At 35.1% G+C, this 104,360-nt stretch overlaps 16 protein-coding genes, 3 long non-coding RNA genes, 2 other non-coding genes and 3 pseudogenes across 36 annotated transcripts; 11 read left to right on the top strand and 13 right to left on the bottom strand.

The window, feature by feature from the left end:
* Positions 1 to 1,410: 1,410 nt before the first annotated feature.
* LOC106388832 (E3 ubiquitin-protein ligase ATL6-like) lies at positions 1,411 to 2,751 on the bottom strand. Its single transcript, XM_022699412.2, has one exon. The coding sequence runs from the start codon at positions 2,699 to 2,701 to the stop codon at positions 1,538 to 1,540; it is 1,164 nt and encodes a 387-aa protein (XP_022555133.1). The 5' UTR covers positions 2,702 to 2,751; the 3' UTR covers positions 1,411 to 1,537.
* A 230-nt stretch (positions 2,752 to 2,981) lies between these two features.
* LOC106388830 (receptor-like cytosolic serine/threonine-protein kinase RBK2) lies at positions 2,982 to 7,597 on the top strand. Its single transcript, XM_048750106.1, has 8 exons — positions 2,982 to 4,965; positions 5,042 to 5,148; positions 5,235 to 5,627; positions 5,883 to 6,134; positions 6,382 to 6,619; positions 6,697 to 6,832; positions 6,949 to 7,098; positions 7,189 to 7,597. The coding sequence occupies exons 1-8, from the start codon at positions 4,913 to 4,915 to the stop codon at positions 7,357 to 7,359; spliced, it is 1,500 nt and encodes a 499-aa protein (XP_048606063.1). The 5' UTR covers positions 2,982 to 4,912; the 3' UTR covers positions 7,360 to 7,597.
* Positions 7,598 to 8,117: 520 nt separating this feature from the next.
* Positions 8,118 to 9,783, bottom strand: LOC106388833. Its single transcript, XM_013828994.3, has 2 exons — positions 9,390 to 9,783; positions 8,118 to 9,021 (listed from the first exon to the last, which is right to left on the bottom strand). Exons 1-2 carry the CDS (start codon positions 9,719 to 9,721, stop codon positions 8,367 to 8,369), a joined length of 987 nt encoding a protein of 328 aa, XP_013684448.2. The 5' UTR covers positions 9,722 to 9,783; the 3' UTR covers positions 8,118 to 8,366.
* Positions 9,784 to 10,352: 569 nt separating this feature from the next.
* LOC106388828 (WD repeat-containing protein 48) lies at positions 10,353 to 15,672 on the top strand. Of its 4 annotated transcripts, XM_013828983.3 has the most exons (20): positions 10,353 to 10,552; positions 10,655 to 10,695; positions 10,979 to 11,078; positions 11,220 to 11,378; positions 11,513 to 11,578; positions 11,696 to 11,785; positions 11,885 to 12,181; positions 12,285 to 12,382; positions 12,503 to 12,538; positions 12,638 to 12,758; positions 12,836 to 13,072; positions 13,157 to 13,252; positions 13,351 to 13,416; positions 13,513 to 13,551; positions 13,647 to 13,781; positions 13,957 to 14,309; positions 14,448 to 14,541; positions 14,625 to 14,804; positions 14,929 to 15,035; positions 15,342 to 15,672. In XM_013828983.3, the coding sequence occupies exons 3-19, from the start codon at positions 10,980 to 10,982 to the stop codon at positions 15,025 to 15,027; spliced, it is 2,265 nt and encodes a 754-aa protein (XP_013684437.2). In that variant the 5' UTR covers positions 10,353 to 10,552; positions 10,655 to 10,695; position 10,979; the 3' UTR covers positions 15,028 to 15,035; positions 15,342 to 15,672. The 4 variants fall into 4 exon arrangements, with proteins under 4 accessions (XP_013684437.2, XP_048606061.1, XP_048606062.1 ...); XM_048750104.1 differs by lacking the exon at positions 10,655 to 10,695 and having other exon boundaries at positions 10,361 to 10,552; positions 15,492 to 15,672; XM_048750105.1 differs by having other exon boundaries at positions 10,367 to 10,695; positions 14,929 to 15,041; positions 15,476 to 15,672.
* Positions 15,673 to 15,774: 102 nt separating this feature from the next.
* On the bottom strand, positions 15,775 to 16,878 carry LOC106388824 (annotated as a pseudogene).
* Positions 16,879 to 17,616: 738 nt separating this feature from the next.
* Positions 17,617 to 18,814, top strand: LOC106388827 (acyl carrier protein, chloroplastic). The gene is made up of 4 exons (XM_013828982.3): positions 17,617 to 17,768; positions 18,064 to 18,174; positions 18,253 to 18,375; positions 18,466 to 18,814. The coding sequence occupies exons 1-4, from the start codon at positions 17,721 to 17,723 to the stop codon at positions 18,589 to 18,591; spliced, it is 408 nt and encodes a 135-aa protein (XP_013684436.2). The 5' UTR covers positions 17,617 to 17,720; the 3' UTR covers positions 18,592 to 18,814.
* Positions 18,807 to 21,137, bottom strand: LOC106388826 (protein CANDIDATE G-PROTEIN COUPLED RECEPTOR 2-like). Its single transcript, XM_013828981.3, has 6 exons — positions 20,731 to 21,137; positions 19,845 to 20,036; positions 19,568 to 19,730; positions 19,379 to 19,481; positions 19,220 to 19,301; positions 18,807 to 19,055 (listed from the first exon to the last, which is right to left on the bottom strand). The coding sequence occupies exons 1-6, from the start codon at positions 21,016 to 21,018 to the stop codon at positions 18,978 to 18,980; spliced, it is 906 nt and encodes a 301-aa protein (XP_013684435.2). The 5' UTR covers positions 21,019 to 21,137; the 3' UTR covers positions 18,807 to 18,977.
* A 1,116-nt stretch (positions 21,138 to 22,253) lies between these two features.
* Positions 22,254 to 24,154, bottom strand: LOC106388819 (protein translocase subunit SecA). Of its 2 annotated transcripts, XR_007320384.1 has the most exons (6): positions 23,763 to 24,136; positions 23,384 to 23,532; positions 23,122 to 23,283; positions 22,566 to 22,681; positions 22,364 to 22,455; positions 22,254 to 22,291 (listed from the first exon to the last, which is right to left on the bottom strand). XR_007320384.1 is itself a non-coding variant. In XM_013828973.3 (5 exons), the coding sequence occupies exons 1-5, from the start codon at positions 24,004 to 24,006 to the stop codon at positions 22,437 to 22,439; spliced, it is 690 nt and encodes a 229-aa protein (XP_013684427.1). In that variant the 5' UTR covers positions 24,007 to 24,154; the 3' UTR covers positions 22,254 to 22,436. The 2 variants fall into 2 exon arrangements, 1 of the variants encoding a protein (XP_013684427.1); XM_013828973.3 differs by having other exon boundaries at positions 22,254 to 22,455; positions 23,763 to 24,154.
* Positions 24,155 to 28,717: 4,563 nt separating this feature from the next.
* Positions 28,718 to 32,392, bottom strand: LOC106388817 (bifunctional L-3-cyanoalanine synthase/cysteine synthase D1). 3 transcript variants are annotated; one of them, XM_048750101.1, is made up of 12 exons: positions 32,097 to 32,308; positions 31,877 to 31,926; positions 31,667 to 31,776; positions 31,521 to 31,578; positions 31,168 to 31,431; positions 30,916 to 31,053; positions 30,773 to 30,824; positions 30,565 to 30,644; positions 30,411 to 30,470; positions 30,256 to 30,336; positions 30,007 to 30,137; positions 28,718 to 29,134 (listed from the first exon to the last, which is right to left on the bottom strand). In XM_048750101.1, the coding sequence occupies exons 2-11, from the start codon at positions 31,907 to 31,909 to the stop codon at positions 30,048 to 30,050; spliced, it is 966 nt and encodes a 321-aa protein (XP_048606058.1). In that variant the 5' UTR covers positions 31,910 to 31,926; positions 32,097 to 32,308; the 3' UTR covers positions 28,718 to 29,134; positions 30,007 to 30,047. The 3 variants fall into 3 exon arrangements, with proteins under 3 accessions (XP_048606058.1, XP_048606059.1, XP_013684424.1); XM_048750102.1 differs by lacking the exon at positions 28,718 to 29,134 and having other exon boundaries at positions 29,899 to 30,137; positions 32,097 to 32,165; positions 32,256 to 32,301; XM_013828970.3 differs by lacking the exon at positions 28,718 to 29,134 and having other exon boundaries at positions 29,899 to 30,137; positions 32,256 to 32,392.
* LOC111204496 (uncharacterized N-acetyltransferase p20-like) lies at positions 28,816 to 29,960 on the top strand. The gene is made up of 2 exons (XM_022699407.2): positions 28,816 to 29,147; positions 29,577 to 29,960. Exons 1-2 carry the CDS (start codon positions 28,816 to 28,818, stop codon positions 29,857 to 29,859), a joined length of 615 nt encoding a protein of 204 aa, XP_022555128.1. The 3' UTR covers positions 29,860 to 29,960.
* Positions 32,393 to 33,868: 1,476 nt separating the features above from the next.
* LOC106385630 lies at positions 33,869 to 35,684 on the bottom strand (annotated as a pseudogene).
* A 2,285-nt stretch (positions 35,685 to 37,969) lies between these two features.
* LOC106406006 (oleoyl-acyl carrier protein thioesterase 1, chloroplastic) lies at positions 37,970 to 39,936 on the bottom strand. 7 transcript variants are annotated; one of them, XR_007320383.1, is made up of 8 exons: positions 39,578 to 39,929; positions 39,385 to 39,491; positions 39,159 to 39,289; positions 38,969 to 39,082; positions 38,815 to 38,884; positions 38,622 to 38,712; positions 38,478 to 38,546; positions 37,970 to 38,399 (listed from the first exon to the last, which is right to left on the bottom strand). XR_007320383.1 is itself a non-coding variant. In XM_048750100.1 (8 exons), exons 1-8 carry the CDS (start codon positions 39,748 to 39,750, stop codon positions 38,192 to 38,194), a joined length of 777 nt encoding a protein of 258 aa, XP_048606057.1. In that variant the 5' UTR covers positions 39,751 to 39,936; the 3' UTR covers positions 37,970 to 38,191. The 7 variants fall into 7 exon arrangements, 1 of the variants encoding a protein (XP_048606057.1); XM_048750100.1 differs by lacking the exon at positions 38,815 to 38,884 and having other exon boundaries at positions 37,970 to 38,354; positions 38,461 to 38,546; positions 39,159 to 39,191; positions 39,283 to 39,292; positions 39,578 to 39,936; XR_007320382.1 differs by having other exon boundaries at positions 39,159 to 39,491; positions 39,578 to 39,928.
* A 2,051-nt stretch (positions 39,937 to 41,987) lies between these two features.
* LOC106385629 lies at positions 41,988 to 43,802 on the bottom strand (annotated as a pseudogene).
* Positions 43,803 to 48,441: 4,639 nt separating this feature from the next.
* On the bottom strand, positions 48,442 to 52,289 carry LOC106388815 (serine/threonine-protein kinase WNK1). The gene is made up of 7 exons (XM_013828966.3): positions 51,712 to 52,289; positions 51,590 to 51,627; positions 51,170 to 51,397; positions 50,864 to 51,084; positions 50,403 to 50,560; positions 49,878 to 50,337; positions 48,442 to 49,369 (listed from the first exon to the last, which is right to left on the bottom strand). Exons 1-7 carry the CDS (start codon positions 51,784 to 51,786, stop codon positions 48,561 to 48,563), a joined length of 1,989 nt encoding a protein of 662 aa, XP_013684420.1. The 5' UTR covers positions 51,787 to 52,289; the 3' UTR covers positions 48,442 to 48,560.
* Positions 52,290 to 56,374: 4,085 nt separating this feature from the next.
* Positions 56,375 to 56,878, bottom strand: LOC111204060 (putative defensin-like protein 317). The gene is made up of 2 exons (XM_022698251.2): positions 56,747 to 56,878; positions 56,375 to 56,662 (listed from the first exon to the last, which is right to left on the bottom strand). Exons 1-2 carry the CDS (start codon positions 56,796 to 56,798, stop codon positions 56,454 to 56,456), a joined length of 261 nt encoding a protein of 86 aa, XP_022553972.1. The 5' UTR covers positions 56,799 to 56,878; the 3' UTR covers positions 56,375 to 56,453.
* Positions 56,879 to 59,333: 2,455 nt separating this feature from the next.
* LOC106385626 (protein tesmin/TSO1-like CXC 4) lies at positions 59,334 to 62,216 on the top strand. The gene is made up of 8 exons (XM_013825534.3): positions 59,334 to 59,591; positions 59,907 to 60,040; positions 60,144 to 60,699; positions 60,771 to 61,198; positions 61,288 to 61,468; positions 61,610 to 61,705; positions 61,785 to 61,851; positions 61,933 to 62,216. Exons 1-8 carry the CDS (start codon positions 59,538 to 59,540, stop codon positions 62,013 to 62,015), a joined length of 1,599 nt encoding a protein of 532 aa, XP_013680988.2. The 5' UTR covers positions 59,334 to 59,537; the 3' UTR covers positions 62,016 to 62,216.
* Positions 62,217 to 62,541: 325 nt separating this feature from the next.
* On the bottom strand, positions 62,542 to 64,122 carry LOC106388814 (40S ribosomal protein S3a-2). Its single transcript, XM_013828964.3, has 6 exons — positions 63,951 to 64,122; positions 63,752 to 63,857; positions 63,455 to 63,592; positions 63,191 to 63,376; positions 62,914 to 63,114; positions 62,542 to 62,817 (listed from the first exon to the last, which is right to left on the bottom strand). Exons 1-6 carry the CDS (start codon positions 64,007 to 64,009, stop codon positions 62,719 to 62,721), a joined length of 789 nt encoding a protein of 262 aa, XP_013684418.1. The 5' UTR covers positions 64,010 to 64,122; the 3' UTR covers positions 62,542 to 62,718.
* A 78-nt stretch (positions 64,123 to 64,200) lies between these two features.
* On the top strand, positions 64,201 to 67,996 carry LOC125583353. Of its 3 annotated transcripts, none has more exons than XR_007320377.1 (6): positions 64,205 to 64,699; positions 64,930 to 65,040; positions 65,303 to 65,346; positions 65,438 to 65,523; positions 65,610 to 65,676; positions 65,825 to 67,996. It is a non-coding gene; the product is annotated as an uncharacterized LOC125583353 (long non-coding RNA). The 3 variants fall into 3 exon arrangements; XR_007320376.1 differs by having other exon boundaries at positions 64,211 to 64,699; positions 64,930 to 65,346; positions 65,825 to 66,255; positions 66,343 to 67,996; XR_007320375.1 differs by having other exon boundaries at positions 64,201 to 64,699; positions 64,930 to 65,346.
* Positions 67,997 to 68,510: 514 nt separating this feature from the next.
* LOC106385625 lies at positions 68,511 to 70,147 on the top strand. The gene is made up of 4 exons (XR_001277227.3): positions 68,511 to 68,828; positions 68,933 to 69,055; positions 69,341 to 69,413; positions 69,507 to 70,147. It is a non-coding gene; the product is annotated as an uncharacterized LOC106385625 (long non-coding RNA).
* Positions 70,148 to 73,807: 3,660 nt separating this feature from the next.
* LOC106388813 (putative nuclease HARBI1) lies at positions 73,808 to 80,788 on the top strand. Its single transcript, XM_048750099.1, has 3 exons — positions 73,808 to 74,042; positions 74,141 to 76,529; positions 76,775 to 80,788. The coding sequence occupies exon 3, from the start codon at positions 79,177 to 79,179 to the stop codon at positions 80,239 to 80,241; it is 1,065 nt and encodes a 354-aa protein (XP_048606056.1). The 5' UTR covers positions 73,808 to 74,042; positions 74,141 to 76,529; positions 76,775 to 79,176; the 3' UTR covers positions 80,242 to 80,788.
* Positions 77,249 to 78,117, top strand: LOC111203663. Its single transcript, XM_022697601.1, has 2 exons — positions 77,249 to 77,682; positions 77,811 to 78,117. The coding sequence occupies exons 1-2, from the start codon at positions 77,249 to 77,251 to the stop codon at positions 78,115 to 78,117; spliced, it is 741 nt and encodes a 246-aa protein (XP_022553322.1).
* A 4,813-nt stretch (positions 80,789 to 85,601) lies between the features above and the next one.
* Positions 85,602 to 85,708, top strand: LOC125584702. Its single transcript, XR_007321611.1, has one exon. It is a non-coding gene; the product is annotated as a small nucleolar RNA R71 (small nucleolar RNA).
* A 5,399-nt stretch (positions 85,709 to 91,107) lies between these two features.
* LOC125584612 lies at positions 91,108 to 91,214 on the top strand. Its single transcript, XR_007321524.1, has one exon. It is a non-coding gene; the product is annotated as a small nucleolar RNA R71 (small nucleolar RNA).
* Positions 91,215 to 96,939: 5,725 nt separating this feature from the next.
* On the bottom strand, positions 96,940 to 100,883 carry LOC111214397. Of its 2 annotated transcripts, XR_007320374.1 has the most exons (6): positions 98,841 to 100,883; positions 98,599 to 98,713; positions 97,965 to 98,529; positions 97,721 to 97,884; positions 97,534 to 97,654; positions 96,940 to 97,420 (listed from the first exon to the last, which is right to left on the bottom strand). It is a non-coding gene; the product is annotated as an uncharacterized LOC111214397 (long non-coding RNA). The 2 variants fall into 2 exon arrangements; XR_007320373.1 differs by having other exon boundaries at positions 97,965 to 98,713.
* Between the last annotated feature and the right edge of the window lie 3,477 nt (positions 100,884 to 104,360).

Below are 104,360 nucleotides of genomic sequence, written 5' to 3'. Positions count from 1 at the left end.
AGTAGATGATCATAGTGCTTGAGTTGGTAAAGGAGTGGATGATCATAGTGCTTGAGTTTGGTAAAGAAGTGGATGATCATTTCAATGCTTATCTTATAAGATTGTGTTCATTGATTACGATATTATATTATGTCCTTCTAGATTAAAATTGACAAATGTGACTTCATACGTGCCGTGATCTCACGGGAGACCTAGTGGCGGTCAAATAATGTACATAAACACCAAAAACTGTGTGGAATTATCTGCAATAGTGTTATCATTTTTTTTTTGTCGTCTATTAGATTGATAAAAAGTCCAAACACTGATTTAGCCACAAAATCAGCAAAAGTATACGACCTTTTTCCAAAGCCATAAACTGGCATAGAAACAACATACTACCCAGAAAACAAGTACTGGAGCAAACACTTACCCCTAACAAACTAACTTAAACTAAAAAGAACAAGATAGCTAAGCACCAAGAGAAAAACAACCATACAATCAAGGGAAGCGAAACAACCAGCATTAGACGCATGATTGATCGAGAAAGCTTAGCAGGCCTAAATTATTGAGGTTGAAGGAGGAACCACGAGCAAACACCACACTTACCATTGTTTCACCTCAAAGAAGCCAAAGAAACCTCAAATTCCAACCCGAGCAGCCAATGAAGATACATGTTTGGCGATCGACTACTCCAATACCTCACGCAGTTGAGCATAAGCTCCATAGCCCCTTACCAAGTAATACGGAAGAACCTGTCGGTTGCATATCAAGGGACAACACAACTTCACATCACTGACACTTTACCCACTGAAATCTAAATGAACGACCGATGAAAAATAGGACGAAAGATAACCACAAGAAAACCACCATACGCTCCAAGGAAGAGGGCTTCTAACCGGAGACAACAGAGAAGAACCTAACCGCAGACACGAGAGAAGACACCATCCACACTTGCCGCAAGACCACACGAACTCCCAAGCGCTTAAGAAATATGATTCTCTTATTAGAACTAAGACCACTAAGACATAAAACAGAACAAAAGAGAGTCTTTGATGCACTAACGAAAAGGCAGAGCTGGAGAAACTAGCACAACGCACCACCATTGACCACTTGAAAAATGACACTCGAGAAAGAAAGGAACTAGGGTTTTTTTCTTTCTATTTTTTGTCTTTTCTTGAAATGACGATTATCCTCAAATACTATTCTCAGCAATAACAAACAAACTATATATTCTATACGCTTATTGAATCTATCCTACATGTAGCTATATTCTTTGTCATCGAATAAGACCTTTTTATATTTCAAGAACTCAGAAACCTACCTGCACCACACCGCACCTCATTTTATAAAGCTTTTTTATATATTATTTTTAGAAAAACAGATCTATTTTTCTGGATTTGACTTTGATTCATATGTACGTACGTTACAGAATTTAGGAATACAAACTTTAACGATTAAAAATTAAGAAAATGTATTGCGTGTTTTATCAACAATGATACAGAACAAAATAAAATGAAAAAGATAAGAAAAAAGAGTAGCTACGGTAAAGAAAAGTCAGCTAAACCGGTAACCTCATCGAACCACTGGTTGAGCCGCCTGTCCCGGTTGACTTAACCGAAGTTCCTTCGCCGTCCTTATTGACTCCTCCTCCTCTTGGCACATGCACCGAACTGTTCCTCCACAGAAACGACCCGTTTCTAAGAAAAGCCCACCGGTCTGACCGTACCGAATCACCGGTTGAATTCACCACAGCATTGCCTCTAACGCTACCGGTAGCACCTAGCCTAATCGAACCATCATCACGACTCCTCCACAGAAACGACGGCGTTTTGCGGAACAACCAACGATCAGACCAAGCCCTTGACCGGTCAATCGGTTTACCTCTTCTCGAACTCCCTCCCCTAGTAAGACTATCCGACCGGTTCAGTTTCCAATTTTCCATCATCCTCTTCCTCACCTCTTCAGGTAACCGGAGAGTAAACCGCTCGGTACACTCTCCCGGTTGAACCACCGAGTGCCCGGTCGTATGCGATCTCGAGAACTTGACTCGTTTAACATCCACCGGTACACCTGGCAATCTCCTCGAATCGACTTCATTCGTAACCGATTGTTCCGGTACAGGAGCAGCAACCACCGGTTCAGGATCCACCACCACATCCCGCAACTCAAGATCCGGTTCGACAGCTACTTGCTCGGCGAGATTCGCTCTGCAAACGGGACAAGTCACGTGAGCCTCAAGCCAGGCGCCGATGCAGTGAGGGTGAAACACGTGATCGCATTTAGGCAGCAAACGCAGCGTTTCGTCGTCTTCGAACTCGTTCAGACAGATCGCACACTCCAGCTCCCCTTTCCCTAGCTTCTGCGTCTTCACCTCCGAGTAGACGAACGTGGGAAACGTCTCCACTACGGAAACGTCGAGCCCACGCGCCGCCGCGGTGACGTTTCCTCTGGTTCTTCCACCACCAGCCGGCGAAACTCCGGCGTCGGGTGCGCCGGAGCAGTAGCGGAAGTAGATGGAGAAGAAGCCCATGAAGAAGAGAGCTGTGATGAGGATCACGACGATCACCGCCATGGCTGGACTTAAGTTACCGTAGTTATACCTTTCATCTCTCGGATCAGGCTGGCCCTGACCCGCCACAAGCTCCGCCGCTGATAATATTAGCAAGAAAACAATCGGCAAAACGCCGGGAAACGCCGGCGTCGCGTGATCAGATCTTCTCATGATTTTGTTGTTTGTGTTTTTTTTTGCCTCTTGGAGAAGAAAAGTTTATTATTATAACGTCAAAAGAGAACGAAGAAGAAGAGATAGCTGACAGTGACGTAAGCAGTAGAGTCAGCATTGAGTTCCACGTGGCAATATAAGCTTCGTACAATCAATTAAACGTGACATTTTTTCTCTGTATTTGTAACGTAATCAATTTTTAAATGAAATTTTCTGTTGGTTTGTGTTACTATTACAGTGAAATTAGTTTGGTGTTATAATAGTCGTATGAAAACATCCTTATCGGTACCGGTGAGAAGAGTTAACTAACTATATGTTTCAAAATTTTCAAAAGATTACATGAAGAGGAGAGTTAACTAAACTATGTTTGCATATATAATATTTCGGACAGCTTTTGTATGTTGTCTTTTATTGTTCAACAACTATGCTAAACTTCTTTATATCGTTTTCATGTCACTGGATTCACAAAGAACTTTTTTTGTTTTGTTAAAGTTTCAGCTGTTATCCACAATTTTTTTAATACATGCACATAAACAAAGACTCGTTTTCGAAAAAAAGGACTCGTTTTCGAAAATTATTTTGGGTGTCTCCTTATAAAAAGAGCGATTTATTTGCAAAGATCTTATAATTTTTCGAAAATCAAAAAATCAACTAGCGAAAGTAGAACAAATGCAAAGAGAGGACAAAACTCCAAAAAGAATCGGGTTCCACAATTACTAGAATTTTTTTTGAAACACTCCACAATTACTAGAATACACATGGAAATTTATAGACCATTAGCTTGTGTGTGTGGGTGGCCATTAGCAACTGATGCCTTTACAAATATGCTTTCCTTATGGTCCTGATGAAGCCTTTATAAATCGTAAGCGACGAACATAATTGACTTTAACGAATGTTTGGACCCCTCCGAGTTGTGAGTTCAACAAACAACGAAGATAACAGCCGGTGGTGGAAGCAAAACGCAGTCAAACTTCTACCGCAATTCTATTACACACAGATTAATATAAAACTTCAAAATCCATTATAATTATATTGTAATGGAACGATAATAAGTTAATAACAGCCAAAAGCTTGTAATGATAGTTCCGACAATGTTAATTGGGATGGAGTTCACTACACTCAAGCTGCAAATCGGTTTGTTGCACAACACAATCTCTCAGGTAGATATTATGAGACGGCATCGGCTTGGAATCCTTAGAAATGCCTCCAGAAACATTGTTTATGGAGAGAACAAAGAGAATTGCTAGTTAATTTCTATACAAAACTAAGCATATACAATATATTATGTATATAGTTGTTAACTGATTACTTAGCAAGGCCTTTTGTTGTTGTTTCAAGTGTGCAAGTTAGCATTGTTTATTATAGACTCAATGAAAAGGATCTTCAAATTTCTTGTAATGTTTCTTGTGTCATAAGCAATATGTGTGTATCTACAAACCACACACAAGTTTGTACAACAGTTTCCACAAACCAAAAGCCACAAAACTTCATCAGTAAATGGTACAAATTTTCAAAATCAAATATATTTCCGAATTCTTTAGTTAAATGTTGAGTGCTTCAAATATATATTAGAAATCAGTAATTAAAAAGTAACAAACGCTCTTCAGATAAGAGTATAATACTAAAACATAAAAGTACATTACAGACAAAAACAATTAGTTGTGTGCAAAGCAATAATAGTAATACAGGTTTTAATGCAGGCTTTCTGCATCATGTACATCAACACACGGAAATGATTCTAATTACTAATTAGGTAATCACAAGAAAGTTGACAAAACGAAAATATAAAAAAACAAGTAATGTATTTATTTTTTAAACAGATTAGCCTAATTAGCAGGATCAAAATACTGCAAATTAACGATATGAATACTTAGATAGATTTACTCAATTCTGATTTTAAAACAATCTACAAATCCCTTGAATCACTCAGAACTTTTATCCTAAAAAGGAGAAAATCAAAAGCGTTGCTATATATAGGATTTAGTCGTACTAGAGTCTAATTATAATAGATTAACAAGAAAACTATTAGATATATTCACTGGTCAATAAAGAAGCAATTAAATTAGTAATCTAATTTAAAACACAAAGCTAAAACCTTTTCTTTCGGGTGTCTCGAGACCAACACCAAGTTCAAAACTTCCTTCTTATTTCTTTTCCATGATTCTCTCTGTCTTTCAAGTTTTAGGTTTCTGATAAAATCTTAAAAGTTTCATGGTTGTAGACAAAATCAACGTAGCTTCTCCCTTATGTTGTGTTCTTCCAATGTAATTACTCAAATCATTTCTATGTTTTTCTTTCTCATATTTGGTTAAGTCTTGTCTGAATCTTCTTTCCTGCTAGGTACGACTCAAAACATTCAAGTTATGTCACTGAAGAAGATTCAGACGACCTGAATCATACTACAAAACACAAAAGAACCAATGCTATGCTTTCTGCTTCAGCTCACGGTAAACCTAATATATATCATTGCTTGTACACCAAGAAACCTAGTTCTTCCAAACGTTTCACGATTTTTCTTCTCTCTCTCTCCCAGATCTGAGATGTCTACAGGTAGAAAAAGAGAAGCAAGATCCTGAATCACCGAGAGGAGCTCTAGAAGCATGCTTAAACCGATGCTCCATCTCTTCCTCGGAAGATCCTCCTCAAAACAAAGAAGCTATAGAAAACGCAGACGCAGACGTGCGTTGCAAGAATCTCAGAGCATCTTCGAACTGGGGGAAGTTCTTCAAGCTTTGGAAACGCAGGTCCATGAAACGTTTGTCTTCTTTCCCTCCGTTAAGCTGTGCCCCAGTGATCTCCAAACGCAACAAAAACGCAGATCCAGACGTCGATGATCTGAACCTTCACGATATCTATGACTTCCAATCATCTCTTCACAGCTTCTCAATCACTGACCTCGAAATAGCAACTGACTATTTCAACCCTGGTAACGAGTCTTAACTTATATTCTTAACATACTAACTAGTAACTATGTTTTTATCAATTCTAACATTTTTTTAAAGTTTTTTTATCGAGTCAAAATGTGTTTTTAGAATCTTTTATTACTTTAGGCATTGTTTTTATTGGTTACTAACATTTTTTTTTGTTTTTATCGAGTCAAAGTGTATTGTCTTTTACTACTTTAGGCATTGTTTGGTTGCTGTTGTGACTGAGATTGTAAAACGTTAATAAACGTTTGCAGAAAACATAATCGGGAGAGGCGGTTACGCAGAGGTCTACCAAGGAATACTACCAGAGGGAAAGCTAATCGCTGTGAAACGTCTCACCAAAGGCACACCAGACGAGCAAACAGCTGAGTTTCTGTCTGAACTCGGGATTATAGCTCATGTTGATCATCCAAACACAGCCAAGTTCATCGGTTGTTGCACTGAAGATGGAATGTATCTTGTTTTTAGACTATCTCCTCTTGGGAGCCTAGGCTCTCTACTCCATGGTATATACGTCCACTTTTAAACTTGACTGATTAAACAGTAATCATGACCGAACCTGAGATCTAGGAGCCATAAACATTTTTAAGTTAATAGTAAACATTTTTTTAATAATTTGGAGACCATGAGATATATGTGTATTAAGTTATTAATAACACTTTAAAATTTGGGGGCTAAGACGAATGTTTCATTCGATCCGGTAACCATCTTACTGTTAATAATGATTATAAATCTTATGTTTAAAATTGGCAGGACCTTCAAAAGATAAGCTTACTTGGAGCAGACGTTACAAGGTGGCATTAGGAACAGCAGATGGACTAATGTATCTTCATGAGGGTTGTCAAAGAAGGATCATCCACCGTGACATCAAAGCCGACAACATTCTCCTCACCGAGGATTTTCAACCGCAGATATGCGATTTCGGTTTAGCCAAATGGCTACCAAAGCAGTTAACGCACCACAACGTATCCAAATTTGAAGGAACATTCGGGTAACGCTATGTAAATCATTGTTTATTTAACAATTTTTAAGAATGTTTTCTAAAACGCACGGTAACGTTTTGATTAGGTACTTTGCGCCGGAATATTTCATGCATGGCATTGTTGATGAGAAGACGGATGTTTTCTCCTTTGGAGTTCTTCTCTTGGAACTCATAACCGGCCATCCAGCTCTTGACGAGTCTCAGCAAAGCCTTGTCTTATGGGTAAGTATACAGACCGGTTTGACATTTGAGGCTTAACCAAACCGGTTTACAGTCAATTGGACATTCCTTTTTACCATTTTAGGACAAGTAATGTATCATTTTCTATATGGCCACAGGCCAAACCGTTACTAGAGAAGAAAGATATAAAGAAATTGGTGGATCCGTCGCTTGGAGATGAGTATGATCAGGATGAGCTTAACCGGTTAACTTCCACAGCTTCTTTATGCATAGAGCAGTCTTCTCTTCTACGACCCCGTATGAGCCAGGTACAGTGATATAAGTTATCCCTTGCGTTATCAGTTAACAGTTTTGATTCTTTTTTGTTCGGTTACAGTAATTTAAAAAATGTATGTCAGGTTGTTGAATCATTATTAGGTCAAGAAAGTTGCGTTGTAACACCAAGAGAAGACAATAGAAAGATGATGCAACGAACGTATTCTGAGGAGTTATTAGATAGTATAGAATATAACTCAACTAGGCACTTGAGAGATCTTGATCGCATTCGAGAGGTTGCTTTAGCTTCTTGAAAGTTGAACAATGCCATTATGTATGTATGTACTGCATCTATTGATTCTATTTAGCTATTATGTGTGGACTGGTTGTTAGGCCTGTGATTGAACGCAAGCAAATGTTGAGACTTTTGAGTTTCAGAAGCTGCCTTGAACGTATGGTTTACTCTACTTATTTCGTTTCTCTTGTTTCCACAAGCTTTAGCTGTTTCTTTATCATTGTACAGAGACTCCTCACACGTCCAAACAAAAAAAAAATTCCTTATATTGACGTAAACATAGGACTAGTCCACATGATTATATAACTTAGTCTACATGTTAGACCTATCTTTAATACTCGATCAAAAACATATACAAATACTAGAAAAAAACAAAACTAATATCATATAACCAAATGGTGATAGCCTAATCTCTTGGGACTTGGTGTTGTACTTGCATTCTCCTCAGCAAGAAACTTTGACTCACAAATCAAATAAGCCCATAGACCTTCAGTGAAAGCACCAAGAGACCCAATATGTATTATTGTAAAATTCACGGCCCAGTGCATATTAATATGAGATGCTTCATACTGCATGTAAAAAGTTGATTTAACTATTTTTTGTGAACGAAAGCCCTCTTATGATATTTTTTATCTTTTTATAAACCCTATTGGCTGATCGGCGTACCGCACTGCATGCCTGATCAGAGAATGTAACTGTAATCTTTTGGACATGTCTTTTTGTCCCTTGAATGTTAATTTCTTATCAGGTGGAGATACTTTCTTTTGCGCACTACTATCGTTAGAGACTTATTTCAAATTAACGACAAACAAACAAATGGTAACAACAACTCTTTGCACACAAAAAGAAAAAACAAATGGTAACAACTCTAAAAATATGAAAACAAAATTTTCTGGTTACAGATTATATCACTTGGCTTTTATGAACATTACATGTATCTCTCCGACCACAGTAGTGAGTGTACTTCACAGCTTTTGTGGGCGTGCTCTCTCCTTTAAGCTCACTGAGACTTCCAACAATCTTTTCTTATGGTTTCAACCGTCTAAACCCAAACCAAATCTCGTAGTGATTAAACAACAAACTATCATGCGTTTGTTTACCAAGATACTCAAGCCCCAAACTCGCTAGCTTCTTCGCACACTCGTCCCCACCTAACCTCGAACAGAACTTCACGTTATGCGACACAAAGATCCTCCCTTCGTAAGGCTTCAACTTCTCCACCAGCCTCTCGAGTCCGGCCCACACGAGCTTATCAGGCATATGGAGAAAGACCGCACTCGCGTATATAAGATCATACGTTACACCCGAGCCGAACTTGCTGAACTCCATGTCGTCTCCTCTGAGTATAAGAGGTCGTTTGTGCAAAAGACCTTGAGAGGGAAGCTCGTATCTTAGAGCAGCCATTAGAGAAAGCTCGTCCTTTTCGAGGCAGTGGAAGTGCGAGGGATTGAGGTAGCGTATGAAATGCAGACCCACGCGTAAGGTGCCGCATCCGATTTCGAGGACGCGAGAGTTTGGTTTGAGATTGGAGGATTCGGCCAAGAACTCGAATACGTCGCGGCCGCCTGCCCATGGCTCGCCGTAGTTGCTGTGGTGCTGCTCGACTAGTAACTCGCCAGGGCATGGAAGAGCTGTGTGGTTGTTTGCTTCTTCTCCTTCGTAATGAGATATACCCTTGTACCTGTTATGAAACAACACAGAGTAAAAGCTCGAGTCTTTAATATTCAAGAATCAGAGTAATGTAATGAAAGATCATAACTTTACCACTTAGATTAGTTTTGAAAAGACAGTGACAACTAAGAACTAATAAACAAGAGCAGAAGATGATAAGATATCTCATCAAAAGCCCTACACTTTGGTAAAAAAACCAATCTACACAAAGAAACAATCTCTCAGCAACAGTCTCGGGGCTTGTTGGATTCAAACAAATGAGAACCCTTTCACTTAAAGAGACAACGAAGGCACATACAAACTTGTTCACTAAGCTAACACCAATTCGATTCTCAAGAACCATTCAAAACTACTTAAGCTTGAAGCTGTAACGCTTACTGTTTAAGATCTGCGAGTTGTTGATCTCTAGTACGAGGATTGATCCCTTTCCTAAGCTCATTCTTCTGCATATGCAAACCGTTGGATCTAATCAGATCTCTAACCCACTCTATATCCTCTCTCGTCGTCGATATCCTCTCCTCTAACCTCACGTCACTAACGCTTCCACCGACTACGTTCGAAGAAGATAGAGATGGAGGGCAGGAGCAGGAGAGAGAAGAGGAGAGGAGGAAGAAGACAGCAGCTGCGAAGGAAACGGAGAGTACAAGCACCGGCACGCTCACGAATACTCCTTTCTGCATCGTCGGCGAAGAGGAGGAGAGAAACGCCATTGATGATGAGAATAGAGAGAGAGGAGAGAGATCTCTCGTTAAGGAAACTAGTGGAAGGTTTTGTTGTCATTGTGATTACTTACTATAATTAGTATGTCGAGATTAATCTTTTGATTAAAGATCGTAATTGCTGTGAACTTTAAAGCTGTAATTTTTTTTATGAATTAATAATTACTCGAATGTACTATTGGATGGGTTCCCAAATATCATTCTATATTTAATTACTAGCTCCTAAATTTCAAAATATCATTCTATATTTAATTATATTAAAATTTATTTTATAATCTTTTTTAAAAAAAATTGGAGATAAAGATGCTTTGAATATTGAATGCTATCTCTTACACATGTATATCTATCTATATCAATAAGAATCTTATACCGCTGTAGAAAATGTTATTATTCTTTGTAAAAAATATTTACTCAGAGAACTTTGTAAATTTAATAATTATCAAGTTTATTACATCTAGTTTTACATATTTTTGAGAGTTTTGGATTTTGTCGTCTTGTAATTACCGGTCTGTGTATATGTAATAAGAAGAAGGATTTATATAATCTTATCCTTAATAATAAAACAAATTAAAAAAAAAAGATTTATGTAATCTTATCCTTAAATAAATAATATTTCAAGTTTCAAGTGCGAAGCATTGGAAAAGAGTTTGTGTTCCTAATGTCCTCCTCCTATACCTTTTCTCTTCATTAAAAAAAAATACTTTTGTTTCTTTCTTTCTTCTTCTTCCTCCGATTCTCGCCATCACCACAGCCTTGGAACAAGCTCTGCTCTGGTGTGTTTCCTTAATTGACTTTTCCCCAAATTCGTGCAAACTTTTCGAGGTTTGTAGATCAATCTGATCCCCCCCCCCCAACCCAAATATCGATTCCTTCCCGCGCGAAAGATCGATTCTAGGGTTTTGAAAAGTGTGTTGAATCTCGTAGGTTAATCATCATCGATTTACATCGGAAGTTCAGATTAAAAGGTGTGCAGATTGTTTCGTCTACGACTTTATTTAGATAAAGTTGTGAAATTTATAGTTTTTTTTTGTTATTTGACGACTGTGTTGAATGGATCAAAAGTTTTTTTTTTATATCCAAAGGTTTTGCCTTTTTTTTTGATTTTTGATCATTCAATTTAGCTTCTCTGTTAGCTGATTATCCTCTGGGATTAATCAATTAGGTTTATTATAATAATAGTTTTGTTTGAAAGGGGGGGAGAGGTTGCTTAGTTAGTTACTCACTTGCTGTGCTTTTGGTCCTTTTCAGGATGCACCGGGTTGCAAGTTCAGGGAGTAATGGCGGTTCTGTCCGCAATCGCAAAGAGAAGAAGCTTACCTATGTCTTAAACGATGGCAACGACTCAAAGGTCAGCTTCTTTTCACACCAATATGAGTTTCTGCTAGCTTGCTAATCCATGCTTGTGTTACCTTTTCTTTGAAGCTAAGAGTTATCTTCTTCTCAAACTCAACTCTGATTATGTTCTCTTGTGTAATTTCCCACGCTGCAGCACTGTGCTGGCGTTAATTGCTTGGATGTGTTGAAGTCGTCTGTTTCCGGTGATCAGAGCTACCTCTTCACTGGAAGTCGTGATGGTACACTTAAGAGATGGGCTTTTGATGAGGATGCGTCCTTTTGCTCAGCTACCTTTGAGTCTCATGTTGATTGGGTATGGAGTTTTTTTTCTGACTCTCAAAGGCTTACAGTATTGGAGTTTTTATGTAATTAGGATCATGTGTTTCCTGAGTTCACTTGTCCTGTTGTACATTTGATAATTTTTGAGCTCCCTTGTTGATTGGTCAGGTGAATGACGCTGCTTTGGCTGGTGAAAGCACTCTTGTTTCTTGTTCTTCAGACACTACTGTCAAGGTTTGTGAATTTGTCACAGTTGCTTGCAGTTGCAGTATATATCCTTCCTTTTAATATTTTTTTTTGGGTACCACCATATTGGGTTCTTAATACGGCTTAATTTTTCTGTTACACTAGACATGGGACAGCTTATCAGATGGAGCCTGTACGAGGACTTTCCGTCAGCACACGGACTATGTTACTTGTCTGGCAGTTGCGGCAAAAAATGTATCTCGACATTCTTACATGCTTTTTTTTTTCTTTCTGTATGATATGTTAAGTTCCCGTTACCACATTCTGATACTAACTTGATGTTGTTACTATTAGAGCAATGTTGTTGCATCTGGTGGCCTTGGCGGGGAGGTTTTCATATGGGACATCGAAGCTGCTTTATCACCAGTTGCGAAACCTAATGATGCAATGGAAGAAGGTTCTACAAATGGTCTTGGGAACTCTCAGCCCGTCACAAGTTTAAGAAACGTTGGTTCGAGCAACAATATCTCTGTTCAGTCATCACCATCCCATGGGTACGCACCAACGATTGCTAAAGGCCATAAGGAGTCCGTCTATGCTTTGGCGATGAATGATGCAGGGACGATGCTCGTCTCTGGTGGAACAGAGAAGGTACTCATACAATTTAGGATCTAAGAATATATCAACAAGAGCACATACAATATTTGGGTTTATGTTTTCTGAGTACTACTCGGTTCTTTTTGTTTATTTGCAGGTTTTGCGTGTCTGGGACCCTAGATCTGGTTCAAAAACTATGAAGCTGAGGGGGCACACAGATAATGTCAGAGTGCTGCTTCTAGACTCAACTGGCAGGTGAGTTTTCCGGTTGTTTTTTAAATAATTGTTCATTCCAGCAATGGTTTATTTTGGGTCCTTTTGGTGCCTATTTTCTTCTCTATCTGATATGCTTTCTTTGTCACCTTGATACTGCAGGTTTTGCTTGTCTGGGTCCTCTGATTCTATGATAAGGTCTTTATCTTCTTTCTTTAATTACTTCATAACTACGAGCCCTGTGGCTGCAGAAGATATCATTTCGTTTCTTCTAACTGGTTCTACATTCATTTTTAGACTTTGGGATCTAGGTCAGCAGCGATGTCTTCATACCTATGCGGTGCACACAGATTCTGTTTGGGCGCTTGCATGCACTCCATCATTTACTCATGTTTATAGCGGTGGAAGAGACCAATCGGTGAGTAGACTTCAAAATTTCCTCCAAAGTATAACTTCCTTTTTTAATTTCCATTTATGTGGTTTTGTTTCTGTCAGCTATACTTGACAGACTTGGCAACAAGAGAGAGCGTTTTGATGTGTACTAAGGAACATCCGATTCAGCAATTAGCGTTGCAAGATGATAGTATATGGGTTGCAACAATAGACTCCTCTGTGGAGAGATGGCCCGCCGAAGTACAGAGTCCTGAAAAGGTCTTTCAACGAGGTGGCTCTTTCTTGGCTGGGAATTTGTCTTTCAATAGGGCGAGAGTGTCCTTGGAAGGACTAAATCCAGTAAGAACAATACAATTTCTTCCTTTAAATGCTTCTGTTTAACCTTTTTTGAGTCAATGTGTCTAATTTTTGGCTTGTCTGCAGCCCCCTGCCTACAAGGAGCCTTTGATGACTATTCCAGGAAGCCACCCGATTGTGCAGCATGAGATTTTAAATAATAAAAGGCAAATCTTAACCAAGGTGAAATAAACTTTTCTGAATGCTCTTTTGGTAAGACCACCGTTGATAGACTTGTGGAAGGGTCGATTATATCTGCTGTTTTTCTTTTTCTTTTGCAGGACGCAGGTGACTCAGTGAAACTATGGGATATAACTAAGGGTGTTGTGGTAGAGGACTTTGGGAAGGTCTCTGTGAAACTTAGGCTTCTTATTTGAGTTTCTGATTAGATTATATGTACATGCTGCTGTAATCCTGAAATTATCTGTTTCCATGTTTTGCAGATATCATTTGAAGAGAAGAAAGAAGAACTGTTTGAAATGGTAAGTCGCTTTGATACGTTTTCTAAGATTATGATAATTTTTCTTTAGCGCGACTAGCAGATTTGTGATATATTGTTCATCTTCTCTGTTTTCAGGTAAGCATTCCGTCATGGTTTACTGTGGATACACGACTTGGATGCTTATCCTTACATTTGGAGACTCCACAATGCTTCTCTGCTGAGATGTATTCAGCAGACCTCAAAGTTTCCGGGCGACCCGAAGATGATAAGGTAGATTAAATGCCTGCATCTTTCCTTATGTTGAAGCTAACCTCGAAACGTTTATCTTACTATTACATGTTGTTAATAGATCTTTGCATGCTCTGTTTATCTTACTTACACTCTTATATGCTCGAGCTTAGTCAAACTAAACCGAACTTTTGTCATTGGATTGTGTGATTTGTAGATTAATCTAGGTCGTGAAACACTGAAAGGCCTGCTGGGTCATTGGATGGCAAAGAAGAAGCACAAACCAAAACCCCAAGCTCTTACCTCTGGAGATGTTCTATCCGTAAAGGATACCAAAAAGAATCTGAATGCATCCAAAAGTGAAGACAGCAGTGCTGGGAATGATCCGGTGTATCCTCCATTTGAGTTTCCTTCTATCTCCCCTCCGTCCATCATCACTGAGGGTTCTCAAGGAGGTCCATGGAGGAAGAAGATAACTGAGTTTACCGGAACTGAAGATGAGAAGGACTTCCCCTTGTGGTGCCTGGACGCCGTCTTGAACAATCGTCTTCCACCTAGAGAAAATACAAAGTACAAGCCACCATCTTGTTCTCTAATAAAAAAATTAGTTAGGACTTTTAGCATTTTACTCACTAATGTTTTTATAAATAGATAAAGCACACCGTCTTGCTTTAGTATCTTACATTGGAAGGTCTTTTAAATTTTCAGATTAAGCTTCTTCCTGCATCCATGCGAAGGCTCAAATGTGCAGGTGGTCACACTAGGGAAACTTAGTGCACCCCGGATCTTAAGAGTTCACAAGGTAAAATTATCCATCCGTAAAGTAAACCTACAAGTTATGCTTGCAGTTTCTGTTATTCAATGGCTTCTTTTTGGCTACTGTAGGTTACCAATTACGTTGTGGAGAAGATGGTCCTTGACAGTCCGTTGGATAGTTTAGCTACTGATGGAGCAAGCGTTTCAGGAGGACCACAGCAACTGTTTGCAGGAAATGGACTGCTAACGCCTGGATCAAAGCCTTGGCAGAAACTCAGACCTTCCATTGAGATCCTATGCAATAACCAGGTAAGTCAGCTTCAAGGATATGTTCACCAACACATCAAAGAACCAAAAAAATTGGTTTACTTGTCTAGTTTATCGTTTGCAGTTGTGGCTGAACAAGGATGTTTTTTTTGTGTGATTATATCAGGTCTTATCTCCAGAGTGGAGTTTGGCAACTGTGCGGACGTTTATATGGAAGAAACCTGAGGATCTAATCCTCAACTACAGGGTGGCTATAGCTAAATAACTTATGAGGTAAATTACTCGAAGAAGGTGAAAAAACTCATGAAAGAATGCATTTATGTGAATGTGTTTGTCAAGTTAAAATTTGTGGAACATCAATCTCCATCGACGCGATGGTTCTTAACTTGAGAAGATGATTTGATTTTAGGTAATTTACATCAGAAAGAAGATAGAGAGAATAGATTTTTTTCATATGTTCTTCCTGATACACAGAAGCCTTTGTAGATTGCTATTTTATTTTATATTTGCAAGAATGATAGGAACATACTTTATGTTGAGGATGAATATCATCACCATATATCCTTTATTGCCTTACAGATTTGTGACCAAATGGGAATCTGCTGCTTCATATAAACACATGCAAGTCTATAGCTTTTCAATGTTTTGTTCATTCCGAATGGGTATAAATCATGGTTTAGTTTACTCAGCTTCATGCTGGAAAATAATGGGAAGCGGGCGTGAATCCAGGAGCTGTTGATAAAAGGTCCAAGATTTTAGATGAGATGGTGTCGACAACTTTACTAATATTTGTACATTTTGAGCTTTGAGAACGAGTAAAAACTTACTGTCTCTGTTTTTCATTGTGCCCTGAACAAATGCTCTGTATCTAAAGTAAAAATCAAACACTCATTCACAAGCTTCAGGCAAATTCCCTGCTCCATTTACGATCAAACCGGATTTAAACTGAAAGTTCAATCAAACCAAGTTTGACAACATTTGCTCTGCTGCTTCTTTCATGTCATCAGGTCTTTTAGCTTTCTGTTGCCTCTTCATCAGCTTCTACTGTCTCACGTTCTTTCTCATGCTCCTCTGCAATAAGAAAACGAATGTTAGTCTCATAATAACAGTTATTTCAATTCCAAGGGACTTTCACTCGCCTAATTTGGTTTGATTGCCTTCAACAGATCACAATGTGAACGAAATGATTGTTTCTAGTACTACAATTACTCATGAACCATGCATGTTCATTAAAGTAAGCTTCCCTGAATGAGATCAAACATGTAGATGAAGTTGCCACACTTACCCATAAGTTTATACATCGTCTTTTGAGTCCGCCTTTCGAGTTTATCAAGCTTCTTCTGCACATCTCTTCAGAGGTCCCAGTTGGGTTTATTTGGAGCAATGTTTACAAACGGGTCCTGTTATTGATAAAATTCAAACGTAAGCTAAGCGTGTCACGAGTAACGATTCCAATAACAGAGGATTTTGGTGGTCCATTTAAAGATTACAAAGAAAAGTAATCACAAACCTCTTTCTTCTCCACTGCAGGTGGAAGTGCAGCAACCGGATCTTCGAACTTGGGTAGCTCCAGTGGTGCAACTTTACCGTCCTGAAGCTCCTTCCTTATCTTGAGGAACATAATTTCTAAACTTCATCGCTGGACCACTGTCAAAATCCAAGAGAATACATAAAGCAATAAGCACATTTTAGCAAGAACAGTCTTAGCAACGAAACCATTCACTAAAGCAATTTTTTATACCAAAGAACAAAAAGTATACTCACTCTTCCTCGACAGCAACATCACCATCTCCCTCTTCCTTGCTCTCAGAAAGTTCCTGAGCTGCCCTTAGAGCTCTAAGTGCCTCTTTACGAGCAGCAGATTTCTCTTCTATCGAATCACTTTCACTACCCATTGATATTACTTCCTGCAGAAAAATTATCAAATCACAAAATTTATAAAGATTAAACCCATAAATCGACATGAATCAGCTCAAATTCTAGCAAAAATCACACGTAACTAACCAAATAGAAATTATGGCTGAAAACATAAACCGTCGTTTGGTCCAAGCGGTTTGTTGTTGTTGGTTAGGAACTGGACTGTGTCTCTCTCTCTATATATTAAGATCTGATTGGTACGATTATATGTATGTTTCAGGCCATTGTCTATTTGACTATTGAGTCACTGTGTGCCATGGATTTTAATTTGATCTAGGGTATGTTTTGGTCAAGACCGGTTGACAAGGTACCTTTCAATTTTTTTTTTTGTCAACTGAAAGTCTGAAATACCTTTCAATTTATTTATGTTAAATTTAATAAACAATATAATAGAAACTCTATAATTAATTTTTGATAAATTAATAAATTTTAACATTTAGTGTAAAATATGATAAGTTGAGCCACAATTTTTTAAAAAAAATCTTATATTAATATATAGTTTTCTTTTGACAAAAAATATAATTTCAATGTAAACATAAACAATTATTATAATAAAAAATTTAATTTTTAAAACACTCAAAATTTTGAATGTTATTTTTTTTTATTATGTACCGTAAATGTATTTACGGTAAATATTGTTTATACACCAAATAATGAAATAACAAAAACATAAAATTTATATAAATAAAATTTAATTAATATGTATACCGTAAAATTAGATATTTTCTTATTTCACATAAAAATATATGAAAATCTAGAAGGAATTTTTGTAAATTAATAAAATGTCATATTTGCAAAATAACTTTATTAATTTGTGACTGCATATAGTCCGGTCCATTTGTCACTTACATTAATATTGAATACTTGCATGGTTTAACACTTAACAGACCTTAACAAGGCCCATACTACCACGTAACGACGTCGTTTCCAATGCATCAAGCTTATAAATGTAAGCCAGCTACCTCGGGACACAACACGCTCTTTGTACACTCCGCCATCTTTCACCTCTCTCTCGAGCAGATCTCTCGTGAACAGCTGACAATGGCGACCACTTTCAGCGCCTCTGTCTCCACCCCAGCCACTTCTCTGGTAATCACATCTTCTTCAAATCCTCACTTTGTTTCACAGATCGCTCTGATCGTTACGTTGCTAGATCATTTCCACCTGATTCAAGATATTAGCTAGTTTGTTGATTATGTTTAGGATTAAAAGATGTTAGCTTTATGAATCTCCCTATCTTTGTTGATCTGCTGCGTTTTAATTTTCGATCTGCGTCTATTTGAATCACATCTTGCAAGATTTGGTTATGGAAAGAACAGAACAGTAGTCATTTTGAGTTGTGTTTTGAATGTAAATGTTTTGCTGTTGTGTTGATGAACAACAGGCGACACCAACGAGGATTAGTTTCCAGAAGCCAGCTTTGGTTTCAAGGACTAATAATCTCTCCTTCAACCTACGCCGTTCAATCCCCACTCGCCTCTCAGTTTCTTGCGCGGTAGGTGTACACCACTGTCGGATTCTTTCTCATTTTCTTGTAATATATTATTTTCTAAAGGACATTTTGGTTTATTAGGCCAAACCAGAGACGATAGAGAAAGTGTCTAAGATTGTCAAGAAGCAACTCTCACTCAAAGACGACCAAAAGGTCGTTGCGGAGACCAAGTTTGCTGATCTTGGAGCAGATTCTCTCGACACGGTAATGCAATCAATGATTCTCTTTGTGAGAATAAAGAACTTGTAGAGTTTTATTTTAATACTAATGATTAAGGGAGTGTTTTTGATGCAGGTTGAGATAGTGATGGGTTTAGAGGAAGAGTTTGATATCGAAATGGCGGAAGAGAAAGCACAGAAGATCGCAACTGTGGAGGAAGCTGCTGAACTCATTGAAGAGCTCGTCCTACTGAAGAAGTAACTTTAGTATAAATCACCTTCTCAATGAAGTTAAAAGCACCAGGCTTTGGTGTTTGTTGTTTTCATATCTTTTCGGTCATTTTCTTTTAATGTGGTCAAGAAGTTACTACTGTCTTTGTCCTAGTAGTTTTAGTAGTATCTGTATCCACGGATTGCTATTTGTCTCCTGAAACTTTTGGTGTTTGGAAAATTCAGAATAACTTGGAATGAGTCTCGTTTACATATGAATGTTTGTTCTTTTTTCTTTCTGAATTAAGCAAACTGTTATATCATAATGTACAAGGAGTCTTTACACATGCATAAGTAAGAGTAGGCCCTAAAAAGAAGTGACAATAGCTTGATGATATATATAAACAACTCTAGACACATTGTATATACAGGTTCTTGTTATTCCCAATCTGCGTCAAAGAATCCAGCATCTTTCATCTCTGAGTAGTAGACGTTCTCCAAGTTGAGATCTTCTTCCTGCAGCAATACCAAAGTGAACTTAAGCACCAAACCATTTGAACATTCAACAATCATATGGCATATGGCATAGGGTGTGTTAAGGTGATGGTACTGTAGTGATGAAAAGGATGATGGTGATGCGGAGATAAAGTGGTAGAGAGATGTTGAGATGAGTGAGTTACCTGGAAGAAGTCTGCAAGGAAAGTAACATACAGAAGAGGAAGATAGAAGGCGTGGTAACAAACACTTGTGATCCCATACAACCTACCAGAAGTTTCAAATATTATCTTCTTACGTTCAAGAAACAAGAGAAGCCTTTTTAAATAGGATAAGGGTTTTACCATAATCCAAAGTGAGCGCCGTTTGCAGCAAGAGTACATGCGAATAGGGAGAGTCCATTTAAGGCGAGCATGCAAGTTATGTACTTATAGAAAGCAGGTCTTGCTGTCAAAACCAAAAACAACAATAGCCAATTTGATGAGTGACAGAAGCTGTTGAACAACTATTGGTAAGTGGACGATGTGATTTACCTGGCAATCTTTCTCTCCACTTAGAGTTGTACATGAAGAATATCATCCCATATATGCCTGCAAGCAAGAGCTTGTGGATGACCCATAACCCCCATTTGACCTTTTGGATATGTTCATTGTTGTCAATGAACAATTCTACCCCAAATCCAAAAAGATAGATTGCCTGAAACGAACAATAAAAGACAAACCAGACATTACAAGTTCGAATTTATCTCATCAACTACAGCAGATACATAATCTAGAAAGTAAAATCTAACAGTTATGAAGACAATGGTACCTTGAGAAGCAAATCAAGACCAATAACAAGTCCCGAGATGAGGAAAGTCCGTGTCAATGCTTCAGCGCCACTTGCGTAGTTCCCTTGGAAGAGAAAGGCTACCAAGCTTACTTCCAGAAACAACATTCCAGATGTTGTGAACAAAGTCAATACATTCCAAACTACTTCTTTCCCAGGAGTGCATTCCCATGCCTAAACAATAAGATCAAGTAAAACTTGAAAACTCGAAAAAACAGAGAAACTTGTTATAACACATGACATCTAATCTAAAATAAGTACATGAACAGACTAAACCAAGTAAAAAAAATTCCTCTTAACCAGCATCTTTGCATACCCAATTAGTTAACAATTACAGCTTAACCACAAATCTAGAAGCTTTTCTAAAAAGTTTGTACCTTTACTTGAGCCTAAAAAGGTTTCTTCCAAGTAAAGTTCTGATCTTTCAGATGCAACATAACTCTAGAACATCATAGTATGATTAAAAACAAAGAACCTGAAGGCAACACCAAGCAGCTTAGTATGACTAAACCATTTCATCTTCGGTAGCATCTTAAACATAAACCAATTAGCCATTACAGCTTACACCAAATCCAAAAGCTTAAAGTTTGCACCTTTACTAATCCTTAAAAAAAAAAACAGTTTCTTCAATGTAAAGCTCTGATCTTTCAGATGCAACATAACCCTAGAACATCATAGTATGATTAAACCAAGTAAACCATTTCATCTTAGGTAGCATCTTAACATAACCAATTAACCATTACAGCTTAAAGTTTGTACCTTTACTGATCCTAAAAAAAACAGTTTCTTCAATGTTAAAGTTCTGATCTTTAAGAAGCAACACAACTCTAAAACATCATAGTACGAAACCAAAGATAGCACAACGAACCTGAAGGCAACACCAAGCAAGATTGAGCAAGCTAACAAGCCAAAGGCATCCGTAATACGCGATCATAATGTAAGATCTCCGATTCGAGAGCTTGGCCAAGCTCTTCTTGGCTTCGTACGCCAAGTAAGCGACGAAGAGAATAGCTGCTACGACCAGAACCGTGTTGTGGAGAAACCCATGGCACTTCCCGACCCATCCGCCGATAAAACCTCCTCCGGCGGCCGGAGAGTTAGGGCTTAGCCGTGAAATCACGAAAGGGGTCTCCGCGGTCTCGCCGAGAACTCGCATCTGGCTCGATTTGTGCGAATCCCCGATTCCAGAAAAAGGACAAACGATTCGAGATTTGTTTGGGAATACGTATGATGATTGTGCTCGCTAACGACCGAGTCGATACGGTGAGGCGAATATTAGTAATTATACAAAAATTGCAGGGTATAATAGATAATAAAATACAATACTGGCAAGGAATGTAAAAATAAAGTAAACAAAGGTACAATCGATAAATATCAGAGAATATTGGGGTAACAAGGTTCCCGCGAAAAGACACGCGCACATTCCTGCCTTAACGACCGAATCGTTCCCGCGAAAAGTCTGCTACTATAAATGGCAAGTTTCAACTTCTGTTAATTTTTTTCTCAGTTGAATCTACGGTTCTGTTTTATTTACGCGTATGAGCCTTTTTTTTTTTTTTTTAATCTTGATGTAGTTTGTAGTTGGCAAGTTTTTATTTACGCGTATGGGGCTAATGCAGGTTTCTTAAGACATTCCAAAGGCGGAAATGGGTAGGTTTTCTCATCAGATTCTGGCTTTCAGACACGAGAAGAGGACAACAAGTCTAGCCTAGCTGGAGGATACTGGGAGCTTGACCCTGCAGCAATTCCAGGTCGCACCATAGTCTTAGACTGATCACAGTTCCCCAAGTATGCCTTCTGTTTCTTAAATCAAGAGATTATATGTGTAGACAAGCGTTATTTCAGCAAGTGAAGCTGATAAGTATCAAAGTCTGATGATTTGCCAAGAAAGGTATCAGATTATGTTCCCTTTTGTGGGAGATAGCGTATGACTGGAGAGACAATGTTGTATGCAGACTGTTATATTCTGTGTAGCACGGGGACGTCTATTTAGGTGCCGTACCGGTACCGGAGACGTTTCGGGGACGGGTACTTCACGGGGACAGCACTGGTACGGCTTGGGGACGGTTAGAGAACATAGCTATGAGTAAGACTAGTTTTCACGGGACATAATGCTTGTGCAATTGTTTTTTAACTGTCATTGTTATCTTGCTTCTAATTTTAGTTGGCAAAATAGACATATTATAGTAAATTATATCTAATTATGTTAGATTCACTATATAAATTTATTTTTTTTATAAATATTTTATATTTTTTACTAGTATATATTTGCCGTACCCGTACCCATAATTTTTAAATTTTCCCGTTTCCCGTCCCCGCTTCCGTCCCCGTTTCTGTCTCCGTATCCGTCCCGGTGCATCATAGGTTATATTTCTTATCTCTCTTTAGAAATCGCTCAAATCGTACTTTTATTTTCTCAACTCATGTAGCTGAAACACCATAACAAACAAATGAAGCCATGAAGGAGCTAAAAGAAAACCCAAAAAGATTCTGTAGCTTACTCGAACAAACAAACTATAACAGACGATGGATCAAACTGCATCTCTGGATGTTTTGACTTCAACTTCTGCTTGTTCAATCCTTTCCGCAACACCTTCAAAAAAGAAGAAAAGCAAGTATCAATCAACACGATTAAAAGAAAAGGAAGATGATGATGAATTGCATTTAGTTTGCGTATGGAAAAAAAAAAAAAAAAGAGTTTACCTTTTATATCTCTTTTTGGAACCACAGGGGCAAAGTGCATTTCGGCTGATCTGCCCACTTTTGGCTAAGTTCGATCTAGCCATATCCATGGGGGTTGACCCCATCATCTTTTGCAGCTTCATTAGACCAAGATAACAAATTTAGTGTCAGCAGATTAACCAAACAATAATCTGTCTGATTATCTTAACAACCGACATAGTGCAAGAAGATACACCAGTTTCTAAACAATGAACATCAAATCCAACCAATCATGCAACACAGCCAAGCTACAATCCACATCTTATTATAAACAGGAGGGCATGTTCTTGTGCCCCAAGATCATCAATCAGCGTAGAAACATAAAGTTTGTTTCGAGGATAGTGATATAGCAGACACTTGATGAAGAATCAAGTTTTTCAGCAACAGAAAAAAAAAGCTTGATCCAAATGGTTAAGAGAGAGTGTCCATGCACAATCTCAATAACTCTAAGCAATGTTTTAAGTCTACAGAGGTAGAGGTCATACAAAGGAGATTATGGAGCTAAAAGGCAAATGAGTATATAAAGTGAGAAGAATACCTCTCCCATGTTCTTTGGTAACGGTTTGCCTCCATCTTTCAACTCTGTCATCTTCTTATGAGCTTGCCTAGCCCAAGTAAACTTGGACAGTGTATTCTCCACATCCGCTATGGTGCAGTTGCATTGCTTAGCCGCATCTTGTTTATGACTCGCTTGCAGATTCTACACATCAAAAAACCTAGTGCTACAGTCAAAAGAATTGACTAACATACCAACAAGTAGCTTTTCAAAACTGTGATCTTAGTTAAAGAAAGAAACCAACCTCTCCTGTAGCATCACGAGCTCCAAGATACCTCATAATGGTTTCTTGTTTCTCGAACGCGTCTGCAAACGTGGCCTCGCTGCTTCGACCCACTATGTACTGCTTGAACTTCCCTAACCTCTTAGCGTTCTTTAGTTCATCCGCGAATCCTAAGAATCAGTTTTTGCATACAAAGAGACAACCTTTGAAATGAGTCCACACTCAAACGAAACACACAGTTACAACTTTAGAGAAAAATGTAATAACTTTAGCATTCTTCAATTCACAGACGAATCTTAGAATCATTTTTGCATCAAAAGACACAACCTTTGATTACTTCTGCATCAAAAGAGACAACCTTTGATGAGTACAATCAGTTTAACTCAATGTAATAACTTACGGAGAAGAGTGAAGTCTTCAACGGGTAGATTCGATTGCTCCACGGGAGTATCCTTGTTTCCTGTAAAGACACCTTTGATCGAATCCATCCATCCGTGAAGCGTTGCTGAGGAGGTGATTGATCGGTGCTGAGACGCAATCGGAGGACCACCCGAGATGTAGATAGAGTTTGCGGAAGACGACGAAGAGAAAATTGGGTCGGATCTTAACCCGAAAATGTACTTGAGGGCTCTCGAATATGACATTTGCTGTCTCTGGAGGTTGATTTCTGGAGAATTAGGGGTTTAGGGTTTCTCTCAGGTGTAGAGGAAGAAGAAGATGGAGAAAAACCCTCGCCGTATCGGAATGTTAAACGCAGCGTTTTGGGGATTAGATAAAGTTGTTCTTTATATTTTGTCAATCCTCCATCGAAAGAATGTCATTTTGAAATTATTTTTGTTTTTAAAAGAGTGTTATTCTACATTTTTATATTTATTTTTCCTATTAAATAATTAATCTATATTTATAAATTATTTTTATTTATTTAATTAAATATTGAATAAAATATATTTTATCATTTTTTCTGTAAAATATATCACACTGACATTTTTTTTTTGTAAAACAGAATAAGTATTATATTTTTACTGATAAAAAATAGAGTTGTAGTTTTTCAGAAAATCTAGGTGGTGTTATTGGTTATATAAGTTGAAATCGACTCTATTAGATTTCAAATAGGTTAGAGTTTAAATTTTTTATTCATTTGCAATCTAAGATACATGATTTACTTTACATATTTTAAATCTTTGTTAATGTATTTATAAATTCAACATAATATGATATGATTTCTATAACAGAATTACAATTTATTCAAGGATTTTAAATTGCATTGTAATTCCAAAGTTTAAAAAACTATAAAATGTACGTTCAACAAAACGATATTATCATCATAAGATCACCATTAATACACAATGAAAACAATAATATTTTATATTCATTATTATGAGCGAAAAAATATAATAGCATATAGCATACTTGAAGTAACATAAGAAAAAAATCCCAGTCTGATCAATTTAATAGAAAATCTGGGTTTAGTCAACAATGAAATCAATTTTCTAGGTTTGATCAAATGACTGATATAGATGAAAAATCCAAATGCTAATTTTATAAACAAAATGGGAGACACTGACTTCATAAAAAACTGTTCATATATTTTCTGAATACAAAGAATTTGATTTATTAAAGTGAGAAATGATGCCAGTAGATGAGTACTTTCATCACGTCATGTTTTTTTCATTTGATTCATGATGTAATACGTTAGATTTTTACACATAAAATTGTATCCAAATCCATTGAAAGTATTTCAAGTCAAAGGAATTGAATTTTTTTTATCAAACATGAATAACACCAAATTTTAAATCTTGTATTGAAATCTTATATTGAATAACAATGGATTTTAAATTCTTTTAATGAAAAGATTGTAAATACAAGAACCAATAACACTAGATTTCAAAATCTTTTAACAAAATATTTTAAATACAGTAACCAATAACACAAGATTTTGATAAAAGATTTAAAATCAACCATTGAATAACACTAGATTATAAAACCAAATGAATTAACTTTAAATCCATTGACCAATAACACCTCCGTCCGTTTCTACATTCTAGTCAAACTGGAGATATTTTTCTAGATAAGAAACAAGAAGATAAACACTCGTCAAATAACTGAAAAAAAAAGAAACTCACTCATCAAATAGGCAAGGCCTTAATAAAAGAATATATGTATAGGACTTACATATTTGCAATTTGTCTATAAATATAATATTGTAAGCTCTGAAGCCTACTTTCAATCTTCCCAACACCAGGAAAAAAAAATGAAGATCTCTTTCTCTTCTATTCTCCTCGTACTAATTGTCATTTTCATCACTTCTTCTGGTAAATTCTTATATATTATTTGATTATTTTTTTGCTTAAACTGAGAAAAACTGAAGCTTAAAACAACGTAATTTTGTTTCTGATTATATGAATAGGAAATAATAAAATGGTAGGAGAAGCAAAGAAGTGTTTTGCTGGGTGGACATGTGAAGGAGAAGACGAGTGCAGAGAAAAGTGCATTGCTGATCACAAAGGAGATGGAATATGTGATTTGTTCACTGCTTTTCCGGTTCCTAAGCAATGTCTTTGTCAATATGATTGCTAGTTTCTCTCTATGTATGCAAAATATTGCTTCTTAAATTGTAATGGGTAAATCTTTATTCCGTTTAATTATGTGATCATCAAAAGAGTAAAAGTTTAAATAAAGTGTTCCGACATTCGATAAAATCGAGAAACATGTTATTTTTTATAAAAAAAAAGAAAGTCTTAAATATATTACCATCATTTAAATAAATTGGTGAGGTATATGATAAGAATACCCAATATATTATTTGAGAAGTATTACAACATTTTTTTGTAGTCATATATCATCACTACAATGATTCTTAGAATCTCTAGAGAAATAGGTTGGTCCATCTAAATATATAATGAGTTTTTTATTAAACTAACCATAAATTTATTATTAATGTTTCTCATTATTTCCTTAAATAAAAATTATGGAATTGTCTAATGTGGCTACGGTATATACGACAATTAATGATTTTGAATAATAAAGATTTGATAAAAATTAGTATCTTCTATCATATGTTTGTTAAATTTTAAACTATTAAAATAAATTAAACAATAACATTAACCATATAAAAAAATTATATTTTTATGCATATTTTATATTTTGGATTTTTAAAAACACTTATAAATTACTAAAATGTTAAAAGTCTTATATTCAAATTTTGTGATCAATGGTTTAAAATTTTTGTTATGACAAGATACAAATGATTATAAAATCATATAAGTTAAAATATTTATTTTTATATATATATAGTTTTAAATTAAAATATATACAATTTAAAAATACATAAATATTTTAATTTCAAAATTTAATTTACAAATATTTTTTTTTGTATAAAATCTTTGAACAAATATTAACAACTTAATTTTTTTTAAAAAATTATAAATTAATAAGACTATTAATCACACAATGAAAATTTTATTATCAATAATTTAACATTTTTACTATAAAAGATACAACTAATAAAAAAACATATGAGTAGAAAACATTATATAACAGATATTAATATTTAAAATATAATATATATGTTAATATCATTTAAATTTAATTATACATCATAATAGATAGAAAAAAATATTGTTTGGATTAATAAAATTTATTTATATGTTTGCACCAATTTAATTATATACGTAATAGTTAATTTTTTAACTATTCAATATATATTTATTATTTCATAATATGTAAAATATATAATACATAAAATAATTTATATATATAATGTTCTTGCGGTCTTAACCTAGTTATGAGTAAAATATGATACTAGGACATAAAGATATGTTAAATCATATGACATTGCTGTCTATGGAGGTTGATTTCTGAGCAATTAGGGTTTTAGAGTTTCTCTCAGGTGTAGAAGAGGAACTGAAGAAGAAGATGGAGAAAAACCCTCGCCGTGTCGGAATGTAAAATGCAGTGTTTTGGATATTGGATAAAGGCAATTCTTATATTTTTGTCACTATATCAGTATTTTGACTATTTTCCAATGTTAAAAAAGTTGGTATGCAGTAACTAAGCGATTAATAATATTAGAGAAAATATTTACGAGAGATTTTCGGCATGGTGCAAGACGTATTGTTAGGAATGGATCACATAAGATGATTCAGGGTGATGCAGTCAGACGGTGATCTTCATAAAGTAGGTAGATTTGTCGGTTGTAATATCGTCTATGTAACATTTTTCATAGTTTATAAAAAATTAACGACTATATGGATCATTCAGAATGCATGCATGGTTGAGTCGTTAACAAATTATAATTTATATTTTTATATATCTTGCTTGCTTGTATATCATATATTTATATTTTAGATTTAATTATAAATTTATTTAATGAACTATAAAAAGTAGATATACAAAAAAAGAATAAATTAGAAAAAAAATGTGGATTTGGATTACCATTACTGCTTGATTAAGAGATTTAGATTAATTTAGAATGATTTAAACCAATTTAGATTATATTTAACTGCTTTGCAACTGTTTAAACTGATTTGAATAGCTTATTACATTTTTTTTATATAAATATCGTTTTGTTTGAGATCAATTTTTAGAACATTTGTATTGTCTTACTAATAAAAAGATATACCAGTAGCTTTTCAGAAAATCTAAGGTTTCTAGTCAAACTGAAGATATGTTTCCTATGTGGTATTAAGAACTCTATCAAGAAACAAGAACATAATCACTCATTAGGTAAGACATTAGTCACATTAGTAAAAAAAAATATATGTATATCTATCTACTTTGACTAAGAACTACATATTTGCAATTTGCCTATAAATATAATAATGTAATCCCAAGCTCTAAAGCCTACTTTCAATCTTCCCAACACCAGGAAAAAAAAATGAAGATCTCTTTCTCTTCTATTCTCCTCGTACTAATTGTCATTTTCATCACTTCTTCTGGTAAGTTCTTATTATTATTTGATTATGTTTTGGGTTAAACTGAGAAAAAACTGAAACTTAAAATAACGTAATTTTGTTTCTGATTATATGAATAGGAAATAATAAAATGGTAGGAGAAGCAAAGAAGTGTTTTGCTACGTGGACATGTGAAGGAGACGACGAGTGCAGATTAAAGTGCATTGATGATCACAAAGGAGACGGAATATGTGATTCGTCCACTGCTTTTCCGGTTCCTAAGCAATGTTTTTGTCAATATGATTGCTAGTATCTCTCTATGTAGACAAAACAATGCTTCTTATATTGTAATGGGTAAACCTTTATTCCGTTTAATATTATGTGATCAAAGGACTAAACTCATCTAAAATCTAAATATATTGTTCCGACGTTCGATAAAAATTGAAAGGATAACACGCACAAATCCAGAAATATGATGTTTTTATCAAAAATGAAAGTCTTAATATATTACCATCATTTAAATAAATTAGAGAGCTATATGTTAAGAATTATGAGTAAAGTATGATACTAGGACATAAAGATATGTTAATCATATATAGTATAATACTCCTTCAAAGTCAAAGTTCCACCAACCAAAGCAGAGAGAACATGGAGACTGATCTCTCAAGAGTTACTCTCCGACCGTTCTCTCTAACGGATGCTCACGATTTCCTGAGATGGGCCAGCGATGTTCGAGTGACCGGGAATCTTCGTTGGCAGACTTTTACGTCCGAAGAGGAAGCTTTGGTCTTCATACGAGACGTATGCTTGCCACATCCATGGAGGCGTTCCATCTGCATCGATGACCGTTCGATCGGATTCATCTCAGTCTTCCCTGAAACTGGCGATGATAGGTATATATTATTTATAGCGTTGGAATATTTATTTGTATTTACTATATGTTTTGATGTTATGGTAATGGCATATGTTATGTTGATGGTCCAAATGAATTGAGTTTTGCCATTTGAATTCAACTCAATTTCAGATATGTAGGAAAAACATATATAGGATAAGAGTAAGAGTTATATTCCTCCTATAGTAATTACTTTTATGCAAATTAGTATGTTTTCGTTATTCTAGCATATGTAGCATATGCTATGTTGGTCCAAATGATGTGTGTTAGGTCATTTCAACTCAACTAAAATTCAGAAATGTGAAAAAATCATATAGGATAAGAGTAAGAGTTATATTCTTCTATTTATCACCGATAACTATTCTTGTAAGTAAATATGTTTTAATCATTCTAGCACATATAAATATCTTGATACAGTGTATATTTGAAGATTCAAAGCGCATATTGGGTATGGATTATCTCATGAGTATTGGGGAAAGGGAATAGCAACAAGAGCAGTGTCAATTGCAGTACCGCAAGTGTTTAATGACTTGCCTCATGTTTTGAGGCTTCAAGCTTTTGTGCAAACTCAAAACAAAGCATCCCAAAGAGTTCTCGAGAAGGTTGGGTTTCAGAGAGAAGGTTTGCTAAGGAAGTACAGTTATGTCAAAGGTGAAATCCATGATGTGTTTGTTTATAGTCTCTTGTCCTCTGATCTACTTCCTCTTCCATAATCCTCAAGTATTATGGATTGAGATTATATGTAGTCGTTATAAAACTAATAATGTTGTAATTCAATATATATTTGAAAAAACGAATATGGTTTGAGTGATAATAGTTTAAAATATTAAGAAAAAATGGTCTAAAGGGCAAATAAATACCAAACCGAACCAAGCTAGGTAGTGTTTGTTGTGTATAAGCCTCATTCAAATGTCAAACTCTCTGCTTCACGTCTCACTGAGTCGAACAATTGAGTCGACAAGTAACGTTCCCCACCGCTAGGGAAAACCACCTGAAAACCGGACATGAACCGAATGTATTTTTCTTTGGTTAAGGAAGACCAATTATGACAAAAAGCCATAGGACTAATGTAATTTGTGTTGCAAGTAATAAAACTCTATTTCACTTACAACTATGAGCTTCCCGGCGTTTTCTGGCCGTTTTGCCACCTTAATAGCAGCGGCTGCAGCAGCTCCGGAAGATATTCCCACCTACACATTTATCAGAAACGTTGGTTTAATGGTTTAAACCAAAACCGTTTGAACCACAGACTGTACCACAGTACCAGTAATCCTTCTTTCAGGGCAAGAAGTCTGGCAGTTTCAATAGCTTCCACGCTTGTCACCTGAAGAAAACGATTTAAAGATTACAAAGATCTCAGTCTCTGACATCTCGTCTCAAAGAGAAAAGAGATTTAAAAAAAAACTCAGCTACATTACTTGAATGATTTCATCAAGAACGTTGAAATCCAAATTGTCCGGTACAATACCAGCTCCAATACCTTGGATCAAATGTGGACCTAGAAACAATGAACCGTATTATTGAAGTGATCAAGAAAGAGACTTGAACAGCAAGGAACTCCACCAACTAATGATGGTCTACTTAGGTATATTTATATTAGACTCAAAATTAAAACAAACTCTTTACCTGGTTGGCCTCCACTGAGTACTGCACTCTCTGTAGGTTCCACTCCATAAACCTGTTGATAAAAACAAGTGCTTGAAAAAGAAAAACAAACTAAAATGTTTCTCATAATATGATTATGGACTTGCTAATATTAGTGTGTGTACCTTTAAGTCTTTATTCTTCTCCTTGAGGAACTTTCCTGATCCGGAAATGGTTCCACCAGTCCCAACACCAGCCACCAATATATCTACTTCTCCTGCAGAGTCTCTCCATATCTCTGGACCCGTGGTTCGATAATGAGTCTGCATTAAAAAAACAATTTAGATAAACAAATAGAAAAGATAGAAATTATTTTTCCAAAAAAAAGATATATATATATAGAGTGAGAGATCTAAGGAGAGTTCATATGTATATACTTGTGGGTTTGAAGGATTCTTGAATTGATGTAGTATGATACCATCTGGAGTTTTGCTTAATATCTCTTCGGCTTTGTCGAGTAATCCTTGAACGCCTTTTTTCGTGTCCGTGAGGTGAACCTCTGCACCTAGTGCTAATAAAATGATCTTTCTCTCAAGGCTCATTGTTTCAGGCATTGTGAGCACAACTTTGTAACCTTTAGCTGCCCCAACAAAGGCTAATCCGATCCCGGTGTTACCAGAAGTAGGCTCAATCAATGTGCTCTGAAGTAGTAGTAATATCACAAAAAATTTAGATACAATGTTTAATTTTAGTGGCGTAAGGAATGGTTTGTACAAGTTAATTGCTGTACCTTCCCGGGAGTAATCAGTCCCTTGTCTTCTGCATCTTTAATCATACCATAAGCAATTCTGATCATTCCAAGGAAAAAAAAATTTCAGAAAACAAATGTATGTTTTGGAGTAAAAAAGGGAGAGAGTTTAGTTAAGTGATATATACCGCTCCTTGACACTAGAGCAAGGCTCCATCATCTCAAGCTTTGCGGCTATACGAGCAACACAACCATCTACGATGTTGTTTAGATAAACCATTGGAGTGTTACCTATCAACTGAATGCAAAACACATGAGACTAAGTATACAGCTTGAATAAATAAACTAAGACAATTTTCTCTTTTTTTTTTCCTAATGGAGCAAAGATTTGGATTTACTTGAGTAACGTCATCCTTGATAGAGCACTCCATGCTAATCTTTGAAATATCTACAAAAATAATTTCCCCACAAAAAGAAAATTAAAATATTTTAAGAAACAATATGTAAGTACAACTGTAAGAGCAAAAAGACTATGAATTATTCAGTTAAACTCGAAAGTAAACCAAGATTAAGAAACATATTTGAACATGGGAGAATATGAGTATATAGCAAACTGACATCAAGAATTAACAGTTGAAACAAATGAGTTTCTCAGTGAGAGTCATGCAAAGCATTCGAGTTCTTGAACTGAAAATCGAACATGAAGATTTGAGAAACTATTCAAGTTGGAAAATCTAGGAGGGAAAAAGGAAGAACAAGTACAAGAGAGCTCTTTACCAAGTTCGAGATCCAAATCTGAGAAGTAGGAGAAAAGAAATAATTGAAAAAGGTACTTGCCTTAGACAAAAGACTACGAAAACAGAGAAACAGGAGCAATTACTAAAGAAACAGACCAATAATTGCTTTACTGAAAAAGTGAAAATGACAACTCAAGCTCGTGCGTATACACTTTTGTTTGGACCACTCTCGTCTCGTGCGTATATACATTTTAAGAAATCAATATATAAACCCTTTTTTTGGACAACAATAAATATATAAACGAAAATGTTACTTTTGTAAGTTCTTTACCAAACTTGGTAACATTTGTCAGATGATTTCATTATTTTTATTTGGTAGAAAATAGTATAAACTTTCCTCAAGAAAGTTAGGATTGTATTCAACTCATTTATCAAAGATATTAATACACTTCAACAACTGCATCAGATGAAGAAACAAACAAATGATAAATAATACTACTACAAATTATTAGACAAAGATTGGCACACAATGCAAAAAAAATAGCTAGAAGTCTGTTTGTTATTGAACAAATGAGTCTACCATAATCTAATATTCGTCAAATAATTCAAGAAACCAAAAAAAAAAAAAACTGATGAAAAAAACCTAGAGAATGATCACAATAAATTAGCTGTAAAGTCAAATCTCATACTATACTAATCACACACCCCAGAAAGTTATAGATCAGATTCAGAGATCAAATATCTGAATCATACACTCATTTATTGAACAAATGAGTCTACCATACACTAACTGGTTATCTGTCTTATTCTTTTTTTTTTCTTGCTTCATCAATCATACACCACTTGGCATCTTCTTTAACTCATACTCATGCAATGTAGCTCTAATCTGTTCTTGAACTAACTCTAATCTCCTTGAATACGCTTCCAGCTCCAGAATCTGTTGTTTCCTCCACCGTTCATCCCTCACCGCCTTGTTTCCTCCTCCTTCTACAGTCTACACCATAACCCAACGGCCGTGTAAACATGGGGCTGAAACTCAACGAGCAAAAGCCATGAGCACCACCTCCCATTGCAACCATCATCATACTAGCTTTCCTATTCATCATCTCCTTGATCACAGGACAGAGACAGTTTTTCACAGTCTCTTCAATTAAACCACAAAGGTTACCACTAATACTTTCGTTAAGGTAGACATTGACATCAGAGGGAGTGGTGACATGTTTGTTGTCTTCTTCAGTCTTCCCTATCCTTGATCGTTTTCTATCCATGTCAAGAGTAGGATCCGAACTAGGGCAGTTACCATTGGTGTTAGTTTCCTCAAAATCCATTACATTGTTGTCTTAAAACCCAATGATCTTCCCAGTTTGGTTCCAAAATCTTCCTAGAAATCTCGAAAGTAGATTGATCATGAGGGCTCTTAAAGAACACCTCTTTACCTAAATCAAACTTGCTCATCACGTTACGGTACTTCTTCTTAAGCCTTAAAACGTCTGCGAATAAGCAAGTGGTCAACCACTCTTACACTCACTCACTTGCTTATTATTGCGGCCAGTTGTGTCCTGACGTATCTAGGTCCAAACCAAAAGTCAATTTAACTTGTACTGAACGAAACAGGCTTTATGCTCTAATCACTTGAAAGTTAAAACAAAAATAGAGTGAAACATGTTTAAAAAAAAAAAAAAGCTCGAGATTAAGTATATATATAGTTCAAGTAAAAAGACAATTAAACTTAAAATTACATAAAAAGTGATTATGCAGAACAAGAACCGAAAATGGCTGATACTGTCTAAAGTTCTCATTTCTTCTTGGGATCACCGGCCTTGGTCTGCAATGTAAAGCAAAGAAGAAGAAAAAATGATCAAACAAAATACTAGTGTGTAAGCACTTGTGTTTAATGAGTGTCATTAGTAAGAGTAGGTCTCTCACCATCTTAACACCACGTATCTTTCTTCCTTGATTTCTCGATCTTGGTATCAAGACCATTCTGCAATTTACATAGACAACCACATATTTATATATAGAGTTGAGACATCTCGTTATCTATCTTACAAGAAGAAGAGGCAGACTAACACTGACGATGATCAAATAAGAGAGTAATAGTAATAATAATATCTAGCTAGTAACCAATACTATTAAGGCTATTATTGCATGAAGCGATATACTAGTGGAAAGAGCATTTACCCTGATAAGTCTGTACTTGGGTTCGAATTTCTTGGCGCTCTCGACATTGTCATAGATCAAACCAAACCCTGAAGATTAGCCACCTCCAAAATGGGTTCTGAATTTGAAAACAAATATGGCATTTGGGTCTTTGACCTCGTACATCCTCGCTAGCTTCTCCTTCAGCTCAGCCTTTTATGTGAAAAAAAATAATAATAATCAAAAACGAATTTCACCAATTTGAAAACCACTTTTAACAGACTAGTCTTTGAAATGGTAAAGCTGATACCTTTGAAACATTGGCTCTTCCAGGGTGAAGAACATCAATGACCTACATTCACACTCTTAAGTCATTGATGCAGAATCTTTATCAGAGCTAAGTGAAAACGTATCAAACACTCTCTTTGCATTTTGTTCAATACTAAAAGCTAAAGACACTGACTAGCGTGATAGATAAGTAGACAAGAGTTAGAGAATTGAACTACTCGCGAACTGCTTCCTTGAGAGAAGTCTGTTGGTCATGAAGTTTCGGGTTCTGATGGTCACTGCCTTTTCCGCCATTTCTGCGATTCCCTCCGGGATCAAACGATCTCTGCAAAGCTTTGAGTTCGTCGTCGGCTCCGGTAAAAAGACGGGAGGACGCGCAGAGTAAAGCTGTAGCTTTTAATTAGGGGTTTTAATGGGCCGTAACCATATTGGGCTTACTGTACATCCTAGTCTATAAAACGAAACACACTTTGTCATCATCTATAAACAAAATATGAAAGGTGAGAAAATAAGGCCAATGGGTCTAAGCCTTTTTCTCAATGGGCCTATTTATTTACAGCGTGATTTCTGTTTTCCTGTCAGCCTGGTATATTTTATTTGCAAGTGTAATATTTTTTTTTTTTTTTTTGTAAATATCCTAGCAATTTAATTAATACTAGGTGTTTGCCGCACATACATGTATAATAATTTTATCATTATAAATAAATACACTGTCAATGTAAAAACTATCACAATTGTTCATTCATAGTATTTAATAATAAGTTAAACATCAAATTATTATATAAAATAAATTATTTCATCACAATATTGCATAAAGAATTTGTAAACACTCAGACGTTTAAAATATTTAGTGTTAAATTAAATATCAAACTTTTATTATAACAAAGTTTGTATTATTATTGCATAAAATAAATTTGGAAGTAACATGTAGAATTCATATAGTATAGATAAACTTGCGTAAAATAAATTTGGAAATATTTTTTATTGCGTAAAATAAAGGGCAAATCTCCAAAATAGCACATTTCTAAGTTTATATCACAAAAATAGCACTCAAAAACTAAAATGACCAAAATAGTACCTTTCTAAGTTTATCTTTTGAAAATTTTAATTTTTTTATTTTCCAAAATTTGAAATCTTATCCCCAAAACCTCATTTCTCAACTCTAAACCCTAAACTCTAAACCCTAAACCATAAACTCTAAACCCTAAACCCTAAACTCTAAACCCTAAACCCTAAACCCTAAACCCTAAACCCTAAAATCTAAACCCTAAACCCTAAACTCTAAACCCTAAACCCTAATCCTAAACCCCACCCTTTAAATCTAAACCCTAAGTTTATGACTTTTGATAAAACATTAAGTGCTATTTTTGTGACTTTTGACCTTGAGTGCTAGTTTGGGAACAAAAACTTGATTTAGTGCTATTTTTGTCTTTTTCTCTAAAATAAACTTGTAAATGATAATACAAATCATATATAATCCCTTATTTATAGAATAATAGACTTGAAAATCAAAGAATTTTTTATGTTTGATAATCAAAGAGATTAAAAGGATGAATACACTATCTTGATTTAACCTTGCAACTGTTTTTAGTCTTTACTAGATTAAGATCCGCGCCTTGCGCGGGATAAACATTATATATATAAATTATTTTATGTATTATATGTTCTTACATATTATGAAATAATAAATATATATTGTATAATTAAAAGTCAGTAACTATTACATATATAATTAAATTGGTGCGAACGTATAAATCAATTTTTATTATTCCAAACAATTTTTAAAAAATTTTGATAGGATATGTAATTAAATTTAAATGATATTAACATACATATTATATTTTTAATATTAATGTATATTAAATGATGCTTTCTACTCATATGTTTTTTTGATCATGTGTATCTTTAATAGCAAAAATTTTAAATTACTAATAACAAAATTTTCATTTTGCGATTAATAATTTTAGTAATTTATAATTTAAAAAAAATTATCAATGTTAGTTCAAAACTTTTATCAAAAAAAAATTATTCAAAGTAAATTTTGAAATTAAAATATTTATTTATTCAATATGGTTTATAGTTTAATTTAGAATGATATATATACATATATATTTTAAATCTTAATGATTAGTTAAATTAAACTTTTATTTATATGATTTTGTAATCATTTGTATTTTGTCATAAAAAAAATTTTAAACCATGAATCGCAAAATTTGAATGTGAGATTTTTAACAGTTTTAGTAATTTATAGTCGTTTTTTTAAATTCAAAATATAACATATAAAGAAAAATCTAAAATTTTATAATATGTTTATTGTGATTTTTTTAAATTATTTTAATAGTTTAAAATTAAACAAAGTTGATAGAAGATACATTATTTTTTTATCAGATCTTTATTATTCAAAATCATTAATTGTCAAATATACTTTAGCCACATTTGGCAATTCCGTAATCTTTATTTAAGGAAATAATAAATGACATTAATAATGAATTATGATTAGTTTGATAAAAAGCTTATTATATAATTAGATGGACCAACATATTTCTCTAATAATTATAAGAATCATCCTAGTAATGACACGTGGCTACAAAAATAAGTTGTAATGTTTCACAAATAATATATAGGGGATAACGTAAGAAAATCATCTATAAGTTACGTACGATAAAAAAAAAAATTATAATAAAATGCTAAATTTGATTGAAAAGAAAATGTATTTTTTTACAGCTCATGCTACTTGTTCTATGACTTTTCCAGAAAGAGAAATACAGAACTAGAAATTAGATCAACTCGCACTGCAATGTATACAGAGTTCCACAGAAGGCATGTATACAGAGTGGACGTTTATGCAATGTTTACATGAGTTCCATATTTCTATGTAAACATGTACAGATGCATTTAGTTTTGAACATTTTCAATATGCAAGGCTTCATCAACGATATATAAAATCTTAGTCACTATCCTTTTGGTGGGAGGTAGTTTGCCGTAAAATGCAAGGAAAAACAAAACAAAGTTCAAAATAGGAAAAACACAGGTAGTTGAAAAATTTTAAAGAGACGAAAGCTGAAGATCATAATAAATGTTATATATCCCAGTATATTGATTTCCAAGATTCCTGATAGATATTCTCTCATTTCTATACCCTGAAGATCATAATTCACTTGGGAAAGACACGATATGATCGTGGTTTGGAGAACATAGACAACATATCTTATGCGTTTGGTAATGCATTTAGAAAAGCAGCTCAAGAGAGTAGAGCTGATTACTATCATGAGATGTTTGAGTCATCATGGATCGTCTTAGATGCTTCTGCGGTAAACTCTTTCATGATTAGATTAACTGAGAAGCTTTGACATAACTTTCAATGTATCTTTACTCTGTTTATATTTTACCAATTCTCTGTTTTCTATTTATTTACTCACATTATTTGAAATTTATGAGACTTTGTAATAGGCAGAATCTGTTATCAGTCATGTAACTTGTTTAATCAAATAAGCAAAGAGGTTTATGTGAAAATGATTGGTCCTTGACTCGTAATGGCTTAGGGATTGTCTATCTGGAGGGCTTCTTTCTCCACAGGGTTGTCCCACAGTTGATCTCCTGACCATCTCCAGATAAGAACTGGCTATCGTTGTGGCTTTGTGTGCCTGATGTTGCAGAGCCATTCTTTGAGGTGGTGAGTGAATCCACCACATCGTCTTGCTGACATTCTCGTCTGTAATCCAAAGTTCATGCGTGTCTACAATCTCTTGAGTATGCTCTGACAATATCAGAAAACAAAGTCATATGGTGATTACTGAAGTTATTATTTTAAAAAGAACCTGATGATGACACTAACCTCAAGAATCCATCCAATATAGGTGAAATTATTGACATGATGGTTCATGTCGAGATCAGCTCGTCTTGGCTGCAAAGAAACATGATTATAAAGTCCTCTAGGAATGTTGATTCCTACAAAGAATATTATTTTTCTATTTTATACCTTTAGTCCAATGATTGAGTACTTAGCTAGATCTTCGAGTGTGGGGATTTTCTTCAAGCTTCTGTTATTTTCCTCCACAGGAAATGCTAATCTACAAAGATATACATAAAACATAGTAGTGGGCATTTCATGAATATAACGATATGATTGACCAGCAAGCATTGCATTGACCTGGACACAAAGTTCCTTTTACCTGGGTTCTTTAAGACAGAACATCAAGTGCTCGGAAATGAAAATTATATCTTTAACATAAATCCAAGTAACTGAAAGTTATATCTTTAACATAAGAAAATTTAATTCTATTGCACAAACCAATGGAGAAAGCAAAAAAATGATGAGAAGGAAACCTAGTAGCACAGCCAGTGACTTCAGCGTTAGCAATGTCCTTAAGAATCCAATCACGCCTTGTCCCGATCCTTCCTTCACTCTGACACCATGTCTCTATCTCAACCACATCACCCCTGTAACCAAAATTTTCAAAAATTCAATCCATTTGTTGTCATCAAACATACAGAGCAAAAATGAAAAAAACAATACCAAGCTGGATATCTGTAGATCTCAATGTGCATTCTCGAAGTGACCCAAATGAGATTCAGTTTCCTCATGGTAGGTGTTGTCGCAATCCCATCAGTCGAAAATGCAACGCTCTGAAACTGATTACATCGCACCTCCTCACATACATCAAACCAACAACAAAGTTATTTTTTTTTTAAATATTGACCAATCAAAATTCATACATAGTTTTAACTATCTACAATCTAACCTGCAAAAGATCTGTGACGAGCGTCCACCATTAGAAACTGAATCCCCTCTTCCTCTGTCATCACCACATCGCTCCATTGGTTCGTCTCCACCCTTCGATTCTTCAACCTGCAACAAAATCAAAGCCACACATAAGAGAGATGATGAGAAAGTTAATTATTTGTAGATCTAAAAAGGAGGATGGGATCTGTTACAATTGACAGAGCCGGTAGTGGAGATGGAGAGACATGAGCAGAGATCTCGCGAGAGTGGAATCTGAGGAAAGAGAAAAAACAGATGTGGAATGGAGAGAGTCAGAGAAGAGTAGAGACGCAGAAAAAGATAGGCGGAGAGGAGCAGAGCTGTCACGATATAAGAGAGAAGGCATCACGGTGCTTGTATGACGATTACTTGAGATTAATGGTTTGGTTAGCTTGGGCTGCAATTACGATTTGTTGGTCTGGGTTGCCAGTGACGTGGCAGAATGAATGGATGAGAATATTTTGCCTATGTGGCATCCTTTATAACATTCAAAATTAGTCCCTTTTATATAGTGGGATAACGAGAACTTTGTACTTGACTAAAAGAAACTGAAAAGGTTAAAACTTTTGGGGAAGAAGAGTAATTAATTATATAGATCAAACTATTAACTAATAAATAAGTTAGTTGGTTTTATTAGCCACACACGAATGTTCAGATGAGATGGCTTTCCACCGCAAAAGATAATTGAAGGCTGTATTCGGATTCGACCATAATTTTAAGATCGACATAACAAGTAGTGTCGTATCTATATTAGAGGACAAACAGCATCTACCTAACTATTAGTTCGTTGCTTGCCGGTGACGACCCTCTTTCCATTATATAAATAATAATGGACGACCTTGTATAATAATAATATATCATTATTATCATGCCCTCTTTGAATTGTATTACATAATAATGGAAGACCTTAAATGTAATGCTAGTATGTATAAAAACGGTGTAATTTCAATAAGTAACAATTAATATTGTGGGGAAGAGATTTAAGGACCGACAGGAAAAATAAGTGGAGAGAGATACGAGAAGAATGGTTGGCACTGAAGTGGAATTGGGTACGAAAAGGGTACGTTTGATCTGTACATATTCAATACCACATATCATCCATAAAACGATCATTTATAAGATTTTGCTTAGTATGACTCTTTTTTTTTTATTAATCTGGGGTATCCCAAAACCATGAAAAAATATCAAACTAATTCTCAAGTAGAGGTGCAGTCCACGAATAGACATTTTCTCTGAGTATTCAGATGGACCCTAGAACATAGATCCACGGATAGACTCTCTCTCCGGGTATTCGTATGGATCAATTATTACTATCTTCTTTTACTAAGGGTGGTCAACCTTATTCAATTCTTCATACTATGTCCCTATCATTCTTTTCAATCTCTTTAATTCGCTTCTGAATTTTATTTTTGAATTTGGACATGGTATGTACATCATGAATATATGTTTAGTTTGGCACTCAACATTAATTGTGGTAAAGGTCGTTTAATCGTTTTTGTTTGGTATTGTTCTATGTGACTAATCAAAATCTTACATTATCTTTGGCAGAAATAGTATATAGAATATTTATTTTCTGATAATATATTTTACGAATCAATATCGCCAAAAAACTATAGTTGTGGAATAAAAATTACATATTCACTAAAATTACATATTCACTTATAGTTTTTAGATAAATATTATCGGATTCACCATTTTTCTACTACCTAAACGAGAGCTTGTAACGGTTAGCTTTCTATCAAAATGATAATTGCTGGCTTGTGAATGCATTGGAAAGGCACAAGAAACATGAAACCACCTATCTACGTAAATTATTTGAATAATATTTGCCGCAATGATCACCTAACATATCATAGAATATATTTTCATCGTCTACATATATATCTTAGATCCCCAAGTCCAAGATATGATCTGATGAGCTTCAGATTTCTTTAGTAGAATAAAACCTATTTTATATATAGGCTTACCACATGATCAGGGTCGCATGTCATTGTGATATTTTTATCTACAGAATGGGCTGATAGTAATAGTTTTGTCATAGAGCTTGCGAGTTGAGACTTTATTTTCAGTCACTATTGAAAAACCAGGCGTATAATTTTAATTTAGAGAATCGTATTGTAGTGTGAATATCGACAAACAAGTAAAAGTCCCATTGAAAAGGCCCAACTATTTATACTATAATCATAGCTTGTCCATGTGCTCTAGGGTTAGCTACTCCCACGGCTGTTATGGTTGGTACTGGGGTTGGTGCATCCCAAGGTGTGCTGATAAAAGGTGGTCTCGCCTTAGAAAGAGCACACAAGGTAGGTTCATGGTAACTTATTGTTTTATATATTTATATATTTTGAGAGTCTGAGGCTAATTAGCTCCTCATATTTAAGCACAACATTAACATTTTCTGAAATGAAGAAAACTAACGCAGCATCAATGATGGTGTAGGTTACTTGCATTGTCTTTGACAAGACAGGAACACTCACATCAGTTGTGTCCTGACGTATCTAGGTCCAAACCAAAAGTCAATTTAACTTGTACTGAACGAAACAGGCTTTATGCTCTAATCACTTGAAAGTTAAAACAAAAATAGAGTGAAACATGTTTAAAAAAAAAAAAAAGCTCGAGATTAAGTATATATATAGTTCAAGTAAAAAGACAATTAAACTTAAAATTACATAAAAAGTGATTATGCAGAACAAGAACCGAAAATGGCTGATACTGTCTAAAGTTCTCATTTCTTCTTGGGATCACCGGCCTTGGTCTGCAATGTAAAGCAAAGAAGAAGAAAAAATGATCAAACAAAATACTAGTGTGTAAGCACTTGTGTTTAATGAGTGTCATTAGTAAGAGTAGGTCTCTCACCATCTTAACACCACGTATCTTTCTTCCTTGATTTCTCGATCTTGGTATCAAGACCATTCTGCAATTTACATAGACAACCACATATTTATATATAGAGTTGAGACATCTCGTTATCTATCTTACAAGAAGAAGAGGCAGACTAACACTGACGATGATCAAATAAGAGAGTAATAGTAATAATAATATCTAGCTAGTAACCAATACTATTAAGGCTATTATTGCATGAAGCGATATACTAGTGGAAAGAGCATTTACCCTGATAAGTCTGTACTTGGGTTCGAATTTCTTGGCGCTCTCGACATTGTCATAGATCAAACCAAACCCTGAAGATTAGCCACCTCCAAAATGGGTTCTGAATTTGAAAACAAATATGGCATTTGGGTCTTTGACCTCGTACATCCTCGCTAGCTTCTCCTTCAGCTCAGCCTTTTATGTGAAAAAAAATAATAATAATCAAAAACGAATTTCACCAATTTGAAAACCACTTTTAACAGACTAGTCTTTGAAATGGTAAAGCTGATACCTTTGAAACATTGGCTCTTCCAGGGTGAAGAACATCAATGACCTACATTCACACTCTTAAGTCATTGATGCAGAATCTTTATCAGAGCTAAGTGAAAACGTATCAAACACTCTCTTTGCATTTTGTTCAATACTAAAAGCTAAAGACACTGACTAGCGTGATAGATAAGTAGACAAGAGTTAGAGAATTGAACTACTCGCGAACTGCTTCCTTGAGAGAAGTCTGTTGGTCATGAAGTTTCGGGTTCTGATGGTCACTGCCTTTTCCGCCATTTCTGCGATTCCCTCCGGGATCAAACGATCTCTGCAAAGCTTTGAGTTCGTCGTCGGCTCCGGTAAAAAGACGGGAGGACGCGCAGAGTAAAGCTGTAGCTTTTAATTAGGGGTTTTAATGGGCCGTAACCATATTGGGCTTACTGTACATCCTAGTCTATAAAACGAAACACACTTTGTCATCATCTATAAACAAAATATGAAAGGTGAGAAAATAAGGCCAATGGGTCTAAGCCTTTTTCTCAATGGGCCTATTTATTTACAGCGTGATTTCTGTTTTCCTGTCAGCCTGGTATATTTTATTTGCAAGTGTAATATTTTTTTTTTTTTTTTGTAAATATCCTAGCAATTTAATTAATACTAGGTGTTTGCCGCACATACATGTATAATAATTTTATCATTATAAATAAATACACTGTCAATGTAAAAACTATCACAATTGTTCATTCATAGTATTTAATAATAAGTTAAACATCAAATTATTATATAAAATAAATTATTTCATCACAATATTGCATAAAGAATTTGTAAACACTCAGACGTTTAAAATATTTAGTGTTAAATTAAATATCAAACTTTTATTATAACAAAGTTTGTATTATTATTGCATAAAATAAATTTGGAAGTAACATGTAGAATTCATATAGTATAGATAAACTTGCGTAAAATAAATTTGGAAATATTTTTTATTGCGTAAAATAAAGGGCAAATCTCCAAAATAGCACATTTCTAAGTTTATATCACAAAAATAGCACTCAAAAACTAAAATGACCAAAATAGTACCTTTCTAAGTTTATCTTTTGAAAATTTTAATTTTTTTATTTTCCAAAATTTGAAATCTTATCCCCAAAACCTCATTTCTCAACTCTAAACCCTAAACTCTAAACCCTAAACCATAAACTCTAAACCCTAAACCATAAACTCTAAACCCTAAACCCTAAACTCTAAACCCTAAACCCTAAACCCTAAACCCTAAACCCTAAAATCTAAACCCTAAACCCTAAACTCTAAACCCTAAACCCTAATCCTAAACCCCACCCTTTAAATCTAAACCCTAAGTTTATGACTTTTGATAAAACATTAAGTGCTATTTTTGTGACTTTTGACCTTGAGTGCTAGTTTGGGAACAAAAACTTGATTTAGTGCTATTTTTGTCTTTTTCTCTAAAATAAACTTGTAAATGATAATACAAATCATATATAATCCCTTATTTATAGAATAATAGACTTGAAAATCAAAGAATTTTTTATGTTTGATAATCAAAGAGATTAAAAGGATGAATACACTATCTTGATTTAACCTTGCAACTGTTTTTAGTCTTTATAACGTAAGAAAATCATCTATAAGTTACGTACGATAAAAAAAAAAAATTATAATAAAATGCTAAATTTGATTGAAAAGAAAATGTATTTTTTTACAGCTCATGCTACTTGTTCTATGACTTTTCCAGAAAGAGAAATACAGAACTAGAAATTAGATCAACTCGCACTGCAATAGTTTAACTTTGGACAGCTCCAATCCATGTTTGATATGCACCTCGCAAAGCTCTGACATGGCGGTCCCTTCGTAGTGACATCAGTCTGTTTCAGATAGCCTTATCAATGAACTTGATGATGGTTCCCTGCGAGGACGGAGCATCACCATGCTTACAAGCCTTCCAAGGTGTATTCTCATGTATAATATGTTGGAACTCGTTTTTGACAAAATGGTTTTAGATCATTTGTGGTAAGTTTCCGAGCGAAGATGTTCGTTGGAATAACCGGGTGTTGGACACTATGAAGTAGTGTACCTATATGTCAAAATCGGAGTTGGTTTTGAATGAGAAATGGAGGTCCAAATGAGTGTCTTCAAAAGTTTTTATAGCTTTTAAATTTGGCTAATTATAAAAACTAGCAAATGCACACATTGTATTTTGGAGTTTAAATTTGATTTAAATTTGTTAGATGGACTTTGTGTCTAATAACTTATGGTTTAAATCATATTTATGTTATCTTTTATATTTGTTTAAATATAAAAATGTAAACTCATAGCAAAATAAATTAGCTTTGATTGGTTAAAGATATTAATATTTTTGCTAGTAAGTTACGGTCAAGGGTTAATGAAAATTTTGTTTTTCATAATTGATGTGACTTAATGCTCCATAACACCACTTTACGTTTGTTGTGATTTTGAAGAAAGAAAATATACCTTTATGATTTATATCATAACGTAATGATGATGATTATCATTCTCTTATTTCTATATAAAGGCTTGTGAGGCATTTAGAAAACACACTTCCAATACAAACAAAACCACTTTCTCTTATTTTTTTTTTGTTTTGTGTTTGAGAATATAACATAGAAATAGGTTCGACAGGCTTTGGTTCTCAAGTACTGTGAGACTGAAGATATAGGCAGTTGTATCATGGGATTCTTAAACGTATCAAACCGGCACACTACAGACGTTTAAAGGATTAAGAAAATAGATCTAATCTCGACTCTATTTCAACCTAGTTCTTTTCTAACTAAGGTATTATATTGTTGTATTTTTTATTCATGTTATATGTAAATTTTTTTATTTATATATCAAATTTGTCTATCTAGTAAATTTGGTGTCTACATAATACTGAATAGATAAATTTATCTTGTTAATATGACTTTTAAAAGATTATATAATAAAAATTGTTATATAATAATTCATTAAAAGTAACATCAAACTTTTAAGGTAAGAGCTCAGATGCAAAAAAGAATTCGCATATACTATTAGATAGATAACGAGAACTTTGTACTTGACTAAAAGAAACTGAAAAGGTTAAAACTTTTGGGGAAGAAGAGTAATTAATTATATAGATCAAACTATTAACTAATAAATAAGTTAGTTGGTTTTATTAGCCACACACGAATGTTCAGATGAGATGGCTTTCCACCGCAAAAGATAATTGAAGGCTGTATTCGGATTCGACCATAATTTTAAGATCGACATAACAAGTAGTGTCGTATCTATATTAGAGGACAAACAGCATCTACCTAACTATTAGTTCGTTGCTTGCCGGTGACGACCCTCTTTCCATTATATAAATAATAATGGACGACCTTGTATAATAATAATATATCATTATTATCATGCCCTCTTTGAATTGTATTACATAATAATGGAAGACCTTAAATGTAATGCTAGTATGTATAAAAACGGTGTAATTTCAATAAGTAACAATTAATATTGTGGGGAAGAGATTTAAGGACCGACAGGAAAAATAAGTGGAGAGAGATACGAGAAGAATGGTTGGCACTGAAGTGGAATTGGGTACGAAAAGGGTACGTTTGATCTGTACATATTCAATACCACATATCATCCATAAAACGATCATTTATAAGATTTTGCTTAGTATGACTCTTTTTTTTTTATTAATCTGGGGTATCCCAAAACCATGAAAAAATATCAAACTAATTCTCAAGTAGAGGTGCAGTCCACGAATAGACATTTTCTCTGAGTATTCAGATGGACCCTAGAACATAGATCCACGGATAGACTCTCTCTCCGGGTATTCGTATGGATCAATTATTACTATCTTCTTTTACTAAGGGTGGTCAACCTTATTCAATTCTTCATACTATGTCCCTATCATTCTTTTCAATCTCTTTAATTCGCTTCTGAATTTTATTTTTGAATTTGGACATGGTATGTACATCATGAATATATGTTTAGTTTGGTACTCAACATTAATTGTGGTAAAGGTCGTTTAATCGTTTTTGTTTGGTATTGTTCTATGTGACTAATCAAAATCTTACATTATCTTTGGCAGAAATAGTATATAGAATATTTATTTTCTGATAATATATTTTACGAATCAATATCGCCAAAAAACTATAGTTGTGGAATAAAAATTACATATTCACTAAAATTACATATTCACTTATAGTTTTTAGATAAATATTATCGGATTCACCATTTTTCTACTACCTAAACGAGAGCTTGTAACGGTTAGCTTTCTATCAAAATGATAATTGCTGGCTTGTGAATGCATTGGAAAGGCACAAGAAACATGAAACCACCTATCTACGTAAATTATTTGAATAATATTTGCCGCAATGATCACCTAACATATCATAGAATATATTTTCATCGTCTACATATATATCTTAGATCCCCAAGTCCAAGATATGATCTGATGAGCTTCAGATTTCTTTAGTAGAATAAAACCTATTTTATATATAGGCTTACCACATGATCAGGGTCGCATGTCATTGTGATATTTTTATCTACAGAATGGGCTGATAGTAATAGTTTTGTCATAGAGCTTGCGAGTTGAGACTTTATTTTCAGTCACTATTGAAAAACCAGGCGTATAATTTTAATTTAGAGAATCGTATTGTAGTGTGAATATCGACAAACAAGTAAAAGTCCCATTGAAAAGGCCCAACTATTTATACTATAATCATATAGAAACGATAGACCAACCATATTATATGTGTATATATATATATAAGATTCGGATTAAAATGACTGAAAGAAACTTGACCAAGACAAACATAAAGTGAAAAATACAGACGCATGTGGATGAACCCAATTTTCCAGTAGACTGGTCGGCATTAGAACATGGCCATGTCCAGGCCATACGCTGCGGTGGGGTTGCCCTTTTAATTGACTATTTTGGCCTTGTCTGTCTTATTCCTTCGATTTCAATTTACATTATCCGAACGTTCTAAAGAAATTCTACACACAAGTTCTAAAAAAAAGTTTGTAATTTTTTTGTATTTGCTTTATTTTCATTCATTTATTAAAATTATTATAGCTATTTGATATTTCCATCCCGAGTTTTATTGTGAAAACTAAAATTCGTAAGTTGATTTTACTAAATTGCTCAATAATTCGTTATATTATTTGTTGTAATCAATTCATATCCTTTTACTAAAAAAATCAATTCATATCCAACCTGTTTCTCCCCCACATGCATTCAATGGAACCTTGAAAGCAAATGATCATAGCTAAAATATACTCATATATATATTATAAAATGAAATGAAACTACTTTTAAATCATAGAAATACTTCAATTAATTTAAAGGAAAAAAGTTTCTTGGTGAGTCACATGATATTAGTATTATAGTGATTTATGTTGCTAAAAAGTATTTAAAACAACTTGATAGGTATGAAAAATTGAAATATCATTATTGAAAATTTCTCAAATGGAACTTTTCATTTGAAAAACTTTGGTATGAATTTCTTAAAGGAAAATTAACTTTATATTTAAATATTAATATTTATGGTAAAAATCTGTAGTTGAAAAACACTTATGCGGACCAGTAATTTATCTCTTAGAAAAGAGTTAAATAAATAAATTCAAATATTTTCATAAAACTCTAATCAGATTTTTCACAAACTAATTCTTGAGTGGAGAGAATGGTATATTGTTGCAAGAATAACCTCAACAGAAATAACGAGGCTCTCTTAGGTATACTCGTGTGGTTACACTTAAAAGTCTTTAATAACAATATGTATACATGGGCAAAACCAAAAGACAACGTAATCAAGATTCAATGGCATCGACAGGAAGTGAAGTTGTCCTTTTAAGACATTTTGGTAGCAATCTTTCTCCACACATCTTCTCCTTCACACTATCTTCATCTCTCTCCGGCCGCCACTGAGACTTTAACTGCTCATCTTGCATCTCTCTGACCTCTATTTGGCACTTGGCTTTAAGCCATCTTAACTCTTGTTGAACCTGATGTTCAGTCTTCTCAACCACCTCATCATCGCAGTATAAAGACGGCAAAAACGAGAACGATCCAGAGCCTGATAGATGGTTTAGACCGTTACTTGCTTCACACGGAAACGTGATTTCAGGGTTCTCATATACTTCTTCTTCCTCCTCTTCCTCTTCTGAATGGTTTTGTCCTGAGTCTATCGAGCTAAGCTCTCTACTCTCCTGCTGTTGCTGCAGCCTCCATAACTCTCTAAGACGAACCTCAGTTTCTCTTATAGTAATCTCTTCAAACCGACCGTGAGTCTCACTGCACCCGTTTCTACAACATTGTGCAACGTTTGCTCCAGGGTTTGTCCTCAGGAAGTCCATCACGGACCCCATTGAGGTACGGTTCGATACGCAGTTGCTGCAAATGTTTGCGTTTGCGGCAGCCGCAGCAGCCGCAAGGGACTCTTCAAACGCAGGGCCTGGTCTCCAACTAGGCACAAGTCTAGATATCTCACCGTCTATCATGTTGGCTATCTTTGTGACTCCGTGATCGTCCATATCCAGCTCTGCTACCATCTCTGTTGCAACGCTCAGTGCTGTGTCTGTCTCTATGTCAAATGGGAAGTAAATGTTTCGGACACGCCCTGCAACAAAACAGTTTTTTACACTCTTGTTAGGTCATAGTCATGGTCATATTATCAGAAACCTGAAAACCGAACCGAAAAAACTTAAACCGAAACCGGACCAAAATTTACAAAAACCTGAACAATTCCCATTTCTCTGAACCCGAAAAACCGAAACCAAACCAAAAACCGAAAGGTATCCGAACATCCTAAATATAATTAAAATATTAATTAATTTTACTTTGAAAATAACTATATATCAAAAATATGATTTATAAAAAAAATTATTAAAAAGACAAATTATCCTAAATTTTTTGTTTTTAATCAGGTTTTCCGGTTTTTTTTTTGTTTTAAACCCGAACCAAATCCGAACATTTCTAATTTGAATATGTTTTGGGTTTTACGAAAAAATAAAAACCCGGCCCAAACCTGACATTACCCGAACCGACTCAATTCAGAAAATGTTCAGTTTCTAAACGGGTCCATACAGGTCATGTAAGAGTCAATTTAGTAAAGTGATTGTTGTTACCTTCTTTGTCAGTGATCCTAAGACGCAAGAACAAGCCACCATCATCTCTTCTCTTGCCTTTAATAGTTATATCAACATTACCAGAACTCTTATCTTCTTCTTGATCATTTTCATTTCGACACTCAAATAGCTCAATTCCATGAGTCTCCTCTGTCTCAGCTGGATTATAAGCCCATCTGTTCGGATACTCATGGTGGCTATCATAACCATTTGAATACTGACGGTTCAAAGAGCTACTAGGGTAGTTGTAGTAGTCAGCAAGATGATGATGCTGCTGCCTAACTAGTGGCACATCCATATCAACTGATCTCAAATCAAACTCACCATCGTCTATACGTAGAAAAGGGTCATCTAGTAACTCACGAGCAGAAACTCTAAGTGAAACAGTGGCTAAACACTTCTCTATGAAGTATTTAACTTCCGGGTCTTTCACCTTGTACAATGCATCTGGTTTCTTCCCCTGAAACCAAACTTATTAAGCCTTTTGAAACAGAAAGAAATGAAGTAATGGGAGAGGACTCTCACCGACATAACTTTCTTGTAGATCTGAGCAGGATGTGTACACTCACTGTAAGGATAGTCAAATGTAACCATCTCCAAAATGCACATACCAAACGAGTATATATCAACTAGTTCGTTATAAGCTTCTTCATATACTTCAGGAGCCATGAACTCAGGCGTCCCTATACACAAAAGACCAAACACTTTCACCATCAGAAACAAAAGAACTTAGCAGAGAAAAAGTATGTAGGGGTTTGATCTGTATATAAAATGTAACACTCGTCTCATCCTCTCTCGAGAACGGCATATTACTTATGCAAAAATATCGAATTAAACCGAATTAACAGAAACCGATTAAATATCAAAACATTTAATAAATTAAATAGAGAAGAAAACTCTTTTAAAATAAATGATAAAAATAAGTTTCATAAAACCGAAATAAAATCATGATCATCTCAAAATATGCAACTAATCGCCATGCTCACCTACGCAATGAGCAGCGTGAGACTTTCTTAAAATGGCAGCGAGGCCAAGATCTCCAATCTTGACCTCACCTTGATTGCCATTAACGAAGATGTTGTCACATTTGAGATCTCTGTGGATTACAGGAGGGTCATGGCTGTGTAGATAATGTAAGCCTCTCAAGATCTGTCTACACCAATGCTTCACAGCTCTTATGTTCACTCTCTTATGCCTCAGTCTATACCTGGAATTGGATCCATTATCAAAAACCTCTCAGACATTCATGTAAGAGAGACAAGAACAAGCTTGTTTCGCAAGAGAAAGCTTACTGTCTTAAGGTGCCAGAAGTGAACATTTCAGTAACGAAATTGATGTTTCTGTTAGCTGTATCAACCCAAGAGGTGTAGAACTTCATGATGTTCTTGTGTTTAAGGGTCTTGAGGAGATGAATCTCACAGTAGAGCCTCTCTAGATCTTCAGGGCTCTGTAAGAAATCGTAGAGCTTTACTTGGTTCCATGCTACTTCTATGCCTTCATATTCATCAAATGCTCTGTAACTACAAATCATCAAAAGGAACAAGATTAGTGTTCTTTTTTTGTAGAATCTGAAATGGGTTTAGGTCAAAGCAATAAAGAGATCCAAAAGAAGCAATCTTTATGTTGTGGGGATCAAAAAGTTTAAAACTTTATGATGAATGAACAATAGCATCCATCACCAGATCTAGAGAGAGAGAGACTTGGTTACTTACACAGTCTTTGAAGCTCCTTTACCCAGAACTTCATTATACTGCAAGAACAACAATAACATTAAAACTCAACAAAGAAAGAAGAAAATGATTGAGATTTGGTTAAGTGAGAGAGGAAAGATTACTCTTCCATATCTTCCAGTGGGATCAACTTCAACAAACTCAGAGTAATCTGGTTCTAGGTAACTCAGATTGTTCATTTCTTTCTCCCAATCAAGAGAGAAAAATTAAAATCTCAAATGAAAATAAAATAAAGTATAGTATAATAGATCTATCTTTAAATCTCTCTCTCTCTCTCTCTCTCTCTCTCTCCTTTTATTTTAGTATAAGGGTGAGTTTCTGTTTCTTCATAGTCATCTTGTTCTTCTATAATAAGGAGCTGAACAGAGATGATGTAATGAAACTAATGTAGATAAGAACAGTATCTGTATTTAGACTCATTATTACATTATAATGAATAGTCTATAGTGAGAAAGAGAGAGATACTGGGATAGAGAGAGAGAAGGGGACTTGAGCTGAGAAGACAGACAAGCTGAGCTTTCTGCAATAGTTCAAATGGAAGTTTTTTTTCTTTCTTTTGATTGGTTATTACAGAGAAATACAACCACCTCGTGAGAGAAAGACAAAGACGGTATGCGTTTCTTGCGGGACGGTGGTCCACAAAGGGTAAACTGTTAACAAAATATCAACAGTTCATCTCTCTCTCTCTCGCTCTCTTTTTTTCTTTTGTCAACTGTTATAAAAGTCTCAGTAGTAGCAACTATCAACGGTTTTTACATGTTCTAAACTACTCCGTAGGAAGCTAGAAGTCTACCTGCAACAATAAATTGTTGTGTGTGTTTATCAAATAATTAGGGTGTTTTCTACTTTCTGATTTAAAAAAAAAAAAAAATTAAATTGTTAAAATATAGTAATGTATAGTGTATATACATCCCCAATATTTATAAAAATAGAACGACTCGATGGTTAGACCAGATTCAACTATAAATCGATCATATAACCGGATTAAATTTAAAGTCATTAAACCGGATAAAATTATTAAAATTATAAAAAATCCATTAGTCATATAAACAAAAAACTAATTAATATTTTCAGTGCTTTATATTTGATATTTATATATTTTAAATTATCTATCATATTAACTATAATTATTTTTAATTCTATATATTAGAACTTTTTTGTCAACGATTAAGAATATATGAATATATATTGTGAATTATATTAAATCGTGATTCATAAAATTATTCGGTTTAGTTTCCGGTCTTTTTTTTAAACATTGACCTCCCCCTTCTCTCTCATCCATCCTCCCTCCTCCCATTAGGCAATTACAAAGCTATCTATAACCTATGCCAACTATATCTTAACGAGTAGCCTACTTCTACCATAAACAACAGTGCTACATAACTAAGTACTAATGTTTACCATAAGAAGCTTTTAACAGAAACAGTTAAAATGAAAACCTAATCTGGAATTAGAGACAGCGAGACAATACATTAGCTTGTCGACTGGATGTTCCGAAGGAGGCAACAATGGCTAGTTTGGCCACGTGTCAAGTTGCCTGCGTTATCACACTCTCTCTTGACCATATATCAACTCAAATATAAATCATATATAGTACATTGAGCAATAATCATAACGATTTACTTTATAGTTTTTTTCAAACTTTAAATGATCATATTTTCAACAATAATATAAGTCCTTTCGGCCATATCCCCTATATATTATTTGTGAAACATTACAACTTCTTTTTGTAGCCACGTGTCATCACTAGAATGATTCTTAGAATTATTAGAGAAATATGTTGGTCCATCTAATTATATAATAAGTTTTTTATTAAACTAACCATAAATTCATTATTAATGTCATTTATTATTTCCTTACATAAAGATTACGGAATTGTCTAATGTGGCTAAAGCATATATGACAATTAATGATTTTGAATAATAAAGATCTGATAAAAAAAATAATGTATCTTCTATCAAATTTGTTTAATTTTAAACTATTAAAATAATTTAAAAAAATCACAATAACCATATTATAAAAAATTTAGATTTTTCTGTATATATTATATTTTGAATTTTAAAAAATGACTATAAATTACTAAAACTGTTAAAAGTCTTACATTCAAATTTTGCGATCCATGGTTTAAAATTTTTGTTATGACAAAATAAAAATGATTACAAAATCATATAAATAAAAGTATAACTTAATTAATCATTAAAATTTAAAATATAAATGTATATATATCATTCTAAATTAAACTATAAACCATATTGAATAAATAAATATTTTAATTTCAAAATTTACTTTGAATAATATTATTTTGATAAAAGTTTTGAACTAACATTGATAATTTTTTTTAAATTATAAATTACTAAAATTATTAATCCCACAATGAAAATTTTGTTATCAGTAATTTAAAGTTTTTGCTATTAAAGATACACATGATCAAAAAAACATATGAGTAGAAAGCATCATTTAATAGACATTAATATTAAAAATATAATATGTATGTTAATATCATTTAAATTTAATTACATATCCTATCAAATTTTTTAAAAAATTGTTTGGATTAATAAATTTGATTTATACATTCGCACTAATTTAATTATATATGTAATAGTTACTGAGTTTTAATTATTCAATATATATTTATTATTTCATAATATGTAAGAACATATAATACATAAAATAATTTTTATATATAATGTTTATTCCGCGCAAGGCGCGGATCTTAATCTAGTACTACATGTTATTATGCCTTGAAATAAACGGTATTAATCGTGCCATGTAAATAAAGCTTGTTGAAACATTAGTCTTAGTCCACAATTTTTATAGAAGTAATATACATAGTTATAGATTCCTAAATTGTTAAAAGTATTTTTATTAAAATTCTTAAAAACGTTTATTGTCTCCAAAATTTCATGGCCATACCGTAAATATATTCAGAGTAATTTTTATGCTTCTGGTTGTTTTCATAACTAAACTTCATTTTGATCATTATTATTATTATTATTTTTTTATCATTATTTTGTATATGAGTATATCCTTTACAACCATTAGACTAGTAAACCCTTGTTTACATCAGAAGGAAACGAGACAAATCTACGTGTATTTTAATATCACTTCAACGGTTCAACCATTAGACTAGTAAACCTTGTTTAGGAAACGAGACAGATTCACATCTATTAAACGGCCAAAAAAATAACAGTATCTATTTAATAAACCAAAAGAGATCGATGGGGGGCCTGGGGGGCATATAGTTTTAGATGAAGAACACACATGTGCATGTGGGTGAATACAAAGACATGCACGATTATCATAGCCTTCTAAATGAAAAAAAAAGCAAATAAGACTTGGTTGTGATAATGAATCAGACCAACCACAAATCTTATCCCTTTGGCCTTTTCCTCACACCATAAAACTTTATCATAAAGTTTTATTTTCATTGGTATTGATTTTCTCTTTTAAAATCTTTATACAGATTACAGATTACTATATTGGATTAACTCTATTGCCAATAACTTTAATTATTAAATTGGACCTTGTTTAATATGACTACTTCACTGGTGATTCCGTGGTTGCCCGTACGGAAGTCACAAGTAAAGGTAATCCAAAAAGTAATCACAAGTTCACAACACCTAACCTCAATAAATAACTACTAATAAAACAAAATTAATTTTATTAAGATACTGACAAAATTTGCATCGTTGTCGCTTAACGAATATTAAATTAACCAGGCATATGAATTAGGATGGATCCACCTATCCATCTAATCTCTGTAATATATACATCGATTATTTAAATTGTGACATGAATAATAACGTTTAGCTGACAAACAAAAATAATGGTGATTGTTATTGATATGATATGCTTGGACATAATTAGTATTGACAATAAATTTATGAATGATTTAACATACAACTAATCAATATTTTATTATAGAATCACAGGATTGATTAATATCCTAAAAATTACGATTGATTGTTCTTGTCTATTATCGACAGATATTTATTTTATTGGTTTTCTTTGTTTGTACTACCAACTATGCTTGGTTTGCTCTAATTTCACTCGTTCTGTATATATTTACGTGGTTTCATCCATCATAAACATTCAAAACATGCAAATTTAACATAATTATTTTTATACATCAAAGGCAAATCTAATACCGAAGTCTCCTCAAGTTTGAACATTAGAAAATCTCAAATCATCTAGAATACTGGATTCAACTCAAACTTTCAATTTTATCGTATTTTAAAAGTCTTGTTAATCTATTAACAAATGATAAACTAATACTCAAAGGTCAAAGACTCAGGAAGAACCCTGGAACAAAAATAAGTCAGAAAATATTATATAACTGCGTTATAAGAAATAACAAAAGCCATGTATCATGTCAAGGAGGGAGAGATTGTCTAGAGAAGTAAAATACATTAGTTAATTATTTATAAGAAAATAACAAAAGTTTAAACTCTTTTGTTGTCAAAACTCTATTTTCGTAGTATAAAATTCTTATGTAGCTAACTTCTTTGGTACGAAAATGTTCCGATCTGAATTCAATTTAGTTTAATAATTTTATGTGAGGTGTATCGATTCGGGTTAGTATTGGGTTACCATGCAACGCATAAAACCCAAATTTGATTTAGTATTTATTGAATCATTGAATTTGATATATCGAGACAAAAATACTATGCTTATTAAAGCCCAGTATACTTGAAGGAATCTGCTGATTTGAACAAAATTATCAAGATTAACCAAATGTTGAGTTGCCAAAAAATAGAGATGCGGATATGTGTTGGCAACAATCTTTGAAGTGTTTATTATATTGTAACGATCAAAACATCAAAAATGGTCGATTATGTGGAAGAAATTAACAGCTATGGGAACAATAACAATCTTTTAGGCTTGGAATATTAGTGCACATGCCATGAGTATCACGCCAACCATGTGTGTTTTGTTTAATACAAGTTTTATCACAAACATCGTTGTCGCATGGTTTCATTGGTATTGAATATCCACACCATTTTCCTGAGGGAAAAGGCGGCATGGGAATCATCCCTGCGTTTCCTACTTCCATCTCTGCATCATTAAAAAAAAAACTAGATATAACCGAGTCGAACTTACATCAAATATAAGATGATGAGCACGAGAATGATTATTTACCAGCAGAGAAGATGACGAGCACGAGAAGAAACGCTACCAAAAAGCTCTTCATATTTTTGTTGTTGTATGTTTATTGTTTGTAATCTTTTGCTTTGGTTATAAGAAAGTGCTGTAGATATTGACTGAAAAGCAATGCATAGGTGGTTATATATATATTAAATACAAACGATGATCGGTCCACTAATAATTAATAAGAACGAAATCTTGACTCTGGCCATTTATTTTGCTATTATGGTTTATTTTAATTTAGCTTGCCAAATCCTCGAGTAATTTAAACTAGCAAAAAACTAAGGGAGTGTTAGCAGTTAGTAGATTAAATTTAATTCATTTGGTTTTATAACCTAGTGTTATTCAATGATTGATTTTAATTTTTATATCAAAATCTTATTTTAATTTTTATATCAAAATCTTATTTTAATTTGGCTTGCCAAATCCTTGAGTAATTTGAACTAACAAAATACTAAGGGGGTGTTATTGGTTAGTAGATTTAAAGTTAATTTATTTGGTTTTATAATCTAGTGTTATTCAATGATCGATTTTAAATCTTTTATCAAAATCTTGTGTCATTGGTTACTTACTGTATTTAAAAGATTTTGTTAAAAGATTTCGAAATCTAGTGTTATTGACTTATTGGTTCTTGTATTTACAATATTTTCATTAGAAGAATTTAAAATCCATTGTTATTCAATTTAAGATCTAAATACAAGATTTAAAATTTGGTGTTATTCATGTTTGATAAAAAACATTTAATTCCTTTGACTCGAAATAATTTCAATGGATTTGGATACAATTTTATGTGTAAAATATAGGAGTCAAAATCTGATGTACTACCTCATGATTTTATAAACATTTTCAGTTAAAACCAAGAATCAAATGAAAAAAAAAGATGATGTGATGAAAGTACTCATCTAGTGGCAACATTTCTCACTTTAATAAATCAAATTCTTTGTATACAGAAAATATATGAACAGTTTTTTATGAAGTCAGGGTCTCCCATTTTGTTTATAAAATAGCATCTGGATATTTCATCTACATCAGTCATTTGATCAAACCGAGAAAATTGATTTCATTGTTGACTAAACCCAGATTTTCTATTACATTCATCAAATTGAGATTTTTTCCCTTACTTCAAATATGCTATATGCTATTACATTTTCACTCATAATAATGAATATAAAATATTGTTTTCATTGTGTATTAATGGTGATCTTATGATAATATTGTTTTCTTGAACGTACATTTTATAGTTTTAAACTTTGGAATTACAATTCAATTTAAAATCCTTGAATAAATTGTAATTATGTTATAGAAATCAAATCATATTATGTTGAATTTATAAATATATCAACAAAGATTTAAAGTATATAAAGTAAATCATGTATCTTAGATTGTAAATGAATAAAAAAAAGTTAAAATCTAACCTATTTGAAATCTAATAGCGTTGATTTTAACTTATATAACCAATATAACACCACATAACATGTAGAGTATCACAATATTTTTTTGAGTAATTTGACCTAGCAATATATATTTCTATAAGTTTCAGAAAATCAGAAAACAATATCTTATTCCATAACTGTAGAGTATATGAATTAATTGACTTTTGGTGAAAATCTAATATATTGTTATTGTATCATATATGACATAATTTTCAATAAACAGAAAAAATCTTTGTACTTACCAGTTTAGATATATAAGATCTTGATCAAAATACTTGACTACAGCGGATTTAAATTTTAAGAAGTATTTGTTACGGAAACGGCCTTAAATTACAAAGACCAATAAAAATAGACATCAATACTATTAAAACAAGAACATGACCTATAAATATATGTGTGGTGCAACTATTTTAATACAATTATTAAAACCTCTTATTAATCATTTAAGATAAATATTATACAAAGAAAAACATATATATGACTAAAAACACAAATATAAAAATTAAATTTCAACAAAAATGTAAAACAAAAAATATACCCGCTCAAAATCTAGTACTACTTTGAAAAAGAAAAAAAGTATTGAAGATCAGAGAATGTTGTAAATATAATGTCTGAAAAGTAAAAATTAGTAGTCATTCATCGTGATTTATAAATTTAAGTTGATATTACTATACGATGCAGCATCATGATACCTTCACCACCAAGCAAGGATCATCTATATTGGCTTTTTAGGATTTCCTTTTATTACTTAATGTTTAATTTCCTTTTTATTAGTTTTCCTATAAGGGGTAGGAGATTTTAGCCGACTCTTGAGACTTATATAAGTCTTTGTAGCTTTGCTTTTGAGAGGCAGTTTTTGAAAGTTATTAATCAAGAGATTTATCTTAAGCCTTGCGTTGATTCGATTAAATTCATCAATCCGAGAGCCTTGCATTGATTCGATTCAATTCATCAATACAGGAAGTCAGGTCTCTAGAGATTTAAAGCCTAAATCCCTATATTTGAGCTTGAGTTATAAACCCTGCGCTGCGCCACTATACAATTATACAACATCACTTTTGTAGAAATTTCAGCATAAATAATTGATGAAAGTATTAGTAGTTTTTATTTAAGTATCTTAAAGCCCATTATAAGGAAAGGTTTAAAAAATATATCAATAAAAAAGCCCATGGGCTTAGAGAAACCAAAACCACACGGCTCTCCCTTTGCCGCTTTCCCGCTCCTCCTCCGTTAAAAACTCTCCACCTTCTTCAGTAAAACGATCCGACTTTCTTCTTCGTCCGTCTTCGTTGCTTGGTTCCGGAAGCAGTCACAGTTCTTTTTCCGGAAGGCTAAAAAAAAACTCGCCGGAGATGGACACACCGGATAAGAACCGCATCTCCGCCGTTTCGTTCTGCAACTTCGAGGTTTTCTTTCTCTCACTCCTAATTTTCAGCTATGATAATCTGTTCCCAGAGATTATGAAGCTTCCTCGCGTGAATCCACATGTAGAAGTCTCCTTAATCTGTTCATCGGACCTATTCGCTCCAAACTTTCAGGGATGAAATTAGGGTTTTGGGGGTTTAAGATCGTCCTCGTTGGGTTAATTACAGTTATTCGAGTAATTGTTGCTGAATCGGAGTTATAATTAGCGAATATATTCTCAGTTTAATCCTGTTAATATATATATATATATATATATATATATATATATATATATATATATATATATATATATGCAGGATTCTCCAGTTTTTCAGTATATTAACGGACTTTCCCCAATAGAGCCAGTGAAGGCTGATCATGCCTTCCACTCGTTGGCGCTTGCATCTCCTTCATCTCTGTTCAGCTCGCCGCAGATAGATTGCGTCAAAAGGTAACCTGAGTCTTGTTGTTGGTAGGAGGAGAAAAGATTTGGTATTGTTGCGTTTTTTTTAAAGAAAATGCTGATATTTGTGTGGTTATGTTTCTTCTTATAGGCATCATTCTCGTGATCTGTCTAGTCCAGTACTCTCCCTTGGTAGAGAAGATGTTCTGGTTGAGCTCAAGTGTGGTGGACCTGATGAGGAGATGGCGAATGTTTCTGAAACCAAGGCGTTTAAGGAGCAGGTTAAGCTAGCAATTGAGATGGCGAGTTCTTTGAGTACTCAAATGGGTTCTTCTGATGAAGTAGTAGTACCAATGGATGCTGAAAATGAAGTGATGAAACAATCTGGTGAGTTGTGTACACAGCTGCTTAATGAGCTTGATGCTGATTCGGATATGGTAATTCAAACCGAAGAAATGGAAGCTGAGAATGGGTCTGGCGAGCAGGAGATACCAAATGCAAAGGATTCAAGAATTTGCTCTTTTACTTCGGTGCCTCAGCAGTTTTCTAATCACTCAGGGAATGTAGTACAGCCTTGCAGTAGTGTGCACGTTGCAGCTGGAGCTCTAGACACCACTCTTAGCAGTTCATCGAACGTTGCAGCTTTTGATTCTACAGCCAAAGCTGAAGATGATGATCAAGAAGCAAACCTACAGCTCAGTAGCAAGGTAACATTTCAATCTATTGATTTAAACTTTGAATACAACTTTTCTGATAAAATATAATTTGATTCTTGCAGCAACGGAGTGTACGCAGGCGCTGCTTGACTTTTGATTTGGGAGGATCTTACAAAAGGGTATCTTTGCGTGATTCCACAAACGACTTTCCCTTTGATTTTACATCCATCAACGAAGCTCCTAGTCCTCAAAAGTGTATAGACTCCAGCAAACAAGAGACCGATGAGATTCTACCCGTACCAGGAACTATTGGCCTGCACTTTAATGCTCTCGTGAACCCCTCCCGAAATAAATTTACTTCCAAAGATGGCTGTGTTTTATCTCATGCTGAAGAAGAATTCACAACTCCTGTTTCCACAATAAAGGATTTGGTGTCCTGTGATAACCAAATCACGGAGGAGGCTCCCGAGAGATCTATGGAAGGAGAATGGGTTGAGGAACTTGGTAGTTGTAAGCGCTGTAGATGTAAAAGATCCAGATGCTTGAAGCTGTAAGTTATTTCCTTACTATCATTCTTCTCACACAATTATCGGAAGTTACCTTCATCTCACCTGATATCTTTTGCTTCATCTGTTACAGGTACTGTGATTGTTTCGCTGCTGGTCTATACTGTGTCGAGCCTTGTTCGTGTCAAAATTGTTTCAATAGACCAATCCATGAAGATATAGTTATAAAAAGTCGTCGACGTGTTGAAGCTCGCAACCCATTAGCTTTTGCTCCGAAAGTTGTCCTGACTTCTGCCTCTGCTGCATATTTTGGGGTAAGACATGATGAGATCAACAGAGCGCAAACTCATAAACAATAAAAAAATTGACTCTACTAACTTATCTTGATTTGCTACTGAAAGTATGTTGAGGCAGTGACATGTTATTACTTATTATATAACTCATGCTAATTACAGGAGGAGAGCAACAAGACTCCTGCTTCAGCAAGACACATGAGAGGATGCAACTGCAAGAAATCAGGATGTTCAAAGAAGTATTGTGAATGCTACTTGGTAAGTTTGGTTTCATTTATTCTAATAAATAATTTCCATTCATTCTTCTTAAAAATGTTTCAATGACATGTTTATCAAGGTGGGCGTTGGATGCTCGGCGAGTTGCAGGTGCATAGGTTGCAAAAATATTCTCTGTCAAACAAATGGTAATCTTTTCAAACTTCAAATGCCATTTCATTCGAGTTAATTAGAATTAGCTAAAGATTGTTTTTTCATTAATTTCTCAGAGCAATTCCACTTACCTTGCGCGGTAGAGTCTGATGCGGTTACAATCAACGAAGAAGCTAAAGATCATTGTGATTATATCTAAGTCTAGTTCGGTAGGTATATATATAATAAACATATATGAAAGTAATAATCCCTGGTTAGGAAAGTAAATGTGTTCTGTTTTACTCTGCTCTTGTTTAAATTTAATATTGGTTGTTTGTTTGTTCTTTTGCACTGAAGAAAGTTTTGTAACGGTGGTAACGGTACTCGTCTCTTTTGTCTTCTACTCGTTTGTTTTCTCTTATGGTTGTTGCGAGTTCGTTCTTGAAAGCAAGCCAAGCATCGAATTATTACAACAAGTAACAAAAGACAACAAGATGACTTTGATCTGGACGATCTTGGCCAGAACAGAACACTATCATTTGGATTTTGTCCGAGTGTCGTGTCAATTCGATGGCATGTGACATAGATTATTATGAACTCATTGACAACCAGTACAATGGCAGAAGATCAAGAGGAGGTTTATTCGTTAAGCTGAAGTTGATCTTGTAAAGACAAGATGGTTTAGTGATGATAAAACACTCCTAAGAAGATGAACAGGTCCAAAACAGAAAGAATATCTTGTGGAATGTTTCTAAAACAAGCGTTGCATAAATTATCCAAAACTGGCAAGTTTTATACTGAGAAAAGTCACAAATACATCAAACAGAAGAGGAGGCTGAGGGACCAAACTAGTGCGAAAAAACACAAAGCATTAAAGATACTGAAGTTTGGAATTAAACGATATCTCAATTTGAACACCTCTCTTAAGCTCCAATGATCTCAGTAGGTTCTTCGACCACTGTCTCATCAGCTGGCCTGTCAACCTTCACACCAACATCCTCTGCTGTGTAGTCTCCGTGAACCTACACAGATTTATAAACCAACGCATTTGATTATTATAACCTTTGATGATATCTCAAAATATATAAAAAAATGTTGTTAGGGTAGTTTATCTTCACCTCCATGAGCTTTCCAAGGTCGAATTTGGGAGCCTTGAGGATCTTGACTTTACGGATGAAAACATTCTGAAGAGGGTAGATTCCCTGAGTTGCCTTGTCAATCTCCTTCCCAATAGATTCTGGAATAAACTTGGCAACAAGCTCCTTGAGGTCAGAAGACGAAGCTTCCTTGATCATTATCTCCCTCATCTTGCTGCGAATCTGATGAATTAGGACATTAAAAAAACAGACTTCATGAAAACAAGAACTAGTTTCAGTAAGGAAGGAATATATATACCTGACGGATTTGGCTAGATTGAGCATAGCAAGTTCTCTTGACTTGGTTAGCACGTCTCTTGGTGAAAGCAATGCAGAAAAGCCTCAGAGTGAAGTTGTCAGTGGTTTTAACATCAACGTGAGACTCAATCAAAGTCTGCCACTTTTTCACCAAGGATCTGAGTTTATCAGTGGTGAAGTCCATGCCCTAGTAATCAAACAAAGAGCTAAATGTTAAATACAATACCTAATGTTAAAAAACCAATGTTTAATCAAGTGTCCTTACCCAGAACTGGGTCAAGACATTCCTGCCCTGGACATCTTCAGCTCTGAGACGGATCTTCCTGTAAGCGTTGTCCTCATCACCTTGGAGATCAGCAAGAGACACCTCGAAGACTCTGTGTTTCAAACCCTCTGATGCAATCTGGTATGTTTCAAAACACACACACGTAACAACATTTAGAAACGTTAAAAGCATACCATAACACTAAAACATTGGCAATTACAACAACTACCGCACTAGGTTCCGACAAATCTCACTAGCTAAAGCGATCAATCGAGCTTGTAAGAGAAGAGACATTACCTTGGTACCCTGAGTTCTAGAAACAAGTGTCTTTCCAACATTTCTGTGAGTGAAGTTGGAGGGAGCCTTGATGTCATACCAATCCTTCTTGGAGAAAGGATCAACACTGACATCATCATTTCGATAAAGACAAACAACAAATCAATTACAATGACTCTCAAATAACTTAAAAGAGCTCAAAAGATTTTGTAATACTTACATCTTCTTCTTGCCTCCCTTTCTTCCTTTGGAGATTCGCTTGTTCTTCCCGACGGCCATGGCTTGGGTATAGTTAGGTCTCACGAGGCAGCAAACGCAAAGATGTATAACCTAAGTGAATGATACGGCGCTTGTTGAATTTAAACATGCATCTAGGGTTTTGAGTAGTGATGTCGTTAGTGGGCTACGTAGCCCACACTTAATATTTTTAATACCCACCCAAACAAACTTGAATCACTCAGTTATCTAACCTATACTAAAAGGGGAATATGGTCAAAGGAGAGCCTGTCCACGTTGGATTAAATAATCAACCAGTAAAAAATTGACATGTCAGCTTCATTTTTAAGTAATCCTCTGTTTTTGTCCACGTCTTTATTTCTACAAACCCAAACTCCTACCTAATTTTTGACAAAATATCGCCTCCAGACCGATTCGACTTCTTCTTCCTTCTCATTGAAAAATCAATCATAAATCACTATGTTATCTTCTCCACCGATTCACCTGCGTAGAGTCTCATTTCCACCCCTATCACTCATAAAGACCCAACCGTTATTGCATTAACACAAAGCTAATCAACTCTTCCAACTCTCACACCTAAAAACGTTATATATATAGCTCTTTTACGGTGCTCTCATTCACCAAGAAGCTACCTTCATCAGTTTGCAACTCTTGACTAATGCTTCTTCATTAGGCCAAGATCTCATACATTTATCCTTTTGCTCCCTTCTTTGCTCGACAATCTTTCGCAAGGTAATTTTGTTTGATTTTCTTCTATGATTTTATCTCTAATTCCTCTCGATGTTGTGTTCCCCGATCCCTTTGTGATTTTTTTATACATGTTGATAGTTTGTTTATGAGCCGAATAATATTTGTTTTCATTTTCAGTGTCTTTCTAGATCTCTCTTCTATGTATGTGATTTTTAATCGGTACCTGGCTACCTACTCAAATTCCTCTCCATACTTCATTTTGATCTCTCCAGGTGGATTATCTATGTGACCAAGGAGCCACCGAAGTGAGCAGGATGTAGCAAAGCGGCTGCAACTGATCCAAACAAACCAAAAAGGCCAGCCGGGGCCTTCTTCTTTTTCATGTAATAATCGCCTGCAAATTCTTCTTTTATTTTGTGTTCAGTAGTTTCCATGGGTTAAATTTTTTTATTTAAAAAAGTTCTTCCTCTGGCTACTGCGAAATCTAATACAGGTTAGATGGTTCGAATCCTTTCTGTTATTTTGATGTCAAAAGTATTTGACAATGGTTATATGAACTTATAAATCTGTTGCCATTATTCCTCTTTTTAATTTGATTGTAATGTATTTTTTGTTGGTTTTCTATTATTTGTATGGACATACAAGTTGCAAAAGCTGCTGGAGATAAGTGGAAATTCTTGACAAATGGGGTATGTTCTCTCAACAATTACCCATAGTTGTGTTATTAGCTTATCATCTCAGTTGTCATAACAAAGTATAATACTTGTGTTTTACAATAAGTGAGGAGAAATAACTTCATGTTGCCAAGGCTGAAAATCACAAGTTTGACTACGAGAAGAACATTGAGACCGTACAACAAGAAATTGGTAAACGAAGTGTCAATCAAGTGTCAGTTTATAGATTGGTTGTTATGTTGGTCGTTGACCAATCATTGATTACTTTTCACTCATAGAAGAAATATCCAAAGGAAGATGAGGGATCTGAAAAATCAGTGCCAGAGGTTAGGATGAAAGAGAAAGGTTAGTGGTTTTGAGCTATTACACATCATTGCATAAGAAAGAGCTTTGATTTACTTTTGTACCATTTGTATAGATGTCTGCAAAGATATCTCTATATGTTAATCTTAACTTAAATGTTTGTGGGGCTAATTAAAAGAAGACTGAACAGGGTGCAAGAGCATAAAAACTACACGCTACACAAACCTCTTGAAGCTAAGGACATTGCAGCTAAGAAAGCTCAGAGAAATTCTGAGTATTTAAGGGAGAAAGAGAAGAAAACGGTATCAGCGAAAGGCTACAATTGTTTAAGAAATATGTGAAGCAATGAAATTGAGCAAGGAATCGTCTGATGATGGTGGCAGAAGCTGCTCATTACGCCGAAGTGGCTACTCATAAAACAGATGTGGTTGGGTAGATAGTGCAAGGGACAAACTCGATTGCAGGGACGGTGGAAGGTGCAGTGGGATATGCAGGGCATAAGGTGGCTATAAGAATGTGGAGTTGATTAAAAATAAATCAGCAGCGGCTGCTAATATGGTGGTTGGATACACAGTGAGCCAGAAAGAGAAAGCTCAACACAAATGCCAAGAAATGCACCAGGTACTACTCCGCTTACGTCAAAGATCTTGATTTAGCTCATTCAAGTATCATAATGTTGTTACGTGGTTCTCAAGAAACTGTTTTTAGATTTGTTGAGTGGGGGTGAGGAAGAGAAGCTACCAGGGTTTGTCACAGAATCAAGAAGATGCTATGGACCGATGTAAGAGAAATTAGAAGTAAGGAAATTGTATTCGGATATGGACCAAAAGGGTTCGGGTATGAAGAAAGATGTTTAAATATGGAACAAATGGAATGTTTTTTCAATTGTTTTTGCTTATAAGGGTCCTTTATCTAAATAGCATGAGACTATGCTTCAGAATAATTCCCTTCTAAATAAAAACCGCTATTTTTCTATTAAATGGGTTGAAGTATGTAACTGGTTAAGGTTTATCAATCTAATCAATCTCTTCATATTTTCCTTTGAATTACTAATATTTATCTACTCTTTGGAGACTAAGTCAGTGGACTTTATACTTTGAAGTGGATCGTACAACACTATCATACCAAGAACATTAGCTACCTTCAATTTAAAAATACCAAAATTTCAAACATGTGATTGCAGACAAATATCTTGGATGGAAGTCATCCTCATAATCAAATCACTTCAATCGAGTTGCATGTTAATTTGTATCATATTGTATAATAGCAGACACATATATATGTGCAAATACTACATATAAATACACATAAATTTGTATTTTGATCGGCAAGAGACGTCGGAGACCATATATGTTTTCACACAATAATCAACAGGAAGAACCATATTAATCTTGGATGATGCAATTAAATAAGAAAAATGCTTAAAATTACTAAATATAACTACAAATAGTAATAAATAATTAAATTAAAAATTAATCAAAAATGATATGTGATATCAATATACAAAGAAGAGAAAGAAAAAAAACCCAAAAAACTAAAGATTATATTACAAAACAAAATGTAAAACACATAAAGTTATACGTAAGTCTTATATTAATTCAGTATAACTACATGAATAATTTCATATGCACAATAAATCTATTATTTAGTTCAAAAAAAGTAAAATAAATCTATTACTCTTAATAAAACTCTGATTATATAGGAATCAAGAAGACAACATAGAAGACCAAGACAACATAGAAAACCAGCGTCGTTAACAAACAAAAAAAAAATCATCTTCTTTACTGTTGTAAATATTCTTCTATGTATTAGCTTGATCAATGAAGAATTATTTAAATAAATAAGAATCAAATGAAAGCAAAAGTTTTTAGGGAAAATTGTTTTTAGAGCAAACAAATGATAACTATGTCCTTTTAGACTAATATTTATTTTGTGTCATTTTTGTCCATAACACCCTTTAATATTTTTGAAAATAAATTCAATAAGTAGTTTTACAAACCAAAAAAAAATTGGAAAAATAGTAACTTTTGATAAAATACCAATATGAACTTAGTGGTATTTTTTCAGTTCTAAAAATGTTTAAATCATAAATTTTAGATTATGTTCTAAATAAAGTAGAAATTGCATTCTACAAAGTAGAAAACAAAATCCACTTTTTTCATTGAATCTACAATGTTTAGAATACATGATCTACGTAAATAAGAGTATTCTAAAAATATTTAAAATACACATTCCATGCTTAACCTACCGATCTAAATCTTTAGAAATCAAAATCTACACATTAATATAAATCTACAACACGTAGAAACCGACTTCTACAGATTTACTGTAAATCTAAAACATGTAGAAATCAAAATCTACATATTACTATAATTCTAAAAACCTGTAGAAATCGATTTCTACAGATTAGCTGTATTCTACGGATAAGATATCAGTTTCTAAAAATATGGAAACAAAATATTTGGGAATATTCACTTTGATATTTTTTTAAAAATCGATTTTTTTTTTTATAAAAAAAAAAAAAAAAACAAAAAAAATAAAAAAAATAACAACTTTAAGGGCATTATTGCCATTTTGAAAATAATTAGTCTAACGGAACATAAAGTATATAAGATTAGTCTGAAGGGACATATTTATCATTTTTTTGCTCTAAAAAAATAATTTTCCCAAGTTTTTATAATAAAGATTCCGCGCGAAGCGCGGAAAAAAGATCTAGTAAACATAAATAGGCTTTTTTGAGCGACCAAAAAATGGACAAAATATTTTTTTTTTCTGGTCATATCTTTATAAATAAAGTTGACTTGCCTTCTCTCTACAGGCAGTCATGTATGTCAGCAAAGAGGAGGGATCTTTTTTGGACACGTGTCTTGCTACCCCATACTGTTATAATTCATGTAACAAGAAGAATATAGAGAGTTTTTTTGTTTTTGGTCGATTAAACAGGGCCAGACCCAATTAACTCACTAATCACCCATTAGTTCTTCCCGGAGCTGGAATTTAGCGTCGACGACAACTGTGTTGGAGATGGACGTGATGGTGTTGGGATGGGCTTTCCTGAGACTCATAGGTTTGTTGTAAACTTTTGTCATTCGGATGGAATGACTGGATCATAGGGGGTAAGGTCGCTGCTGTGGTGGAGCCGTTGAAGAATTGCCGATGTTGTTGACCACGTTCAAGGAATTGTCAGTATAGAGGTATTACGTTTTACTTCAGATTACTGAATCAATGTGGGCTGTCTTATGTACAAGTGTTGCAGTATCTTTTGTAACATTTGCTTACATTGGTTGTATTCGTGCAGAGATAAGGAGGATTTCCAGTTTCTTTGCTCTTGATAGATAGGGGAATGGTAATGCATTTAGGTCGCTTGGCTAGCCGACGAGTGGAAAGCTTGATTTTGACACTGTCAATGATGCAAGCACAGGTAAGGCATCAGATATTAGACTCATGTTGAACAGTGATGGTGCTGCTAGGAATTCTAAAACCAAAAGTGGTTTTTGTAATTATATTGTTTGTTTGTTTTATTCAGAAAAAATTCTAAAACAAATCTTCTTCATTTCATGCTCATGCTTCGGTTGGCTGCGTTTAGATTTCAATATTGGAAAATTTTCCAAGCCTAAGTTATCTATGTTTTAGGCAAATATAATATTGTAAGTGAGTTGATCTTGAATTAAATGCACTCAACTTGCCAGTATAATTTTGTTGGCAGGATTCTCAGGCCAGGTGGAAACCCTCTAAAAAGAGTTTGATCTAGCAACACTCTGCTGGGTGTTTGTTAGAGGGTGAGGATCTCTGTAAGATATTGTCTAAGTATGGTTCACATTGTTTATTGATTCACTGAAATGTCCTATTTCATCATTGTTTCTCCACTGCAGTGTAGATGACTTTCAACAGTTCAATACCATATTCTCATATGGTAACTAGCCAAGCGGCTCTATAGCCATGTATTAAAAAAAACGCCTTCTAGCTAAGATTGTACCGATTGCTCAGATGGGAGTAGCACATGGGGTCGTCATTCCTTATCCCTTCTTTCGCATTAAGTGGTTCCAAACGAACAGAAACACAAAACTTCTCTTCCCTCCCGGAAGATCCTTGCATCTGATCCTCTCCAGCAGCCATTTTCATCCCTCAGCTCCCTTCCATCATCCTAGCACAAGAGAAACCAAGAAGAAAACAACATCAATGTCATACATATATAAAGAAAGAGAAAGAATTATGAGTTATGAGACAGCTCAGTCATTCATTGTAGATTATTTTCTTTTACCGGTGAGCAAGAAGATGAGAATCTTATATTTGGTAATTTAACTGCTGTAGAAATATTTTTATTTCATCAATCAATCGTAGTGAACATATTAGCTTAAGAACTTTTGGTTTATTCCTTGTATTTCTCTGAAATTCAGTGTGGAAAAATGTCTACTTAGGTCATTTTCACCTTTTCAGATTATTCATTATTTGTATTATATTGTTGAATAATGTCATTATATAACACGATAATCTTTTGTGTTCTTTTCCTGAATAGATGAACTGTATACTGCTCGGTATGTTTCTTTCTTTTTTGTAAAAATGTATGTTTCTTCTCTCTTCAATTAAAAGAAAAGGAATGAAGCAGCATATATAGTTAACTCTTTTAATATATCAAATCCCTTTATTTTCCTATATATAGCATATGATAGAGCTGTTATTAGGAGTAGAAGTTGATCAGTATTAAACATCAACTATCATGATGACTTGAAGAAGCAGGCAGGCCCGGGTTTGACCCAAAACGTATGATACAAACGTATGGGGCCTATTATTTTTGTCAAAATTTTAGAACCTATTTTTTTCAATGTCATTACTTATAATTATATCAATTTGATAATTTGTTATGTGTATATAAACGATAAGAAAAAAAAGTTGTGGGACATCACTATAATACAAAAATAATTAAAATTCATATATTATGTGTTATTAAATATGTGTGGATTAAAAGGCAAAAAAAAAAGAAAAAAAAATTGTGACGATAACAAAAAAGGAAAATAACTGATTTTGAATAATTATTTTCTAGGTTAAACTTTTTTTCTTCACAGACGAAAGAAACTTCTCGAAGCTGAAGTTGATAAAGTCTTACCTACGGTCAACTATTTCATAAAAAAGTTAAATAGTTTAACTATATTGTCGATTGAAAAAAATATAATCAAAAATCTTGATTATGAAAATTTGATAGATGATTTTGCAAGAAAAAATACAAGAAAATCTATATTTAAGAACTGATATTTTTTCTTAGTTTTGAGGATATTGTATTTTTTATTATAAACTTAAGTTTTTATCGATATTTTTTTATATATTATCTAGGGGTTTCACTTTCGTATTTCGTATGGGACCATGAATATCTCAGGACCGGTACTGGAAGCAGGCAACTCCTCCTCCAAACAAAAAAGGTTATACACTTTGTATATGTCTAACTAATATTAATTAAAAAGTTAAGGAAGTAAAGAGTTCGTCCACGTACTTCGCCGACGACGCACATCTTCCGAGTTTTGAAGTAAAGAGTTGTCACTTTAGACAAGTGTGGTTTGGAAAATGATCTTTAAACTGCGTTTGTGTTTTTTTATTCTTTGCCAGCAGTCCATTTTGTTAGATCAAATGATAGTCGGGGTTAAGATGTTTCCAAAAGACACGCTCCAATCCCGTCTTATCTACATGGAAAAGAGGATAACACTGCTTTTTCGCTTCTTTGGCAAATAAATCTGCATGCATATTCTTATACCTACGAATATGAAAATACTAAAACCCGCGAAACCGTCATGTAGGAAGCAAAAAAAAGACTAACTCGAAAGTAAAAGCCGGCCAATTAATAGGATTACCAATCATGTCCATCAAATCTGAATAATATGTTTCTCTTTTTATTGTAGAAATATGCATATCTCATATTTACAGAATGCATATTTTTTTTTTGAAATTGCATTTTAAAGTTGCGATAAAAAAATGAAAGAAGAAGATCAATGTTAGTGATGGTCTTCTATAGCTAAAAGTGTTTGATAACTACATTTGTTTTTCAAATCAAAATCTACATTTCCCTTTTGACAAAAGCAATTATAAAAGTCTTACTTGAGTGCAGATTCAAGAAATACTTCTTGACAAAACATCGTCATTAGAAACATCCCACACACTCTAACCCATCTCACAAACAACCCAATCGGAAAGCCATAACAAGTCAAAACATTTACTATGTACACTCTCACATTAACTGTGTTTCCATCGTCAAAATAATACACTACTATCACTAACCACCATCAAATAGATAAAGAACAATTTTAAACTCATTAAAAATAAACATATGAATCCTGCGCGTAGCGCCGGAATACCACTAGTAACAAAACAAAACATGATACTACTTTGTAAAAATTATAGATATGAATATTTAACAAAATCCAACTGAATTTAAAAATATAAAAATACAAAAGGAATAATAATCAGTTTAGTTACCATGTAAAAATTTAAATTATCGTAAATTTAAGCATAGAAAAAAAAAATTATTTCATTTCATCAATATTTTGTGCTCCTAAACTGTTTGCAGTGTGTGACATATCACCTAAAATATGAATATAAATTAATCATTTAAAAACAATATATTTGACAAATTAGTTGTATTTGATAAATTCGGGAATAAATATAATTATAAAATTTCTAGACTATACATGATTACTAAAATTTCACATACTTTGCCAAATTTTTATTTTTTTCGTTCTTCCGTTAGAATTGAATAAAATTTCACTAACTTGATTAAAAACCTCTAGTAAACAGTGTATATAAGAGTCAATGTATAATAAAATACGCGCAAACAACGAGATCAAATTCTGACAACAAAAAAGCTTTAACCAAGAAAGATGTGAGCCAGCGTTTTATCTCTGGTGGCCTCAGATGAACTTAAGAGAGTTTCAAGCTTTTTAATGCAGAAGAAAGGAGGTTGAGTTTGGCGGGAACTTTTTGCTTGTACTCTTTCTCCAACAGACCTCCACTGGCAGGCTGCGAAATGAGTACTCCGATTCCTTGCTGGCACAAAAACACACGTGATCCTACTGCGCCCAGATACTCTCCTGACTCTCCAAGCTTATTCTGATGCCGACTGGGCCGGAGACACCAACGACTACGTATCAACAAATACCTATGTTGTCTCTTGGATCCAATCCTATTTCCTGGTCGTCCAAGAAATAACGTGATGTAGCGTGCTCCTCCACTGAAGCTGAGTATAGAGCTGTCGCTAACACAGCGTCCGAACTCCGGTGGATCTGCTCTCTCTTCTCTGACTTTGGAATCACCTTACTTGCAGCTCCAGTCGTCTACTGCGACAATGTTAGCGCCACCTATCTGTCCGCTAATCATGTCTTCCACTCCCGCATGAAAATCATTTCCCTCGACTATCACTTCATCCGAGACAATGTACAATCCGGAGCACTACGTGTTACACATATCTCTATGAAAGATCAACTCACTGATGCACTTACTAAACCCTTAGCTCGGCAATGTTTTGCAGAACTTTCATCCAAGATTGGTGTCAGTCAACTGCCTCCATTTTAAAGGAACATGTAAGAAAGATATAGTTAGAGGACCACTTTGTAATTAGTTAACTGTGTAATTCCTATATATTATGTAAATGTTCTCAATCAATACAATCAAGTAATTACGTTGATATGGCATGTTATATGTGTTGAAGTTTTGCGAGAGGCCAAGTGAGACATGGTCAGGACTCACGAGTCTATATCTAACATTTTAAAAAATAAAATGATATTCTTTATTACTTTAAAATCGGATTTATTTTCTAAAATGTAGTCCATTTGTTTTTTTGTGCACATATAGTCCACTTGTTTAAGTATAAGTTTTTGGGTTTACTATATTTATCATCAGACGTGGTCCAGCTAGCATCATGGTAGAACCTCGTATACGTTTAAACAATTAAAATTATGAATGGGTGAGAAAAGAAGGTCCACAGAAAAGATCTGGTGAATAAAGCAAATTGGTGAAGATATTTAGTATATTGACCGAAAACTATATCTTGGTCAAGATATTATCCTTATGTACACTGCAAATGAACGACGTGGCATTGGAACCACCCATCGTCAGCACACTGTTTATGAATTGGTCAAGAATTCAATTTATCTACTATTAACAAAGTATTTGTGTGTTAATATTTTCTACTAGAAGAGGGACGTATGTATTTAATTTGTGGGGTTGCTACGTTATTGTACAATTGCACAAGTAAAATACTAACTCGCCATCATTTCACTATAAATAGAGGTTGATCTTAGCGCTAGCTCCTCACACTACACATACACATACACATTCAGTAAAACACAAAAGTAATATATACATCATGGCTAAGTTTGCGTCCATCACCCTTCTCTTTGCTGCCCTTGTTCTCTTTGCTGCTTTTGGTGAGTAGTAACATATATTTTCATATCCATGGCCAAATGTGTTTTGAAGTTTTCTTTCATTATTTTCAAGCGATTAACTTTGAGTTATGTATATGCAGAAGCATCAGGGGAAGGGAAGGAGTGCGAGGAGCGAAGTCGTCAAAGTCGGTCATTTTCAGGAATCTGTAAATACGACTATGCGTGCCAAAATCATTGCATTAACCTTGAGAAAGCAGACGGTGGACAATGCAACTCTCGCTCCCCTACTGCTAAATGTATCTGTTACTTTCAATGCGTTTAATCTACCAAAACTCTATTGTGCTTAATTGTGTGATTTTTATAAAATAAGTCTGCGTCACTCCATGAGTGGCCGAATGACATCTACACTTATGTTGTTTATGTTGGACTGGTTATAAACTTATAATATAAAATTTATGCACAACTCATCTTCTTGTCCATAAAAATCTGTAAGGTCCCAACTCCGACCCGATATATGGCGAACGCCTTGACCATGCCATAGAAATACTAGCGTGGAAGCATAAGAAAACAAAGCATATATAGCTAATACAGGTTACTTTGCAGCCGATAGTGATTGAGCTTAGGGTTTTCTTCATCCTTCCTTCAGCAGAGGTTGCAGACACTAAACCATCTGGTGAGGATGTGGCTGAGGGAGAGTAAGTTTGATGATGGTGTTCCTAGACGTCTAACGTTCCTCTCTCTCCAAATGCCATATAACAAAGCTTGAAACACAAACTTGATCAAGACTTTATCCGTTGTACTGAGCCGGTTCCAGAGTAAGGAGTTCGTCGTGATATGCCAGTCTGGATTAATTATTGAATAGAGAATAGGTTTGAAGAGATAATAGTCCCAACTGAATAAGAGTAGGGACATGTAAAACATAGGTGATCTTCTTGAGCGAAATTGCCAAAAATATTACATTCATAGTACCATTTTTTATATTTTACACAAATTATTTTTATTCTTACTTTTAATGAAGGTAAAAGATATTTATATCCTAGGGTTAATTAATATAGATTTCGGGTTAAGAGTTGAGGGGTGTGGTAGAGTTTTTAAAATGCAAAATTTAGGATTCTAATAAATATATAAATAAATACTTAAAAATATAATTTTTAAAAAATAGTTTCACAAATAATTTTGATTTTAAGCAAGAAATGTAACAAGAAAGCGCAGAGTGAGAAAGTAGAGCGAGAAAATTCTCTCTAAGACCATGTGCAATGGACATGCTGAAAAAATAATTCAACTGTTTAATAACTGCAGTGAGAGTGTTTGAAACACAAAAAAAAGGCGTGGAGTTTTTGGTGTTGAATTTATTCAACTGTTGAACCAAAAACAAATGGAGCCCACATTGAAGAACCTTAGTGTTCTATTGGTTGTTGGAATTTTTATGTTTTTCTATTTCATTCAAATTCTTTCAAATCAATTATCTTATACCAAATGTTATATTTTTTAAAAACAAATTATACCAAAATTAATAGTTTTTGTGTTTTACAAAAAGAGATTTGGTTTATTAAATTTGGCCATAATAAAAAAATTGTTTATTACAAAAATATTATCATTATTTTATAAAATACTTATTTATTAACTAATTTTATGAAATTTATTGAAATTTTTCTTTAGAAAATCCAAATTTTTTTGTTCAGAAAAAGTATATGGAAGGATTGAACTATAAAATGAAAATAATGTATAGAGTGTTGAATTTTTAAATAAACTAGTGTACGAACTAAAGTTAAAATGAATTTCAAATTAATAGGCCGAGGAAAAAGACGATGATGTATAATATTAAAAATACAAAATAGGGGGTGGAACAGAAGTAAACATTTCACATACTCTAAGAGCAGGATTAACCCTGTATCTAAGGTGGTATCTTAAGGGAAATTATGATTAAAACAAAATTAAAAATGACAATTATAAGAAGGAACGTCTCCTAATGTGGGATTAAAAGAGACGTGCCTTATGGTGCACGTGGCAGGTGTTTATTGGGCCGTGTGGTAATGAGAAGAGGCAAGAAAAAAAAGACCCCCGCGTTCTTCTTTTCTCTCCTTTTCGATGCTCTGTCTCTCTCTTTCTCTATCTCTCGTTCCTGATTTGCGCATGTGTCGGAGACGAATCAAAGAGGCGTTTTATGAATCAAAAGGCAGAATCATGTGATTGTGTTGGGATTACGAGAAGGGAATCGAAGCGGCTTTGCATGCAAACCGAAGAGTCTGTTTTCGGAATCGAAAGGCAAATCGAAGCGGTAGAAGCTTTGCATGCGAATCCAAGAGGCTGTTTTATGAATCGAAAGCCGAATCGAAGCAGCTGTATCAACAATCGAAAGGTAAAACCGTTTTTTTTTGTGTGATTTTGTTGTGATTTGAGAAGTGAAAAAGAATATGTCGCTGAATTTGTTTTGGTTTGTCTTTTTCGGTTCTCTATCTCTCTCCATTGCTCGCGACCAGAATACACATGCAACTGAGACGAATTGAGACAACATGTTCGAATCGAAAGGTAAAGAATTTGTCTCTCTCTTTGTTGTTTTGTTTTTGTGTTCTCAATTATCAGAGTTTAAGAGTTTAAGTGAGTGAATCACAATGGAAATGCTATATACATAATTTTAAAACGTTAATCTCTATTAGTGAATCAGTGAAAATTGTTCCTATTTCGTATGTTGACCATACTCAAATTTAATTTTGCTTGTTTTTGTTTGATTGTATTTAATTTGTGATGGGTTTATGTGTGATGGTGAAACGCAGAAGCTTTGTTCAGTTTTGATGTGGAGCATCAACGGTTGCAAGTCTTGCAAGCATCTTAATAAATTCCGGCTTCTTCTCTGCAAAGTCAAGGTTCATACCCTCCTTTACAGCTCACTCTGAAATGTAGATGCCTTGATAAGTGTTAGGTAATAAATACATGTCTTGAGTTGTGCTTGGTTTGATGTTTGATGGTGATTATTGTTAGTTTATGGTTGGGTTAGTGTTATGTAATAAATACATGTTAGGTTAGATAGGATGGATAGTAATTTGCTCTGAATGTGTTTAGATAAGTGTAAAGTCCGTTTGGTTGAGTGTGATGAATGCCATCAGCTCTTCTCTTCCATTTATTTAACGCACTCCTTTATCTCTTTCTTAAACATATTCCTGATCTTTCACACTTCAATCTCTCTTCTTACTCATTTCCGTCTCTCTTCTTGGTCATCTCTTCTATTTCTCTTCTTTGACAATTTGAATATGGATTATAATCCATATTCAAATTATGTTGATCTTCTTAATAGTCAAAATGAAAATGTCATTTCTCTAGACTCTCCGCCAGCTCCTGTATTTCGCAGAGAAGGCACTCAAGATTCCAGCTTCGGTGACTCTTCTCCACAGCGTAGAGAAAGAAGGACGTGGTCCCCTTCGGATGATATAGTTCTCATCAGCTCGTGGTTAAACACGAGCAAAGATCCCGTTGTAGGGAATGAGCAAAAGTCAGGTCATTTTTGGAACAGAGTTGCAGCCTACTTTTGCGCCAGTCCGAAGCTTGCAGGCTGTGAAAAAAGAGAGCCAATGCACTGCAAGCAACGGTGGCACAAGATCAACGATCTTGTTTGCAAGTTCTGTGGTGCATATGAATCTGCAGCCAGGGAGAAAACAAGCGGGCACAATGATAATGATATCCTGAAGCAAGCTCACGAAATCTTCTACAATAACTATAAAAAAAATTTACTCTTGAGCATGCGTGGAAAGAGCTACGCAACGACCAGAAATAGTGTGATCTATCTTCTCCTAAAACCGAGAGAATCTCTAAAAGGAGGAAGTTAGATGATGGTGCACAATCATCTACATCTCACGATACTGTGAACAAGACTGGTGAAGCAGATGAGGGAACTGTTCGGCCCCCGGGTGTTAAGGCAGCCAAGAGGCTCGGTAAGAAGACAATGAAAGAGGAGAAAGGGCTGTCGGAGTTTAAGGAGATATGGTCTATTAAAGAAGAGGATTTGACTAGGAAAGAAAGGATCGTGAAGATGGGTCTACTTGACCGTCTACTTGCAAAACCAGAACCACTCCCCGAATATGAAGAGTCTCTAAAGAAGAAGCTCATTAGCGAGCTGTTTTAGTTTGTATCATGTTGTAATTTGTCCAGTGTTGTGTCATGTCTTTTGATGTTTGTTGTTTGTTTGTTGTGTTTGTTTGTTGTTTTAGCGAGCTGTTTGATTATGAACTCTGTCTAATTTGAATTATTATCGGTTGTTGCTTCTTGGTTGTGTTAGTCCTTCGATGCTATAAAAGCTTTGTTGTTCACATGTTCTTGTCGATTGTTGTTCACGGTTCTTTCATTCACATGCTATAAAAGCTTTGTTGTTCACATGTTTTTTTGTCTTCTCTCATTATTTTCAGGTAAATAAGAAGTGAAAGTGTGGAGCTTTGGGAGAGGAAGTGACATGATTTGTAATCTTGTGTCACGGTTTCAAAAGGCCATACAACTTGTATTATTGACTACTGTTATAACACGTAGTTGTAAAGTCATGCAAGTGACATGTTTTGTAGTTTTGTAGTTTTGTAGTTTTGTAGTTTTGTAATCTTGTGTCACGGTTTCAAAAGGCCATACAACTTGTATTATTGACCATACTCAAATTTTCTATATAAACTCTTGTATTGTTGGTTGTCTCTTCACAACTCGTAAACTCTTATTCTCTCTTGCATGGTTCTGTCTTTACAACTTCTAAACGTGTAAACTCTTATTCAACTCGTAAAAGAATCAAAGTCCTTTATCCCAACTCGTAAATTCTTTCTCCATCTTATAACTTCGAGTCCATACCAAAAGAATTCTTCTTGTTCCCTCTTTGCAATTTCAAGTCCATATCAAAAGTCCATAATCTCTTTTTCACGAAAACTCTTTCTCCCTCTCGTAAATAGCTTCTTCTTCTCATAATACTTTCGAGGGTTCAAATGATGATGCTCTTGATCAATATTTTGATCAATATTTTGATCAATGTTTTGATCAAACGTTCGAGAATTTGGCAGTTGATTATGGTGATCAAGAAGAAAAGAAAAAGAAAAGAAAAAAACGAGTTTACATCGAAAGAAAATGTGAAGAAGGCAATGTACGTTTATGGAATGATTATTTCAGCGATACTCCCACATATCCTCAAAATCTATGTCGACGACGATTTCGAATGAACAAATCATTGTTCATGCGTATTGTCGATCGACTCTCTAATGAAGTTCAATTCTTTGAACAAAAGAGAGATGGTCTCAGAAGGCTTAGTCTATCTCCACTCCAAAAGTGTACAGCAGCCATTCGTGTCTTGGCATATGGTACTGCGGCCGACATGGTCGACGAATACCTCAGACTCGGTGAAACCACAACTCGGTCATGTGTGGAGAATTTTGTGGAAGGAATAATTTATTTATTCGGGGATGAGTACCTACGAAGACCAACACCAGCTGATCTTCAACGTCTACTTGATATTGGAGAGCATCGTGGATTTCCCGGGATGATAGGAAGCATCGATTGTATGCATTGGGAGTGGAAGAATTGTCCCACCGCTTGGAAAGGGCAATATTCTCGTGGTTCGGGTAAACCAACAATCGTTTTAGAGGCGGTTGCTTCGTATGATCTCTGGATATGGCATGCGTTTTTTGGACCTCCAGGTACCTTAAATGATATCAATGTTCTTGATCGCTCACCTGTTTTTGATAACATAATAAAGGGTCAAGCTCCGCAAGTCACTTACTCTGTCAATGGAAGAGAGTATCATATGACTTACTATCTCACCGATGGTATTTACCCGAGATGGACAACTTTTATCCAATCTATTCCAATATCACAAGGGCCGAAAGCAGTTTTATTTGCTCAACATCAAGAAGCTGTCCGAAAAGATGTCGAGCGTGCTTTTGGAGTCTTGCAAGCTCGCTTTGCCATTGTTAAAAATCCAGCACTTTTTTGGGATAAAGTGAAAATTGGGAAGATTATGAGAGCATGTATCATACTCCATAATATGATAGTAGAAGACGAAAGAGATGGATACACTCAATTTGATGTTTCAGAGTTCCAACAAAGAGAAGACACCGGAAGTTCACATGTGGATCTCACGTACTCTACAGACATTCCTACAAATATCGCCAATATGATGAATGTTCGAACTAGAATTCGTGATAGACATATGCATCAACAACTAAAAGATGATTTGGTTGAACATGTATGGCGTAAATTTGGACATGATGAAGACAACAACTGAGCTTGAATGCTTCTTTCAAATTATTCTCGTTTATTTTACAATTTTTTGTATTTATGTTTTTATTTAAAAATCTATGTTTAAAATGTTATCTTTTAATAAGTTTTATTCAATAAATAATTTTAATTTCAATTAAAAATATGTTTAATATTTAAAAAAAAAACTCTTAATTAAGAGACTACCATTGGAGGATACAAATGTAGGCATTTCTTAACAAAATCTCTTAAGCCACATATACTAATAAAAAATAACAAATCTCTTAAGCCACATATACTAATAAAAAATAACTAAGAGATGTTAATAAGAGCTGTGGGTTAATGTTGCTCTAACAAGTCACCCCTAGTGGGCTCCAGGATTTTATTCAGAGGGTAATAAGTTGTTTTCACGTTGGTAACAGGATTTTACATCTCAAAACACGTTTTGGAGTTAATTGTCATTTCTTTATGATTTTTTTTTGTTTGCTTTTCTCCATTTATTGATTCTCTCCCTTTTACTTGTTGCTAGAGATTTTTTCCGCTCTACCCACAAATTATGTATTTTAAAGTTATAACATTTTTATATTAATTACTATGTAATTTTTTGATGTTAGGAGTTTTCAAGGCTCCTAAGACAAATGTTGTTGTATAGTGATTGTCGAACCAGTTCTGAGGGATATCAAAGCACTGAGAATGCAAGTGCTCACTTAATCTAAGTGCAACCAATGATTTAGATGGGTTTTAAATTACTACTAATACTAGAAAGCAATTACAGAATGATACTTTCTTGACTAAGGGAAAAGAGAACTCATGGGCATAGGGATTAGACCTTGGGTGATCAAGTATCGAACTAAAGATGGCAAATGATCAATCAAACTATCAACCTTAAGCCTAGACACAATTCTAAGCAAGCTCTATGTCTAGATAAATGCTCATTTGCTAACATATCTCAAACATCAAATGTCTTTGGTTGAATAATATGAAAGCAATCATTACTAACAAGTCTATTAGCTATCTTAGCACCTTTAACAACAAATGTCTTTGGCAAAGTATACTAAAAGCCTAGGAGAGTTGTCTCAGACATTTCATCAAACACCTTTCGGGTGGGAAATGCCTATTGATCAACTTTTGAGTGGCCAACTCAGAAGATGCATTGGGAATACTCTACTAGCAAGGAACAAGAATGATCTACACTAAAACATCCTAGAACTAACCTAATCACCCTTAATCTCCCTAACCCATGAATTCAAAAGGTGATTACTCACTAATCTCCATGATTCCTCTTAAACCCATATTGGATTTCAGATTAACCATGTAGAGAAATAGATAAGAAATCAACAAGAACACAAGATGAAAGCAATGAAATCTGAATCAAAAGAGGTTTTTTACTAGTTCTTCTCTCCAAAAAAAAAGATTATCTCTGGTGGCTTACAAAGGTCCTTAAAAACATAGGTTTTCAGAAGTAAAAACGTGCATAATGAAATGACCAAAAGGCCATTGAGAAATCATGAATTCGCCAAACAAATAGATGCGGAGCGACCTCGGCACGTCGCTGCGAGAGGTCGCTCCTGGGTCGTTTCTTCGCGAGCGACCTGGCTGTGTCGCTCTGAAGACGTCGTTCCCGGGTCGTCTCCTCGCGAGCGACCTGGCTGTGTCGCTCTGAAGACGTCGCTCCGGACCTCGTTGGGTGTCGTCTCGCCATGGAAACGCGAGCGACCTTGAAACGTCGCTCTGGCAAGTCGCTCTGGGAGGGGTGTCTCGCGATAGAAACGCGAGCGACCTCTCTACGTCGCTCTGGCAAGGTCGCTCCGAGATTTGTGTCACAGCGACTTCATGTAGTCGCTCCGGGAAGTCGCTCCAGGCAGTGCTCGTCCAAAGATCACTCTAATCACCTCCATTGAGTTCCAAATGTACCCAAATGTCTCCAGGAACTCCATATGGTACTCCAATACCTAATAGAGACATATGTATGCAAAATGCAACCTAGACATGGCTAAATCCTAATCTATATGATGAAAATGCACATGAATAAATGGATAAAGCAATGTGAATATGCAAGATATCAACTCCCCCAAACTTATTCTTTTACTTGTCCTCAAGTGAACTTTCTAGAACTCATAGGGAGAGATGTTTGAAGGTGGGAGCTCATAGCCAAAAGAAACACACAAAGCACTCAAATCAACATTTACATTCAGCATTAGTACACCCTCTCTTATTATACTCTAGCTTCTCTAGGTCTATCTCAACTCTTTTCATCCCTACATTCATCATCATGCATTCACACATGCAAATCAGCCAACTCTCAAGTTCATTAAGCATAGCATCAAGTGAATTCTTGCAAATGGTCAATTGGTCCAAATCATTTGGTTGAGTAAGATAATGCTTTTATTCAAGTGGGTCAAGAGGTTCAAAATCCATGATCTTTTAAAGTGGTTTACTCTCAAACAAGTAGTCTTGACATTGCACATAATATATCTAAGAAAGGGACCAACTCATGCATACAATGCTCAATCTCCATTGTTCTACCCTTTTCCCAAACATACAGGTTACACAATCACTTCCCAATGTCAAAACCCAACTCCCATCTCTCACCAAAAGATCCCAAGAATACTTTGCACATAAAACTCTTTTTCTTTGAAATCTATAAAGGATTTTCTCAACTTCTAAACAAATCTTAGCTCTAAACAACTTTGCTAGCTCCCTTTTTTTTTTTTTTTTTTATATATATATATTTTTTTTTCGGGGGCCAAGACTTTTCATAAACTCGAGCTAGACGTTTATCTATTAATTCCAATAAGATTATCCATTTAAACACAAAGAGTCTATTCTTTTCCTTTGAATTTTTCATGCTTCCAAACCATAGTCACCACACTCACCCCCACCTATAGCTAGACAATAGAGTGCCTAATCTAGCAAGAATGAAGACCAAGCATTGTCGTTCCCGATACTCTCAACATTATGCACATGTAAGGCTTTCCGAAAAAGGCCTCACTCATCAAATAATGAAAGCTTAAAAGAAGGGAAAGGTTTTGGGAGTGGTCTACCACTAGAGTTTGTCAAAATAAGATTGGCATAAAGGATGTGACAACTCAAGTGTGTATAGCCATGACTCAGTACACAAGGGACCATGAGCAAGAAGCATTAAGTTCGTTCAGTTCAAATAAGGTTGTAGTTGGCTTCAAAGACTGAGTTTCAGCAATCAACAAGTTTCAGGAAGAGTCTTCAAGGCTCGAAGCATACAAGTGTTTTTGAGAGGTGCATAAGCTACTCAGGTGCAAAGTAATGTTCTTTACAAGGCATTTCAAATCATTGCTCCCAATGCAAGTAAATGCAACCTATATGCTCTAGACTCTCCTAGAAATGCCAATGATGCAAACTAAATGAATTTTTTTTTATGCAAATATATATGTATAATGCAATGCATGAGACTCAAAATCATCAAAGCAAACGTGATCAAATACTTGGTACCTCCCCCAAACTTAAATGACACAGTCTCTGTGTTGTCAAGGAGAGAGAGATACCCAAAAAGAGAAAACTAATATGCAAAAACGAAATGGTATATACAAGGGAAAGTAGTGGGTTACCTTCTATGGAGAATGAGTAGAGGGAGATGCTCCCTCCTCGTCGTCCTCAGGTGGTAACTCTTCAAGGTGCTCATCAGTAAGAGTGCCCATCTCTTCAATGTAGAAGGCTTGCCCGAACACAGTTGGTTTCTTCATTTTCTCCTTGATGTCAAAGTGGAGAACATGCCCTTTACCCAAATGGAGATCAATCGTGCCCTCTTTCACCTTAACAATTGCTCCTGCTGTAGCTAAGAATGGCCTTCCAAGAATCAATGGGTCCTGAGCCTCCTCACCCATCTCAAGCACCACAAAATCTGTAGGTATCTCATACCTTCCAATCTTCACAGGTAGGTCCTCTAAGATGCCCACAGGGTACTTCACTGAACGATCAGCTAACACCAGAGAGAGTTTACACTTCTTGTACTGAGTGAATCCAAGCTTCTTTGCAACAGACAAAGGCATCACGCTGACACTAGCTCCCAAATCGCAGAGACATTTCTCAAATACCATAGGTCCAAGAGCACAAGGTAGTGTGAAGCATCCTGGATCCTCTAACTTCTCTGGAACATCAAGCCTTTGGATGATGGCACTGCACTCATGGGTAAGAATCATCATGCTTTCCATTTCCTTCTTCTTTGCAGCTACAACATCTTTCAGGAACTTGTTGTATTGAGGAATCAACATGAAAGCATCGATGATGGGCATTGCAACCTGAGCTTCACTCATTTGCTTCTCAAACAAAGCCTTGTACTTCTCTAGCAGCTGCCTCTTGAATCTACCAGGGAATGGTAGTTTGGGTTCATAGGGAGGAGGAACAAAAGAATTCTCACTTGCTGGAGCAAGAACTTCACCATCTTTCACTGTTTTCTTCTCTTCCCCAACCTTTCCTTTACCCTTGGCTTCCACAATCTTCTCCAAGATTTCATCATTGATTTTCTCATCAACAATCACCACTTCATCATCTAAGTTGATGGCCACCTCTTCACCTAGTTTTTCAGCATCCCTGGTGAGGGTTGTAGGAGGTAACTGCTTACCACTCCTAAGGGTGATAGCTTTGGCCTCCTTGGGGTTTTGGTCAGATTTTCCAGGTAGAGATCCTTGCTGGCGAGTCTGGTGAGTGTTCATGGAAGCAAACTGATTCTCTAAATTCTTGACTGTAGAAGCAAGATGTGAGAACTTGTTGTTGAGCTCATTGTAGCTCCCATCAATCTTGGAATGAAGGTTCTTCAACTCATAACCAACATGCTTCTCACTTCTAGTCTGAGACTCCAAGATTTGTTTCAGCAGGGTGTCAGTGCTGCTCTCTTGAGGAGCAGAGGAACCAGATGAGGGGTTTTGCTGAGGTTGATAGCTGCCTTGCTGGTTGTTTCGAGGCGGATAACCACTCTGTTGGTTGTTGGGATAGGATTTCTGTTGGTAGTTGTTGTACTGAAAGTTGGGCTCTTTTTTGTACCAGCTACCATTGTTGTTGATGAAACACAGCTCTTCCTGGCCTTCCAAACCTTCAACCTCATGGACAACAGGTGGTGTCTCTTGGCTTGGGTTACCAACAAAGTGCAGCTGCTCTTGTGTGGCTTTATCAGCAAGGAGGATGTCTATCTTATCCTGTAGAGCTTTTAACTCCTTCCTCGTCTACTTATCATCTGTTCGACTGCTTCTGTCGTGGTCTCCACTGACTGCATCACTCTTTACCATGTTGTCAACCAGCTCCTCTGCATCTTCCTCAGTTCTCCCCAAGAAGAACCCATTGCTAGCTGTATCCAGTCTGGCCCTGTACTTAGGAAGAGCACCACGGTAGAATGTGCTCAGCAAGCTCTCCTTAGAGAAACCATGGTGTGGGCATTGAGATTGGTAGCCCTTGAATCTCTCATAGGCTTCAGTGAAGCCTTCCAAGTTCTTCTGTTGGAAACTGGAGATCTCATTTCTCAGCTTAGCAGTTCTTGAGGATGAGAAGAATTTCTCCAAGAATGCTCTCTTGCACTCATCCCAAGTGGTGATAGAGTCGCTGGGTAGAGACTTCTCCCACTGACGTGCCTTATCCCCCAAAGAGAAAGGGAATAACTTCAGCTTTAAGGCATCCTCAGACACACCATTGGTTTTTGACAACCCACAGTAGCTGTCGAACCTATCCAAGTGATCAAATGGGTCCTCTAGAGCCAAGCCATGATACTTGTTGTTCTCGATCACGTTGAGAAGTCCTGACTTGACCTCAAAGTTGTTGGCTGCCACAGCCGGTGCTCGGATTCCCAGTCTATGACCATGAATGTTGGGCCGGTCATAAGTACCAATGGGTCGAGCTGCCCGCGGTTGGTGTTCTGCCCCTTGCGGTGGATCTGCCATATCAATATCCAAGTGTGCTTGGTGTTCTTCTTCTCTTCTAGCTCTAGCACACTCCCTCTCTAAAGCTCTGATGTCTGCTACTATTGGAACTAGGTTTGATGGACCCCTGCTCCTCAAGTTCATACACCTGAAAGTTAAAGGTAGGTGAAGAAGAAGAATCAGTAACAAAACAAAATTAAAATGACTTAGTCTCAAGCAAGTGACTAAATCTCAATGTTCAAATCTACTCAGAATTTGGCAACGGCGCCAATTTGATGTTAGGAGTTTTCAAGGCTCCTAAGACAAATGTTGTAGTATAGTGATTGTCGAACCAGTTCTGAGGGATATCAAAGCACTGAGAATGCAAGTACTCACTTAATCTAAGTGCAACCAATGATTTAGATGGGTTTTAAATTACTACTAATACTAGAAAGCAATTACAGAATGATACTTTCTTGACTAAGGGAAAAGAGAACTCATGGGCATAGGGATTAGACCTTGGGTGATCAAGTATCGAACTAAGGATGGCAAATGATCAATCAAACTATCAACCTTAAGCCTAGACACAATTCTAAGCAAGCTCTATGTCTAGATAAATGCTCATTTGCTAACATATCTCAAACATCAAATGTCTTTGGTTGAATAATATGAAAGCAATCATTACTAACAAGTCTATTAGCTATCTTAGCACCTTTAACAACAAATGTCTTTGGCAAAGTATACTAAAAGCCTAGGAGAGTTGTCTCAGGCATTTCATCAAACACCTTTCGGGTGGGAAATGCCTATTGATCAACTTTTGAGTGGCCAACTCAGAAGATGCATTATGAATACTCTACTAGCAAGGAACAAGAATGATCTACACTAAAACATCCTAGAACTAACCTAATCACCCTTAATCTCCCTAACCCATGAATTCAAAAGGTGATTACTCACTAATCTCCATGATTCCTCTTAAACCCATATTGGATTTCAGATTAACCATGTAGAGAAATAGATAAGAAATCAACAAGAACACAAGATGAAAGCAATGAAATCTGAATCAAAAGAGTTTTTTACTAGTTCTTCTCTCTCAAAAAAAAAGATTATCTCTGGTGGCTTACAAAGGTACTTAAAACATAGGTTTTCAGAAGTAAAAACGTGCATAATGAAATGACCAAAAGGCCCTTGAGAAATCATGAATTCGCCAAACAAATAGATGCGGAGCAACCTCGGCACGTCGCTGCGAGAGGTCGCTCCTGGGTCGTTTCTTCGCGAGCGACCTGGCTGTGTCGCTCTGAAGACGTCGCTCCGGACCTCGTTGGGTGTCGTCTCGCCATGGAAACGCGAGCGACCTTGAAACGTCGCTCTGGCAAGTCGCTCTGGGAGGGGTGTCTCACGATAGAAACGCGAGCGACCTCTCTACGTCGCTCTGACAAGGTCGCTTCGAGATATGTGTCACAGCGACTTCATGTAGTCGCTCCGGGAAGTCGCTCCAGGCTGTGCTCGTCCAAAGATCACTCTAATCACCTCCAATTGAGTTCCAAATGTACCCAAATGTCTCCAGGAACTCCATATGGTACTCCAATACCTAATAGAGACATATGTATGCAAAATGCAATCTAGACATGGCTAAATCCTAATCTATATGATGAAAATGCACATGAATAAATGGATAAAGCAATGTGAATATGCAAGATATCAACTCCCCCAAACTTATTCTTTTACTTGTCCTCAAGTGAACTTTCTAGAACTCATAGGGAGAGATGTTTGAAGGTGGGAGCTCATAGCCAAAAGAAACACACAAAGCACTCAAATCAACATTTACATTCAGCATTAGTACACCCTCTCTTATTATACTCTAGCTTCTATAGGTCTATCTCAACTCTTTTCATCCCTACATTCATCATCATGCATTCACACATGCAAATCAGCCAACTCTCAAGTTCATTAAGCATAGCATCAAGTGAATTCTTGCAAATGGTCAATTAGTCCAAATCATTTGGTTGAGTAAGAGAAGGCTTTTATTCAAGTGGGTCAAGAGGTTCAAAATCCATGATCTTTTAAAGTGGTTTACTCTCAAACAAGTAGTCTTGACATTGCACATAATATATCTAAGAAATGGACAAACTCATACATACAATGCTCAATCTCCATTGTTCTACCCTTTTCCCAAACATACAGGTTACACAATCACTTCCCAATGTCAAAAACCCAACTCCCATCTCTCACCAAAAGATCCCAAGAATACTTTGCACATAAAACTCTTTTTCTTTGAAATCTATAAAGGATTTTCTCAACTTCTAAACAAATCTTAGCTCTAAACAACTTTGCTAGCTACCTTTTTCTTTCTCTTTTTTTTTTTTATATATATATATATTTTTTTCGGGGGCCAAGACTTTTCATAAACTCGAGCTAGACGTTTATCTATTAATTCCAATAAGATTATCCATTTAAACACAAAGAGTCTATTCTTTTCCTTTGAAATTTTCATGCTTCCAAACCATAGTCACCACACTCACCCCCACCTATAGCTAGACAATAGAGTGCCTAATCTAGCAAGAATGAAGACCAAGCATTGTCGTTCTCGATACTCTCAACATTATGCACATGTAAGGCTTTCCGAAAAAGGCCTCACTCATCAAATAATGAAAGCTTAAAAGAAGGGAAAGGTTTTGGGAGTGGTCTACCACTAGAGTTTGTCAAAATAAGATTGGCATAAAGGATGTGACAACTCAAGTGTGTATAGCCATGACTCAGTACACAAGGGACCATGAGCAAGAAGCATTAAGTTCGTTCAGTTCAAATAAGGTTGTAGTTGGCTTCAAAGACTGAGTTTCAGCAATCAACAAGTTTCAGGAAGAGTCTTCAAGGCTCGAAGCATACAAGTGTTTTTGAGAGGTGCATAAGCTATTCAGGTGCAAAGTAATGTTCTTTACAAGGCATTTCAAATCATTGCTCCCAATGCAAGTAAATGCAACCTATATGCTCTAGACTCTCCTAGAAATGCCAATGATGCAAACTAAATGAATTTTTTTTTATGCAAATATATATGTATAATGCAATGCATGAGACTCAAAATCATCAAAGCAAACGTGATCAAATACTTGGTACCTCCCCCAAACTTAAATGACACAGTCTCTGTGTTGTCAAGGAGAGAGAGATACCCAAAAAGAGAAAACTAATATGCAAAAACGAAATGGTATATACAAGGGAAAGTAGTGGGTTACCTTCTATGGAGAATGAGTAGAGGGAGATGCTCCCTCCTCGTCGTCCTCAGGTGGTAACTCTTCAAGGTGCTCATCAGTAAGAGTGCCCATCTCTTCAATGTAGAAGGCTTGCCCGAACACAGTTGGTTTCTTCATTTTCTCCTTGATGTCAAAGTGGAGAACATGCCCTTTACCCAAATGGAGATCAATCGTGCCCTCTTTCACCTTAACAATTGCTCCTGCTGTAGCTAAGAATGGCCTTCCAAGAATCAATGGGTCCTGAGCCTCCTCACCCATCTCAAGCACCACAAAATCTGTAGGTATCTCATACCTTCCAATCTTCACAGGTAGGTCCTCTAAGATGCCCACAGGGTACTTCACTGAACGATCAGCTAACACCAGAGAGAGTTTACACTTCTTGTACTGAGTGAATCCAAGCTTCTTTGCAACAGACAAAGGCATCACGCTGACACTAGCTCCCAAATCGCAGAGACATTTCTCAAATACCATAGGTCCAAGAGCACAAGGTAGTGTGAAGCATCCTGGATCCTCTAACTTCTCTGGAACATCAAGCCTTTGGATGATGGCACTGCACTCATGGGTAAGAATCATCATGCTTTCCATTTCCTTCTTCTTTGCAGCTACAACATCTTTCAGGAACTTGTTGTATTGAGGAATCAACATGAAAGCATCGATGATGGGCATTGCAACCTGAGCTTCACTCATTTGCTTCTCAAACAAAGCCTTGTACTTCTCTAGCAGCTGCCTCTTGAATCTACCAGGGAATGGTAGTTTGGGTTCATAGGGAGGAGGAACAAAAGAATTCTCACTTGCTGGAGCAAGAACTTCACCATCTTTCACTGTTTTCTTCTCTTCCCCAACCTTTCCTTTACCCTTGGCTTCCACAATCTTCTCCAAGATTTCATCATTGATTTTCTCATCAACAATCACCACTTCATCATCTAAGTTGATGGCCACCTCTTCACCTAGTTTTCAGCATCCCTGGTGAGGGTTGTAGGAGGTAACTGCTTACCACTCCTAAGGGTGATAGCTTTGGCCTCCTTGGGGTTTTGGTCAGATTTTCCAGGTAGAGATCCTTGCTGGCGAGTCTGGTGAGTGTTCATGGAAGCAAACTGATTCTCTAAATTCTTGACTGTAGAAGCAAGATGTGAGAACTTGTTGTTGAGCTCATTGTAGCTCCCATCAATCTTGGAATGAAGGTTCTTCAACTCATAACCAACATGCTTCTCACTTCTAGTCTGAGACTCCAAGATTTGTTTCAGCAGGGTGTCAGTGCTGCTCTCTTGAGGAGCAGAGGAACCAGATGAGGGGTTTTGCTGAGGTTGATAGCTGCCTTGCTGGTTGTTTCGAGGCGGATAACCACTCTGTTGGTTGTTGGGATAGGATTTCTGTTGGTAGTTGTTGTACTGAAAGTTGGGCTCTTTTTTGTACCAGCTACCATTGTTGTTGATGAAACACAGCTCTTCCTGACCTTCCAAACCCTCAACCTCATGGACAACAGGTGGTGTCTCTTGGCTTGGGTTACCAACAAAGTGCAGCTGCTCTTGTGTGGCTTTATCAGCAAGGAGGATGTCTATCTTATCCTGTAGAGCTTTCAACTCCTTCCTCGTCTGCTTATCATCTGTTCGACTGCTTCTGTCGTGGTCTCCACTGTAGACTGCATCACTCTTTACCATGTTGTCAACCAGCTCCTCTGCATCTTCCTCAGTTCTCCCCAAGAAGAACCCATTGCTAGCTGTATCCAGTCTGGCCCTGTACTTAGGAAGAGCACCACGGTAGAATGTGCTCAGCAAGCTCTCCTTAGAGAAACCATGGTGTGGGCATTGAGCTTGGTAGCCCTTGAATCTCTCCCAGGCTTCACTGAAGCCTTCCAAGTTCTTCTGTTGGAAACTGGAGATCTCATTTCTCAGCTTAGCAGTTCTTGAGGATGAGAAGAATTTCTCCAAGAATGCTCTCTTGCACTCATCCCAAGTAGTGATAGAGTCGCTGGGTAGAGACTTCTCCCACTGACGTGCCTTATCCCCCAAAGAGAAAGGGAATAACTTCAGCTTCAAGGCATCCTCAGACACACCATTGGTTTTTGACAACCCACAGTAGCTGTCGACCTATCCAAGTGATCAAATGGGTCCTCTAGAGCCAAGCCATGATACTTGTTGTTCTCGATCACGTTGAGGAGTCCTGACTTGACCTCAAAGTTGTTGGCTGCCACAGCCGGTGCTCGGATTCCCAGTCTATGACCATGAATGTTGGGCCGGTCATAAGTACCAATGGGTCGAGCTGCCCGCGGTTGGTGTTCTGCCCCTTGCGGTGGATCTGCCATATCAATATCCAAGTGTGCTTGGTGTTCTTCTTCTCTTCTAGCTCTAGCACACTCCCTCTCTAAAGCTCTGATGTCTGCTACTATTGGAACTAGGTTTGATGGACCCCTGCTCCTCAAGTTCATACACCTGAAAGTTAAAGGTAGGTGAAGGGGAAGAATCAGTAACATGTCAAAATTAAAATGACTTAGTCTCAAGCAAGTGACTAAATCTCAATGTTCAAATCTACTCAGAATTTGGCAACGGCGCCAATTTGATGTTAGGAGTTTTCAAGGCTCCTAAGACAAATGTTGTTGTATAGTGATTGTCGAACCAGTTCTGAGGGATATCAAAGCACTGAGAATGCAAGTGCTCACTTAATCTAAGTGCAACCAATGATTTAGATGAGTTTTAAATTACTACTAATACTAGAAAGCAATTACAGAATGATACTTTCTTGACTAAGGGAAAAGAGAACTCATGGGCATAGGGATTAGACCTTGGGTGATCAAGTATCGAACTAAGGATGGCAAATGATCAATCAAACTATCAACCTTAAGCCTAGACACAATTCTAAGCAAGCTCTATGTCTAGATAAATGTTCATTTGCTAACATATCTCAAACATCAAATGTCTTTGGTTGAATAATATGAAAGCAATCATTACTAACAAGTCTATTAGCTATCTTAGCACCTTTAACAACAAATGTCTTTGGCAAAATATACTAAAAGCCTAGGAGAGTTGTCTCAGGCATTTCATCAAACACCTTTCGGGTGGAAAATGCCTATTGATCAACTTTTGAGTGGCCAACTCAGAAGATGCATTGGGAATACTCTACTAGCAAGGAACAAGAATGATCTACACTAAAACATCCTAGAACTAACCTAATCACCCTTAATCTCCCTAACCCATGAATTCAAAAGGTGATTACTCACTAATCTCCATGATTCCTCTTAAACCCATATTGGATTTCAGATTAACCATGTAGAGAAATAGATAAGAAATCAACAAGAACACAAGATGAAAGCAATGAAATCTGAATCAAAAGAGGTTTTTTACTAGTTCTTCTCTCCAAAAAAAAAGATTATCTCTGGTGGCTTACAAAGGTCCTTAAAAACATAGGTTTTCAGAAGTAAAAATGTGCATAATGAAATGACCAAAAGACCCTTGAGAAATCATGAATTCGCCAAACAAATAGATGCGGAGCGACCTCGGCACGTCGCTGCGAGAGGTCGCTCCTGGGTCGTTTCTTCGCGAGCGACCTGGCTGTGTCGCTCTGAAGACGTCGTTCCCGGGTCGTCTCCTCGCGAGCGACCTGGCTGTGTCGCTCTGAAGACGTCGCTCCGGATCTCGTTGGGTGTCGTCTCGCCATGGAAACGCGAGCGACCTTGAAACGTCGCTCTGGCAAGTCGCTCTGGGAGGGGTGTCTCGCGATAGAAACGCGAGCGACCTCTCTACGTCGCTCTGGCAAGGTCTCTCCGAGATATGTGTCATAGCGAGTTCATGTAGCCGCTCCGGGAAGTCGCTCCAGGCAGTGCTCGTCCAAAGATCACTCTAATCACATCCCTTGAGTTCCAAATGTACCCAAATGTCTCCAGAAACTCCATGTGGTACTCCAATACCTAATAGAGACATATGTATGCAAAATGCAACCTATACATGGCTAAATCCTAATCTATATGATGAAAATGCACATGAATAAATGGATAAAGCAATGTGAATATGCAAGATATCATTTTTGTTTGTAATTATATTTATTTACAAAAGATATTTAGTCTTTATTTTTAAGCATATTGAGGATTTTTTTAATAAAAATTGTATGGGTTCTTGCGTTGTTTTATAATTTTTTTTTTTTTTGTAACACTTTGCTTTATAAATTAAATTTACAAATCTATAAAACCAAACATGGGTAGTCCGGCTACGCGAGCAAATTGTTTGATGTTCAATTGACATACACTTATTGATTCTTTATTTTCTTTCTTTGTATATTTAACCTTTGTTTCATTTTGGATGAAATTATTTTTTTTAAAAAAAACAATGATAAAGTTGTTCAAAATGTAAATAAATCTAGGTATCAAGTTGTGTGGAAAAAAGAATAATAATCCGAATGATGCATGAATTAAAGTCACTCCTCGCTGCATGCTTTTGCATGATCTCTTATTCGTCCTTTGAAATGCTTTATATATTCGATTGATTTGTTGAAGTAGAAATTTGTTGCTGGTGATGAACTGAATAGTAGTTTACCTGAAAAATAATGGATATTATTTTTCTGTTGAGAAAAAAAAATGTAGATCTGTATTATTTTATTGATGTGTTTAAAAACATTAATTACCTTGAAAAAGATCAGGAATTATGCTTGTGATGATGACAACTTTAAATTTCCTATTCTTCTTGCTTTGTAGGATGCTAAAATCTGCTGCTTGCTTGTCGCACAGTATGAGTTTAACCATTGTCGACCTGAAATATAGATGTATGTATGAAGAAAATTGCGATTTCGTTTTTACATATTGTGTTAAACTTACCTGTTCAGCAGTAGACCAATTGTGGCATCTGTATTGATTTCTGGGTGGTACGGATTTATTTTTTGTATTATGAGTATTTGTCCGACGACATCTGCACATTGTTTTTGAGTTAGAATAAACATCCATGTTTGTTTAATTGATATTGGGCTGAGTTATTTACCTGGTAAGTAGGTGGGTGTAGTGGCTAAGCGCAATCGATTTTTGTAATTCTGAGGAGAGAAATTGTGAACTGGAAATATTGGACCGATGTCCGTAACTTTCGACGTTGTTGTCTTTTGGTCGATATGAATGTAATACGGCAGTTGGGTGAGTTTTCATTGTCGTGAATTATGTATGACTGAAAATCTTGAAAATTCATATATATCTCCCTCGGTTAAATTTTTTGGGTCATTTGGCTGAATGTTTCCGGTGAGCCGACCTTCTAATAGTTGTCCTTGAATGTGAACAAATTTGTTGTGCTGAACCAATTAAGTAAATAGTGATTAGTTTAAATCAAATATGTCGGATTGCGAAATACATATATATATATATGTATATGTTAAAGTTATAATAAAAGGCTTACGTGGTGGTCGTAGCACATGAAGCCGATGCAAATTTGAGTATTATCTGTTTGGTGTTTTTTGATGTCCCAAATACTTCTTATACATACCATGATAGGGTGCACTGAAATCCCTTCTTGAAGTTAGTGGATTCTTTGAGGAATGTGTTGCATGTGAGATCTCACTGTAAAACATGCGATTTTAATTAAGGGCATACACTCTTTAGAACTTTACAAAAGAAACGATAAATTGTAATAAGTTACATATAGTTACAGCTATAATAATTATATACAGGGCTATATTTTCAATATTAACTTATTTGTCCTATAACATATATAATAGCTAGACAGTTAAAATATATATTTCCTCACAGATTAATGCAACCAAAACAAAATTTATAATTAGAATTATTGAAATGTTCTTTTATTTTTTCATATATATGTAGTTGACTATAATATTTTATAACTACAGCAAAAAATATATAAATTATATTTTACATAGTTGATCTCGAGATTAGAAACAATTATATTTTTCTTTTAATTTTTTTTAATTAGTATATTGAGTTTTTTGTTTCAAAAAAATATTTAGTTAACCCTATATATATATAAGACAAATAATAATATAAGAAAAAAATATAATTATATCTTACTAATATAATTATTTTTAAAAAATAATCACATTTTAACAGCATATTTTAAGAGATATTAAAAAATTTAAAATAAAATTTAACAACAAATATCTTTTGATCAAATAACTACAACATGAATAACTCGACTAATTTAACCTATATCTAAAACATAGACTTAATTACAATAAGAATATATAATTTATTTATTTTATAAAAATATATAATTATATAATAATAATTGATTTCTTTTATAAATTTTAATTATAGGATAACTTAAAACATATTAAGAAATGAAAAATAAATTATTAATTCAATATTAAAATTAATTCTTATTAAAAATTTATATATATGCTTGAGATTTTACAATATTATATTAGTTTTGATAATTTGCAACTATTTCTCAGTATTTTTTTATATTTAGTCTATACTTCTTCTTTATGTAGTTGTCCAGCCAATATTAATAAATAAAGGGTTTGTTTAACGTTTTGCAACCATGATAATACCGCCACAAAATGATTCAAACAACTATAAAACTTAGGAGTAGAGTCTAGCTTAAAAGTAACGAATAATAAAGTTACTTTGTTGTTTACAATTTACAGTTTTCAAGAGCAACATAGCATATTCAATACTCATATTGCGACGCAGAAAGAAACAATATTTTAATTATCATTCTTAAGGTTCGACTGGTGACTATTCTGGAAACAAGAGAAACAAATAAAAAAAGAACGTAAAGGAATAAAATTGCAGGAATGAAAAAGAATGGTTGTTCCTTCTCAAATTTAACAAGGAATACTTTTGTTCTTTATTTCTCTAAAAAAAAAGAATGGTAGGGAATAAAAAGAAAAGTTTATTCCTTGTGAATGGTGATATTTTTTAGGAACGTTAGGAAATGCATTATTCTTCGCCGTTCCCTGGTCACCATTCATACCCTTAGTATTATTCACATATATTTATTTTTTTAGATTAACTATTCATATACTCTCTCTGTTTTGTATTATACGTAATCTAACCATGGTTTCATTTCGATTGGACTTTGCAGAGAAAGAAGGGTAGATGAATTGTTTACCTGCAAGTGTTATGGCTTCTTCGAAGGGTGTGTTATCCATTCCTGACTTGTGCAGCGATTCTACAACCAACTCACTATAGATCAGGTATATCAGTATACGTATTTGCTTTATAATATGTTGAGTTAATAATGATCGTACTTAACCTACGGAGTCTCTGGAGGATGGTCGTGAGAAGATGGTAGAGAGCGTCTGTTGGCTTCGGCAAGGAGCTAGGTTTTCGGGAGAATTTTTTTTTACCAAGATATTAAGCAAAGAACTCGATTACTTATTTCAAAAGTAACATTTGTGACGAATATTAACTTTCCTTTTCACACGAAGATTGATGTAAATTTGGGATTGTGTAATGATTTCGTATAAATGCTGTAATCATGTGTACTAAGAAGATTTTGTTAGGAAAGTTAATGCTCCCGGACCAAGGTTCACAAATTAAAATTTGGTTATATAGTAATGATGCTGACTATATGTAATATGTCTGTAATAAAGTTTGCAAAGTGTGTCTTCCCTCACTTCGGATCATTACTCTAATCAAACCAGAGCGATTTCTTTCGAAAGATTATAACGCTACCTATGGAAAAGATCATAATACAATAAGTAAAATGCTCATAAGGATAAGATAAAACCATATAATGGAAATTGTATTAAAAAAACCTTAAACATAAAAGGTCAAAAGCCTGAAGTTTGAAATGAAAAGAACACATAGGCATTAGGGAAACTTAAAAAACACGACCTGAACTGCAGCTAAAACAATAACTGCGTAAGAAAATAAGTTGAAACCATATTAGCCACTCTTTGAACGCTTTGCTGCATCTGACTCAAGGATCTCAGCGGCTTTCCTAGCCCTATCACCTGCAGTATCTCCTAAGCCTCCGGAAGAACCAGATTCCTCACCTACAGCTGATGGAAGTGGAGCTTCTAGTGGGAGAATCTTGGTGACAGTTATGGACTGAGTCTTGCCTTTCAGATTATGATCCGATACTTTAACAACAAACTTGCGCGTCTGCCCTATTGTATCAAGCAAGGCTTGCGGAACCGGGACGCAATGTTCAGCTCCTACTCCATCATTAGCCTAACATCCAATCAAAATGTACGTGAGTTGAATTAATACATGATTCAGTGATGTTCTAACTACTTTGCCGTAACACAAATTTATTTGATATGTATAGACAGGTATTAAATTACCTCAAAGTACTTAGCAACTAATTCCGCTGCATGTTTCCCAGTCAACTCCTTGCCAGCATCACCAAGAATGACAAACACTGCTTGCTCACTCTTATCATACACAGAAATCCTCGTGAGGTACCTACAACGAAAAAGATTAGATATTAACGCTGAAAAAACATAGATGAAACTAAGACTCAACACTTACTGTGGCACTCCTGTGACTTCACTCTTCCCACACTTCTTATTGTTGCAAATAAGAGAAGTAGGCCCTTTGACAGCCTTGTTATTACATCCATCGCAGGAAATGTAATACCAAGCAGAACCCTAGACAACATCATCTATAGTTGCCATGCACTCAAACCAAGCAACCTTCATTGTAGAAAATTAAATAAACTTAATAAGTACCCAAGCATATGGAAACGGATATAAAAACAGAACAACTCTAGTACCTTAGAAGCTTCCTGCTTGATGTAAGAGAATAGCTCTTCAAGAGTCACTGTCTCATGCTTAGTAACAACCTCAGCAGCAATCCTATTAGCAATATCAGAGTTGGAACTCAACCTGAAAAAAAGAAAGGAGCCCAAAATATGTTAGAATGACGTACGAAATGTAAAAAAACAAAATTCGCATGACAAATAACTGAATACAGAGATGCATACCATTCAAGATAATCCTTGGTAGGCTGAACATCGGCATCCATAAACACACGAGACGATGACGAAGTGATAGCAAAGGTTTCTGCTAATAGCAAATGAACCGATGTGATTATCCAGAACATACATTGCCACTGCCTCATCTAACAATAAAAGAATAACCTAATACAGTTCCAACCGAATTACTACAAATAAGCTCTGTATATGAGTATGATGTCTAGTAGAGAAATGCTAACCTCCAAGATGTTTAGGGTTCACAGTGGTGACCAAAAGAACGCTTGGGATGCTTCCATACGACTTGAATTACTGGCAGAAGTCGGCTGCAACCTTGTCCCACAGATAAAGCTTCATCACCGGTCCGCTTCATAAAAAAAAGTATTAAAATTAACACACAAAACAATGAAAATGATTAGCAGAAGGACAAACTTACTCATGTGTCTGAACATGAACACATAGATGCTGCTTCTCTGCTATGGCATCTTCGTCAAGCACCATATGGTCCGTGATAGTCTGCCCATTCACCAGTTTCATATGACCAACGTAATCTGAGATATAACAATTTAAATTCGCAGACATCAATCATCAACTCTAATAATATACCAAACGTGCATATAAGAGGCTCATCTATTGTTCAAATACAACATTTACTCTAAATAGGTAGACATATCTTACCATAAAGATCACCCTTGGAGTCACAGTTGGCCTTAAACTCCTCGTAGCTGTGGAACCTGAACTTATCTTCTGGAATTAGAACCGGAGGGTTCTCAAGCACGGACAAAGAAGAATTCCAAGTGAATGAGACGGTAACCCGATACTGATCTTTGCTTCTGGATCCGAAAAAGTTGCTCAGTTTATACAAGGAACCAGCTATCAGATCAAATGTCCCAACACGTCTGAATGGAACAAAACCTTGAACAACAGTACCCTGACAATAAAATTAAATCATCGATTAATATAAGACTACCTCAATTAAGCAATTCTAAAGCAAGAGGAAAAAACTAAAAATTCCATACTCTCTCAATCGAGCAATATTAAAGCAAGAGGAAGAAATTAAAAAAAATGGACAAGCCTCTTCGTCGATAAGGAGCATCTCTTGTCCAATTAGCGTTTTTGTATTTGGATTGCGAGCCTCCCATAAGTGAATCAAACGAAACATCAACTCGGCTTCGCGTGGGCCGTGAGAAACATCTCTGAACAACATCACTTGGTCGCCATGCGCGGAGGAGAGAGCGGTAGCAGCGGTTGGGTACATCGGATTGGCAGATGAAACAGCAGCCTTCTTGTTAGGTTTCTTCAAAATCGCAGAAGAAGCGGTGGACTTCTCGTTTGATTTCACAGACGCAGAGGAGTCGACGGTCACAGAGGAAGCAGTGGACTTCCCGTTTGGTTTTGCAGACGAAGAGGAGTCGACGGTCTTCTCGCAGGTCTTGCGGTCGGTGGAGATCGAAGATTTGCCAGTGTTTTCCATCGCGATGAGTGTCTGAGAGAATCTTATCAACTTTGATGGAGTAATAAGCTAAGAAATCAGATCTATAAATAGAAAAATAAAGAAGAAGGCGAAAGGAATCCATTGAATGTGTTAAACCAAGGTTTGATTACAGGAGTTAGTGGTGAAGTTACTCAAGAAAACGGATTTGGATAAGAGAGAGAGATGGAAGAGCAGGAAGACGAAAGGAGGGTGAAGAACAAAATTAGGGTTACGACAAAGGGGACAGGTCGCGTAACACGTCGGTATTTCATCTCCTGAACGTGGGCTCAAAAACATTCATACCATACAGGCCGGAAACATCGAAGCCCAAACCAAAAGCCCAAACAAAGTTAACTCGACGATGACGTGGCTGTTTGCTGCATTACTATTGGTCGTTTTTTGTATCCGTCGTGGAGGGCTCTATAGGGCTTTATATTGTGCTTTTAGTATAGTTTAGATTTCTTTTTCTACAGAAAACGGATCTACTCCAATAAATCTCATGTCACATTAAACTCTTTGCAGAATTGACAGGATGAATCACTCTCCAGTTCCTTCTCCATATCACCGTGTAGAGACAGTCACGAAAGGCTAATTAAGAAATAAATGCTTATCGCGAAACACTTTGGGGAACCACACTCTAGAAACCCTTCAACCAGTGTCAAGAAAATCTCTATTATTAAAACATAATCCTCTCTTTAGACCAAGTTTTTTTTCGTAAATTTTTAAATTTAATACATTCTTCTAATCTCTATTATTAAAACAGAATCCTCTCCTTAGACCAAGTTATTTTTTTTTGTAAATTTTCAATTTAATACATTCTTCTAATCTATAGTTAAACTTACCCAAAATCATTAGTATTCGTTTCCTTTTGACATTATTACAACAGTGATAGGATTTTAAGTTTCTGAACTAAAAAAGATTTAAAACGAATCTTTTTACTGTTTATCTAATCTATTTAATTGGAATAAGGTATGTATCTAAATCCTGCGCTTTATACTAAGAAAAATTGTAAAAAACACCACCACTTTGCATGTTTACACTAACCAATTTTACTTTCACTTTTAATGAGGGGTAAAAGACATTTATAACTTTAGGGTTAACTAATCTAGACTAATGGTTTAAAGTTGAAGGATGTGTAATATTTTCGGAATGTGAAATTTTGGTATTCTAATAAATATATAAATAAATACTTAAAAAATATAAAAAAATTTTAAAAATAGTTTCAAAAATAATTTTCAATTTCAAAAAGAAATTTTGAAAAAAAAATTCGAAAAAATAAAATTCAAAAAAGACATTATAAAAAAATTGGATTTCGAAAAAGTATAGTTTGAAAACATAAAAAAAATTATCTTTATTTTTATTTATTTTATTTTTAATTATTTAAATAATTAATTATTTTATATATAATTAAATATAGAACAAGGGTATAAAACTTGTTTTTGTGCATCCATAAAAACCTAACTGAATGTATATTCAGTAAAAATGGAGTCCTAAATTTTAAATGAAAAACGGGGAGCCCAAAGCAGCTACCTCTTTCCAATAAGGGTGAGCATCTCTGAAAATGAAGTTTCGGTGGCAATATCAAACATGTCAAAGTAGATGTTATATAATCATGCTTACAAGTTTGGTCCTTATCACCAACTCCAACAACCCCAGACATTTTTATGATTCCGAGTCTCTATGTAAATATGGATTATCTTTTCTGGAGAAAGAATAACATTGTTGAGACTGAATTAGACAAGGATTCCTATCCCTGGATAATCTTGTACATCTGGAAGGCTAGAAATGATAATCTCTTTAGAGGGATTGACATGGATCCATTAGAGATAGTTTGTTACGCTGAAAACGAGTGTCAAGCATGGTTTAACGCAAATGAGATGGTACCATCGGATCTATAAGAACATAGAATGGTGGAACCTCAAGTCTTAAGCTTGAGTAATATTTGCATGATAGATGGGTCATGGACATCAACAGCCCGGTTCAGTGGGTATGGATGGGTCTGGATGGATAGCTTTGGGAAGGTACAAATTATGGGGACACAGAACTGCATACGACGCGAGTCTACCTTACACTCAGAACTTGAAGCACTGCGTTGGGCAATGGAAAACATGCTTCAGCATTCGACATGTTAGAGATTTAGAACGGACTGCAAGGATCTAATTGCCATGATTAGAGAACCGCATGCTTGGCCAATTTTTGCAACAGAACTTGAGAGGATAGAGACTTTGAAGATATGCTTTCCTGACTTCAAGATCACACATATCCCACGAGCGCAAAATCAGATTTCAGACTCTTTAGTAGGACCGCGAGATCTTTTCATAGAGAACTTTATTTTATTGGTTGTTCTATTCCGGTCTTGTTACCCAGACCACCTCTAGTCTGAGTAATAGAATAGCCGTTTGAGGTCCAAAAAGAAAATCATGCTTACATGTGTCAACTATTTTAAACAGGTTTACCGATCAACTTAGTAAAATATATCTGGGAAGTTGATTAATAAAATAAATATTAAATATACTTTTATATATTAATATTTTGATTTACCAATCAACTAACATATATTAACATATAATTTCCAAGTTTAATCAAATATACATTTTGTTCTAAAACCTATTAGGTGGAGGATATTAGAAGCATGTCATAATCACTAGACTAACGTACATTTTGATTGCCGAAGCACCATAACATACTGGTTCAGGTTTAAAAGTTTTATATTTAGGTCTGGGGTTCGATTTTCTGACTATGCAATTTATTGCAGATTATATGATGTGAAGCTTATTGAAGGTTCCAGAGTACTGTAGACAGGGCTGTTCGTTGTGGTTATCTGTTGTGGAGAGAGCATGTTCTTCAAAGATGTCGTATATGCAGAACCGTCCGTCGATCCAAGTGTTTCAGGTAGAGCTTCATCATGGAGTCCATATCCGTGGAGTTGTTTATCAATATCGCATATGTTGTAGGTAATTGATTTTTATATGTAATAGAATTAAATATTATATGATGATGTCATGTGTTATCAAGTGTTAAAAACATACATTTTGATTGAGATGGCGCCTCAAAAATATTTAAAACATGTAGCACCTAAAAATGAGTTTATGGGATTTAATCCAGAGCAGCCTTGACTATATATAGTTTTAACAATTAAAAATTTATAATTTTATAATTGCAAAAATGGAAATATCTATTAAATTAAAAAGGTATATTGATATATATATATCGGAGAAATATCTCTTATTCCCAATGTATAATTAAGAATGATTCCTTAAAATACATACTATTAATTTTATATATTAAAAAATATATACAGTTTCGTACATTATTTTCAAAACAAGTATTCAAAATAATATTTTTTTAAGAAAATAATAATTTAATATAGAAAATAAGTAAAGAATCAAAGGGCGGTTAATCTTGCATGCAATGATAAAAATCAATCATTGTTTGTCGTTTATATGGATGGGAAGTTAACCTTTTGGTTTACTTAGTCTTAGTTGAGTCTGTGTACGCTTACGTTGATGTCAAAGGAAAAAAAAGGAAAGAATCAAAGTTAGTTGAGTAATTAAAATGTTCGTTATTTGCAAGTTTTCAGTTGAAGTATGTGTTATTTATTTTGATCATTGAAATACTTGGATTTTACAGACCGAATACTCAGCTCTCAAGTTTTTGTGCCTAATTGTTAAACTCTATATATGGGGAACAGTCCAAACATATTTGAACTCATTTTGTTCGTTACACAAGTCATTCACCATTATTTTCTTATTTACTATGTTTATTTCTAATTTGCTATATGATACAAACATATTGAAAATATTGTTTATGCCATGTTGAAAAAAATCCGTACATCTTGTTTTTCTTTTCTAATATCATCACTAGATTATATTAAAATTGTTCAGTCATGGTATTGACTGTTGTTAATCGCAAGGTCTTGACTGAGTTTCTCCGGCTCTAGTCCAACAGTTTTGAGCTTGGCTCATGTTTACTTAAATTGTGGGAAGACGGAAGGTGGACTTCAATGGCTTCTAATCTTATCAAAATGGAAGCAAATGGTTCTTATAGAGATGATTTCAACTTCGATTATGACCGTAAACGCAAGTCTTCTCAGATTTCTATGATGGTTTTTGGGCTCATGAAGGAAGCAGCCTCGAACCAAGGCATGACAATGATGTGTTTCTACGCTCCGCTGGTTCTTGGTTCGGAGCAATATGTGTTTTCGTCTTCCTTGTAGTGAAGTTATGGTATGGCATTTACTGATACTACTTTCTAACCTTCAATCTTTATGTTTTTCCAATTCTTTTTTATAGAGTTGGTTTCTTGGTAGATTTTTCGGTGTATGGAGATTATCTTTCTCATTATGTAACTCTTTCATTTGACATACAAATCCAACGTTAAAAAAGAAAAAAAATCAGAACTCTGGAAAATTAACCACTTCGTTTGGAGTGATCAAAAGTAGAAGACAAGATAATGTACACATGACCGGAACCTTGTGGTCAAGTGGTAAGGAGAAGGGTTTGAGATGTCACCACATTTCAGGTTCGATGCACCTGTCATTCGAAACTAACTCACATTTTTCTGGTCACCCTACACGGATATGAACTACTACATTTCGGTCCATTTGAATACCCGGGAAAGAATTTATCTGTGGGTTGCACCTCCCATCCGGGGGTTAGATCTGTGTTTTTAATAGATCCGGGTTTAACTCTTTATTTTTCAAAAAAAAAAATTATGTACACATG

This window comes from Brassica napus, chromosome C3 (genome assembly GCF_020379485.1).
Source record: "Brassica napus cultivar Da-Ae chromosome C3, Da-Ae, whole genome shotgun sequence".
Taxonomy (NCBI): domain Eukaryota; kingdom Viridiplantae; phylum Streptophyta; class Magnoliopsida; order Brassicales; family Brassicaceae; genus Brassica; species Brassica napus.
Note: the sequence above shows the minus strand (reverse complement) of the source record. Positions and strands in the feature narration are given on the sequence as shown.

Bases quoted from the DNA above. Each gene is read 5' to 3' on its own strand.
- LOC106388832 (XM_022699412.2), bottom strand. From the start codon at position 2,701: ATGAGAAGATCTGATCACGCGACGCCGGCGTTTCCCGGCGTTTTGCCG.
- LOC106388830 (XM_048750106.1), top strand. From the start codon at position 4,913: ATGGTTGTAGACAAAATCAACGTAGCTTCTCCCTTATGTTGTGTTCTT. The intron at 5,628-5,882 runs GTAACGAGTCTT...AAACGTTTGCAG, and splicing joins AACTGACTATTTCAACCCTG to AAAACATAATCGGGAGAGGC. The intron at 7,099-7,188 runs GTACAGTGATAT...AATGTATGTCAG, and splicing joins TACGACCCCGTATGAGCCAG to GTTGTTGAATCATTATTAGG.
- LOC106388833 (XM_013828994.3), bottom strand. From the start codon at position 9,721: ATGGCGTTTCTCTCCTCCTCTTCGCCGACGATGCAGAAAGGAGTATTC. The intron at 9,022-9,389 runs GTAAGCGTTACA...GTTTCATAACAG, and splicing joins CAACTCGCAGATCTTAAACA to GTACAAGGGTATATCTCATT.
- LOC106388828 (XM_013828983.3), top strand. From the start codon at position 10,980: ATGCACCGGGTTGCAAGTTCAGGGAGTAATGGCGGTTCTGTCCGCAAT. The intron at 12,182-12,284 runs GTACTCATACAA...GTTTATTTGCAG, and splicing joins TCTCTGGTGGAACAGAGAAG to GTTTTGCGTGTCTGGGACCC. The intron at 13,782-13,956 runs GTAGATTAAATG...TGTGATTTGTAG, and splicing joins GGCGACCCGAAGATGATAAG to ATTAATCTAGGTCGTGAAAC.
- LOC106388827 (XM_013828982.3), top strand. From the start codon at position 17,721: ATGGCGACCACTTTCAGCGCCTCTGTCTCCACCCCAGCCACTTCTCTG. The intron at 17,769-18,063 runs GTAATCACATCT...GATGAACAACAG, and splicing joins CCACCCCAGCCACTTCTCTG to GCGACACCAACGAGGATTAG. The intron at 18,376-18,465 runs GTAATGCAATCA...TTTTTGATGCAG, and splicing joins GAGCAGATTCTCTCGACACG to GTTGAGATAGTGATGGGTTT.
- LOC106388826 (XM_013828981.3), bottom strand. From the start codon at position 21,018: ATGCGAGTTCTCGGCGAGACCGCGGAGACCCCTTTCGTGATTTCACGG. The intron at 19,302-19,378 runs GTAAAACCCTTA...AACTTCTGGTAG, and splicing joins GGCGCTCACTTTGGATTATG to GTTGTATGGGATCACAAGTG. The intron at 19,056-19,219 runs GTAACTCACTCA...GTATTGCTGCAG, and splicing joins TCCTTGCAGACTTCTTCCAG to GAAGAAGATCTCAACTTGGA.
- LOC106388819 (XM_013828973.3), bottom strand. From the start codon at position 24,006: ATGTCATATTCGAGAGCCCTCAAGTACATTTTCGGGTTAAGATCCGAC. The intron at 23,533-23,762 runs GTAAGTTATTAC...ACTGATTCTTAG, and splicing joins TGAAGACTTCACTCTTCTCC to GATTCGCGGATGAACTAAAG. The intron at 22,682-23,121 runs GTATTCTTCTCA...GGTCTAATGAAG, and splicing joins TACCAAAGAACATGGGAGAG to CTGCAAAAGATGATGGGGTC.
- LOC111204496 (XM_022699407.2), top strand. From the start codon at position 28,816: ATGATACTAGGACATAAAGATATGTTAATCATATATAGTATAATACTC. The intron at 29,148-29,576 runs GTATATATTATT...GTATATTTGAAG, and splicing joins CCTGAAACTGGCGATGATAG to ATTCAAAGCGCATATTGGGT.
- LOC106388817 (XM_013828970.3), bottom strand. From the start codon at position 31,909: ATGGAGTGCTCTATCAAGGATGACGTTACTCAA. The intron at 30,337-30,410 runs GTACTGTGGTAC...ATAAATGTGTAG, and splicing joins CCCTGAAAGAAGGATTACTG to GTGGGAATATCTTCCGGAGC. The intron at 30,138-30,255 runs GTAAGTGAAATA...TCCGGTTTTCAG, and splicing joins ACGCCGGGAAGCTCATAGTT to GTGGTTTTCCCTAGCGGTGG.
- LOC106406006 (XM_048750100.1), bottom strand. From the start codon at position 39,750: ATGCCTTCTCTCTTATATCGTGACAGCTCTGCTCCTCTCCGCCTATCT. The intron at 39,083-39,158 runs GTATTGTTTTTT...TTTTGGTTACAG, and splicing joins ATCTACAGATATCCAGCTTG to GGGTGATGTGGTTGAGATAG. The intron at 38,547-38,621 runs GTATAAAATAGA...GTTTCTTTGCAG, and splicing joins ACTCAATCATTGGACTAAAG to CCAAGACGAGCTGATCTCGA.
- LOC106388815 (XM_013828966.3), bottom strand. From the start codon at position 51,786: ATGAACAATCTGAGTTACCTAGAACCAGATTACTCTGAGTTTGTTGAA. The intron at 51,398-51,589 runs GTAAGTAACCAA...GATGATTTGTAG, and splicing joins AAAGGAGCTTCAAAGACTGT to TTACAGAGCATTTGATGAAT. The intron at 51,085-51,169 runs GTAAGCTTTCTC...ATCCAATTCCAG, and splicing joins ACTTCTGGCACCTTAAGACA to GTATAGACTGAGGCATAAGA.
- LOC111204060 (XM_022698251.2), bottom strand. From the start codon at position 56,798: ATGAAGAGCTTTTTGGTAGCGTTTCTTCTCGTGCTCGTCATCTTCTCT. The intron at 56,663-56,746 runs GTAAATAATCAT...TTAATGATGCAG, and splicing joins GCTCGTCATCTTCTCTGCTG to AGATGGAAGTAGGAAACGCA.
- LOC106385626 (XM_013825534.3), top strand. From the start codon at position 59,538: ATGGACACACCGGATAAGAACCGCATCTCCGCCGTTTCGTTCTGCAAC. The intron at 60,041-60,143 runs GTAACCTGAGTC...TTCTTCTTATAG, and splicing joins CAGATAGATTGCGTCAAAAG to GCATCATTCTCGTGATCTGT. The intron at 61,469-61,609 runs GTAAGACATGAT...TGCTAATTACAG, and splicing joins CCTCTGCTGCATATTTTGGG to GAGGAGAGCAACAAGACTCC.
- LOC106388814 (XM_013828964.3), bottom strand. From the start codon at position 64,009: ATGGCCGTCGGGAAGAACAAGCGAATCTCCAAAGGAAGAAAGGGAGGC. The intron at 63,377-63,454 runs GTAAGGACACTT...TTTGATTACTAG, and splicing joins ATGTCTTGACCCAGTTCTGG to GGCATGGACTTCACCACTGA. The intron at 63,115-63,190 runs GTATATATATTC...CTAATTCATCAG, and splicing joins AATCTAGCCAAATCCGTCAG to ATTCGCAGCAAGATGAGGGA.
- LOC111203663 (XM_022697601.1), top strand. From the start codon at position 77,249: ATGGATTATAATCCATATTCAAATTATGTTGATCTTCTTAATAGTCAA. The intron at 77,683-77,810 runs GCAAGCTCACGA...AATCTCTAAAAG, and splicing joins AATGATAATGATATCCTGAA to GAGGAAGTTAGATGATGGTG.
- LOC106388813 (XM_048750099.1), top strand. From the start codon at position 79,177: ATGAACAAATCATTGTTCATGCGTATTGTCGATCGACTCTCTAATGAA.